The sequence below is a fragment of the Phaenicophaeus curvirostris genome, chromosome 9 (assembly GCF_032191515.1).
Source record: "Phaenicophaeus curvirostris isolate KB17595 chromosome 9, BPBGC_Pcur_1.0, whole genome shotgun sequence".
NCBI lineage: Eukaryota > Metazoa > Chordata > Aves > Cuculiformes > Cuculidae > Phaenicophaeus > Phaenicophaeus curvirostris.
In genome coordinates, this window is record NC_091400.1 from 16,123,931 (window position 1) to 16,241,602 (window position 117,672).

General features: G+C 39.6%; 1 protein-coding gene and 1 long non-coding RNA gene across 6 annotated transcripts; one reads left to right on the plus strand and one right to left on the minus strand.

Annotated features, from left to right (window-relative positions):
• Positions 1 to 11,324: 11,324 nt before the first annotated feature.
• On the minus strand, positions 11,325 to 82,347 carry PCGF5 (polycomb group ring finger 5). Of its 5 annotated transcripts, none has more exons than XM_069864220.1 (15): positions 82,302 to 82,347; positions 69,546 to 69,641; positions 69,192 to 69,309; positions 67,218 to 67,302; positions 60,828 to 60,933; positions 60,579 to 60,645; positions 50,472 to 50,757; positions 39,659 to 39,755; positions 34,759 to 34,814; positions 34,577 to 34,636; positions 28,749 to 28,897; positions 27,285 to 27,383; positions 25,335 to 25,424; positions 23,384 to 23,443; positions 11,325 to 21,008 (listed from the first exon to the last, which is right to left on the minus strand). In XM_069864220.1, the coding sequence occupies exons 5-15, from the start codon at positions 60,854 to 60,856 to the stop codon at positions 20,961 to 20,963; spliced, it is 1,041 nt and encodes a 346-aa protein (XP_069720321.1). In that variant the 5' UTR covers positions 60,857 to 60,933; positions 67,218 to 67,302; positions 69,192 to 69,309; positions 69,546 to 69,641; positions 82,302 to 82,347; the 3' UTR covers positions 11,325 to 20,960. The 5 variants fall into 5 exon arrangements, with proteins under 5 accessions (XP_069720321.1, XP_069720320.1, XP_069720322.1 ...); XM_069864219.1 differs by having other exon boundaries at positions 69,192 to 69,336; XM_069864221.1 differs by lacking the exon at positions 23,384 to 23,443 and having other exon boundaries at positions 69,192 to 69,336.
• Positions 82,348 to 82,566: 219 nt separating this feature from the next.
• Positions 82,567 to 90,399, plus strand: LOC138724355 (uncharacterized). Its single transcript, XR_011338009.1, has 4 exons — positions 82,567 to 83,031; positions 83,819 to 84,371; positions 85,759 to 85,934; positions 90,256 to 90,399. It is a non-coding gene; the product is annotated as an uncharacterized lncRNA (long non-coding RNA).
• Positions 90,400 to 117,672: the final 27,273 nt, after the last annotated feature.

A 117,672-nucleotide genomic window follows, 5' to 3' on the forward strand; every position in this document is an offset into this window, starting at 1 on the left:
ACCCACCAGCAAGATGGCAACTCCAAGGATGCAACACATGTTCAAAAATCGCAAGACTGCTGAAACCCATAGATATTGTCTAAGAGGTGAATATGTGATGGACATTTCTAAGCTGGATTTCTTCTAGCAGTGAGCCAGTATTTACCAGTATGCAGACATACACTAGTTCTCAGTACCGTGTGACCTCACTGGCAGTCCCCATTCCTCTGCCTACAAAGAATTTCAGTATTTAATGAAGTTTCTCGTTACTGAAATTACCTCTTTTAACTCTCTAACATCTCTTTTGGTAGGAGAAGGAGGCAGTTAGATCCTCCCAAGTCTTTCTGCTCCAGGATAAACAAAGATATACCCCTTAGCTCTGTCTGCTGTCATATGCTCAGCCTCCTCCTCACCCCCCCTCACGCCCCCCCCCCCCCCGCATTTTAATCTCTCTGTCAATGATTGCACTTGTTTAAAACAAGGAAACACACTATATGTTGCTGGTTTTCCTATTGGAAGTAAGCCCAAATACACCAGAGTGCAGGATGAAAGACATTAAAGTAGGGTTTTTTTAAGGGTGGGATTTTGCTTCCTGCCTATGAAACCCGTTGTGGTCAAATCAAAGAGTCATTTGTGCCCCTGCTGAAGTCCATACAGAGCTGGAATAAATCTGTTACAGGAAATACAGTGAGTCTAGAGTGATCTGATGTTCTTCATACAGGTATAACTGTCCAGGGCCAGAACACAACCCTTAGTGTAAACAGAGAATTTAAATATTATTCTTAGAAGGATTATCTTTTAAAGAGTTGCCCAGACCCTCACTGGCAAGAGCTAGTGCCCTCTGACATGCAGGGAGTCATATTTTTGAAGTGTTTTGTTCCTCGTGACAGCCCCATCCTCTAACGAAGGTCCATCCTGCACACGCCCCATTATAGTTTGCTGTGTTGCAGCTTACTTTGTGGATGTGCCACACCTTGTTGTCCTCCCTTTGTTGGTCATATTTGCAGCTTTATATTTCAATACCACCATTCAACTGACTTCCTGTAGTAACCTTTGGAATTTACATCTTTGAAAAACTATACAGCAAACCCACTCCAGAGAGGAGAGTTTTCAGGTGGACTGCAAAGCACTCCATGTCAGATGAGATTCACTAGTTTTTCACTTGCTTTAATGTAGTACGTGTTTTTTTCTGACATCAGCAGGTAAAGAAAATAATGTTGGTATCAGACGATGATAAATCAAAGTATTTTTAAAAGACTGTATTCCATTGTCATGACAGTTTCACAGAGAGGAGCACAGACATGAGGCAAAGCAGTGCGCACCAAGAGAGAAGAGGGAGTATGCTGACACCAGGGCACAGCCCCATCACCCAGTCCCTCCCAGCACTGTGCATTTGCTCTGCAAAGCCCCAGGTACATGGAGGGCTTGCTTTGCTTGCTGCATGCATTTTTGAAAGAGGAGCATTACTGATGTTAGAAATGTCTATACCACATGGTAAAGTGGGGAGGGATTTTAAGGGGAAAATGACTGACACTGTTGTAAGCCTTTTATATCTTCCAGCCCAAGACCTCACAGCATTTCTGACCTGTTAGTGTAGTTTGAGGGGCTCCCCAGAATGTGACAGCCCTAAGCACGGTGGTCGCCACAGAACTCCCAGTGTAGCTGCTCAACCTCACAGCATCTTACTGCCAACCCCTATCAGCTGCTGAGCAGTTTTTGGTTTAGCTCTGGCAGGGAATGTTTCTGTTGCATGAGTGCAGAGCTGGTCTGTTTCATGGGCAGCCTCCCAGTCCAATGCATGAGTTTTAAAAGCTTACTTAGTAAAAAATACCAAATTTCATATTGTTTAATCTACTGTTTTCCAACCTAGTCCCAGGGCTAAGTACAAAAAGCAATGATGTAACTTTGCATTTCTGATCAGATTGCTGCCAGTCTCCTCTCCCACCCCTCCAGAGGGCTTTCTAAATAAGAAGCATTACCACTTGCCTAGCAGTCACACCAAGCCCATATCAACACAAAGCCAGGTGAGGCTGTGGCACCCCTTCAGGAAAAGAGAAAATGAGAACCAAGACACTCATGAACTGGTAGGAGGTAGAAATTATTTCAGTTTGCTCCTGGGTTTAAAGAGCCAATTGCCAAAACAAAAGACTGTGGAATATGTCCTCTGAAAAGACTCACAGTAAATGAGAAAGGTCAGTGATGACCAGGCTGCTAAAGAGACAGTAACTGTAGCTAATTAGATGGGCTCCTGCCTAGCTGTATGGAACACAGGGATTTTTCTGTGAGATACTTGATTTTAATTTTTTGAGGCCTCACCAGTCTTGAGTATTATGCTGGCGTAGTTCACAAAGATTTTTTAAAAATTTATTTTATTATTTGTGTTCTCTATTATGTCTTTTTTCTAGAAAAAGTATGTAAAGATAGGTAAAGGATATAGGTGCAAAATCTTACATATCTGGCTTAAGTAGAGACTTTTGAACTTGCAAATGTTATGCAGGTGGATAATGATTTCAGTGTGATTTTTTTTTATTATGAAAAGGTTTTAGCATTTGAAATCACCAGTTCCAAAATTTTTCTAATTGATTTTTCAGTTCAAAATTAAGCAAAATTTCTGTTTGGGTCATTTTTGCTTGGCATCCCCAAGTCTGCATCTCTCCCTCTTTCTTAGCACATCTCTGTTCTTTCCCTGTTGGAGATAAGCTGGGGGATTTGCATGCTGTTTTCTCACTGACTCATTTTCCGAATACGACCATTTAAGAAATATTATTTCTGCAGGCAGCCATCCCCATCAGATCCTTCATAAAGGAAATTACTCAATCAACAAAGCTAATTTTCACTCCCCCCTGAAGCAGCCACCAACCCCAGCAGATGTTCAGAAACAGACTAAAACAAAGCCAGAAAGCTACTCAGATCCAAGCATTTCTTGCCAACGTCCTCCTGCAGCTAAGGTTGAAATTAATACTTCATCTCTACTAGAAAGCAATGTAGGGAACAAGACCGTGTTCCACTTCTTTAATTAGCTAACTGAAAGGTTGATAAACAGCAGTGATTAGCTCTGGTCCATTCTCACTATGTTTATAGTTAATGCACTCTAAAAATGTTGTTTTCGTTTAGAAAGCTGCCTGGAGGAGAGGGACCTGGGGGTGTTGGTTGACAGCGACTGAATATGGGCCAGCAGTGTGCCCAGGTGGCCAAGAAGGCCAATGGCATCTTGGCTTGTATCAGAAACGGTGTGACCAGCAGGTCCAGGGAGGTTATTCTCCCTCTGTACTCGGCACTGGTGAGACCGCTCCTTGAATCCTGTGTTCAGTTCTGGGCCCCTCGCCACAAGAAGGATGTTGAGGCTCTGGAGCGAGTCCAAAGAAGAGCAACAAAGCTGGTGAAGAGGATGGAGAACAGGCCTTATGAGGAATGGCTGAGAGAGCTGGGGTTGTTTAGCCTGGAGAAGAGGAGGCTGAGGGGAGACTTCATTGCTCTCTACAACTACCTGAAAAGAGGTTGTAGAGAGGAGGGTGATGGCCTCTTCTCCCAAGTGACAGGGGCAGGACAAGAGGGAATGGCCTCGAGCTCCACCAAGGGAGGTTTAGGCTGGAAATTTCTGTGAAATTTTTCACAGAAAGGGTCATTGGGCACTGGCAGAGGCTGCCCAGGGAGGTGGTCGAGTCGCCTTCCCTGGAGGTGTTTAAGGCACGGGTGGAGGAGGTGCTGAGGGGCATGGTTTAGTGTTTGATAGGAATGGTTGGACTTGATGATCCAGTGGGTCTCTTCCAACCTGGTTATTCTATGATTCTATGATTAACACTAACTGGGTGTGGCCCACGTACTGCACTTCTGCAGCTGGCACAGTGAGACAGAGGAATCAGTCTCAGTGCCTTGTTTCATCCCAGGAGGAGGTTCACACTGGAAAGGGAGCAAAGACTTACCTGGATATCCTGAAGGAATCCTGCCGCAACGTTACTTCAGCTTAGGCATGGATGCCACTGGGGAGACCTCCAAAACTTCTGGACTAGGGCCTCGTTTTGCAAACCTGCAGCCTGTGGCAAGTAATGTGCAATAGCATTAATTGCAAGAGGAAAAAACACAACAATACATGTCTTTTGTTTGCAATAAGAAAATTGAAGTTTGATATCACATGTATGAAGAAAAAGAATCTTGGGGTCTAACCTAATCTGTTCAGTGAACATAGTGCTCATGGAGCAAGTCCAGACTTTAAATTAGAAAGCTTAGAATCTTCTCCAGGATGGTCTTACCTTGCCACATGCGATCTTCCTGATCCTAACATGCTGACAAAGGCAACAGAGTAGTTGGCTCCAGTGTGAATTCCCTTTGAAATCACACTTGGATAGAAGGGGAACTGGCACGCTTTAGCAGGATTTAGTGGATGCATTAGCTCTCCTGGAAGTGGCTGAACATCTGCCTGCCCATAGGAAGCAGGGAATGAATTCCTTGTTTTGCTTTGCTTGCATGGGTGGCTTTTGTTTTCCCTCACTTTCACCCTTCTGATTCTCTCCCTATCCCACAGCAGGGAGTGAGCAAAGGGCTCTGTGGGGCTCAGCTGCTGGCTGGCGTTAAACCCTGACAAATCTTTACCCCATAAGAGAGGTAGAGCTGCAAAGTTGTGTTTGGTGGGTCATCCTGCCTCGGTAAGGCTCCTAAAGGTCAGGGCTGATGACAGACTACACAGAGATGGAGTTTCCAAACCTTAAGATAACTCTCAACACCTACTCCCCAGCTATCACAGCTGATCTACAGCAGCTGTCTCCTACTTTTAAGCTTAGTTTTTTCCTAACCACTGTAAAGGTATTATTTACAGTTCAAAATCCTGACTTGGACACATCTGAATCCAGGGAGTGGCTGCTTGACTGATCATGAACAGCAGTAAATTCTAGGCTAAAAGCTTAGCACTCAACTATTGTCTTTGTACATGAAAAAGGCCAGATATTAATGAACACAGTGAACGTTTATAAACCAGATTATTTTTTTTTTTAAAATTCTGCTTTCTTTGGCTTCTACTTTGACGCACAATCCAGTGAGTTATTTTTAAAAGATTTTACAGTTTTTTTCTATTTAATAAGACATTTTCCAATCACAGATTCTGTTCTTTTGCTACCATCACATTTGCAGACTCTTCATACTGCTGAAGGTCTCTCAGTGCTAAGGGAGGAGCTTTTGTTTTCTGGCCTCACAGGACTGGATTACATTTAGAAAAAAAAAGATGCCGGAGTCTTTTGGGAAATAGTAAAAAATTTATTTTTCTTTAAACGAAAAGCACGAACTCTCCACATGCATTCCAACTTTGACAAAAGCACTGGGTGTGGGTGAAAGATAAACATGCCTTGCTACATCTGATTCCAGAGAGCAATGGAGGAACTTTTTCTCCTGCCTCTGTTTTCCCTGTGTCCCACTCTGGAACTTGGGCCTTGCATACATCCACATTGCTCTTTTGATAGCATTCAGCTGTGCAGTGTTGCTGCTCCCCATTCTTACTCAGAATCAGGTTGGCATCTGGGCATTGCTGGCTTGTTTACATATTCATGGAAGTCAGAGAAAATTTTCTTAGCACCTCTCTTTCTGAATTTTGTAGAAGCACAACTGGAGCATCTGAAGTGCTGCTTGGAAGGGATCTATGACACTTTGAGCATTCTTTCGCAACCTTCATGGGTCATCACTTACCAAAGCTGTATTTCTCCTCCTTCTCTAGATATTACTGATGCATGAAGAGATACAGGTTCAGTTCAGCTTCATTTCAAATCAGAAATGTATACGTGCCTTGCAGTCTATTACACAAGAGGTGCTTGGACCTGTAGGCTTTTAGAAATGTGTATAATTGATGCTGTACTGAATTGGAAAAAACCACATTTGACTCACAGAGTAAAGGGAAACAATTGTCAGCCTCTGTGGGGACTACATTAAGATAGGTTCTCTTAGCAGCAGGCTACAATCCACTATGCTTTTGCTCTCGAGACACGGTATCTTTTCTTAGAAGCTATTAATAGTATGAAGCACTATCTAGTGCTTGCTTTCTCACAGGGATGTTTTATTTATATTCACAACTGCGCACTATTTACAACACTGTTTTCCACCACTACCACTCCCAAATAAATATACTTATTCCAGTCCTTACTTGTGGGCAATTAAAAGCAGACATGGCAACATAGCTGCTTCAAAACAGGTGACTTTCCTTTCCCATGACCTATGCTCCAAAAGCATTTAGCAACAAGAAACCTTTGACTCCACAGACTGTCTTGCACTGGGTTTCACAGTGTCAGGCTGGAGGCCACACCAAGGAGTTGCCTATCTTCTGCCATGGCTAGGGCACCTTTTTTAATGTCTGTAATTGTATGGTAATTGTTTGGGCTCTAGGACGCCCTTCTACTTTTTCCAATGTGAAATTCTATAGTAACTAAACACTAACAGTAGCTGGAACTAGGACTAAGCTTCCTAGTAGTAAAATGTGAGGGCATTTAAGAGACATAACCATGTCCTGTATCTGCTGGTCAGTTATTTTAACCCGAGGCACGGCTTCACAGCAGTTAAGATGGGCAATATTAAAAATGTATTTATTGGTGAAAGCTGATACACTTGGAAATATTTTTACACATATACCCCATCGGCACAAACATATTGTGCACAACACAGCACGGTGTAATGGTAGCCTAGTTAACAATGACCCCAGCAGCTTGTACCTCAGCTCAAAGCCCACTGTGTATCTGCTGCCTGTTTCCACGTTCATTACACAGAGCTGCTGGCACCTCCAGCAGTGCAGCTCCAATGCAGCTGTGGTCCTTGTACTCAACTGGTTGCCCTGTTGCTGCTCTGTGGGGTGGGTGGCTGGTGTTCCCCTGTGCTGGCACACTGAGCAACTTCCTCCACATGGGGCTGTCTTTGAGGCTACGTCTCTGGAAATTCTTGGCCCCAGCTGCTCTCTTGCATTTGAGAGACATGAGAACTGAATTTCTTACAGGCTATTCGGCTTTAGCTGGTCTCCTCCTGTGACTAGCAGTAGGTGATATTGGAATACAGAAAATGAGTACACAGACCTCTCCCTTGGAAAGACAAGTAGTCTCTCCTACCACATCTGTCCCCTTCTCAAAAACCCAGCAGATATTATGAGTAACTTAAAAGAATTTAGCTTCTCTTCAGCTTCTTTCAACAGTGATTATTGTAGCTTCCCCACGTTGGGAAATTAGCCTATTTTAAGTCTCCCAGTGAAAAAGCATTTTACTCATGTTTCCTGATGAAAACATTTTTTTACTCCTGATAATTTGTTTGCCATAAAACAGGCCTTAACCAGGAGCTGCAGACAGAAATAAGAGTGTTCTGAGGCTGAATGCAGATGGTAAGCAGTTCACCACATGCAGTCACTGGAAGGGTTTTCCTGGGCACTTTTCTCCAAAGCCAGGGGACAGACCTGGACAGATTTCAGTGTGAATTCTGATTTCACTTTACTGTTACCTTGAAAACTTACCTTGCAGTTGCAGCTGAATGTAGTATTACTTGCTTGGGCTAAGTTGCTCTATTCTGCTTTCACCTATGGCCATGTTGCCATGGCAAAGTCATTCCAGCATCTCTATGTTTTAAATACATAACTTACTAAGCACTTCAGATTCCTTTGACGTGGTCGTCATCTATTTTCCAGGTGATTTTTTTTTCTAGGTACAATCTGTAAAACAAATGGAGAACATGCTAGCAGGCCAATTCATATTTCTACAACAGCATCACTAAAATCCTACGTACACGTGTTGCATGTTACACATGCAACAACTCCTTAAACACATGCCTGTTTATAGGGTCAAGCATCTACATAAAATGTCTTTGGTTTCATGCTGTTATCATGATGTAACATAATTCCTTGTGGTTTTTACAGCTACTATAGAACATTAGTTATAGCAGTGTTTGGTTGAAATCAAGAATCCTTCATAGTATAACTTCTCTATATAAGCTATAGCATTATTTGTTTATTCATTCCTTTATTAACACTATTTTCCACTAGCCTGTCACAGTGACCAAGCATTTTGATTTTACATGTCTGCGGATAAATGAAAAAAAAAAAAAAAAAGCCAAATTAGGTGGGTAATGCTCTGAACATGCATATTCATTCCCTCAAATTATTAACTAGAGAGCTCATAAAAAAACCCAGTTATTCAAAATTAGAAAGACAAAGGTATGCATTGCTTACCTTAAGCAGATTAGTAATGTTCTTCCATTTTTTTCCTAAGGTACTCTGGAAGCACCTTTTCACCCTAAGAAGAAAGATTCTGGCAATTGGAAGAACATAAAAAGATTGCTGCAAATTACAGAACTATTTACCTGTACAGATCCATGCCTTTTTCTTTTTTTTCTTCTCTTGTTCCAGAGATTTTCATTATCAGAAAATAACAACCTGAGCTGAACATTTGCAGAAAGAAAACGGGTCTAGAAAAGGTCTGTAACATTGCTATTTAACATTATGATGCAATCAACACTGGAGATTAAGAAAAAATACATGTAAAAATATAGGTGTTATTCTGGATGCTGCCTGCTTCCAAGAGGTACCCATTGGTAGTACATCCCTTTCTCTTTCCTTTTTAATGGATTCAAATACATTCCAGAACTTAGATAAAATGAATGTTGTCCAGAGAATAAATTCTGGATGCCACACCATAGAAGAGCTATTTAATATATACAATATAAAACCTAAGACACAGTCTATACACTCACCTATACAGTAAGCTTTACAATAAATAGTAAGAAGCCCATTACATTCAGCTATGCTGGCAGTCCCAGTGTACATCTAAGAAGTGCTACTTTTTTCAATACTAATATTCTTACATCAAGGCTGGTCACAGTCAAATTGCTCACATGAACCAGCTTCAACAAACTGCGTTGCAGTTTCTGTGGACTTAGGCAAGTAGCCTCTTCTACCACAAGTAAATAATTTATTTCTTAACATGAGTCATGCATTATCTGTCTCAGAAGAGACCGTTAGATCTGCTGTTCAAAGCTGGTTTTCTGCTGGGAGTTTTTCATGAGTCATCAGCTGGTTCACAAATTCAACGCTGTAAACTAGCAAAGCACAGGAGGGACAGTGAACTTCCTGAGCCCAATTTTTATTACCATCAGAAATGTTGAAGTTGTGTGTAGCTTAGGGGCATGGTGAGCATACACAGTGCTCTATTCATGTCTGCATTACTTCTAGTAGTTGAGAGGGAGAAGCATGGGAATAGAACACCTTTTAGAAAGCAATCAAGACAAAACCATACCACTTTTGAGAAAGACATGGACAGAAAAATTAAAGGAAGAATACTGGCTATTAACAATTTCTGCCTGTCCTACAGATGTACTAGGACATTAAAATCTGTAGAAACTACTCGCAGCAGGATGTGTCTGTGAGGGCCCTGACATGTGGGGGCACACGTTGTGCATCTTCAGTCACCAAAGGACGAAATTAAATCCAAGGAATTTAAACAGTCTCTAAAACCGGTATTAAGCATGTTTTTTCTTAAGACTAGGTTCATTATTGTAATTGCTTTCCACATCTATAAATGCATTCACTGTAGTCAAAGGAAAGGACAGAACTTCATCTATAGTTTAGAAAAGATGAACAGAATGTTTTTGAATATAAGAATGTTCTCTTTTCCTGTGTTAGTTTAATGGGATAGATGCCAATGCTATTATGAATTATGAATGCAGCAGTCGTCTTTCCAAATGAAGATGTTGGAAGTCTGCCACTGGAACAAGGTGCTCATATTACACACTGCCAGCAAATTTCTGTTTCTATAATGAAAACTAGATTACTAAATCACTTTTCTTCTCAAAACCATTACTCTTGCCTATAAGGATGTTGCATAGAATATTCTCCTCTAGAATAAAAGAAAAAAATAATCAGGATAGAAAGCAATTTGAATCACAGTTCTAACAGGGGAATTCATATGCTGTGCCCCTGATGTAAACAGCTGTTTGCAAACCACCTACCTTCCTCCTTCAATAAAACACAATCCAGATTTATGACTGATCAGGCATTTGTTACTAGTCCTATGCATGTTTCCCCCCCCGTAATTATTCTCTTCAGCTACCTGAAATAAAGTAATTATTTAAAATAATTTAATCATCAACATTTTGTATGGAAATCTCCCTTGAGGAAACATTGCTCCCTAATTAGAAGCAGAATTTTGCACTTCAATACAAGTCAGTTTCTGTTCCATATAGAACATAGAAGCATTACATAAAGTTAGGGTTTTCCCCCATCAAGTGATCCTAAGGCTTAAGAACACTTATTGAAGAAGGGGAAGTATTAGTACATGAACTTTGACAAATCTGGAGGTCAAATATTCAACATGAAAAGAGTTCAAAGAAAGCCAGTAAGGCTGTACTGCTTCTGCTGCACAGGTTACATAGCAGCCAATGGTGACACCTGACTCTTTGCTTCTCCATCAGCAAACTGTGACGTTACTAACAAATCCCATGGAAAATGTATTTCATTTAATCCTAAGTACATATTGCAATATACTATATATACACCTTCATATTTTGTGTTCACAAGCAATCACTATCTTCTGCTAACATCTAGAAGAATTTTACAAGAGGATGTAAAATGTTATTTGTCTCAGGTCCTTTTAGTTTAATCAGCAATCCTTTCTATCATTTCCAAATCTGAAACCCATCTCAGATCTCATGCAGTGGTTTCAAAGTAGCATCTCAGATAAAAGGTATGAGTTTTCTTGAAAAATACCTGCCCTTCCCTTGTTTTTCTTTGCAGTAACTCAGCATATAGTATCAAGACTGTTAGTGCACACCAGGGGCTCATTTATAAAGACATTCTCTAGCTTCCACTTTGCGTGCACATTTATTTTGCACTACCTTAGGGTTAAAAAACTCCAACAACATAATAAAGGGCAATCAGAAGGTAGGTGTACAGAACAATAAATACTACTGAAACCATATTAACTCGGGAAAATATCAAAAAGGGAGAGAACAAAACGGAAAAAAAAGATCTGGCATGATAAAACCCAGTGAAAATAGGTTTAAAAAACTTGTGGCAGAAGCTCTATGGCATTGTTGAGCACTGAAATGTACTTTTTTAAAAAAAGCCTCAAACACAGTCACACTGTGTAACCCACCTGCTTATATTTTACAAACGCAGTGCTAAATCCAGTCAACTTTGCATGAAAATGAATGGTAATGCTCTCTAAGACACTAATGAGAACAAGTTAGGCCATGTGAGTACCTTCTGATTTTTCTATAAGACAGAAATATTACCGCATTCCATTTCCTACTCTGCATTTTTATGAGTTGACAGTATGCTTGCATGATTAAGATGTAAAGATAGTGGTTTAATTCAAATATTGTCACAAAACAGAAAGAGGTCAGATAAAACCAGAGATTTTTTTATTGCACAAAATAAATTATATAGAAACAATGCAACAAAACAACTCTTATTGTAGGCTGCACAACAGATGTTACAACATGAATATATTTATTGCTTTGAGAAAGGAGCAATTCAGTGCTAGTAAGCAGATTAGTTATACTTCTTGCTCATCTAGATTTTTCATAAAATTAATCCAACTGGGCTAGAGGCATCTTGCAGCATAAGGTCAGACCAAATTGTCTCTTACCATCAGTGGTTATAAAAGTGCTGTATACATTCTTGACATTAGCATGAAGCACTCAATTTAACATCACTGGTACTGAGCCATATAGGTAGTTACATAACTAGAAATCTCATTACATATCAGATATATTTATACACAAGATTCTAAAAGGTCCATTTACACGAGCTGTTGTTCTAAAACAAGTCTTGCTTACAAACATAGATGCAGCTTCAAACAGGCACACTTCAGTCTACACCAAGGGGCAGGACCATGGGATTTTGCGCAGCCTCCCCAACTCGTGGCAGAAATAGCCCTCCCAAAGTGGGAAATTGCTCACTCGTTATAACACAGTAAGAAGCGTGTCAGTTTTTCAAGGGCCACTCTCAACTCCAAAGGTTTTTTGCACAGATTAAAAAAAAACATTGCTTTGGTAAGACTGGGTAAAATTTACAGTGGTTTTTAAAATACTTCAAACCACAATATATTTGGTTCTTTAGAAGACACAAGTCTGCAATACTGGCATTGCACTCATAGCTCATATGGATCTAAGGTTTTAAAATGCGTTGTGGACCCTGAGATGTCAACCACAAATGAATTCATACAGAAATTAGCTCTTAACAAAAATTATAAGAATGGACCATATTCAAATAATAAAACTCATCAAAACCTGATTACTTACAGAACTTTGTTAAGCATGTGTACTACTGAGACTGCGGCATTACAAGTATTTATAGTCTGAGTGAAATTCTGCCCCACTTTGACAATTATGGAAGTATTTCCCTACTGGAGTTTATAACACTCAATTCCACTGCTAGCGTACATGCTCAGTGTTGCAAAACTTATTTACCTATGGGAAGGTTAACATAATAAGATTAAATTTAAACAATATTAGCCATCGTGAACAGAGATTCTGTAAGGAAGCGGGAACTCTGGGTCATTTCAAGTTGTAGCTAAAAGGATAATTAATGAAAGTAGCTCCACTGAGGTTAAGCTGAAGAGCTTAACTCAGCACCAGGCCCACAGAGCAGATCCCAGTAGAATCCCACTGAAATCAGCAAATAGATCTTTGATTGTACACTAATAACCACAAAAAAAATGTGGTTGCCACTTTTTACTGTACTTCAATAAAATTCTTTGCTTTACTGTTTGTTTTTGGTTGTTTTTTTTTTTCTGAAATTGTGTTAATCCACTATATGGAATCAAAATACAGTTGGGTGAGGTTTCAAATATCCACATAATATTACAAGACAGAAGTTATTCTGAATGAAATACTATTTCTATAAATGCTCAGAAACCTGCAATCGTGTTTCGTGCATGGACACAAAACTAGTTTCCTTTGGAGGAAAGTAAGGATTAAACTTGACTCATCTGGCATACATTTTTACCCAGGGAACTATTTTTTTAAATACTGTACATAAAATTCTGTCACTCTTTTATGAAGATGTTTTTCATTACAATAAGATACCACTGAATAAACAAATATGTTCTAAAACATCCATTAAAACACAAACATCACAAAAAATTATTAGTATGTTTTACAATTATTAAGAAGTAGAAATGTTATAAGGCAGGATGAAGCTAATATCAAAGATGAAAAACAGCACCACCAGTATGTTTTGCAATTGGCTTTCTGATTGGACAGAAAATATATTATAAGTCAGATACAATTGATTAAGTTAAGGTAAGAAATGCATTTAGCCCAGCTGTACTAACTATACAGCTTCACACAGAATAAACATTCCATAAATCAACAGAAAATGCATTTGAGCACAAAAAATAAAAATACGTAAGTGATTCTCTAAGCAGCATTTTGTCTTCTTTTTTTCCCAAAACATTAACATAGATATTGGACTGATTAAATATCTACAAGTGCTTTTCCTTTACAAAAATACATATATTCTTAATAGTAGGATAGACTGTCATTAACAATGACCTGTGTTTTTTTTCACTTCAATTTGAATGATTTATAAGCTAAATTTTACAACCACAAAAAGGTTTATTTGTAATATGATGTTATCACTTTTGACAAAAAGCTTAAAACATTTTATATTTTAAAACAAATTAGCAACATAACATCACAATATGTTCTATGAGCTCCTAAGTACTGTGAGGGCTGTTATCTTAAAAACTGTTAACTAATATCAAATGCAAGGAAGCATTAGAACATTACTACTGCTCACCATAGGCTCCTTTCATATCCTAACTTGGATCACAGCTTATAGAAGGACACTTAGGCCCCCATCCCCCCAAAAAAATCCATTGAGAGTTAACTCTTTATAGCCTATTCAGTAGCCTGGAACACCCAACAATTCAGGCTTTGCCTTAATATAAAAAAAACAGTAAAATATTTTCCTTTCAATAGTTAAGTCTGCAATAAAGGAAAAAAAAAATGATGCACTGCTTCATGTTTATACTGAGAAGCTTGTATTTGAGGAAAAATATACGATCAATAAGTTTTTAGAATGAAATATTTCAGTCAGCTAAATAATTAAATTGTCCTATTACTTTCCAGTTTAGTTAATCACTATGCTGGTAATGGAAATATCAAGACATTGGGTTTCTTTATTCTTTCTATTTTATACTACACAAGTAAAATAATTGACTTCTTGTTAATCAATGGTCTCATGTCAAGGACAGCAACGCCATTTGCTAAAAAAATATCTATAAAATCTGTAAAACATACTTCGTATCTTCTCATTATCCTCGAAGTCTGTCCTTTCCACCCTCCAAAATATCACTGAACTATGACCAGAAACTCCAACAGTAGCTTGGTGAATATTTTGTGCTTTGGAAGGTTTACAGGATTGACAGCACACTGAAGTTGTTAATTAGTTCACAGGCCAGGTATAGCAGACACATCAGTAATGCAAACCTTTGTGCTTTTCTTTGTGAACATAAGCTATGACTCAAAGAGCTACTCTAGGTCTGTTAACTTTATGCTACTCCTGCTGTTGTTTTTTCCTTTTCTATTTTGTTATGGAATCTGCCTAACCCTTTAGCTTGGTGACATAGATAGGTACCACCAGTTAAGTTCAGTGTGACTGATTTCAGGCGTAACTCTTGACCACTGCACTCCAGAAAAAGCATCAGTGCCTTACTCTAAGTCAGTTTTTAGGTGGCTTTACCTTTGGTATTAAATAGGTCCCTTAAAACTATTAGGCAATCAGATTATCCATAAAAATAGTTTATTTAAAAAAACCCTCCTTTTATGAACAAACTAAATATCTAACAACAAAGAGAAATTTAAAATCAATTAGTGAGTGATATTTTTTTCAGTAAAAAGGGAGCACGTTTCATTTTACCACACCAAAATCAATGAGACAACAGCAACAATGTCTACTATACTCTATATAATACAAAACAGAATTTTAGGAGTATAATACTATCATAAAATATGTGCCTCGCACTTTGTTAATAAACATCTTTATTACAACTTCATTTGTAATACAAACCTCAGTATGTTAACTAGCAGCACAAACATTTTACTGTTGCAGCAATTTTATGTATTCGGTAGCAACCTACTCTCAACTCTTACCTTGCTTTCCACTCACCACCATGAGTAAAAAGAAAAACGCACAGTAACTACTGTCCTCCTCATCCTGTCAATGGTCATGTTACTAAACCTTGCTAGAAGCATTTGCTAGATTCACGTAAAAGTAACTTCAAAGAAAAGTATGCCTAATGGTTTAGATAAACATGCAAAGTCAAACTAATGCCTCTCTTTGGTTAAAATTAACGTAATGACAAAAATCTTCCACTTGTACACATCTTTCATTCCAGAATGCCTCCTTCATCCTGAGCCTACAGAACTTGGTCTCTTTTGGCAAGCAAAAAAGGTTGCCTGGACATTTCCACCTGTCTATAGAGCTTTTTGTTTCACTGCCCAACTCCAGAACTGTATGGATTCTAAATTGCTTCTAGAGAATGAAACAACATCTTTACTCAACTGCAATAGCAAGCTACCTGAATTCAGACGAAGATTTATGGCACATACCTTGGATGGAATAATCTGCCTGGAATTCATTAATCAATTTCCTATTCTGGAATCCGTTCTACAGACAGTGTAGACACTAGCCTAAAAAAAAAATTCAACAGCTAGATCTGCTATGAAGAGAAATATCTTATTATTATAAGAACATCTTTTGTAGGACATTCCTACCGAAAGATGTTTCTGCTGAGGTCTGAAGGCCAGACTACCCATATGTGATAAAACTAGTGGTAAATGAGCAGTCGCAAGCTTTTCACATTTCATTTAGGGTGAATCAACCCCCTTGTGTCTTAGAATTAATCCTGAAACACGCTCCAGTAGGCTGCAATCCTTCCTCAAGCAAGTGTCTTTAGCTGAACAACTTGTGGAAGCATTACCTTGTTCAAACTGGCTCTTAAGGATTCAAAATGGAGGACTGTGAATGCTTTGCTGAAATCCATGAGAGCTGCCTGATGAACCAAACCTACGAGCTGATTCTTCTTGTGCAATTTCTCCTTTAGAAGTCCTTAACACTTCTGCTTGTTAGGCATAAATAGGGTGGGGTATGGGAATAGGCAAAGGATGCCTAAGAACCTAGAACTAATTACAGCACAAAGGGTGCTCAAACAGACATTTTAATTGAGAGAAATAATAAAATACCACAGCATGAAGTAAAAAGAGAGGGGAGTATCCTGCATGATATATGCATTTTCAATGGAATCAAATAATTGCCTTCAACCTGCCTAGACTAAGTGAAGAAATTGGACCTAGCTCTTGATTTAAGCATCTCTGTGTTTATACAGTTGCTGTAGATAGGCATATAAGTCTTGATTGCCTTTGTTTTTTTTCCAAGATAAAAATTAGTTTGGGCAGTCTATGTAACTGACCAGTATTCTATGCAGCCCCTTTATAAACAGTGTTTATTTTGAGATTTAAGACCGGCTTTGAACAACTATCTTTTCTATAGTATTTGTACCAGAAATTTCTACCAGTATTTCTACCTGGCTGAGCTGGATGCTATTCCTTTTGTTGCCAGTTCTCCCAGGAATACTTTTTCCTGGGGAGTGAATGCCTCTTGTTTTTTTCAATGACATGAAAATATGAAAAAAGACCAGAAATGGAACAATACAACTCAGTGACTGGTTCAATTAAAGGACTAAACCCTGGCCTATCTTATTTCAGAAAAAAAATCAGAGAAGGAAAAATTGTTTACTTCTTTCACAAAGTCAAGTCTAACAATTAAACAGGGGAGAGATGAGATGGAACTCCGAACCATCACTTTGTCTGCAGTGGAAAGCAAGAGCCTAGATTCTATCTAGAGGGAACACAATCAATCTCTTTTTCTCCTGGAACTGTTTTTGATAACTGCAGAAGAGAAAAGTTAAAATTGTTGAGGCCTAAGGAGAAAAAAGATCAAGATCCAGAGTTCAAGGGTTCCTCATGCAGAAAATGAAATAATTTCAATATGAAAGTAATTCTTTTCATACAGTTTCTACTGAGACAGGTTTTTAAATTTTTAAATTATCTAACAGAACACATTTCTTTCTCTGCTTGTTTCCCATGAAAAAAAGCTTCTCAATACAGCATGTTTATGAAATATTCTTGCTGAAAATAATATGGCCACAAATAAAATACAGAAGCAAATATTACCCTGCCAAATGCAAATAATGGGGTTAAAAGGTATTCTGTAATAATAATCAGGCACTTTGCTTTACATAACATTTTCAGTACAGTAAAAATAGTATTTTTAGAAGGTTTTTTTTGCGTAATGACTGCAAGCTAGCTGAGTATGCACAATATACTTACAGCGCTGCATACTCCTAGGACCCAAATCCTAGAAGCTTTCATATTAACAGTACCTGCTATAGTTACGAGTCACTTAGAGATTACTGTAGTAATCTTATTTGGTATTTAATCCCAATAAAAATACATTTACAGGACTAGGCCCTTAGCTACTAGCAGTGTAGTAATGCATGACAGAAGATACGTTTCTTGATTGATCATCTAATTCCTTACTGTTTGAGATATTATAGAATCTTGCTTATTAATTCCATCTTACAGTTTGTTACCTGACAAAGGCACCATACAGCTACGCTCAACAAAAAGTTGCTTATGACTTTCATTAATGAGTTACCCAGAGTTAAAAGAAGATACAAATTTTCCCCTTGGGGGTAAGAGGGGGAGAAAAAGAAAAAAGAGCACTAAATGTGCTAAATAAGAGACAGCAAGGTTAGGTATTAGTGTGGAATTTTTTAGGTCTTACTCCTCTGCAGCTAGGTATCGACAATATAGGAAAGCTGTAGAAACACAAAGGCAGCAACACGTATTTTATATTCCTATTCTTTACAAACATGCAGTGGTGACATTTTGTCATGTAAATGCTCAGAAGGTGTGACTGTACACAATAATCTGCTCTAGGATGGCATATGGTGCAGTTTTAATGGAATGCTTAGGTACTCACTTCACTTTACCCCATCTTTGGCACACAGGAATCTGTAGATGCATTCCCGTATTCCTATGCTGTTCAGATATTCTTAATTGGCACAAATGAATTAAATACGCATATCTGCAGACACATGGCACAAACATACGATACCGAAGAGAAATTTCCTGTAAAAGAGGCAATGCCTGTGTTATACAAGCTGCCCAGTTAAGATATATATTTCACCGGCACTTCACTGCTACAAAAACTATTAAAACTAAAACAGCACTCAGGTACTGTGCCATCAAATTAGAAATGCATAAAGTGTAGATGGCTAGACCATATGCGTTTAATGCCATGACTTTCAGCTGGGAACATTAAATCATGTCTGTCAGTAATTTCCATGCCTAAAATGAAGATTTGCCTTCTGTAATCTGCATTAAAAAATACCATAAATTAAACCAACGTCCAATTCTGATCAAGAGAAATTCACAGTTCTCTGAACTGTGAATACAGAGAGTCATTGAACAGTCAAATGTTCTATGAGTTTTCATTCAGAAGAGAATACAAAGTAGTCCTATTTCAGGGGTCCTGCTAGGTGGATGCTAACTTCTGTGCAAGAGAATTGAAAATGGATTAAAAATGTGTTCTTTTTAAAAACAAATCTGTCCAAATTTGGTAAAATGTTAAGTGTAGCTGTTGAGAAGAAAAAAAAAAAGTCTCCTGAATCAAGCAGAAATTTTGCTTAAGAGTACTGCTGTTAGTTTTGTGATAAACTGAGACATGCATTTTATCTCAAGTGAAACTACATTGAAAATTCTGGTATAAAAACACGTGAAATATATAAAAACTGTAAGGTGTCATTTGTATGTGCATGTAAATATTTACAAATAATAACCTATTTCTACCGTAGAAAACAACTGTATATACACTAAAGAGAAGAATGATTTGCAATAAGAACACATGCTCTGCTCTTCCAAACTGCTCCATGTGAGGACTTCTATATACACAAAAAATCTATTTTTCTCTAGAGACTCTGCAGAGAAGAGCCCTCCCTACATGGAGTATCTCCTTTTTTCACATCACAGACTGGGTGGGCAAAGAGACGACCACTTCCTGCAGCCAGCATGCGCTCCCTTTGCAAAACCTGTCCCCATGCCAGCCAGCACACTACAACTGCAGAAAGGAGCAGCAGCTTCCTAAACACTTTGCTTCCCCAGGTTCATTGGCATCTGCACAATATGTGCAACCTTGACCTGCAATGGCAGGTTTCCTAAACAGACTGCTACCGACAGCATCTTTACTTCTGTATGTCATATGGGCTTTGGAGTACAATGGTAGAATTCAACCCAACTATATATGGATTCCTCAAGTCATCAATGTTAGAATTCCTACTAACATTAAAGGGGCCAGATTTAATCCATGCTTATTTCTGCCTACAGAAACATACTACCGCACATGAACAAAAATCTACAAAGGAGTTAGAGCCTTGCAACTAGCTGTTATACTTGATCCCAAGACAGAATTTTCACTTCACCTTATGATTAGTTCACTCTTTAGTAGCTTCTGAAAAGTTATTTGGTTCCTTTTTGCCATATGCAAAAGGCGTAAGAAAGTAAATAGTTATCTACAATGCTCGCAGGTGTGTATTAAGTAGAAATTACATAAAAGTACAGAACCGTAAGTATCTCCACAAAATTTGAAGTGAAAAACTCAACTGACTTCTAAGCAGAGCAAAGACAACAGAAGACTACAGAAAACATATGCATTACTATGCTCCCTGCAAATAACCAGAAACCTCGATAAACATTTTATACTAGAACCATTATGCTCGCAATACCTAAGGCAACAATCACTTTTTATCCGGCACTACCAGATCTTAAGAAAAAGAAGACCTGAACATTTATTTTGGTCAGACTGCTTATCTTCAGTATTGCATTACCTCTAATTTTGTGGAAATAATTTTACGATGTGACTAATGAAAATTTCTACAGTGAATTCTAAATTCCAGATAGTCACAAGAGATATATAATGTAATTAAAGCTATATACTATTTTCATCTTAGCATATTATAAACCTCCAAACAATCTTTAAAGGAAATGCTTACTATGAAGGACAATAATTATGTAAAATTTTGCCTTGGTTGTAATCTTATAGAGAAATTTATTTGTTCCATAGACATTTACACTATTCTCAACTTCATTTTCATGAAGGCTCTATTAGAAGAAATAATCTGACCAGAAGAAGTAATCTGACCAGAAGCCATTTTCCAAAAACAGCTTGTATCCCAAATTCCAATTTTTAGGGAAATCATAGAAAAGTGCAATCACAAAGGCTGCGATGCTTTTAAGCAATATTAGCAGAATCTCTTTAGAAGATTTAAAATTGCTGTTTTGAATTACCACATCTCCTGTTAAGGGTAATTAATCTTCATTCTCTGCAAAAGGACTGTTACACACTCATGAGCGAGCTATACCTGGACCCATGAGAAGTTTATCAAGAAAAAGGTAGTGGCCCAATCACCACTGTTCTAAATATATTTTCTATACAAAATATTTTCAAGATATAATCCTTAGTTATTTGTACAGTACTCTATCATTTAAACAACGATATTCAGTAAAATAGTAAGTGTGTGAAACTGCAACACCACATGGAATGAGCACTCTGCCATTTTGCTGGAGTAATCAATATTAGGACCAGAAAAAATTTCTACCACGCAAGCAAAAATATTCCATAGTTTTTGAATCTCAACTGTACACTTCATGATTTCGGCTATGATTTGCAGCACACTCGTAAGATACACAAATATCTTATGCACATTTCAGGAGCAGAATGGCACTTGGCTTGCTCTAAGAGAAACAACAGAGATGCAACTGACAACTTTAAGAAAGAGAAAGTCCTTATTTGCATGCTGAAAATCTGGTTGTGTCCCCCTAATCCAGGCACATCCATTCATTGTGCAATCTGTCGATGGGTAAACAAATAGTGCAGGATTCATCTCAGTGGGATCTGGCCCTTTGGTCTAACCGAAGTCAATTCTAGGTCGATACTGAAGTACCATAGGGTAAGACTAAAAACAAAAGCAAGAGAAAAACAATAAAAACAGACAAGAGAACATGAAGACATCATTCATAAAAATCACAGAAAATGCAATTAAAGATTGCCTTAAGAACAGCCAGATCTTATCCCTTAAGATGTGTGTATATGGCAATCAGTTTTATTTATACAAAATAATTCTATATAGTAACAGTTAAAACCATGCCTTTACGTCAAATCTATATTTAATCTCTAAGCCAGTCAGTTGCAGCTCTTCATCATTAACATAAAAATCCCATATGTGCTTTTATGTATTTAATGATTTAGATGTTTTATGACATATATACTTGGAGTGCTCAAACAACTTCTCTTATCTCTGTGTTACTGTGCTTGAGGAAGAGCAATCTCCATTTACAGATGATGAGTTTTGTTTGATTTTTATATATATTGGGGTTCCATGGCTACACCAGTTAATGGGAACCTGGCTATTCTGCTATTAAAAAGGAAAGTAAAAGACAAACAATCAGGTAAGATTGCTGTCAGCTGATTTTCTAAGAGATGAGGGCTAACTTCTGCCCTAAATCCAAACTCCTCAACTTCAGACCTAGTGACAGACTTCTTAATTAGTTCTTCCTATAAAAATAAACCAAAAGCAAATCAACAGCTTGGATCCCTGGACTGGACAAACTATCATGGAGTGGGAGTCAAGGGTAGGTAGGTTTCCAGAAAATGCCATGGAATACCTGGGCCCTTGTTGCTGGAAGTTCTGTTTTACTACGTCTTAGTTTTTCAGTCTGCCAGCATTTCATTTAAGTCTAACGTCTTCTTCTTAATTTCAGTAGGGTACTGCATGTTTTCTATAGCATAAAACCTAGGAAAACCTTATTGTCTCAGCAATTGTATGGTCTTAACTATCTCTCCGCCACAGAGCAGAGAAACATACCTAATTTAAGTATTTTCTTAGTGCAAATTTAGAATTATAAAGAATTATTACAGAAGCTATCATTAAAACAAGAAATCTTTTACCGCATCCTTCAAATGCAATACAGATGAACTTCAGTGACTAAATGAATAAGGATATTACTGCAGAGCCCCATAGAGGTTAATAAACTTTCCATGCCACAGTAGTGAAATGATTACCGGAACTAAATATGATCATACTTCCTTAGGATTTGCAAACTGGAGGGCAGGGAAATCAAAACATAAACCTAGAAATATTCAACAGTTGCAGGAGCATTTAGGAGAGAAGACATGGAGCACCTTGTGTAGTTTGTATGTGCGCATATATATCCAGCTTATATTTGTAGTATCATAAATTATTTGGTGTCTGATTTTTTGCATAGGATATGACTGACATATTATTTAAATACTATTTCACATGTTTTTCACTTTGATTATACAATTGTCTCTAAAAGTACACAACTCTAGTTGGAAGTGCACACAGGCAGAGACAGAGCAGTCACCTCACTGATGTTGCCATATAAACCAGCAAGGGTCAGTGTTTTTGCAAACAGAATTACAAAACAACAGTATAAATATAATGCACTGTGCTGAAACATTAATTGAAGTAGGCATGACTGCAGAAGGTCACTCACATCTATAGTGGGGAGTGACCCTTTATTATTATAATTAACTTCAATTTTTTGCTCAAGCAAAAAAAGTTTTCCAACCTAATGATTCTATGTAGCAGCCAGGTACAGTTGGAGTTGATGATCTCTAAGGTCTTTTCCAACCTAAGGATTCTATGATTATTTAAGACTTTTAAAGTAACTTCTAGAAATTAGTTTAAGTCAAAAATTCCCAATGAGGAAACCGAAATATTGTTTCATTTAGGTACAATCCAGTTTGATCAATGAAATCTAGAAATCACTTTCGGTTTGCAGGCTCTGGAGATTTTGGTTTGTTTTATTCCAGAGATAAAGCATTATTCCATTTCTAATTTTAAAATAATTGAAAGGAATACTAGAAAAAGCTAACCTTTCTTTACTCCAACAAAGAATGTATGAAATACCATGAAGAGATGAAACCAATGTAGTCTCTTTTGATTCACAATCTTCAGTTTTAACCCTTTGTTCAGCGACTGCCCAATGCTACTAGTTAGAAGGATGAGATAGAAAAAAGTAGATAAATCCTTCCAGACTGATGCAGACACCAGCCTACAGGATGTTTGCTCTCTAACAAAAAGGCAAATGGCCTAATCTAAAGTAAAAGAAGCCCCTAAACCTTGCGAAAGGATTCTGTTCATTCATTCAATAAAACTTTCTCTGAAAGAATAAAAGTGCTGAGGCTTTGCTCATAGAGTTTGGGCACTTTGTAGTTAGGAGTTATAAAAATTCCACAACTTGAATTACAACTGAAGTGCTGACAGGACCTTAATGACTTGTATGTACAGTTGTGAGTGCCTCTTACCTGATAAAAAGTGCCATCCTGTGAGCAGACTTGCGAAGATGGGCAGTTCTGGCACCGAAACTGCGAAGGAGATGATTTTCTGATCAGATAAGAGGCATCCACAGCTGGACATACACAATCACCAATTAATGCTTTTTTTTTTTAATTTTCAATTGTAAAGCTTAATATTAATTTACTTATTTTAAACAGCAAAGGCTTCTCTAATGAATAAATGGATATCTTCCTGTTACTACTCTACCTCTTATAAGATCCACAGGTTTCCAGTAAAAGTTCATGGTGAATATCACCAGAGATGCAGATAATGGATTTACTTCATCTTCATCCAAAAGAGGAGATAGTTAATTAATTACCATCACAATTTCTGCTTTATAACAAGACCCAAAACAGTTAGGGAAAATAAAATCATGTAAGTCCAGATGTTATTGTGTTTATTACCAGCATAATGCAATTTTTACAGATTTTACTCTGACTTCAGGGGACTGATTTAGAACTACGTAAAGGAAAAGATGAACATATACCTGACCACACTACACGTACGTAAACACAACTTACGAATTTAAACAAGAGCTCTCAACTCTTATATTCACTTAATATTAAAAACCATATTTCTGAGATTTAAAAAAAAAATTAACCAGGACAAATAATGTCCTTGTTCGTCAATTTGTAAGCAAGAGTCCATTTGTAAGCAAGGGCTGAAGGATTAAATGTCATGAAAGAATTCCATTATCACTTAAAGCTGTTGGCCTCAACATTTCCTAATAGTATTCCCAATGCTAACAAAAATGCAAGACGGCAAGTCAAACACCACTGGTTTCAAGGCAGTATTAGAAAAAATACTGCTTAAAGTTCCCTTATTGGTGCAGTACTGGGATTTCAACTATCAAATTTCAGTGCAATATTACTTTCAAAGGAATACTGGCCTATACATTAAATCCCATAATTCCTATCAAAAATCTATCTTTCCCTTCCTCTTTCAGATTAAGGTAAAACTAAGAAACTTGTGAATTGTTGACTCCACACTGTGTTTTAATCCTCTGTCTTCTCTGCCCATGCCCCCTGCTTTTTATTCTGAGTACTAGGAAGCTTAAAAAAAATTAAAAAAAAAAGAGTACAGAACGTCTGGAATTTTCTACAGATCAGTACACAAACATATGTTAAGTGCTTAACCCTAGCTGCACTCCAATATAGCCTCCACTGGTAGTGATGAACAAAAAATCTGCATATACCACAAAGCAATAAACAGCAAAGAACAATCAACAGCCATGCATAAATTAAGGTATAGAAGGAAGAAAAAATGGATACAACCCCTAACAAAAAAAAAAAAAAATACACAGGCAATAAAAGGCCTACAAAATCAACCCAAATATCAGACTGGAAAGAAATGTCTTTCAATAAAGTTAAATATTGCAATTCTAAAACATACGCATGCAGCAAAGAAAACCCATTTAGCTGTGTTATTGGGATGTTAGTGTAACACAGCATATCTAAAAACTATGGTTGTAGTATTAAGAGAAACAACAACAAATCAATTACTTTTCTACAATAATTTTTTACTGTCACTTTCAGTTCATAGATTGAATAAAATTTATTCTTAATAAAGAACTTCTGGATACAGATTCCCAAATTATTGCAACTCAAAAGGTCACTAAAAGCAAATTTGCAGAAAAAGAACAAGTGTTTGGGTTTTCAGATATTTGACTTAAAACTCAGCAGAACTTGCATGTAAACTTTGTATACCTGCTATTTTTAAGCTTCAGGCTCTACACAATACATGTGTCGTAGAGTTTCACTCACCGTGTTTAATATAAGTCCAGAAAACATTCAAAATGCATTTTTAACTAAGAGTTTTTTGAAGGGTCAGAATGTATTTTGGACTAAGCTGTGAAAGTATGCACGCTTTCTTTAATAAATATACCAAAACATCATTTATTAATAATGTAACGGCATTTACGTTTTCGCCTCTTAGTCTCCATCTTGTCATGTAGATGAATTCCATAGTATGATCCTTCCCCATGATCTCTCCATTGCATAGTACATCCAGCTTAAAATACAACAGAACAAACAGTAAGACAAAGGGATGCAAAATTTTAATGTCTAAATAAACTCTTAAGAGAATCTCGAGTTAATCCCTCAACTCCTATCATTATGCAAGAATTCCACCAGACATGTATATCAAACCTGTATAAACCCAGTACACTGACAGCAAATTACACTGCTACTTTTAAGAGTAGTATTCCATGTAGTATTTTCACTTTTGGGTTTTCAATTATGGTATGCACAGAAGAAAGTCTGCTAAAGTAGGTAGCAAATCACTGGTAGACAAACAATCCTTGTATTTATCAAAACTTCATTGCATCTATTTGAAAATAAACCCTTGTGCTGCATCTTGAAGGCCTTCTTGCTATGAGTGCTCTTTCAAACCCAAAGACACAAAACTGAAGTACAGTAATTTTCATTAAAAGAAAATAAATTATAAACTAATTAAAAATGCTTTAAAAGTCACTATAAATGATAGGTAAAAAGCATGTCTTAGTATATAAACATGATTTTTTTGTTAACTGAAGGCAAAATTAAAAAAAAAAAAAATCTTGCTGTGAAAAATGAGTGGTTAAACTGTATTATAGCATCTTATTTCTACCACTCACTGAAAATGTTTGGAAAATCTTTCCTTATTAGATCTGGAAAAGACTATATCCCTGCGATTACTATAGCCCTATCCCTGCAAAGAGGGAAAGCAGAGCCAGGAATATCACACCTTCCAACCCCATCACAACTTCTATAATGTTAGGAAGTCCCCTCAGGGAACAGTCTCGGCCAAGATGAAATCACTCATGGAGCAAGGACCCCACTCTCCAACAAATTCTACCTAATTAGAGATAAGGTGCAAGAAAAGTATCTGCATTTTGAAAGATTCACATGGTATTGCTCCTTACTTCTTCGTAATTACTGTGTAGTTTCTTACATCTAAAGAAAATGTGGAGTAATTTGGCATATGCCTAGTTGATCTCTCCTTTTCCCCAGTGGCTAATAGCCCAAAATTGTATTAAGTGACTTATTAGCCACATGGAAATCACAGAATCACAGAATCACAGAATAACCAGGTTGGAAGAGACCCAACGGATCATCGAGTCCAACCGTTCCTATCAAACACTAAACCATATCCCTCAGCACCTCGTCCACCCGTGCCTTAAACACCTCCAGGGAAGGTGAATCAACCACCTCCCTGTTCCAGTGCCCAATGACCCTTTCTGTAAAGAATTTTTTCCTAATGTCCAGCCTGAACCTCCCCTGGCGGAGCCTGAAGCCATTCCCTCTTGTCCTGTCCCCTGTCACTTGGGAGAAGAGGCCAGCTCCCTCCTCTCTACAACCTCCTTTCAGGTAGTTGCAGAGAGCAATGAGGTCTCCCCTCAGCCTCCTCTTCTCCAGGCTAAACAATCCCAGCTCTCTCAGCCGCTCCTTGTAAGACCTGCTCTCCAGCCCCCTCACCAGCTTCGTTGCTCTTCTCTGGACTCGCTCCAGAGCCTCAACATCCTTCTTGTGGTGAGGGGCCCAGAACTGAACACAGGATTCGAGGAGCGGTCTCACCAGTGCCGAGTACAGAGAAATAGAAAGTATTTCTTTTTTTACATAAAAATATCAAAGCCTAACGTGTATCCGTTCCTTAACAAGAAAGCAACAAACTGAAGTTACAAGAAATGTATGAGTTCCTTGATTAGCAACTTTAGTCACTGTGATAAAAAGAACACTTCTCATTTAGAGGCAGAAAATTTATCTTGGAATACTGAGCAGTACTTGGTGATTGGTCCAAAACAATATTCCTCAAGTTCAATTATGATTACATTTCATAAGAGCCTAGTACATTGCAGGGAAATAAACCCAAGCATTTTTCTTTCAAACTTACCTCGTAAGAACTTGGAAGTTTTAATTTTAAGCTGAGAAACTTTTTGATAGTTCCCACAGTCACTCGAGTAGAACAGCGAATAAATTTCTTCATTAAACCCTAAAGCAACAGCAACAAAACAGAAAAAACAAATTTTGAAGCACATAAGCAATCTTCAGTGAAAGAACAGCTGTAACTCTTATTTTTTTCATCTAGTAATCAATATTACTGCACTCTCCTCTAATTCATAATGGCCCCACAGCTTCATTTTTGTTCATTGTTTTGCAAAATTCACAAGAAGACAAACAAGTTCGTTTGACCTATCTCTGGTTAGAGAAATTTCCAGAAGATACGAGGGGAGGAAAAAAAAAAACAAACCACAAATAACCCACCAAAGTCACTAGAACCCCCAGAAGAAATTAGATAATCTAAGCATCTGTGTTAGCAACACCGGTGGTCAAACAGATGTTACACTGCTTAGAATTTCTTACGTCCCTGAGAGAAAAAGGAAGTAAAAATATCCTCAGATAATCTAGGTAAAATACAGGGAAGCTCCAAACCTGAGATGTGATCTATTCTCACAGATCCTGTGATCCTGAACCTAATAGTTTTGATTCAATAGAAAAGCTGGAAACCCCAAGACTCCTAAATGGTTATGGAGATATAGATTTCTTACTGCATATAGCATAAATGGACAGTGGTTACACATATATATGTTTACTTGCTGAATCAAAACTTCCTTACTGCATAAGAACTTCCAAAATTAAAGATGTAATATAGCACACACAACACAGTGTTTCATTAGACAATGGTTTTTAATGTTTTTTTTTTAATTCTTGTCTTTGTAATTGAATAAAATTTTGTTAAAATCTAAGAGAATTTTTTCTAGACTTTCTTCTAGACTTGATACCATGACGTAATCTTCCCTTCAGGAATTGAAACCAAATACCCCTAATCCTGGTCGGAGCAGTTGGCAGGTATTACTCTACATATTTTACAGATGGAAGTGACGTGCCTAAGGCCACAGACAACATGTCACTTTCAGAATCAGGTTAACAGCTCAAAAGATCAGGATCCCAATCATTCATTGCACGATGTAACTAAAAAGCAGGTTCATGCTGGCATGGTAAAAACCAGCAATCCTGAGAGTGTGCGGCAGCTCACCTACTGCCAGCTTTTTGAGTACCTCTGTGGTATGCAATAATCTGTTCTCTAATTCAGTTATATACCATCAAGGCTGTAGACTACAAAACCATAATCCACCAAAAAAAAAAAAAAATCCACTACCACAGATGGATTTCTGCATGGAATCATATTTTTTACAAAATTCCAAGATGCACTGAGTGTCTAAGCAAAAGGACTATGTAAAAGGGGAGACAGGTCACCACATTAAAGTTTACTGTTAATGGTTATAAAAAGATATGGTTCCTGTAAAATGCTAATCTGCCAAAAGTAACAGCAGCACAGATTATCTTGACTACTCACTTTGACTACATTATCTCCTGACTGCCCATTGTTGCGTAAACAGTCAAGGCAGATAGCAATCTGTGGGTCACTCCTGTGATAGTCTTTATCTTCTTCATTTTCATCACACTCGTCATTTACTTTGGGTTTATCAGCTTTTGGGCTTTCATCTGTAATACATGAAGACAGAATTATAGAATCACAGAATCATAGAATAACCAGGTTGGAAGAGACCCACTGGATCATCGAGTCCAACCATTCCTATCAAACACTAAACCATGCCCCTTAGCACCTCGTCCACCCGTGCCTTAAACGCCTCCAGGGAAGGGGACCCGATCACCTCCCTGGGTGAATTTTTTCCTAATGTCCAGCCTAAACCTCCCCTGGCGGAGCTTGAGGCCATGCCCTCTTGTCCTGCCCCTGTCACTTGGGAGAAGAGGCCATCACCCTCCTCTCTACAACCTCCTTTCAGGTAGTTGTAGAGAGCAATGAGGTCTCCCCTCAGCCTCCTCTTCTCCAGGCTAAACAACCCCAGCACTCTCAGCTGTTCCTCATAAGGCCTGTTCTCCAGCCCTGGCACCAGCTTTGTTGCTCTTCTCTGGACTCGCTCCAGACCATCAACATCCTTCTTGTGGTGAGGGGCCCAGAACTGAACACAGGATTCGAGGAGTGGTCTCACCAGTGCCGAGTACAGAGGGAGAATAACCTCCCTGGACCTGCTGGTCACACCGTTTCTGATACAAGCCAAGATGCCATTGGCCTTCTTGGCCACCTGGGCACACTGCTGGCTCATCTTCAGTTGGCTCTCAACCAACACCCCCAGGTCCCTCTCCTCCAGGCAGCTTTCTAGACAGACTTCTCCCAGTCTGTAGCACTGCACAGGGTTGTTGTGCCCCAAGTGCAGGACCCGGCACTTGGCCTTGTTAAACCTCATGCCAGTGGACTCAGCCCAGCGGTCCAGCCTGTTCAGATCCCTTTGCAGAGCCTCCCGACCCTCCAGCAGATCGACACTTCCACCCAGCTTAGTGTCGTCCGCAAACTTGCTAAGGGGGCTCTCAATGCCTTCATCCAGGTCATTGATAAAGACATTGAACAGGGCTGGACCCAGCACTGAGCCCTGGGGAACCCCACTTGTCACTGGCCTCCAGCTGGATTTCACACCATTTACCACCACTCTCTGGGCCCGGCCATTCAACCAGTTTTCCACCCAGGAGAGTGTGCGCCTGTCCAGGCCAGAGGCTGACAGTTTCCGAAGCAGAATGCTGTGAGAAACTGTCAAAGGCTTTACTGAAGTCCAGGAAGACCACATCCACAGCCTTTCCCTCATCCAGCAGCCGAGTTGCTTTGTCATAGAAGGCGATCAGGTTAGTTTGGCAAGACCTGCCTTTTGTGAACCCATGTTGACTGGGCCTGATCACCCGGTTCTCTTGCATGTGCTTCATGATAGCACTCAAGATCACCTGCTCCATGACTTTCCCTGGCACTGAGGTCAGACTCACAGGCCTGTAGTTCCCTGGGTCCTCCCTGCGACCCTTCTTGTAGATGGGCACAACATCAGCCAGCCTCCAGTCCAGTGGAACTTCCCCAGTCTTCCAGGACTGTTGGAAGATGATGGAAAGGGGTTTGGCCAGCACATCCGCCAGCTCCTTCAATACCCTTGGGTGGATCCCATCCAGCCCCATAGACTTGTGGGTGTCTAGTTGGGCCAGCAAGGCTCTGACCACCTCCTCTTGGATCATGGGAGCCTCATTCTGCCTCTATCTCCTGGGTTTGTACACAGAGGGAACAACTTTCTTTACAATTAAAGACTGAGGCAAAGAAGGCATTAAATACCTCAGCCTTTTCCTCATCCCCTGTCACTGGTGTTCCTTCTGCGTCCAATAGGGACTGTATGGTCTCCCTAGTCCTCCTTTTATTATTTATATATTTGTAGAAAGATTTTTTGTTATCTTTCACTGACTTGGCCAATCTGATTTCTAGCTGAGCCTTAGCCCTTCTGATTTTTTCTCTACACAGTCTCACGTCCCTCCTGTAGTCCACCCAAGAGGCCTGTCCCCTCTTTCAGAGCCCATAAACATTTCTCTTCTTCTTGATATCACTCAAGATCTCTCTGTTCAACCAAGCTGGCTTTCTCCCCGGCCGGCTTTTTTTCCGGAACATGGGGATGGCTTTCTCCTGAGCTGCTAGGATTTCATTTTTGAGGAGCTCCCAGCCCTCATGGGCTCCCTTGCCCTTAAGTACTGTCTCCCATGAGACTTTGCCAACCAGCCTTCTGAAGAGTTCAAAGTCTGCCCTCTGGAAATTTAATGTTACCGTCTTGCTAACCACCCTCTTCACTTCACCTAGAACAGAAAACCCTATCATCTCATGATCACTTTGTCCTAGGTGTCCACCTACTGCCACATCCCCCACAAGGCCTTCTCTGTTCACAAACAGCAGGTCCAGGAGGGCACCCTCCCTTGTGGGTTCATTCACCAGCTGTGCAAGGAAGTTGTCTTCCACACACTCCAGGAACCTCCTAGACTGCTTCCTTTCTGCTGAATTGTACTTCCAGCAGATATCAGGAAGATTGAAGTCTCCCACAAGAACGAGAGGCATTGATCTAGAGATTAACCCCAGCTGTTTATAGAAGAGCTCATCAGCTGCTTCTCCTTGGCTGGGTGGTCTGTAAGAGACTCCCATCACAAAATCTACCTTCTGGTGGGCTCCTCTGATTTTAACCCACAGGCACTCAATCTCCTCATCACCACAATCCAGCTCAACGGTATCCAAGTCCTCCCTTACAAAGACGGCTATCCCGCCTCCTCTCCTACCCTTCCTATCTCGCCTGAACCTATCTCGCCTGAAATATTATTTCTAATTTATCCTTAAACTGATCCATTTACAAATATCTGAATATAAACTTTTACTACTGAAATTTTAATGTAATATGCAAACAACACATTTCTAGGTGACAGAAGATATTTAGGCTGAAGGACAACTAATGGTTATGGCTGTCTATTTCTGTTTGCGTCCAGTGATCAAAACTCTGCAACTATGCATGCAACAAGATCACAGAACCATGTAAATCTACTTAATGGCTCAGCAATTCACTGCCAAAACCACAATGCTTTGAAATAAACATTGGAATAACTAATACCAACACTTGTGTATCAAAGTAACATGGGCAATCAATTCATATTAACCGACTGCCACAGCAACCCTCTGGAGGCAAGTCTCTGAAATGTTATTATGAAGTAAACTAAGGAAAGATAAAAATTAACTTTCATCCACTTTCGATCCGATCCAAGTAATGTTATTTTAAGAGTCCAGATGACTCTCTCCAGAAAGATTTTATAACTCAACAATCATATACTTACCTTATTTCCCTTTAAAAAAGCAAAAAGCATAAGAAAAGAGGAATAGTCCCCATATTTTTTGGCAGAGCACATATATCCTATAGAATCACATATTCCATGTTATGCCTCTTCACTGATACTGCTATATATTCTATTGATTTTTTTAATCAAGCAGGGACAGTCCACCTGCCACAAACATTTGTTTGAGGAGTCTGCCTATGATTCACAGGCTCTTCAGCACTGCAAACATATCCACAACTTCAAACAGTTATTATTGCTGAGTAATGGAGGAAGATTTAACTACTCATCTTGAAAAGCCTTGAAAGGCAAACCACCTACAGAACTAGGGAAATCAGCAAATTTCCAGTTATAAAATCATTCCAGAAACAGGCACACACACACACAAAAAAGGTGTGTTCTGATAAAAATTCAAATCCGCCTCCATGTAAATGGCACTAGACTATTTACTAAATATCCTTGTAGACATTAGAATAAATTATATTTGTGCAGGCAGCTGCCAGAAACCAATGGCAATGGCCTTTCAGAGGCATGTTACTAAAGTTTGATATGATAGAAGTTAAAATAAAAAAGAAAAAAAAAAGCAAAAAAGAAATTTTAAAGTCACAAAAATGGATGCTCTTCTCCAAGACAAAAGCATCAAGCAAAGAACAGATGATAAAGAACAAACCAACACCCCATCCCACCCATCTTTCCTTCCTTAAGGCATAAATTGGAGGGGTTTTTTTTCCTCCTCATCTTTCTTGCAAACTTTCAAAATTGTCAACTGCCTGTGCTTTCCCCAGCTATTCAATTTAAAATAATTGGCAGAGAGTGAGTCAGTGTGAAGCTGTTTTCCCTCTTCCTTCTCAAATCCAGACTGGGGAGGACCAATGAAGATTTTCCCTCTCCATACCACAGTAGGTTTCCCATTATCATCCCTCAGCTCTCTCTATTAACCACTCTCCCAGTGGAGGCACCAATGTTCAAGATATGCTTTAATCAGGTTGTTTTTTTTTCTTCTGAGTCCTGGATTTTTTTTACAGATCTTATATGTTAAGGTTGGGAACTGCGTTGTGACCTGTGTTACAAGATACAACCAATGGAATCATTTAAGTTAGGCTGACTATTTGATTGCAGGGCAATCTGAACTGACAATTGAAACAGTCCCTTCTTACTGAAATTATTTTCACCAAATAATTTATTCTCAGGCAAGATTGTTTATACTTGTTCAGAGCAGAAAATAGTTTAAATGCTCATAGTTTGTATCAATGAGTTGTCATGGCTTTCAAATAGTGTGTAAAGCCAAATTTCCATAAGCCAAGCATTTAGTCACTAACAGAGCTAGTCACATCTGTAGTTACTTAAAAGCATATTTTGAGAGTTAGAGCCTTCCTCTGATTCACAAATCAATCCAATCACTCATTATACTTAGATTTACTGTTAAATGATAGGAGGAAGGTAGGAACCAGAAGAATAAATTGGTTAAAAGTCAGTCACATTCTAGAAATTTGCAAATTATGGGGGGTTTTTTCCTATGTATATAGCAGAAAATAGTTTTCTAAACAGTCACATGTCTGTATTTCATAAAAATATTTTCTAAGTGTTTTCAAAACTAAATAGGTATATGCTACATAACATATTGTAGTAAACAAATATAATCTGAACTGTTTTGCAGTTCTTCATTTAATTATGTAACAGAGAAGAACCTCATCACTTATAGCACATGCCAAATGTAAACCAACAAAGCTAGAGAGAAAGAAAACGAAATGTTATGAAGTTGAAAGGAAGATATTATTAGCAATTGAGTGCAGAAGAATATTGAAAGATGTTTACTTGACAGTGATCCTTTACTAAAAATAGGTATTCTTTAGCTTAGCTGAGACTTTCAAAAATTCTTAAAAATGCCCAAATCAAACAGACTATAGTATCAAAATTTTGATGTCAAATTAAAGAGGCATAAAATCAGTTTAATGTAGTCCTCACTTAGCGCCTCAATATTGAGCTCTCAAAGTTCATGGGTCAACTACAAAAACTACAAAAAGAAAAACAATAAGAAAGAAAAAAGCATTTTGGAATCTATATAAAACAATTATTTAGCATGTATGGAAAACAGTTTTACTACTTGTCATAACTAATCCTTGACAACCTCCTACTCGACAGCTGGTCAAATTCAGTAACAGGAAATAATCTGTAAAAACCTCAAGTAGTTCTGCATCTTGCTGTATTAAGAAAATTAAGATTTCAAGTATAAAATGCCATAAGTGGTGTAAGTGAGAGCTTTGGGAAATGCAAATAAAAGTAACGGTAAAACAGCAAGTGTTTGTAAAGCAACTGATTAAAACACAAGCAGCAGTACTTAAGGGCCCAGACTACAGCTGCATAGATTTGTTACAGGTACTATCTTTTAAAATTCAGTAAAAACAATGTACATGCATGAGTGTTTGAAGAAAGAGGGCTTAATGAGCAATGTTACTTAATGCTCAAATAAGAAAAGGAAAAAATAATCATCACCTTGTCCATTTTCTTGAAGTTTGTTTTTCTTCCAAAATTCAATCTCTCGCTGCAGTTCCTCTAATAAACATCAAAAAAACAGTAACGTGAATTTTTAAATCAACACTATTGGTATATAATAAAAAATACCATAACCCCTCCATCAACCCAATCAGGTACCTGAAACCAAATCAGAAACTTACGTTCTCGAAGTCCAGGCACCAGCTTAAATATAATTTCCTCTAAGGTATTATCCAGCCTTTCAAAGAGGAAAAAAAAAATTCATATTAAGTAGAAAATAGCACTTCAAATATTTTTAGCCTTTAAGCAACAAAGAGTTTTGAATGATAAAGTCAATGGCATATTTTCAGTAAATAGAACATCATGCAAAATCCAATTGATTTTAGCTTGAGAGAGAACATGCATTAAAGTTTATCTTAAGCAACTCTCAAATGGATTTATTTTAGAAATAACCAAGGAATGTAATTTTTAATGTATTAAGACAAAATTGAACAGAAGAAAAAAAGCATTTTTCTCCAAGATTGTCATCATTTTAATTTGTGTCACATGCAAACAATTATGTTGCTAAAAAGAACAAACTGGAAAAGTAGTATCCAGTTTTAAGGTCCAGGTCATAAGTAGTAAGCATGAACATTCTAAACAGCATTATTATATTAAATGTTCAGGTACTTTGGTAACAATGTTGTTATGAAAAACTTAACAGACTACTTCCTACTTACTACAACACAGACAAACCAATCTTGGCAGGATAAAGATGACCACAGAGCATCCAAACTGCTCTGGCTATACAGTTCTCAGTATGCAATCTAATTTATTTAAGCTATTTAAATCCACTATAAATTCATCTACCAGATGACAGCCCACAGCATAGGCATATACTTTGATAAGCTCATATTAGTGCCAGGAATAGCTATGGCAGGCCCTTCTAGAGAACATAATGCATTTACCTTTGCTGTTGAAGCTAAAATATTTTTCTTCCCTTTTCTCTGATTTGTACCTACTCTCCCATCCATTTAATTTATCATCCACTTTCTAGTCCCACTTCCTTGCCATATCTCACTTTTCCTTTAGTTTCTTCCATCTCTCATTCCTTTTCCTTCCTCTCCTCTGCCTTCTACATCTTCTCTTGTGAACTAAACTTAAACTACAGGAAAAAAAAAACAGGAAATTAAAGAATCTCATTTTCAGATGCATCTCACAGTGTTCCTATTATCCATGCCTATTAGAACTTGAGCAAAGATTTGTATTTCTGTGATATGCATCAAACTCATTCAAAATTAAACTACTTGACATAACTCCAAAGTGGATCTCAGCCATTTAATATGATACTTCTCGTAAAGCTGAAACTAGAACATTCACAGTTGAGACACACTTCCTTTCACCCTCACATCTTCCAACCTCCAAACTAGAACATACAGAAAGAACAACCAAGTATCTATGTCATTTTTGTATAGGTTCTTTTTTTCACCTCTTCTATTATACTGAATGAGCTATAAGATCAAAGCTACTCGGATAATTGCTCACTATCTGATGTGAAGCCAATGGTCTTTTCCAGCCTTAACGATTCCACAATTCTGTGGTTGGACTTGATGATCTTAGAGGTCTTTTCCAACCTTAATGATTCTATCACATCACAGAATCATAGAATCGCTAGGTTGGAAAAGACCTTTGAGATCATACAGTCCAACTGTATCTGTCCATTATTAAATCATCTCTCTAAGCACTTCATCTACTCATCTTCTAAATACCTCCAGGGATGGCAACTCAACCACCTCCATGGGCAGCCTGTTCTAGTGCACAATAGCCTTTTTGGTGAAGAAATTTTTCCTAATGTCTAACTTGAACCTCCTCTGGCACAACTTCAGGCCATTCCCTCTCATCCTATCACCTATCACTTGGGAGAAGAGACGGACACTCACCTCGCTACAACCTCCTTTCAGGTAGCTGTAGACAGCGATAGTCTCCCTTCCTCTTCTCTAGGTTCCTCTCCTCTATTCTAGGCTAAAGAACCCCAGTTCCCTCAACCGCTCCTCATAAGACTTATTCTCCAGCCCATTCAACAGCTTCGTTGTCCTTCTCTGGACACCCTCCAGGACCTCAATGTCCTTCTTGGGGTGGGGGGGCCAATGAAGACTATCACTCAGGAAAATTTGAATCCAAAGCAGCATGCTACCATGGAAGAAAAAAAGAAACAAACAAAAAAACCCCCCAACCCTGCCTTCATGGTATAACTGACTGAGACTCAACTGAATATCACTGGTGCAGAATTCTGCTAACTCAAGAAACAGAATCCTAGCTTTAACACTCTTCCTGGATTTTTCATTTTAGAGCTCCATGTCGAATTTCACACTTAGGCTTATGGTTTCAACAGACCCTAAATGCTGCCAACTAAAAGACACATCTAAAAAAGCTTCACATAATTATGAAGTCATTCGGAACTGAGTTTATAGAGTAGTTTATAAACTTTATCTCAAAGATCTCTGTTAACAATACTGTCCAGAGTGTTCAATATAATTTCTAAGAAAACAACTGCATTCTTGCTCAAAGATGGAGCTGGTCTCTACAGTCAGAGTATGAGATGTGTATTAAGTTACGCAGGCAATATCCAAAAAAGATAATTTCCTTAAACTGCTCATATGCTCTTCTGATTATTCGTTTAGCAAATGCTTAAAACCGTTTCATAAAACACAATCAGCAAATTACTAGTTATATGCAGCTTGTTGGCAAGTAAGCCCATTTACTCTAAAAGGAGTTTCAGGAAATAATCACAGAGAAACTAGCTTTTCCCACATTTCTGGCTTGTGCTCTCAACTTTTCTCACCCTTGTAATTTCCTGCTTGAAGCATATCATTATTTCACTAAACATCTACTAGATGTGTCAGAAAATGCCTTTTTCAGCTCCTATCATAGAATCATAGAATAGAATCATAGAATAACCAGGTTGGAAGAGACCCACTGGATCATCGAGTCCAACCATTCCTATCAAACACTAAACCATCTTCCTTAGCACCTCGTCCACCCGTCATTCTTTCTATCGAATATTTTGGGATTAGTTTTGGAAGGATTATGATGGATGGACAACCAATAAGGACATTAGAAGCTAAAAAGGCAGGAGGACAAGTGTTTTCAGTCCTCCTCTACTGATGAATATCCCCAAACAACTCACGCTGGGTCTTGCCCAGCTCTGTACAACCTCTGCAGCTCCCAGCAATGAGGCTGTGTTGCTGCTGGCCAGAACTCTGTTATGATAACAAAGTCCGGGCCCTCCGCTGGCAAACTATGAATCCCTGAACTCACCGCGTTCCCATTTTGTGTCACCAGCACTAACGCAGTCACTCCTCCCCTGCTTCTTGAGGCTCTCCAAGCAGCAGGTGCTTTTCACTTCTGCTGGCCTCTACAAAAGGGGTAGGCAGAGAGGTTGGCTGCCGTAGACCTCGTAATTGCCTCAAACTGCTCTGTGCCAACTTGAAATGAGGCCAGTGCTGGAGAGCAGCTGAAGCCTTGGATTATTTGCAGGGCTACCTCAACCCTGAATCTGAATGGCACGGGACAAAAAGGGGGTTCCTCTCATCTGCAATTTCCAGGCCAGAGCTACTGCAATTCAAAGAGTAATTGGATACTTGGCTTCACTCCGATTTGGAACAAAAGCTACATATTTCCTAGTTACCTCCAAAATTAAATCACAATCACATCAGCAGCTTGTACCAGAGCCAGAACCCCCATGAGCTAGAGCTCCAGCTTAGCAGAAGCCACAAACCTGGGGAACAAGCATGTCTGGAACTCAGACTGTGCTCAAGATCCAAGTGAGCTAGTGGGAGCACCTATGAAAGGGTTCTGTCAGAATAAAAGAAATATTTCTAAAATGCTTTTGTTTTCAGCTTGCTAGGAGCCTTTATGCACTCTGTACAGCATCTTCAGTTATAGCTGACACAGCACTTCAGATACTGACAGGAGGTCAGAATAATATTTATATTAAATATCTACATAAAGCCTTTTAGCCCTGCCCTTCCAGAAAACATTCAGATGATAAAGACTTAAGCTAATTACACTATTTGGAGTTGTTGAATTTAATCTCTCTCACCTATCCTCTTGGTATATAACTGAAGCATGAGAATTGCTCAGCACAAACATATCCATCATAAAAATCAATACAAAAATGGCAAGCTGTAGGAAACACAGGGACATTACGAAGTAACACTGGTCATAATAAATTCCAGATGTAAATATTTATTTTAATGCTGATACGTGAAAATTTCTTCCAACATTCGCAACAGTATTAAAAAATAAGAATATTGGGGTGGGGATCGGTGGATGGAGGGAGTGCGGGGATTGATGGCAGGGAGTGGCTTCATTGTTTTAAGAAAACATGAAGTTCTTCCACTTATGATGGTGTTATTTGGATTCTCTACACTATACTCGTAGGATGGCTATCACCTTTGTTTCAACATAATGTCACTAAAAGAGAATCCAAATTTTCAAGAAAAATAATTGTTTAAACATAGATATGTTACTGTAACATAAAAAAAGCAAACTCTCAAGAAAGGGCATTTTCAGAGTCAAATCTTTCATGAGTGTTTTCTATAGTTTGACACCAGATTTCAATTCAGATTGGTAGATCGACACCCTGAAAAACATCATTATTTCCATGATTCACTTTCTACATTGCTCTAAGAAGAAGAAAATTTTGGGTGCAGTTTGGAATGCCCTATATCATTTGAAAAACTGGAACTCTATAATTTAACTTCATATAAAGAATAAAAGTTCTTTTGTGTCTAAATGAGGTATTATAATACTTATTTTAATTTGTACTATATTCCCAGCCTTTCTGTGTCTTTCTCTTATCTTTCTTCCTTTTAATATATCTGGAAAAAAAACCAATTCACAATTTATTAGGAGATGAGAAATTGACAGAATCTATGGCCAAGAACAGTTGATATACGTCTTCTAAAAAAACCCAATAACATTAATTTGCTTTCAGGATACAGATATTAAGAATCAATAAGATAAGGTAATTAATAAGATATTAAGAATTAAAACCTTTTGTTGTTTCTTTTCAGGAAGCATTGTACAATATCATCTTACCTTAGCATTTCTAGTGGATTTGTCTCGTGCACTTGGTTGCCACACCTGGGACAGTCATTGCTGTCTTCAAAATGCTGAACAATACAAGTCTTGCAAACTGAGGGACAAGAAAAAAAGAAAAAAACCCAACCAACTCAGACTAAGATCAAAATACTATTGTATGAACATGACCTAATGATACCAGCTTACTACTTCAAGCATGAAAGAGAAAAGAGTACTATTTTAAAGCAAATAACTGCAATATATTTGGATCCACTTCTTGCTCCTCAAAGCCATAGCTCCTTCTGCTCTGCCAAGACATGGAGTTCTGCAGCACCAAGTTCAGCAGAACACGTTAGACAAGCATTGCTTTAAAGTATGCAGTATTTTCACTACTTATAATCTTCCCAGCATCACAAAATTCAAAACCCATACCATGTAGCACACGTAAAGAGTAGGTTCTGAGAAAGTGTGTGCTAGGAGCTCAAGCCCAGCAGAGCCAATCATCACTTCACATGATTTGGAAATCATTTAAGCACATTATTTTCTTTCCAGCAGTATTGCTGACAACTAAAAATACTGTTGTAAATACAGCTTCTGAAAGAAATGTTCATGAATATTGTATACTGGTTCAAAGCACCTATGTTTCCCTTTGGACACAGCCTTCAAAAAGTAATGGTAGAACCTACAGTAAACAATCAACACTTGAATTGTATAGTGAAAAATCAGGATCTTGACCACAGCAAGTATAAACAAACCCAAAATTCATCCGCAAGGTGAATTTAAAATCCAATAAACTGAAATTAAACTAAACAAGATGCTACGCTACTGTCGCTTCCAAATGATTAATTGCAGACTGTAGATTTTACTTCCAGTAATAAGAAAATAGAGGCCAAGTTGATGAGAACAAATATACCTGCTATTATTGGCACAATGTTCTGAATGAAGATAATGACAAACAGAAGATAAGAGTTTACTTCATCTAAACTGAAATAAGAACTTCAAATTCATCAGTAAATGGACTGAAAAAATAAATGGGCTGCTGCAAATGCAATATGCTTTCTGCTGAAACCACTGCAATTTCTTTCATCAATTACCTAAGGAACTAAGAGTACCTCTAAAACAAGCTGTGAAATCCTAATTATATGACGATCTTCAAGGAATCTTGACATTCCTTCAACAAATGTCACCTAACAAGCAAAGCCTGCTGATATTGCACACACATTCAACTTCAGTACAGGTGTTTTTTCTAACTGCTTTAGAACACTAACTTAAGGAATTGACTTCATCACTTTAGTTTGAATTAAAATGAACTTTCCCTTTTAAGTCTGTCAGACAGACTTTGTAGCTCAGTGGCTGGCTCCAGGCGCTCTAGCAGAGCTGCTTGCAGGGCAGATTTGCAATGATCTAGGAAAATGAGCTCAGGCAGCCCATGAGTCCTACCAAACAAGACCAGTAAGTGAGATGCAGTGCTGTCCTCTGCACACAGGAACTCCAAAACAGCTGAGAAGATTGATGCTATGAGAGCATCATGCATCTCTCTGGATATGAGTGATTTTTTTCTAATCCTCAAGTTGTGAGGTACTTAGCACTGGCATAGAGGCAAGAACCTGTAATCACAGAACTCTTCTTATATCACAGATCTTCTATAATTTGTGAAATTACTAGACTTAATTGTTTTTTGCACATGCATTACCTAACACTTCCACAGGGTAAGTCATCTAGTACAGAGCAGCAATGTGATGTTCCGCACCGACAACATTTCTTCACTTTTTAACACAGATTTTAAAACTAATACTCCTAAAAGTAAACATTTTGCTACCACATTTACAGAACATAAAGGACTTCATCACCTGTATAGAAGACTTCATGCCAACCCAACAGAGCATTTAAGAACATGCTTAAATTAAATCACAAGTCCAAATAACTTTTGAAATATATGTAGTTAAGATTTCTATATTCTCTCCGTGCTCCTATGACTGAGAATCTCCTTTAGAAATGAAAAAAACCAACAAAACAACCCAGAAGTTATCCTTGAACTTGAAAAGATAGGAGGATTCTCAGCTCAAAGTTTTTCTTAAGATGTAGAGACTGCACATGTTCAACCAAGGGGCAAACACCACAAGGTGGAACTCTTCAGCTGACCAGTAGCTAGTCAGCCATCCCAGCTCCCCTTAACTATCTGAACTTTCTTCTGTCACCCACCTGAAACACAAAGCAGCAGAGGGAAGCAATTGAAGGCATAGTTCAGGTCCTTTCCTAATAAAACCCAGCCACATATACACAATGACATAACAGGGAAGAGGCATAGACAGTAAAATATATACAAAAATCACCTCTCCAAGAATATCAATTACCATTCTCCTTTCAATTAACGCACTAGCAGGATAAGGGATAGGGCTTTCCGATTTCAACTAGCTATGCTAAGATTAAATAGAGGTTTCTTAAATTTCTTCACTTACCTTTACTATAGACATTTTTAACTGCATTGTTTGCTTTAGATATTACCATTAATTTTGGGTTCTACGCTTCACCTTAAAATGCTTTAAGATTTTAGAGTAAACAGATAAGAACATGACGTTGTTCACCAAAAGGTGTCACAAATCTGCTCTGCAGTGCTCCTTTTAAATGAACAACCTCATTCTAAGCACAACTTCCAGCACCTTCGGAGGTAACAGAGCATACCCTCATTTCAGACACACAACCCTGGAGGGGAAGTGGTGTTGAACAGTAACATGTGAAAAACAAAAAGCCCCCTCACCTGTAGCTAGATAACAGGGTGCATGCTTGACCCTCTGCACTCAGGAAGTGTCACAAGTGGGTCTCAGAGTCACAGATGAAGAAGCAGCAGCACTTTCTCAAAGTCAGACTCTTTGAACAGGCATTGCCATAAGACATAATGCTCTGTAAAAACACGTCCTAAAGAACAAAAGGAAACCCTACAGATGTCCAGACCTGAATCACTTGCAAGTAGCCACAAACACTATTTAAGGGTGTTGAATTTGATTAGTTGCCCAAACAACATAATGTAATTATAAAAAAAAAAGCTCCAGCTAAATCCTGAGCATGCCATGTCATTTGAATTAAAAAAAAAAGAAAACAACTGCCAATAACACTAATTAAAATGAAATTCTGATGCAGTTTTCATGAGAAAGCTAGGACGAAGTGAGCTTTAATTTCTGAAAGAGGGCATCCTGTAATCAAATAATCCATTTACCTTGCTTTTCTTAAGAAGTGAAAAATGAGAATCATAAAAAGGTCCCACTCTAAACATGTGACAGGAAAACCAAGAAAGAAGACAATATGGCACAAAACCATGACAGAGACGGCTTTTAACTGATAGTGATACGTATCACAATCACTGTAGAAATATAGGAAATATTTCAAACAGAAGACCATATGCAGACATAGTAATTAAACTGCATTTAAATTTATTTTATGCAACTCAGAGATTTTTTAAAAAGAAAGTAGTCCAGAAAAGGAAATATTGTCTTGAATGGAAGTAGGTAACACTGTTGAAAATCATACTTTCCCTGTTCATTAATACAGGAGGTGCCTTCATCTTATTTATCAAAAAAACTCAGGACACTTTTTGGGCACGATTCTTCCATGCTATTGAAGCAGAGAGCACCAGAGCAGTTAAATATAGATGTACCAGGTCTGCATGAAGTAAACCAAAGAATTAAAGAGCAGAGCAGTTAAATATAGATGTACCAGGTCTGCATGAAGTAAACCAAAGAACTAAAGAGGATTAACCTATTCAATCCGGTATCAGATACAGTAAAAGTCTGAAAAAACGTCCTAGAATAAGCACTTCCTGGATGACTTCAATGAGAATGAAAAAACCATGTTTTGCCAAGCTTCTCAAGGAATCTCAAGTGTGCTACTGTCAGCTGAGCTCTTCAACTGCAGCACCTGATATGTAACCATCCTGGTAACCATACTGTGCTGAAGATGGAGATGATACACTAACTCTGTCAGGAGAGATTGCAAAGATTAGTGGTGGACAATGACAATATTTAGGAGCCACAAGGTTGAGAATCCTCTGCTATCTCAAAAATTCCATTAGTTGGAAAAAGGCTGAGAAGCCAGTATAATGATGAAATTGTGAAGTCTAACACAGTGGCAAATAATGGCCGCACTGAAATTCAGCTGAAAGTCACTGAGGCAAGTAACTTAAGGGTTTGATTTGCTCTAGACCTTTTCTGACTTGACCTTTCTGACAGAAACTGTGCTTAGAGATAACATTTTCAATGGAGAAACACCAGTGAGACAGAATTCCTCTTCTGCTAACTCCTATAATAAAGGAAGAGGTTGGTCTTTAATTTTTTTTTTTTGTAAGCCTACTATCCTGTAGAAACAGCAGCATCTCTATGGAATCATTCTTTCTAAATTCACACCAATTTTAAACGATTGATAAAGAATAAAAAAAGTGGAAGAAATTGTGTAAACATAATTGGTATTGGTCAATATTAATTTTGGAACTAATAAACCTAACTCCTAACCTTCTCTTATTTGGAAAATTTTTAGCAATTGAGACTCTAAGAGGATTAGTACAATAATTCTTCAAAAGGATTACCAGAGGCTTCATATCAGCACCACAGCAGTTTCTTTTTTTCCTGTAAGCAATTAGTACTAACTTCCTTAAGAAAGTATTTCCCTGTGTTTTAAGAAAGCTACATCTGAAATTCTTTGAGAAGAATTTAATTCCTTTCACTTGCTCTTGGGATCTCTGCTCCATTCATGTCACAGAATTTCTTGATGAGATGACCCTGATCTGACTGCTTCAAACAGGGCCCATTGATTTGTCTTGTAAAGGTATTTGTAACTTGGCTTTGCTAGTCTTTTTTGTTTGTTTTCCAGATTGAAGACAAATAGGACATATCAGAGAAACAGTTTGCACTTACGCCTGGAATAAATTTGAAATTATTACTGTTTAGAAGAACTCTATGGCACAGGATAGCTAACACACTAAAGTCAGATGATTGACTCCCACAAACCTCCAAAACACTAAATGCTGCTAAACATAAGGCCTGCTAAAATCCACACTAATGTAACTTGAAGAAATATCTATAATGTTAACCAGTCTATGGAAATGAACTGAATTTGTCAGTCTGAATATGTGCTCTCTTCATGCCACTTTCTTGAGAGAAGGAGTCATGCCTGGTCAAAGAAAGAGACTAATGATTAATGACAAGTTTAATCGCCAGTGCAAGAGAGATCTTTGAGCAGAATATATACAAAGCATCATAAGGGACCAAAAATCCTAAGCCAGTCCTATATAGGCATATTTCCTACTCCAATAAACATACAGCTTTGGATCAAGGCTTTGCACAGCCAGCTGAAATCACAAGATCACCTCAATACCATGAAAAAGCTCCCTTGAAATTGTAAATCGATACTGTAGTCATTTAAAAAAACTTTTGCTTTTTCTCATGTAAAGCTACAGTGCTATGACGATTTGCCTGTCAAAACCAAATGTGATTTACCAATAGCAATATAAAAGTCAAAATTATACATAAATTCTAGCACTCAAGAATAATGAGCTGATATGTGATACTCCTAGTAGGAGTAGGATCATCAACCAGTATTTTCAGATATGACAGGTATAATCATCCTCTCTTATTCTTAATATAAAACAGTGAACATCTTTCAAAGCCTATCACTTTGAAGTTTTAGAGAAACGGATGATGTCTAAGTATTGCATGAAAAACGTAGGAAAAAAGGGAATTTTTACACACAATTAAATTTACTTCACCACAATGGTTGGACTCGATGATCCGGTGGGTCTCTTCCAACCTGGTTATTCTATGATTCTATGATTTAATGGACAGGGGGGAACCAAACTCAAAAACCTTTAACACTTCCAATATAGATTAACAAAATGAGGTGGTTTCACTTGCTTTGCTGCAGGTCACAGTATGACAGCAAACAGGCAAAAGAAAACAGCTTAACCAAAATGTACACAGTTTGCAGAATTCCATCGTATGTGCTCCATGCGAGAGTGAAATAAGGACCTGAATTTCACAGTTGTACTATGACACTTTGGATGAGCCACTATAAAAGTCAAACTCATACAAGACTATTCACTATAGCTGATAAAGTACTTGTGTGGCATATGCCAATTGGTTAGCAAGCATACCACATAATGCTGTGCTTTCCAATACAGAGAACATGAGTTCACACATTCTTTCAGAACTCAGTTGAAAAACACCAATACAAGTGTCAGGACTGTGCTGCATGTCATCTTATGCAAACAATAAAAGTGCGTATCTTCCACATACCTACATAAATTGTTCAATGATCAGACACTCCCTAGGTTATTTTTAAATACTGATTAACAAGGTACCTAAATAAAACTTCATACTGTGTTTTTTTAAACAAAATATTCTATGCAAGAAAGTATAAATAATTAATTGTGGGACTGATCCTTTGAATTCTTCCAAGGATCTCATCTCTCAAAGTTAATCACTCTAATCCAGTGAGCAAAGGAGGGGCACAGGATATGAACAGCTAGTGGAACATCAAACTTAACTCATTGATGAAACAGAGATGTAACGAGGCATTTGGTACATTTAACAAAATATTTAATTAGCTATCTTTAACCTGCTTAAAAAGCACTTACTTTTAGGAAAAGTATCTGGTATTTGCATAAAACCAAGACAGAATATTGCAACATACTTAACTACCCTGCATGTGAGACTACCCCACTGTTAATTACAATTACCAGAGACAGTCAGACTGGATCACTTTTTGTTAAAAGGGAGAAGTAATTGCAGTGTGTGGCGATCGAGAAAGACTTTTTGGGTTGAAATCTGCTATTTCAAAGTAAGACAGATCTGCTAACCTTTAAGATCTGCTACATGCCAGGAGAAGGAGCATGAAATCAGCTCAGCTTGCTTGTCTGCGAGTGGGAAGCTTTGCTGCAGAGAAGTTCTTTCAGGATTTCCTGGTGAAAGTATGTTTTTTAGCAAAATCTGAAATCTGAAAAACAATCTAGTTGCAAGGTTATTGGTTTGATATTGAAAATTAAGTCTCTCATAATTTTCCTGCATTTTCCTCCTGTTATTTGCCTTCTTGGCCACCTGAGCACACCCCTGGCTCATTTTCAGCCAGCTACCAACCAACACCCCCAGGTACTTTTCTGCCAGACTGCCTTCCAGCCATTCGTCCCCAAGCCCATAGCGTTGCATGGGGCTGTTGTGGCCCAAGTGCAGCACCCGGTGCTGAGCCTTGTTGAATCCCACAATGGGCCTCAGCTCATTGATCCAGCCTGTCCGGATACCTCTGTAGAGCCTTCAAGCAGATCAAGATCAAAACTCCCACACAGTTTGGCGTCACCTGCAGACTTACTAAGGGAACGCTCGATCCCCTCATCCAGATCATTGATATAAATAAACCGGCCCCAAGACTGAGCCCTGGGAAACACCATTTGTGATCTGTCACCAATAGCATTTAGCTCTACCACAACTCTTTGGGCCTGGCCATCCATCCATTGTTTTAATGCAGTAAAGAGTACACCCTTCCAAGCCCTGAGCAGCCAGTTTTTTTTTTCCCAGGAGAATGCTGTGGCAAACATGGTCAAAGGCTTTACTGAAGTCTAGGTAGACAACATACACAGCCTTTCACTCATCCACTAAGCGGGTCATGCTGTTATAGAAGGAGATCATGTCCATCAAGCAGGACCTGCCTTTCCTAAACCCACGCTGACTGGACCTGATCACCTTATGCCCACCTTTAAGAAAGATGGGAAGGATGACCCAGGTAACTATAGCTAAACAGTCTCCCCTAGCTCCATAGAAAGATGGCAGATTGCATCACGTCCCTTGGAATCAGTTTCCAATCACTTAAGGGACAAAAATGTAATCATGAAATAGGTGACACCAGTTTACCAGAAGTGAATCATGGTTGAGGTTAACAGGCGATCTAATAGTAGCCTATACTATTTGAATAGCAGTTACAGGAGTGAGGAAGCCCAGCTCTTCTTGATAGTGGCAAATAGTATAACAAGGAGCAATGGTCACAAGTTGTTGGCTGGTAGAACACTCAGAAAAACTTCTTCACTAGAATCACAGAATCACTAGGTTAGAAAAGACCCACAGGATAATCGAGTCCAACCATGCCCAATCAATCACTAAACCATGCCCCTCAGCACCTCATCCACCCGTCTTAAATATCTTCAGGGATGGTGACTCAACTACCTTCCTGGGCAGCCTGTTTCAGTGCCCAATGGCCCTTTCCATGAAAATTTTTTTTCTGATGTCAAGCCTGAACATCCCCTGGGTGAGCTTGAGGCCATCCCCCCTTGTCCTGTCCCCTGCCACTTGGGCGAAGAGGCCAGCTCCCTCCTCTATATTTACTAGGTAAATAGTGTAGCACTGGAAATGGTTACTAAGAGGTGCTGAGGGGTTATGGTTTAGTGATTGATGGGAATGGTTGGACTCGATGATCCAGTGGGTCCTTTCCAACCTAGTGATTCTATGATTCTAAGAAAAGAGAAAACAAATACCAAATTTGTGGAATAACTAATTATTTTGCAGTAATATAAGCACTTCCTTCCCTGCAGAGAGTTTGTACTGCTGACACCTAAGCTTATTCTTACCAGTAAATGGAGTTGTCTGTCCAACATTTCAAAAAAAAACCATCAGAAACAAATCTTACTAGAGGCACACACGTCTCAGAGCAGAATTTGACTCCTTAATATTTTTAAGCAACATAGAAGATGTGAATTAACCACTGATTTGCTTACTATTGATCCCATTATTTCCTCTATGATCACTGGAGAACATCCATGTCAATACACTCTTTTCATCTTGTCCAGAGTAATACATTGTACTCCCAGTAGCTAATAATTTTATGCTGCTTCTTAAACTGTTAATATCTGCAGATTTTGATTGTTTGTATACTACTGTTTTGAATTACAGCAATTAGTAGTACAAGACAAATAAAAAAGGACAGTTAAAATAGTTGTATTTTGTGGTAACTATTTGGATATGACTGAAAAACCATACCAGTACTTAAAAAAAAAAAAAGTTGAAGTATTTTCCAAAAGCTGAATTTACAACAATTTATCACAGTATCTTTCTGAACTCTGCCATATACAGATCACCTTTTCCTCTACAGGCGTAAAACTTCCATATCACCACTTAAATTTTTTCACTTTTCTTTCCAACATTGTAAACATCACATTCTGGCAACTAGCCTGCTTTAAAGAATCCCAACCTTCTTTCCTGCAGTTCTACTTAATGACCTAAAGATGTGGCAGCTTCCCTGTGAGGAGACCTGTGCAACTATGCAGCAGCTCAGTAAAATTCACATGCACTAATCTGGGGACCAGGCAGTAACAAAGCTGTCTCACTGAAGCGTTCAAAATCTACAAGTGAACAAAAGAAACAGATGCTGCTGAGAAAAAACCACTCCTTCTGCCTTTATTGTTTTGTAATGGGAGTGAAAGTAAATAAACAAATAAATTATCCAAACAGAAAGATACCATAATAAAAGCAAATTTTTTGTCTGAGTTAATTTCTGATGCAACTTTTTTCCCCTTGCCCCAACCTTTTAAAAGTTATTATGTTTTTTAAACTTCAATCAAAGCAAACAAATAAATAAATAAACTAATACTGATTTCTTTCCATTTTCTTTAAAGGGAAAGATGATTTAATAATAGCTAATAGACCTCTCTCTCTTTTATTTAAATTCTTATAAGGACCCTTTGCTTAACTTCTGTCCTCCTGAACCTACATTTCTTTACCAAGTAACCCAAACCAGAGGAAGAAAACTGCCACAAAATACATTGTAATCCTCAGCTGCTATTCAGCTGGGAAAGACCAGTTTGACATTACTTTTTCTCAGAAAACTAAAAATAATAATACTATAAAGGTAAACAATATTATCTTTGTACTATGAACAACATATAGGAATAATATTGTTTAATTATGTGTGTGCTTGACATACTAGGGATGTAACACCATAATGTAAAAATTAATAGTGAAAATAACAACTGCAAGAACAACTGTGCAAAAAAATGACAGGAAACGCTTTTATTAAAGGTTTAAAAATGGAAAATCTACTGTACAGTTCCCCTTGGTCTTCTTTTAGAAGAGTTCAAATTTTATTTGGAAAGTTGCCAAATTCTCAACAAAGTTTGAGCAAACTCTCTTCAATCCAGGAATAAACATAAAAAAAAAAATCAAGTTTTTAAGTAACTTAACTTGTGCAAGTGATATAACCGAGCTTGATAGGACCATTCATACATTTAATATAATTCATGCACACTAATGTTTTAGAAGTATTAGGAGCATAAGACAATCTGAATAATTTTTTCCTGAGTCAGTTCCATTCTAAGGGATCTACTCCCTAAATGAACATTTCAGCGGTTTCCAATTATCTCTATGTATTGTGCCAGGGAACACACCACAGAGAGATGTGAGCCAGGACTGCCCAGGGTGGCGTGTCTGCCAACAGGTACAAAGGCTAAGTTTCAAAAGCTTCGTTACGTTATCAAAATATCACATCCAAGCCAATGCTCTTCCTCGAGATCAGCCAGGCCACAGCGATACACGTCCCGTCCTAGAGCTGGCACCGTCACCACTAGCTTAGGGGAAAGACAAGGGGTGTCTTTGCTCTGTGTGGCATCGAGCAGAGCTGATGTGACCTCAAGATGACTCAAACCCCACTGGAAACTCCGCAGCATTTCGTGCAACGCTTCAGAAATAAACAGAAACCCGCACAGAGATCAAATCGCTCCCTTCCAACCCAAACTCTCCAATGATGCAACGCGCAGAGGAAGAATTATTATTAGCAAGGAGGGAGGTTTATGCAAAGTGCTACTTACAGGTGTGGAGGCACTCGGTTACGGTGGTCGGCTTGATGAGATAGCCTTTGCAGATATAACAGGTGATGTGCGGATTGAAATCTTTCACCAAGTGCTTCCTCTGAGCAGCCATTCGTGGGGCGGGACAGGCTGGCGGGGTGCACCACGAGAGGCGGCGATGCCCGGGGCTCACGGCAGTTGCAGCGCCGCTCGGTGCAGCGGGGCTGGCGCGGGCATCCGCTCCCAGTGCCGCGGGGCTCACGGGGAGGCGGCGGCGACCCGCGGCACCCGGCAAGGCATCTCCTACCTGCAACACACACGCGCGCGGAGAGACGCGGGTGAGAGGGGAGGAGCGGCGCCCCCGCGCTCGCCCCGGCGAGGCGAAAGGGAAAGGGAAAGGGAAAGGGAAAGGAAAGAGAGAGGGCAGGCGAGGCGCTCCCCGCCGCGGCCGGGGGGAGGCGGGGCAGGCGCGCAGGCGCCGCTCCGGGGCGGGACCGCGGGGCGCCTCGCCGCCTTCCCCACCGGGAACTCCGGATCGGCTCCCGCAGCCTCCCCGTTCCCTCCCGGCTTTTACAGGAAAGGCGAAAGGTCCCGCAGCAGCTCCACGGAGGGCGATGGAGGGAGAGCCGCGCTCGCCCTCGGCCTTAGAAACACCGAGGGTGCCTCGGGCCCTCCGGTGCGGCCTCCCTGCCCTCCCTGGGCAAGGGCAGCAACAAAACTTAGGGCTTTAATACCCTCAGCCTTCTCCTGCCCCCCATTCCCACTTCTGGAGTATCCACCCTTCAGTAGGTCGCTCTTTACATGAATTTGATTGCCAGGTTCATTACAGACCATTAAAGTTAGTTGTGAGTGCCCGATCAACCCCATGGACCAGTAATTCAACAGAATGTGCATAATTTCTCCTAATAAAATGTTTGTCTTGTATGAGATCATTTCTCCACAACATGAGCAAAAGTTCATAAAGCTAAAATTCTTTCAAAGCACCACATGGGACAGTTTAACAGAAAGCTGTGTTTGGATGATTTTGGCCTTTAATTGTTAATATTTTTTTGCATTATTATACCATAAAGCACATACTACTGAGTCACAAGTTAGAGAACGCTAAACTTGAACAGAGAAAGTAGACAACACCGACTATATACACATATATAAACACACATATCATGGGAATATTTTAATTAGTAGTCACATTCTGTTAGTTTAGTACAAGTTGACATTTTTCAGAATAAGCATTAGTGGCCCTGCTTAAATGTGGACTAGGCATGATACAGCATTATTTAACTTACATATATGCATTTAAACAAGCTGATGTTCTCCTGGCCGTTTCAAAATGACTGTGTATTTGGCTTAAAACTAAACCAATTCTAAGTGAGATTTCAAAGGATAGTTTATCAAGTGTCCCTATAGAAAAGAAAAACCCCAACATTTTCTAAACAAATGTAGCAGTTAGGCTCCTGTTTAAACAATAATGGATACACGATGTTCTCCTCAAGCACATCAGAAACACAGCGTTACATCATTTATTACACTGTGTAGCCCACACAGTAATAACTGCACAGCAGGTGTGATACTGGCAAACACATGCAGCTGGTCTAGATTCCCTCAAGCCCTACCAAAGCCCCTCTTTTAAGGGGCTACCAGGTAAGGGACAGTCTACACAACTTCTTGCCTCATCTCTCCACAGTGTAGAAGCTCGGTCCTGCTGGTACCAAGATGCTAAGTGCCCTTAACTCTCATTGAACACGACGAAAGTTGAGGCATTCAGCACCTTTCAAGACCAGAACATAAAGAACAAATGAGAAGCATCGCAGAAGAAGCTCCCATTTCATTATCACAGGAAAGTAGTATAAGAAAAATCCTTAAATGCTTACTCCTACTTTATACCATGATGAAGCAAATTATGTTAATAAAGGCTTATTAATTAATTATAATTTGAAAACTAGTTAACTCTTAGCATTGCATTCATCAGGTTTATTTTAATATATAGGGCCATATAAGCGATGTGAGTATTTTGATCTCCTTATAGCAGTTAACAGAACATTACAGAAGAACAGTGCTTGAATTGACAAGGTGGTCCTTTTCCTATTATGAGAGAAACAGGATTAACAAAATAAATAAAGCTCGTCACAATATATATATACTGCATATTAGCAACAGCAAATGTAGTACTACAGAGAAGGTGTTTATAGCCCTCAGCTTGGTGGTGAAAATACAGCTGCAGTCATTTTTCCATACTTCTTAAACTTCTGACTTGCCTATTGACTGACTTGTTCTCAGCAGTTCTTGGAATACCCTCTCACACAGTACTCACTTTTTTTAGATCCAAGCTATTGTTTACATATGTGAGTTCATGTATATACACGGAAAAATAAAGACTGCTTTCTAAGCATTATCAAATTACAGTAATAGTTTGCTGAAACCCCTGACCCCTAACCTGAAACTCAGCAATTCTTTACAATTTATAGCAATTAAATGTATCTTTTTAAATGAATGCCAATTACTTCATTAATTTTACTCATTAGTGCAGCTCCAACATTTTTTTTAAAAATACCAGTGTTTGCTGTTAGTTCTCAAGTAAATTCCAGAGACAAAATAAACATTGTTCAATACAACCAAGTTCTTAGTAGCATTTGAAATGAGTGAATAATTCTAATTCTGCAAGTAGATCCATGTGAGTGCAACCTTACATCCCTGTAGAGATGGACTGGACTATGTTTCTAGGCAAGTCTCCAATTACCCTCCAGTTATCCTAAGAGTTACTTGTAGATGGAAGAATTACTGGGACACATCTGGACTAGGAAAAACATTTTAAGGAATCTCTTCATTTCTTACTAAACATTGTTGTGCAATCTGAATGACACTGAGAGAAAGCCACAGCATTCACCTTCACTGAATACTGAGTCTCTAGACATCTAATGGAAATGTCATTTTATGACATTTCAAAATCTTGAAAACTTCGCAGAATTGCTTAGGTTGGAAAAGACCTCCTGAGATCACCTAGTCCAACCCCTCTGGCTCAAGCAGAGCCAGCTAGAGCAGGTTGTCCAGGACTGCGTCCAGCTGGGTTTTGAGTATCTCCACAGGTAGAGACTGCTAGGAATGAAGCTACTCTTAACTCCATCTCTTATTTGTGCGAATGATCAGCAATGAGGTTTTGCATTTCTGATGTAAGGGCTTTTTTCATGCCTGCTGAGTTCTATACAAGATGCTGTATCTTAGCACATGGTAGCATTTCTGTGATACATAGAGCATTTCTTTCTTTATGCTCACTCTTCAGGACATTCTATGATTCTATAATTCTTTGATATTCTAAAATAAAGTAGCAAAGCAGGTTGCAAAATGCTAACATCTGTATTGTTACGCCATTGACAAATAAGTAAAATGGACAAATGCATTCAAGATACATTTCAAGAGTAAGGCAAAATTGTGCCACAAAAGCGTCCTGACTTTTTTTGACTAACATCAAGAAAATTTTGAAAAGAGAAATGGTAAAGTAAGTTCCTACAGGTTTTATAATAACTGGCTGCTAGTAAAGGAGAGGGAATCAAATTAGCAACTCTACCAAGGGAAAGATGAGCAGATCTATACTGTTAAACATCTCCTTGTCACACTGAAATACTGATCAGACATAGTGCACACTGTCTCTTTCCAGTTTCAAAAACACAGAAAATTAAGTAAGGAACATGGCCGTATGGCCAGTGGGAGAAGAACACCACTGCAATCTGCAAGCAAAAAAAAAATCTCAAATGTGAAATAAAATTGACTAAAAATTGTCATTAGCATGAAGGAGGCAATTTAACTACAGCCACTCGTATGCCAAGGTTGAAGTGATAAAATACCTGGGTTTGAACACATTATTAGCTGACCATTAAACATACTGAGGGCAGGTCTTTTGACCAGCTTGACATAACTCTCTGCGAATAACAGGTTAAAGAACTGTGGTTATCATCTTCAGGGGTATTGTAAACCTAGGAATACCCATCTATCACAGCAGAATTCAAACTATGCATCTGAAATGAGCTGTAGATTTAAGTGTGATGGGCATATTTATGAAAAGTATTTTCCTTGTGTTGCTTTGATTATTTTGTCACTGTTTTCTATTTTTCTTTTGAAGAATAGTTTTAATTGGCGTGTTTGTACACATCAGACAAAAACATATCCAGAAACTTTCCAGAGAAAGTTGGACAAACTTTTAAGATACTAGTGACGAAATCCTCTATGCAGTTACTCCAGTGTCCCAGCTGCTCAAACTGTGATTAGCTGTTGCTTTCTGGTTTATTTTTCTTTAAATACAGTAAAGGTGCAGTATAAGCTGCCATGTAGCCATGCTGATTCTTTACACACTTGACAGTGACCTTGACATTATTTTGGCCTCAAAAGCAGTTCTTCATCATGGGTTAGAGCTTTGCATTGTGACACAATATTTTCTATTCTCTTCACGTGTAACTGATTTTTGGCGACAAGGTGGAGAGAGACGGGAGTTTGAACCTTCAGAGATTACTCACAGCGAGTGATGCAATAGAATGAAGGATACAAGGTGTGCAGTCAAGAGGCTTCCATGTATCCATGTGCCTCTGTGCCCAGTTTCAAAGCAATGATCTGCAGTTGGGTCAGGAACTGTACATGACTAAATTACCAGTGGTATGCTCTACCCCTCTTAGTTTTGTCTTATAGCACACTGTAGTTTCTATGCATTTTGGTCTCCTATGGCACATCGCCTTTAGTCTTTTACAGGGTACTGAAAAAACATTTTGTGGTTTGTGGTATGTTTTGTAGGCATAATTACATAGTTGCCTGAGATTCGGGGAAACAATGGAGAATGACCAAAGTAGTCTTTTATGGTCCTATGTTTTACATAAATTTATAGCAATTCTTTATACTTAATGGAAGTAACAGTCACACATTTTGGTAACAGCTTAAAGACGACACATAATTTGAAACAACCCACCTTGGTTCCAAATCAGCTGCTCTCCATGCACCACAAAGATCTTGCATTCCCAGAATTAGTTTTTTTTGCCTCTGGCCATTTATTTTACTTCCACTGCATAGTTTATTAGACTTTCTCCGAACTCACGGAAATCACACCTATGTTGCCATGTCTGTTACTGTATAATCTCTAACAATACTTAACTACTTTACCTGTATTGCTATCTGATTATACGCTTCCGCCAGTTCAGTTTCCTTTTACTCTTCTTTCTACAACAGTATCACTTGCTTATTCTGTGGCTTTTCCAGAGAAAATGTACTTGGTATTTAAAGCTATTTCAAGTCTCCCTGCTACTGCACAATTTGGGCACTGAGGGGGTGGGGGAGTAGGGGAGAAATCAATCAGTGACAATCAGAGTCACGTTATCAGAAAAACTCCAGTGGTGTAACATGCACAGGTCACCCTGAATACCGAACCATAGAATCATAGAATCACAGAATCATAGAATAACCAGGTTGGAAGAGACCCACCGGATCATAGAGTCCAACCATTCCTATCAAACACTAAACCATGCCCCTTAGCACCTCGTCCACCCGTGCCTTAAACACCTCCAGGGAAGGTGAATCAACCACCTCCCTGGGCAGCCTCTGCCAGTGCCCAATGACCTTTTCTGTGAAAAATTTTTTCCTAAGGTCCAGCCTAAACCTCCCCTGGCGGAGCTTGAGGCCATTTCCTCTTGTCTTGTCCCCTGTCACCTGGGAGAAGAGGCCATCACCCTCCTCTCTACAACCTCCTTTCAGGTAGTTGTAGAGAGCAATGAAGTCTCCCCTCAGCCTCCTCTTCTCTAGGCTAAACAACCCCAGCTCTCTCAGCCGCTCCTCATAAGGCCTGTTCTCCAGCCCCCTCACCAGCTTTGTTGCTCTTCTCTGGACTCGTTCCAGAGCCTCAACATCCTTCTTGTGGTGAGGGGCCCAGAACTGAACACAGGATTCGAGGAGCGGTCTCACCAGTGCCGAGTACAGAGGGAGAATAACCTCCCTGGACCTGCTGGTCACACCATTTCTGATACAAGCCAAGATGCCATTGGCCTTCTTGGCCACCTGGGCACACTGCTGGCTCATCTTCAGTTGGCTCTCAACCAACACCCCCAGGTCCCTCTCCTCCAGGCAGCTTTCTAGACAGACTTCTCCTAGTCTGCAGCACTGCACAGGGTTGTTGTGCCCCAAGTGCAGGACCCGGCACTTGGCCTTGTTAAACCTCATGCCAGTGGACTCAGCCCAGCGGTCCAGCCTGTTCAGATCCCTTTGCAGAGCCTCCCGACCCTCCAACAGATCAACACTTCCACCCAGCTTAGTGTTGTCCTCAAACTTGCTAAGGGGGCTCTCAATGCCTTCATCCAGGTCATTGATAAAGACATTGAACAGGGCTGGACCCAGCACTGAGCCCTGGGGAACCCCACTTGTCACTGGCCTCCAGCTGGATTTCACACCATTTACCACCACTCTCTGGGCCCGGCCATTCAACCAGTTTTCCAGCCAGGAGAGTGTGCGCCTGTCCAGGCCAGAGGCTGACAGTTTCTCAAGCAGAATGCTGTGAGAAACTGTGTCAAAGGCTTTACTGAAGTCCAGGAAGACCACATCCACAGCCTTTCCCTCATCCAGCAGTCGAGTCGCTTTGTCATAGAAGGCGATCAGGTTAGTTTGGCAAGACTAACCTGATCGCCTTCTATGACTATGTCTCCTCCATAGATTTCCAGGATCAGTTGGTCATGGGGCAAAACTTCGGCAAAGTCCCTGTATGAAGCCTTCTAGAGAAAAAGTACCTCCATACCAGCATAATCATAGGTTTCAAGTTTTCTAATCTGGTCTCAATGGTTTTCCACAAGACATCCTAACAGCTATTTGCTATTATTCAATCGCCCTTTAAAAAAAAATTAAAAAATCCTTGTTTCTGTCAGCATTATATTGCTTCTTCCATTCTATACTGCGTTTTATTTTTTTTTTTTTCCCCTGAAAACATCAAAGCCACTTATATCAATCAGATACAGCTATGCCAAACAATAATGTGAAGTGTTTGAATAGTTTTATAGGAGTGTCATCTTTCAGTCTCTGGGAAACAGAAAACAAACTATAATAACCCTCCAATGACTACCACTAAAATTGTTACTAACAGATTTTGTTTCTTACATTTGAAAACTGGCAGGAATGCAAATCAAATCATACCACACATGTCAAACAGCTTCACAATTATGCAATCAACTTGCACTGCAAATTAAAAACAAGACTTGCTACTCGATCTTAAATCAAAACAAATTTAAAACCCTAATAATCTCAGCAAAGGCACTCCTCAAGAAATCTTCTCATGACCATTATCATGGCAGAACCAACAAACAAAGAGGCTTGAAAGGAAATAGAAATGTAGCAACCGGATTGCCTCATCTTTTACATGACAAATTAATGACATTCACAATGTCTTAGGGAGTTAACTACCCTATTTCAATCGATTTTCAACAGGAGGTCTGTTTCCAGCTCTCACAAGAATAAAACCTTTAACTTAGTAACACAATGCTAGATGGAGTCCATTTCATCTGGACTGCATGGGAAGACTCTCATTCATGGGAACTGTCACTTTGTCTGCCAATTACAACAGTAGCTTCATTGGAGGAAACCTAGCATAGACACTCCTGAATTTCATTTTTAACTTGTAAAATAAGCTTTTTCTGGATGAACTTGGAGAAAACAGAGGCCAGACCAAGATATATCAGCCTTAGCTTCACATCCTCATATGATCTTTTTTTGACAGCAACATAGCATATACATAAAGTCAAACTCTGTGCAGCAGCATGTTCCATATGATCCTGCCCATCCAATCATATGACAATAGTCACAGCTGAATTTGGCCTACTGGGTTAGGTGGATGACATTATCACCAACCTTCCCTAAGATTAAGCAAAAATAGAAGCTCTTTACCTATTTCGGACATTTGTAACAGTTCACATTAAGAAATGAGAGTCACTCCAGATAACTTTACTGAAAATATTATCTTGAAATATTAATAATTTTTACCCTATATACTAATGGAAAAAGATTAAGCAAACCCCGTATGTTTCATTGATTCTTCACTTGAGTAATACACCAGTTTTGGGGAAAGATAAGCTCAGGATTCTAGCCAGAAACTATTCTCAAGTGAACAATTGCTCCTCAGTCCATAAATTGGCATCATGTGCTATTTCTGCAGTCACATTAGCTTAGGAAGGTGACAGTGCTGGTTTCCCAACTTTAGTCCCATGACTGCAGTAGATCATAAAAGTTTGTGTAAGTGGTGCCTGTGTCTGACATTATCATCACTGAGTTTTCTAAAGAAAAAAGTGTATAAACTAATTCTCAAGCTTGTTGAGTCTCACCAACCAGACAGGATCATGAACTACTTTTCTGAAAATCCTGTAGGAAGAAAATTATGGTAAGAAATGCAGGCAATACTTCAAGAGATTACATGCTTTTGAGTCTAAGAAATCACAGGCAAAGCCCTTCTATAGATGCAGTTGTTTGAATAAAACAAAATAATGTCTGTTTTGGTCCTTAAATAACTAACAGCATTTACTGAAAAGGTCTGACAAATGCTCAAATTGGATCATTCTATGAAGATTCTTGCTTTATATTTAGAAAATAAAAAATCTTTATTTCCTCTTCAAAAAAAGCTGTTATGTAGCAAGAACCACATTCTTACTAAATTCATTACATTCTCCTGCACGAATATCCATACTTAATTGTCAAGTGAAGTGTGTTTATACTTAATATCTAGGCCCTGATTCTATAAATACTATCATTCATCCTCACTATGCATGTCTTTAATATATGCCAGTCTAGAGCCCAACTCATTGAAATGGGTGACTATTCACTTGCATCAAGCTTAGTACCAAAGTCCATGTTGCAGTGTACATATGTATGGAAGTTACCTCCTTATATTTTAGAAAGGTGTATAAAAGCAGAGAGCATGCATCATTCTTAACTGTTGTTTCATGCTTCACTGCTATTTCTATTCTGTATCACAGAAGTTCCAACTCCTATAGCTGCCATCAAACACTAAAAGATTCTAAGAGATGAGCTCTATCTCAGACGTAATACCTCAGCTTGCAGTTGCCAGCTGCAAGCGGTATTTTCTACAGTATCAGCAAGTTTTTGAAAAAAAAACCAAACCAAAACAACAAAAATCCAAACCCCAAACCTTTTCACTTCCAAAATTTTTCACAACTAGTAATGAACAGAGCTGCCTGTTAAATACATTTCAAGAAAGTTTTTCTAAAGTAGATGATAAACTATGCAAGACATTGCATAAAATATTTGACATTTCTACATTACTACAGCCTGTACACACTTTGCAGAGGTTTCTTAGATGTGACTATTTTCTTCTGTGCTGTGAGAAGTTTATTTTCTAGAGGTTTAAAGCTAGAAGGTTTCATTTAGCAATTTACATGGCAAATTTCACTCCATTCCCTAATCTAAAATCCTTGGTAGGCTTTTAAGAATAAAGGGCATAATATTCTTAAAATTATTTCCCTTTATCACAAATCCATAGATGAGAATGTAAATTTTTGACAAGGTATTTGGCTTATGGGAACTTGTTGATACACATAACACATAGCCTGCTCCTATCATCATCATCATGCTGTCTATTTAATAATTCACATTTAAATACAAGACCTTAGTTGCCACAGCTCAGTAGGAATAAAATTAAGGAGATTTACATTTTCCTGCTGAGAAATCTGCAATGCTGTCTAATGTTTTATCCTTGTGTCTTTTAAGCTTGTCAGAAATACTGGTGCCACCTTAACCCTCCATCACTCAGGAACTAAAATATGTATTTTGGGGCTGTGCTTTCCCCTAAGCATGGACTTACCAAAATCATGACAAAAAACATTGTTACAAAATACATCAAAAAGTTACTTTCAAACACAGACTGCCCATTTACACTTTTATCCAATATATATTTTTTAAATCTATTGTACCCATTTCTTAATTGTATCTGTTTGTTTCTGCATTTGTGTAAGTGAAGCAACTCCCACCTCCTGCCCCCTTTGTTTTTAATAAAGATCAGCGAATGGCATAAAAACGCAAGAACAGCTGAAACACCCCAAGGTGAGGTATTGAAATTGCTTTTTGATAATCCTATTTTATGTTACTATTTCTCATTCAATAACTCACTTTTTTTAAGGGAAGAAAAGGCAGCGGCTTCACAGTTTGTCTGGAGTCTAGGTGCATCTGTCCAAATCTTTAGAAACACAAATTTTCCTTAGTAAAAAGGTCAACATTATTAACTTTAGAACAAACATTCTCATGCTGAACATAACACCTCAATGATGCTATTGTCCAAACCACTGGCACTCATAGAAACAGAAGCCAATTTAAATGGTACTTTGGTGCCCAAAGAATAATAAACTTGTAACTACTTACAAGAACACTGTAAGTGATTTATTTAGCATAGACAACAGATGATGAACATCCCCACTTCTTTGATAAGTGTCTCTTCTTCAAAGCCACCGAATACAGTTATGCTAACCTGAAAAGATGCAAATATTGACAAGAAAGAGTGAAAGGTAACTGCTATTCTATCACATAATTTTCTCCTTCTGTTCATAATTTTATATAGATACAAAGTGCTTTAAGAGTCATTAAGATGATTAAGGGATCGGAGCATCAGTTATATGAGAAGAGGCTGAAAGAACTGAGGTTGTTTAGCCTTGCTCAGGAAGGTTCTTATCAATGTGTATAAACAACTGACAGGGGAACTAAGACAGCAATAGAATTCTTAATATTGCCCTATGACAGAACAAGAGGAAGTGGGCACAAATTGAAACACGGGAAAACCCATTTAAATGTATCGAGGGAAAAAAAGTCCACTGACAGGGTGCACAAATGCTGGAATTGTTTACTTGGTGAGGCTGTGGAGTATCCATCCATGGCAATTTGTCTAGTTGATCCTGCTCTGAATAGAGGGAATGGACTACACAAACAGACAATGAGATGGACTGCCAGTCTCAAAAGGTTATGATCAGCAACATGAAGTGCAGCTGGAGGTCAGGCATTATTAGACTACTCCAAGGGTTGATAGTGGTACTGCTTAACTTTAATGGCCTGGTGATGGGACAGAGCGCACAATCAGCAACTTTTCAGATGATACAAAACTGAGAGGAATAGTAAATACACCCAACAGTTATGCACCACTCACAGGGCCCACAAAAATCTTGAGAAACGGGCCTACAGGAGTCTTAGGAGTTTCAACAAAGGGAAATGCAAAGTCTTGTACTTGCAGGGAATAGCCTCTGCACCAGTACATGGTAGGGACTGATGGGCTTGAAAGCAGGTTCGTAGGAGAGGACCCTGGTGTCCTGGTGGACATGAAATTAAACATGAGCCATCACTGCATCGTTGCAGTAAAGGATGGTAACAACCACCAGGGCTGCATTATAAAGGGTGCTACCACAGGTCAAGAGAGGTACTGAGGTACATCTGGAATGTCATGTCCAACTGTGGATTACCCAGTAAAAGAGACATGAATGCATTGAAGCAAGGCTAGTGAAGGGCCACAGAGATGACTTGGGGACTGGCACATCTATCCTAGGAGGACAGACTGAGAGAGCTGGGAGTGTTTGGCCTGCAGGAAAGAAGGCTTAAGGGAGATCTTATAATTATCTATAAATTCTTGATGGAGGGTGGAAGGAGGAGTAAAGAACACTGAATAAGAGTCTTCTCAGTGGTGCCCAGTAAAAGGACAAGAGGTGCTGAATATACATTGAAACAAAGAAAATTCCATTTAAATATCAGAAAATAAAAAAAGGTTGTGAAGTGGGTTGAACTCAGCAACTGGCTGCCCAGAGAGTTGTTCAATATCCATCCTTGGAGATTTTCAAAACCCAAACAGATAAGGTCCTGAGCAACCTGTTCTAGTCGACCCTGCTTTAAGCAGTAGTGGTGGGCAAGATGATCTCCAGAGATCCTTTTCAACCTCAATGATTCTGGGATTCTGTGAAATATTAATATTAACCAGAATTACTCAACAGGTTTGGAATATGCTCACTACTTGCAGTTCTAGGCTACCTATGAACATTAAGTGCTAGTAATTCCAGTTGAACTGTACCTGGGATGTATGTCATGGTGAATGCTAAAGTCTTGTCTCACAGCCGTGACATTGGTCCCTGGCGAGTGTGCAGCGTGGATGCTAGGGATATACTCAAGCATGGACCGGCTCTGTCACCTCCTTGCCCTGTGCAATCCACTGTGGCGAGCACCATAATGTAAACTAAACAAAAGCCACTGTTTTCCCCTAAATATCATTCATCATATGAATGGTTGGACTCGATGATCCAGTGGGTCTCTTCCAACCTGGTTATTCTATGATTCTATGATCATTACAGATCAGTATCATTACATCAAGCAGCAGCTTTGAGTCCATTCCCACTTTGCTTGATCAGGTGCACTACTTGGCTTTTGAAAATCTATAGCCCAGTTGTCAGAGAAAATATATTTTCAGAAGTAGGTAATTCATGCAGGAAATGGGCTCTCTGTCAGAGGTGGTTCAGGATGAGAATGGGGGTAACTACATTTGGGTTCCGGGCTATGTATTACCACTACCCAGCCCTAGGGAAATCTGTGCAAGACTGTATTCACTCAAGATTTAATTATGATTATTTCTTGCTTTTCTTAAAAAAACAAGGAAATCTTACTTCTTGGGAATTCTGGGGCAAGTATCAACTAATGTTCCCTAATGGTCACTAGCAAAACAGCTCTGTTGAGCAAAACAGCCACAGAGGCATGCCTTCTGGTTTTCTGTGGGGAAAGGAAGAATCTGTGTCTTACAGGGCAGGAAGGGCCAAGGAAGACACAAGGACAGAAAACGCTTGCTTCTACAGAAGAATACATCAGAAAACATTCTACAGGTGGACTGAAGAATTTAGAAAAAGAGTAAACCAAAATCAGTTCAAAATAAAACATCTTTTTTCAAAAGCAAAAAAAGCAGATCTACTTTTTAATCTAGCTACCTCCAGTTAATTATGGAAGTGAATATACAGGGCGTACATTAACATTACCTAGCCACACAAGGGTCTGGGGCAAGCTGGGTCCAATTTACTAAAAATCCGACACTATTTTAATTGCTATTTAACAAAGCTGGCTAGATTACACTTAGTGTGACTACATCCACGCAGCTAGTACACCTTCAGCTACAGTGGAAACACACGCTTTGAGAGTCTGCCTGGTCTAAAGCCTCTCCAATTTAAATTGTGTGAAAAAAAAAAAAAAAGCATTACTGCACCTGTTCTATACAAAGAGCAAAATATTTGTAACTGGTTTCCTTATAAATTTCTGATGTCAGCCACACAGAGAGGCATGACTGCTTGGGAATCAGACTTCTAACTCTCAAATTCCAATACAACATGTCAATTGCAACATTGTTCTTCATCTGACCGTTCATCTGACATGCATTTAAACCAGACACCTAATCTCTGAGGTGAGAGATTTTATTTTGAAAAAAATAGTCATATTGAACACTTACTGCTCTTCATACTAGCTCCTGAAAATAATTCAGATATCTGCAGTTAGCTTTAGAACAGGATGGATAAAGGAATTAAAAGGTATGTCTTGAATTTTCAGCATATGGAGGCAAGCATAACATCTTGCAAGCTAACATATTTGAAGATTAAAAGCTGGATTCTTCAGAATTCCATACCTTACATAGTATGTGCCTGAGTGTAACTTTATAATTTTATGGACTTACAAAATATGAGTGAAATTGACATTATGTTTTAATTTTACCTTTGCATGCAGTTTTAAGCAAGTGTTAATGACTCCTTAAGATGACAAAGAATCAAACCCATCAACTCATCCTTCTTTTCATATTAACAAACATCTTACGAATGTGAATATCACTGTTTACACGGCCTAATCCCACACAATACCTATATGACTTCCTGAAACATTTATTTTTATGTCTCTATAGGGTAATTAAGTGTACTTTCACTTCCACTGTGATGAAGAGGTTGTTGGTTAATACACATCTAGTACTGATAGAGTGCTTTACAGTTACACATTCATTATTAAAAAGGAAATAAAAATGCACAGTTATGCTCATTTCCAAAGCAGCAGTTAATATTAACAATCGCTGAAACAGAAATACTGCCTCACTTTATATTTGTAATTAACTGAAAGTATTTTTAGTTGCAAATAAAAGACTGCTATTACAGTTTCAAGCACATACACATATTATACTCTGTAGTGAGGTTTAAAGAGAACATATCCATCATTGCACCCTTTGCAGCATGGCTAGAACTGTACTTGCAAACTACTCCTATTCCACCCATGTGTAAGTATCACAACCTCTTAATAATTAAGAGGGAAGATGTCAAATAAAGAATACCACCAGTGTCCACAGTGCCTTAATAAATCTGAGAGAACAAAGTGTCACTCCTCCTAACCCCTCACGTACCATTTCTACACGAGAAAATTCCAGCACTTAATTACCTAATAAAAAATGTTCTGGAAGCATGTGGACGCTACCAAGAACTGAAGTGGTTCTCTGGTTTACTACCGTACTGCACCTCTTAGTCTTGAAGGCACAAAGATTGCACTATAATCCCATGCGTGCCTCATTATCTTTGGTTAGGTTGTGATGACCACCACACAGGCAGAAACTGCTCATATAAAGCTGACAGATCCCCATTATTTTTTCTAGTTCCTTCCTCATACCTCCCAAATCCAGGATGGTTAGATACTATAAGTATCTCCTATTCTGCCTAAAGTACTTCCATGCTTTATAAGCATTCAAGCAATGTCTTCACAGTGGAGTCAATGACTCATTGCACTAATAGCATGCGAGCAGAGATGAGGAAAGAATAAAGTTTTCAGGCAAGATTCAAACATTGTTATGTAAAGAAAACTGCTCACATGAAGAACATTAGACTGCTTACATCCCTACAGACTCCACGTCAACAAAAATAACAGGAACCTTTTTGCTCTATTCCCAAAACAGCACTGCTAGTAAACCAGCAAAATCTCTGTAGATTCCAGCAAAAATTTCAGTTGCACTAGAGACTAATGCCAAATATGATCCTTCAGATCTCTTTTTCCCTACAAAAGGAATGCATTATGGCAGACAGGAGTAGGAGGACACATAAGACATTTAGGCAAAACATTCAAAAGACTCCTGCACAAGGAAATAACACTCTAGTTTGAGGAAGTTGAGCACCATGCAATGCACAAAACTGTATAAGTAGTCTATTTTCTGCAGTAAAAAAGGAATGGAAGACTTATTGACTTTAGTGGGACTTGAACCTGTGGCTTTTGACTCTTTTTAAATAAACTCTGCACCACTGTCACACAGGTCAAAAATGCCATGAATACTGGAGTGTACAGCAGAACTGGTGTAATCTACTTGTTATGGCAAAATGAGTATATCTTGCAGAAGCTTAAAGATTACTGTATACCTGAGGCGAGCTCTTTCTTCCATACCACTGGAATATGGCACAAAGTTGACATTTAACAAGCATGTTTATCAATTAGAAAAAAATATTTACTTGCAAGTAGTGGTATTAAAAATTCTGCCAGAATCAAGAAAAGAAATCTGAAATACAGGAATTCTGACTTCTTAGGATTCCTAAGAATCTGCTAGTTCTACTTACACAACATAAACCCTTCTGTTACTGTAGGGAAGCTAGGGCATACACAGTTCCACTAAATACTTATTTTCTCTAACCTTATTTGCAAAATAACTATGAGACCTTCACTCAAGTCTGGCTTTCTTCTTTCAGAAAGAACTCTTCTGGAACATTTGTCTTGGACCTTTCTGCACCTTAGCCGGTTTGCTTTTATCATTTCTTAAAACAACACATCTTTTCTACATTTATTTTTAAAGAATGTAAAAATATAAATGTAGAAGGGTTTAATACAGAACAACTAGGAAACCATATTTTTAAAGGAAACCAAATGGCCAAGCACAACTTACTTTGAGACCAACATGTTATACAAATACAGTACACGCTCTCCCTTGTACTCCAGGGCCAACTTTTGCAGAGCTATAGGACTAGCTACTGCTTTACTTTCCCTACACTTTTTGAATACTATCCACCAAAAAAGGAAGATAAAAGGTCATTTAAAATTTAAATAACTGGGTATTTTACAAGGGACCCTGTCATGCCTTTATAAAGTACTGACAAACCATACTAGATATGCTGGTCTTGAAAGCTTCTCATCTGTCTAATAGCATCCTACCACCTTCTCGATATACATGTGCTTTTACTGAATTAGCGATCTGAATTCTGGAGAATAATAGCATGCAGAACATTCTCTGGCAGGGCTGTGTATAATTAAACATCTAAATGTTACAGTAAAGATTGACCACACAACCTTTAAGGTAATACACATTAAGTTGAAAAGATCACTGTGATCACCTAGTATGAGCTGCATTAAAAAAAAACCACAAACCACAGGACTTCCCTGTATTAATTCCCATTTGACGCTCAACAGATTACTTTGACTAAGTCATCCGTCTTAATTTTCAAGATTACCAGTGCCAATAAATCTACTACAATCATTAGTAGTCCCACTTAGTAAATAATAATAATAATAACAACAATAACAATAACAACAACAACCTTAATAGTAGTCTGAATTTTTATCACCTCATTTGCTAAGCTACAGTAATTTGATTTGATTTTCAGCTGCAAGACTGAACAATCTGGTTTTGAGTATCAGTTACTCTATCACAAATTTCAATTTGGTTAACCAAAGATAATACTAAGGGATGGCTTGATTACTGGCTGTAAGTGCCACTTTAGCTTTACTTTCACTGACCTGTGTGAGACATAGCATGCGTCCCAAGTCCTGTATCATTTTTTCAAGTCTTCTGTATACCTGTTTAATTTTTTCTGCATCCTCCCTGAAGTGCAATTACCAGAACCAAGTTCAGTATTTGAGTAGTGATTACAGCATTAAAAACCACAGAAGCAATGTAATTCAACAACTATTGGATATTCCCCTTGCCCACTCATCCAAGACTACCTTCATTCTTTAGTCTCCCTTTGACACTGGCAGCTGATTATATCATGACCCTTCAAAATTTTTTTACAAGTCTGTACTTTGTGAAGGAACAATAAGGCATTCTATAAATAAAGCCTGCAAATAGTTTCTACATAGTGATTTCTCTTTTGCTTTTTATCCTGTTCTTCTATTTTATTATCTCAGATGTTCAAGAGATCCGGAATATGCCCATGGAAGTATATGAGGCTTCGATTTCAACTCACCTAATAGCAGGGAGCTTAGTTGTATTTATGTAGAATATATTGATTTTAGAATTACCCACATAGTTTTTTTTTTTCTACTGTTTCTCTCATGAACACCTAGACAATGCATACTTATTTATGCGGTTTCAAGCGAGGAAGGAGTTGTTAGGATATGAATGCCTAGCCCCCTATATTCATTCTGTGGCTTCCACCACCTTTGCAATGCTCTTCTGATTCATGGTTAAGCTGCACTCTAGTCTAACATTTGAATCAAAAGTCTACTGTAGGGAAATCATGATTATATTACCTTAAGAATATTGCTAGATTCTATCACCATTTCATTTCTGTTGATGTACTGGTTCTTATTCAAGGGTTTGTGTCATCTAGTTAAACTACTCTTGCAATAAGTTTCACCTGTCTCTGCTCCCTGTCCTTTCTTCTGGTGGCCCTGAACATAGAACTAACAAACTTGTAACTGCGGCATTTTATATCAGCTGAAGTCAGTACTTGGCAACAGTAAGATCGTAATTTGAATTTCAGTTCAGTGGGCACTAAATGGGTGTTCTTATAGAACAGCACTTAGGATATGGGCCTAGAAAACATAAATGGTGATCTTCCAGTCTTCTGTCTTGCAATTACAAAGAGAAATCCTTTGAAATTGTACCAGAAAGTCCTTCTGCATAAGAATAAAATAATTAAGCCATTTCTCTAGGATTAGGTAACCGATTCCAGCCAGTCAACTTGAAATGCAAGTATACCTGGTTTTAGCCTAATAAGCTTTTACATAACCAAATTCTGGAAATAATTACTAGTAAAAAAAATGCAAATGTAATGCTACAGAAGTGCAAAAAGAGTAATCAAGGTTTTTAAAATTTAAATAAGGTTTTTGAGGTTTTAAATACGACTTGATTTCAAGGGAAAGACCTTTTTTCTTGCTTTATGCAAATTCAGAGTTTCCACAATAAGCACAAAAGATTCAAATTGTGGCCCTTTAAAACAGCAGGAACGCTTGCCAGCATCTTCAGTGGGAATATGGAGTCAGAAATAGACCAAGGTTTTCTCTAGGTGAATGCACAGGAGATTTCAACATCTCCAGTATTAAGAAAATGGATTGCCTTTTGATTTCATATTGTAGAGATGGAAGAAAGCATCTCAAGAGTATTTACATATTGTTTTCCTTCTGATATCTTAAAGAGGAATCAAAACATACCCAAAACATTTTCAACAGTGGCAAAAAAATTTAATACTAGGAAGTTGTCCTGACTTCGTGGCTAGTTTTCATACAAATAAGTTTTCTAACATATAAGACACGTTGCTATCTGGATCAAGTATGAAAAATATCCTAGCAGACACCATGTACAACAGAGAGGAAACTATGATAGTCTGAACCCATATGAACATAGCTTTTCTGGTAAGAAGTAATCCTTGCCTGGCTACCACAGACTCAGTGGAACTATTTTACATGCTATACTCTATATCAAGTAAGGTTTGTACTCCAGAGCAGACAGTGACCTGAATTCCAAGAAAAATATTTAGAATTTCATACCAGAACTTGTACTCTAGATTCTTCTCCACAATCCTTCAGTAATTTCTTTTCAGTGTATGGAAGTTTCTTCTTACTCTGAACTTTATCTTCTACCTGGAGTTTTGATCAGTTCTTTGTGCTTGTGAGATAAGCAGAAACATGCAAACTAAAAAAGAGACAATAAAAAAACCCCTACCCTGAATACGAAATCTTACTATCTCAGAAACAGAAGTGTTGAAGAGAAAAGCAAAATCACAAGACCTAAAAATCAAAAGACTGCAAATGAATGTTTACACCAATAGCAACTTCAGCCCCCCCTCAACTGAAAATATTTAGCACCCACTTGTTCACAGGAAAACAACTTTGAACTCTTACTCATTAAGCCCAGTAGTTCCTTGTGCAGGTATTTGCAAAGCAGTTCACTCCTCCAGGGACCATCTCTTGACTACGCAGGTACTTCAAACTGGTATCCTGCAAAGATATGATATGTTCTACTGCCTTTCCGCTAAAGGAATACACCCTAAACATCTCCTTCTGCATCTGTGCATAGTCTAACAGAAAGTACAAGCTACTAAAGCAACTATTCTATCATAGAGTTTTTTTCCTATGTTAGCAGCACTCAAAAAAGTTCTGGAGCTCCTACTCTATGCTCTCCTTCTGGGTATCCTACTCTTAATTTTGGAGCATGGTAAGACAAGAGCACCAACTGCAAAGTCAACAGTTGGATTTCCCTGCCCTGTTCAGCTACATAGCTTATATGGAACTAGAGCTTTCCTGTATTTGGCATAGGTCCAGGGGTTGATGCGTGCAGAGCTGGTGACTTCCAAGTGAGTGTTGCTCATGATAAGCAATGATGAAGTGAGCCATGATGGAGCATCAGGTTTTTTAGCTACTACTTAAAACCTGTGCAGCCCACAATAAACATAGAAACAAGGGATGAAAAAGCAAAGTTACTAAAATTTAGCAGCTAAATTAACATATGGGACACAATGTAAAACTATGCAACTCTCCTGTCAGATAACAGTCACCATCATTTAATGCCAGCATTTTACTACTCGCTTTTAAAGCCCTATCACACCAAGTTGTCTGATCCACTCTGATCTACAAAGCACTCTTGCAGCACAAGCTCCTGAGACATCCATCAATACAGAATGCTCTGCAATATTTATGCATTTCTTATTGGTAGGAAAGCACAGGAATCAACATTTAGCTGTCAAACACCATCCCAATAAGCAGGATCAGTAACATCCCACTCATTGGGGAATAAAAGAAGGGAAGGTTCTGCATTGTCTGGCTTTAAGTATTGTGGGCTTCTCTCTATTATTCTACAGCTACACTTGTTCTTTCCTGAACTCTGCATGCCGCTTCCAATGTTCAGAACACATCCATAAGATCACTACCACAGCTTCCTAAATAAGTCTGTTTGTTTAAATAAAGTATTTCTAATGAATCTTGTTTGTTTTAATGACAAGAAAAGTTTCAGGCTGAGTCTCCCAGCAGTGAGATAGGTCTGTGCTGTAAGCTGCCTAGAAACCATATTCTGGTGTTACCATGGCACTGAGCCACAGTTAACATACTCTGTCTTGATACTTATGCTAACCATAGGCAGATATCTTGGCTACGTGTCTCACAAACGTTAAGAATTGAATAGCTGTCTATGAATCCATGACCTATATTACCTGCCCAGGATAAAAGAATTATTTAGCACCCAAGATGGGCAGAAACTGGTCCTCCAAGGCAGCATTCAACCTCCCTAAGCTGAGACCATTCTTTGCCCTCCTACATTCCTCTCGGCCCATTCTACACCTTGCTGTAGACAACTCCTACTGATAAATTCCTAAACACTTTACAACTGTGCAGTGAACAACAGAGTGTTGGGGAGAAAGTTTTTTAAGAACAGAATTCAAGAGCACCACAATGGATAAATGATGGTCACACTAAGAGCCTAAAATAAGAAATGTCCTAACATTTTAGACCTTAGCTAAAATTTAGCTATTTAGATAAATTTAACTTAAAGCTAATATATCTTTAAACTAGCTATATTAGAACAGACTAATTTTTAGAATTAACAATCCCTGAAATCCCTTAGCAAGTTTGCAGATGACACTAAACTGGGTGGAAGTGTTGATCTGCTGGAGGGTAGGGAGGCTCTGCAAAGGGATCTGAACAGGCTGGACCGCTGGGCTGAGTCCACTGGCATGAGGTTTAACACGGCCAAATGCTGGGTCATGCACTTGGGGCACAACAACCCTATGCAGTGCTACAGACTAGGAGAAGTCTGTCTAGAAACCTGCCTGGAGCAGAGGGACCTGGGGGTATTGGTTGACAGCCGACTGAATATGAGCCAGCAGTGTGCCCAGGTGGCCAAGAAGGCCAATGGCATCTTGGCTTGTATCAGAAATGGTGTGACCAGCAGGTCCAGGAAGGTTATTCTCCCTCTGTACTCGGCACCGGTGAGACCGCTCCTTGAATCCTGTGTTCAGTTCTGGGCCCCTCACCACAAGAAGGATGTTGAGGCTCTGGAGCGAGTCCAGAGAAGAGCAACAAAGCTGGTGAGGGGGCTGGAGAACAGGCCTTATGAGGAGCGGCTGAGAGAGCTGGGGTTGTTTAGCCTAGAGAAGAGGAGGCTGAGGGGAGACCTCATTGCTCTCTGCAACTACCTGAAAGGAGGTTGTAGAGAGGACGAAGCTGACCTCTTCTCCCAAGTGACGGGGGACAGGACAAGAGGGAATGGCCTCAAGCTCCACCAGGGGAGGTTTAGGCTGGACATTAGGAAAAAATTTTTCACAGAAAGGGTCATTGGGCACTGGAACAGGCTGCCCAGGGAGGCGGTTGATTCACCTTCCCTGGAGGTGTTTAAGGCACGGGTGGATGAGGTGTTAAGGGGCATGGTTTAGTGTTTGATAGGAATGGTTGGACTCGATGATCCAGTGGGTCTCTTCCAACCTGGTTATTCTATGATTCTATGATTCTATGAAATACTGGAAATCTACTTCAGACTCAGTGTGACTCCATGCAGTGTGGGTTGTCAGCAAGTGGGCTTCTGCACCCATCAAATAGACCTCATGTATGAATAAACAGAATCAATACTGAACCAGCAAGGTTCAGAAGGGAAGAAACGTTCTTCGTCTGCTGCTCTCTCTGCTATTTGTTGATAGCAGAGGTAAAGTATGCTCTCTACTGGTTTGGGATTCCTGCCCTCCCTGGAGCAGAGGACCTTTATAGTTTTGGACCCTTACCTTCCCCTGAGCAGGGTACCTTTCCAGATAACTCAGCATCTATCTCCACATTTCCTTGCACCTAGACCTTCCTAATGGTTTTCTAACTTCCTTTACCCTCTGATACTTGCAAACAGAAGCTACTTGCAATTCACTGCAAAGCAGCCATCTTTCTCCTTCACGATGTCTGTGACTCCAAGAACCAAAGCAAAGCTAATCTTCTCCTTTACAATACTTGTATCAGAGTGCACACTGGTATCCAAGGAGGAACAAAGACAGGGAAAGTTCTACTAAACTATTCGGCTGCAGATGCTGTCTTTGGACAATGGCACTGTCAAACCCTCACCAGTCTCTTCTAAAAACATATACAGACTTAGATTTTATTTATTTTCAAAGGCTTGTACTTAAATCAAACACTGTTTTATTTTCACAGGAACAGAAAAAACTACATTCATAATGCAAGGGCAATAATTAAGCCAAATTTGAAATCCTGGCTTAATGAAAAGGATACAAAAAATTGTTTAACTGGGCAAAATGACAACTTTTCCCTAATTTTGTTCTTAGAAATATTTAATAACTGTCAATTTTCTAAGCAATTCAAGGAAAGGCCAATGGTAACTTAACTGTGGTAAGTACAAGCAATACTTGTGGTTAGGCCTTCCTCTATCTACTACCATATTCAATATTGGCATAAAGTCAAATGAATCAACTGAAGTTTATGTTACAGTATTTTTTATCAGCTAAGGCTAAAGTCCTAAATTATTTCTATTTTTATGGATTCTGCCTTGGATTCATAAGATCCAAGACACTTCCTTTGAAAACATACAGTAAAACATACAGCAGCTCTCATCACTGGTAGAGAAGACAGGAAATTTCTGTTCTGTCATCACATCATCTATCAATGTTATCACATATTATCCTGCCAAAACAAAGACGGAAACTGTAAATACAAAGGTCAAATGTTTGGCAGATTTTTGGCAAATATTCTTCATGTATCAGAGGTACTTGAGAAATCCAGGTACAGGACAGCTAGATGGAGGAAGCAGGAACGGTTCTCCACTTTCAAGAAAGAAGTTAGATATGGAGTTTGCCCCTAGTAGTCCAGAACCAGAAAATACTGAACTTGCTCCAGCAATTCATGCTCATATGACCCAAACCCACTTCCTAGTTCAGCAGCCTAGTAAAGTATCCACAAAAGGAAGACCAGAAATTACCTTAAATAAATACTGAAGAACTACTTTCTTAATGCTCACTGTGGTATTTGTGCAGTAGTTCTGTAAATGTAATTGCCCGTATATTAGCAAGACCTGTAGGTGCCAGAATGAATTCCATGAGAATTTTGTCCATCAAAAAATTCCACTTCTCAGTTCTGATGTCCAAGTCAAACCTGGAAACAAGTGTTCATAGACTTTCTAGATATGAAAAATAATAGACTTAGTGGAGATACTGCCTCTACTTCACGATGGCACTCCAACTAAAGCCTTCAGCATTCTGGTGGCAATGACTGATTTTCTTCCTGCCCACGATGGAGCACTAATTCACTATTTCCCCCTATGCTAATATCCCCTACTTTTTACAGGTGATAACCACACTTTTGCCTAAAATTAGGTATTTAACTGCCATAATTACAATAAACTTCTCCTAAATCTACTGTTAACTGAACAGCAGAGCTGATCTAATGGGTCAGTTGATCCACAAAAGGGCAGCACCATTCTGAAGCTTGTTGATCCACCTGTAACTCAATTTAACACAATGGCCCATCAGAAATCTTGCTTTTATTAGTTTCTTGCTGGGTAAGTTAAAACTTATCGAGGTTCAATGATTGCCAGGTCTCAGAAAGCACAGGAGATAGCAGCACTTCCATTGTTCAAGCGCAGTGTCTATAGATATCTTCTAAAGCTGCAACCTTAGTTCAGGGTTTGCCGCTATTGTTTGAGGCCTGAAGAAGGGCCTGTATGCACAACAGTTTGTGTGGTTTTCCTTATTCTATTAGTAGATGCAATAAGAGCTTTTACACCTTGAGAAAACAGATGCTATGGAAAGCTCCTCTGTTACAAGTTTGTTACCGGCTTCATCCAGCTTCACACTGAATTCATTGGAAAAGGTCCTCTGCAATTAATGGAAATTTTGAATGGTAGACTAATCCCATGCAAATTCACATTCTAAATTTTCAGCGATGCATACGCAAAAGCTAAACATCAACAGCAGATTTTAAACACTTGCGTCTGTGAGGCACCAACTGTCACTGAGTAAACTACTTCAAATAAATCCATTTGCATTCTGTGATCACTGTCCACACAAAACACTTGCAAATTTTGGTAAACATGTATTTGGCATAAAAGCATGAAAATTTACTTTATCTGTGACATATCAAAAGAGTTAAGATGGAAAGCTGAAAAATATTGGTTTGATTAAGCAGCTCTTCAAAAATCACTTTGTACACTGGGAAATTCTAAAGCAAGAATCAACAAAGAGTACTTAGTCAAAATTTCATTTATGTCATACAAAGGATCTTTTGTCTCTGCCGCTTGTACCGATGATTCTTCAAAAAAGTAAACAACAATTTTATAAAACCATGGAAGAAAGAAACACCTTTAACTTAATTCAACCCACACATTGGCTATTTAAAAGCTGATCCTCCATATGAATAAAGAACTGTGTCTTCATCATGAAATTAATCAAGAGCCTGGTTTCCTACATATTCCATTCTTCTTTTTGTGGGAGGAAATAAATATAATTGCACTTGCTTTAATTAGCAGTGATGCTTCTCTAAGAATCACTCAAGACTTTTATCTCAAGATCAACTACTTTTCTGTGGCAGAAAGATTTTATCTGTCTGTCAGAGCTGATCAGTAGTAACTAGCACTGAAACCTATCTTGAGAATATTTAATTTTTAGATTCTATTACTTTCCTGTGATTTGTTAGGACACAAATATTTTAATAGATACAACACAATGCAAAAAAAAACCCCTGAAAACTTCTATTCAAGAGACTTACATAAACAGATAATCCCAACACATTTTACATCCCTAAGAAAAGTAATAATATCTCTTTTGGGGACTTCAAACACATACTGGGTAATCCAATAAGCAGACTTTCCGATCCAGATTAAATTAATAAGGCAATAGCGTTTTACCAGTATCATTAAAAATAAGAACCAGAAGCAGGAAGCACAATGTGCTTCTATTGAAAGGAACTCCAGTGCCTTTTCTTTCTTTCTTCAGAGGTTCAGATTTAGGAAATTAATATCTTGTTATAGTTCATGTCATCAGTATTACATTGTATTATTACATCAGCAACTGTTAAGGAGACTCAGTGTTAAGAGTTGGACAGCTGCTTTTATGAACCAAGCCCTACTATTGACCAAGGCCAGCAAGCTCTATCACTGCAGTGACAAAGTTAAAATAGGAATTATGATCATACTAGTAATTTCAATCTGTACTTCTTCCCTGCATGACAAATTCCCAGACTATGAAAATACAGTGATTAAGAGAATGCCAAGAGTGGAAATTAAGAACTGCTCCATAACAAGATCTTTTTCATGGGTTAGGATGCTCAGTGAAAGCTACAAAACAGCTGGGGCAGAATACATGTTACAGCTTATGTTTTTGTCCTATTTAAGGGGGTTTTTTTTAAGAAAAAGCTCTTTACAAGCATTATGGCCATGTTAAAATGAATACATACTAAAACGCTTTGGTTTCTTATATGATGGTAGAAAATCTTTTTTAAAAAGTAAGTGTTAATGCATATTAAAATGTTCCATTTTATAGTTCTAAGGAGAAATCCCAGATATTCTACTTCTGGAAATTAGTTTGTCAGCTGCAGGCTCTGGGAAATATATGTTAATGTCTCATAAAAGGTCATAAAATCATCTATATGATCATACAACTACTAGTTCACAGTTGTTGCAAACTAAGTTGGGTATCTTCTTGTTTTGTTTTGTAAAACAGAATTGATTATTACTTATTGAAACTGCTGCAGAGCAATAATGTTAGTCCTGAAAATGTAATCCATGAACACTAATGCTTTTATAGACCACTACAGAGAGAAATTAATATAAATGTACCAGGTAACACTATATTGAAAATCCATCTATTTCCTATGCTGTGATACAGTGCCAATGTGAAATCACCCTTGTAATTACAAAGTGAAGATAAATCACCTCACTGTCATCAAGTTATAACTATGGCTTTGGTTCCTCCTGGAAGAAGTCAATTGCAGCAATTTCATCTCTCTATAATCAGTGTAAGCAGCTGTGAAAGGAACCAGGATATATCAGGTACAAAAAGAACTGTGTGATTCCCAGTCCACAGCTGAACAAACTGCTACTCAGAGTACCACAAGAAAATCACAAATTATTTATGTATTTATTTAAAAGCAGGACCAGAAAATACTGTGAAGATTACAATCAATTCGTCTCTTACAGAAATTCATCACATTTGAAAATTTCTGTGAGATTTTTCCTGCTGAAGTATGTTAAACCAAAACTGAAGCCTTACATTTCTTAGGGCTTAATTTTGTTGGTGGTGGCATTCATGGTCTCCCTCACTGAAGCATCACACAAGTCACAAAGATGCAAATTTACATTTGTTGTTCTCTTTCATTTGCACTGTCGTCTATTTGGAGACATATTTTACTTTTAGTATTGGTCTTTGGACAAATGTTCTATTAAAATGGCAGAAGTTGGTTGGGTTTTTCTTTGCACTGGGATGGCAACACAATAAAGATTCAGGCATAAAACATCTAAAATGAAGACTATTATTTCTTACTTATTTCTGTAAAGACAAGAAGCCAGATCAGCCAGGATACTGAAGTGCTGCAAATCTTACAAACACAGAATGAATGACAGTGTTCCCTGAAAGCCCATAATACAAAAACTAAGTTGTAACAGGTGAACTGAACAAGTGTACAGGGCGGAGTATGGAAACTGGGAATAATAAACTGGACGTGAACAATTCTATGACAACTACAAACCTCAACCATCCCTGCGGGTATCAGATCCTACTCACGGATTCAGCTGTCTGCTATCCATAAGCATGGAGCCATAGATTTTTCTGAGGAAGTGGATAACTGCCAGAAAGTTACCAAACCCAAAGTATCTTAGTCAGAAAATAATTTTGTAATGTTGCCACCAATAACATGCATAGAATGAATCATACCAATGAATGAGAAGAAAACAGTTTCAACATTTAGATCCCAACACTATTTCTTAGTACATCTCCATGAGTGGTTTTGTGACTATGAAGGGTTCTTTTTGATAAGAATATGCCTTGAGCAGAAGGGGTACGACTACAAAGTGGTTTTCCTCCTTGTGGAAGAAGCAATACTGAAGCTGTGCACAAGAGGTCACCAAAGGCACCCTGCTTGCAGCCTGGACAGCTGGTATCTCAGCGCCCAATGCTCAATGCCCATGTGGTGCACTCTCCAAAACAACTAGTGCAAACTCAACTGCCAGTGAAGACACAAGGTGCAAATGCAGTTCTTGAACCAAAGCAGATTGCAACAACTCGAGAGCCTGTTGCCTCCCTCTCTGAGATGCATCGGTCAGCAGGGTAACAGTGTCTTAAGGAAGCAAGGATCCTCCCGTTAACTTTTACTCTCACCTTTAACCTCTTCTGAGAAAGCATGCCTTCTCTTCTTTTTCTAGTTAGGTCTTTTGTGAAAATAGGATTAATTATGGCATATTAGCAGGCTATTGTTCTGATTTCAGCCAAACCCCAAAACACATACAAACCAACAAAAAGCAAAGGAAAAAAATTATTCCATAAAAGGAATGAAATGATGTCACAACCCATCCAGGGCGTGACAAATGCACAGAAGCAAATGAACAGTTTGGCCAGATGTTAGGAAAACTGCTGAGACATGTATAAATTCAATTATTAGTAATGGAATAAGTGGCTTCAGCTTTAGGTAGCCAGTCAAAATTATTTGTTTCACATGTAAGAACTAATAGTGACAGTGACTAAGACCACAGTGCTCAAGCAACACCATACATCTTTCACTTCAGAAGCATCATACACTTGGCAGTGGATAATCTTTATTTCATAAGGAATAATTAGGATAGTGACAGCAACGTTCACGTTTCCCACATGTACACATGCAGTTGGATAAACCCAGTCTTGTCATAGCATGGTCGAGTTTCCTGACAATGCTACACCTGCTCTGCTCGTTAAGGGCTTCAGTCAAGCTGGTACTTTTCATGGCACTACATTTACTGGAAAAAAATGCAAAAAGAAAACCACAATAATCAGGGGAATAAGCTTCACTGCAGGAAATGTTTTAGGCACTGTCTGCCAACATTCAAGAACAGATTAGCTGTAACTAACATAAAAAGCAACGCAATGCGATGCGCCTAGGTAAAGTACAAACTTTTAATAACTGTTTTCTTAACATTTTAAATATTGAGACTAGTAATAAAAACTAAATTTCTTCCCAGATGACTGCATCAAATGTTTTTAACTGAGGATTTGGGGAGCAAAAGACTCCACAGCCAATGTGTACTTGGTGCAAGTTTTCAACAGTTGATGAAAAAATAATTTTTTCCAACAGCAATATGTCTGTCTACAGAAATAGTTCAAAACTTGGCTTGGGACTGCTGCATCTGTCTAGAAAGGATCCTTAAAGTAAAAACTGTGAAAAAGGAAGAATCTATAATTTTTTTCCATTGCAATATTAACCATTCACTGATAGCTGGAAGGACATCTGAAGGTACTGTTGGCACCAGTCTTTCAGAGCACAGAACCTGCAAAACTGGTGATAACTCAAACAAGTTTTTGACCAAAGCACTAACAATTTCAAACACACATTAACTGTATCTCTTTTTTTCCTTTTTGATAAAAGGCAGTGTAAAATTTGATATATATTCATAAATTTATCATGCTAAGCACAAAGTCTACGTACCCCAACATAGCAAAAACCAAGATATGAAGTTCAGACACTTCCCTTTTATCTGCACTGCCTTCCGCTGTTCTCAAAGTTCTGCTGTGCATCCTACAGTAATCTGCTTACAATCCTAAAAATGGAGCTGCAGAGAGCAACCTTAAACCAATCCACTTTATCTCACTTTATTTTGCACATTCTGCAGGCTTAAAAGTGAAACCTAGAATTTTCAACTTCTACTTTGAAGACTAGAGCGCATATAGAGCAGGGGGAAACGGCTGGAGCAGAGTGATGAATCAACTTCCAGTATTATCTACTTTAGCACTCTCAGCTGAGGTCTGGGCACACAGAATGCCATACACAGTGTATGTTTCTATCTTCTTTGTAAGAAAATTAAATAAATAAAAGGATGACTGCTATTTAACTGCTGATTCAAATGCACAAATAAAATAGTACTTTTTTCTGTTTGTTAACTTGACCACCCAATATACCTAATTTAAGAGTATCTCTATTACAGCACATTCGCAGTCACATGCAGTCTTAACTTGGTTACCTTCAGAATACTGACAGAGAGGTGTTAAAAGCCGCACAAGGAATGCTGAAGTAATACAGGATTTCCCACCTACGTGCTCCAATCCTGTAATTAATGCCACAAAATTACTACTGAAGCGCTCCCAGTTCTAGACGAACATAAATGGTAACACGCCCTCTCTCCCCTACAGTAATGAACACCCAAACCAACCCTTCCCATGACTGATTTACTCCTCCATCCCAGTTTGTAGAGCAGCTAGAGGTACAAAACCTGGGCAGCAAGATACAGGATACCTCATGCCAGAGGAGACAGAATGGTTTACCAGTTAGATGTGCAAAGATACTAATGTACTTCCAGATTGTAAACCCAAGTGCTTGTATGGATAAGGCACTACCTCCCTGTTGTAAAAAATAGCTTAATTTCTCAACAATAGTAGGTATGCTGAGAAAAAAAAAGGAATTAATCTTGTAAAAGTCATTTGTTTGGCCTCTGTACAAGGAGAGACAGATGTGTCAAAAAACGTGGAGCATGGAAATTCCACTTTGGAATCAAGTTAGAGTTGAAAGAAAATTCATATGTAGCACCCTGCCCAAATGCCATTTAACTGTGCAACAGGCAAGAGGATCAGAAACAGAAGTCTATTTAGGTGCAACCTGAATATGTTTACTAAATAAAGTGGCTTAATTTGTTTTCCAAATACACATTTATATATTTTTACTGTAACAGAAACTAACCATTTTTGCTTAACAAAACCAAGCAAAACAAATCCCACAGTAAAGGAATTTAGGATCTGTCTCTGACTCCAGGATATAGACAGCATAATATTATTTGCAAATTTTATTGTTTAAATTTTATTTTAAATTAATACACATTGAGTAATGCAGTTACTTAAATCATACCATTAACTCCACCCTTTGAAATTCGGATAAAATAGAAGGCAGCACAATGATACAGACAGATAGAATGGGTTTGGGTTGGAAGGGACCTTAAAGATCATCCCATTCAAACCCCACTGCCATGGGCAGGGACACATTCCACTAGATCAGGCTGCCCAAGGCCCCATCCAACCTGATCCCAGACACCTCCAGGGATGGGGCAGCCACAGTTTCCCCCGGCAACCTGTACCAGTGTTTCACCACCGGCATTGTGAAGAATTTCTTCCTAATGCCTAATCTAAATCCTTCCAATTTAAAGCCATTCGCCCTTGTCCCATCGTTACATGCCTTTGCAAAAACTCCCTCTCCAGCTTTCTTGTAGCCCCTGCAGCTCCAAGGTGTCCCCGGAGCCTTCTCGTCTCCAGGCTGGACAACCCCCACTCTCTCAGCCTGTCATAGAATCACCAGGTCGGCAAATATCCACAGGACCGAGTCCAATCATTCCCATCAATCACTAAACCATGTCCCTCAGCACCTCATCCACCTGTGCCTTAAACACCTCCAGGGAAGGTGAATCAACCACCTCCCTGGGCAGCCTCTGCCAGTGCCCAATGACCCTTTCTGTGAAATATTTTTTCCTAATGTCCAGCCTAAACCTCCCCTGGTGGAGCTTGAGGCCATTCCTTCTTGTCCTGTCCCCCGTCACTTGGGAGAAGAGGCCAGCACCCTCCTCTCTACAACCTCCTTTCAGGTAGTTGTAGAGAGCAATGAGGTCACCCCTCAGCCTCCTCTTCTCCAGGCTGAATAACCCCAGCTCTCTTAGCCGCTCCTCATAAGGCCTGTTCTCCAGCCCCTTCACCAGCTTTGTTGCTCTTCTCTGGACTCGCTCCAGAGCCTCAACATCCTTCTTGGGGTGACGGGCTCAGAACTGAACACTGTCCTAACAGCAGACACGCTACCGTAATGGTACCATTCAACCACTAAGCCAGGAAAAAAGCAACTGAATGTTGCAAAACTTTCACAGCTCACAAACCAGCCGCAGGAAAGCTGGTGGGTTTCCAAGCACCGTCTATACTTTTTACATCCCCTGCCATGTCAGAAACTGACACTAGCCTTGCCCTGGGTTCGGCAACAACCGCGCTCCCTCACGGTTGCGCGTGTGTGTGAGAGATGATTCACTTGCTTCTCTTCCGTGGAACTGATGATTCATTCAATCGTCTCCAGATCACGTTGACATACTAAACACGCACGTAAAGAAGGCAAAAATTAAGTTCTTGAACTTTGCCACGCTCGGACATCTTTTTTTTTTTCTTTCTTTTAGAGAGAAAAACGAGAAAATCGAGCGGACGGCTCGGAAGCAGCGCGGTCGGGTCCGGGCAGGGCTGGGAACGCGCATTCCACGTGCGAGTCCCGCGCCCCGCCCGGTGCGGGACCCGCGCCCGCGACACCTTACATAACCGGCTAGAGCTAAGCGCCGACCCGCCCGCCGCCTCCCGCCGCAGCCAGCGCCACCGGCCTCCCCCGCGGCGGCGCCCAGGAGGAGAAAGTTCCCCGCCGCGCCGCCGCGTTCAACAACTTGTTCGGACGCGCATCCCAGCCCCCTCCTCCCACCGCCGCGCCGCTTACCTTCCCCCTGGAGAGGCCGCGGGCAGCTGGGCGGCAGCGCGGGCGGCGGGGGCGGGGCAAGAGCGCGCGCCTCGGCGGAGCGGGGCGGGGACGGGACGGGCGCGGGGGAGTTTCCCGGGGCCCGGTTCCGCCTCGCCGCCCTGCTCGGCGCGCGCGCGCGCTCTGATTGGACGCAAACTGGGGCACTGCGGGAGGGAAGCGGGGCCCCGCCGCCCCCCGGCTCCTCCCGGCCGGAGCTCAGCCTCCCCCCAACCCCACCCCGGGGGCCGCACCGCCCGCGCGCCGCCAAGGCGCATGCGCCGCGGCTTCCGAGGGGAGCGCGAGCTGCGACAGCCCCCGCTCCGTTCCCCCCCGCGCTAGCGAAGGGCGCAGGGGCCGCGCCTCCCTCCCAGGGAGCCCGAAGCCGCTCCCGCCCGAGCGGCCTCTTGGGCTCGGCCGCCGCTCGTCTCTGCTGCGTTTGTTGTGACTCCTACCTCATCCCTGGTAATTCCCAGTGGAAGAAAGAATTTTATCCGAGGAATTAACCAGGACGTGGCGCGACCGTATGACGTTACTTGGGTGCTCGTTAATTCTGATTAAGCAACTTCTCACGGTACCTTTGTTAGTCCTATTCCACGGTCCTCAATGGCAACAAACGAAGCATCAGCTTTTACGCCGTAATTGCGCTTTGCAACGCGAATCCCTAGTTTGCGCTCTCGGTATGCACCGCAGGAATCTCCCTCGTTTTCAGGTTAGCAAGCTACTCCCATCAAGTTTTCCTGAGACTTAATGGTAAACAGAACCAATAGTCCCTGTAACCTGCTTCGCGCTGCCTCCTCCGTGAAGTTTGGGATGGGGCCCCTTTCTCCAATGATTTTCCTGTAAGGCAGCAGAGTAGTTGGCCAGCACCAGGGCTGAGCGTTCACCAGCAAGTCAGTTCAACTTTCACGAGTTCAACTTTCATTCTTCCAAGGAAAGCAGGAGAGTGGTTTTGAAGGGTTCACTTTAACCTATCTGCGATGCTTTCCATGTAGCATTGCATTAGAAACATGTACCTACTTACATGTTTTTCCCTTTTAGACACTTAAAGCCTCCCTGGGAGCACCCACCGGGATATCTGAGTTTAAAATGCTTTAGTGTCAGCTGACCAGGCTGCAGCATCACATTTGTTTAGGCATCAGCGTGCACTGTCAGTAAGTGGATATTCTGATGATTTGCCGGGCAGACTAGTGTTCATCTTGACTGTCAGGTCAGCTGTTTGTTATAATTGGGTTTGTGATAATCAGCCGGGTTTATGATATCAGAGCAGTGCACTTGACTCCTCTGAGTTTGAACTCAATGGGGGTCACACAATGCACAGAATATCTTTAGACATTAAAAGAAACTTCACCAAAACCAAACTGGACTGTCTATACTTTAAGCCATTGCATCAGGCTCACTGATAACACAGACACCTGAATTGTTTTGCCTGGTCTTATCCTTAAAATGTTTGGGGGTGGTGGCAAGTAAAAATTCTGACTGTAAGCTTTCATTTGCAGAAAATAAATAGAGAAAATTTGGATCTTGAAAGAACAGTTCCAGCGACAGACGGTGGTTCTCACTGAGGTCTCTGTTTATCTGAAAGTAGAGCAGACAGAGGACAAATTCCTTCCTGTACATGAAGGTACTCGAGCGTTCAGTGATTTTACTGAGAAACGAATCCTGCATTAACACTTCTGAGAACTCCCATGTTTCTGGAAGTCATGATAGTACCGAATTGCAACACCTAGAGAGAGGATTGCTGGTAAGGAACGACTGCTGTCTACACTTGTCTCGTGGAAGAAACCATACCAGAAGATAAAGATATTCAAGACATGGTTACAGTCAGAAGATGGAGCTGCTAGCGATGGTCTAGACGTGGCAGGCCAGAGCTCAGAACAAATTGGCTTCCTTTACTAAGACAGCAAGAAAAACATACAATAAAGCCAATACAAAATATGATTTAGTGTTAAGGTTGTTATCTTACCAAATGTTCTCTGTCTACCAAAATGATGGATGTGGGCTTCCCATTTCAATGTTTTCTTTGCAGCCAAGAGGGCCACCAATTTAAACGTAAGTACATACATATAATTGTAAATTTAGGCGAAATCTTGTCTTCTTATATGTTTGTTTGGCTCCTAGGAGACACTGAATAGCAAGAGACTAGTAAAGCACAAGAGCTGGCACCACTCGCTCTGCTTCTTGCAATATAAGACATAAAGGTCTAAATACGTTAAGTGGCTGTGAAAATCTCTATGACAACTTCCAGTTTTATTCTGTATCTTAGATGATTGTGAATTTTTAGTGTAAATACCTTTACAGGCTCACAGTAGGCTTTGCATACAGCAGAGAAGGGTTTGTCTGGTTCAAGACTCAGTTTTCCAATTATATTTATTTCACTTTCTCTGCTGACTTATTTCTAGTAGAGTGAGGAGTCTTAAACTACTCTGTGGGGCTCTCTTATTGATCCCAAGTTTTTTTAATATGTAGGTGTTTCCTCAAGATGATGGCTTTTATAAGCTGTCAGTTAGCTATTTAGATTAGAGCAACAGTCACATCTGGATTTCCTCTTCTGATGATGCAGATTTGGAGAAGTGGTATGACTGTGGCATTCAGGTGTAAAATCTGTGGTTGGGAAATATTTTTTTTAACTAAAAATCAGTAAAGTCAAAGCATTTTACTTGGTTCTCAAAGTTACTACATTTAGGGTTTTAAGTTAACTCCTAAGTCATTAGCAGATTCTGCCTGTCAAATAAGCCCACATAATTTCCACTGAATGACACGTCGTAACCTTCTGGTATACGTTTATCTTTCAGATTCCTGGCTCTCAATTTCTAACTTAATATACATAAGTCTCAGTGGGTGCCCTCCCTATCTCCTCAGGAATATTGCCGGTGTGCATTTTTCCATTTCCAAAGGTTAGATAGGAATTGCAATTCATGGCCTTAAAACATCTATCATTAATTATGCAGCTTTCTTATGAGCTAGGACTTCTTGCCAGAGTGAGTGATTAATTCTTTTCTCCCCTTTATCCAGAATTTGACTACTAAGCTATCTTGTCTAGCAGAGTAGTATGGCACTCGATGACTACTTCCATTCGAAAAGAGAGCATCACCACTCCTTATTTAGAATCACTGTGCTATTTTAAATACTGTTCCACAGTATGATTTTGCCTTTCAGGCATTTCAGTTTCATTTGTTGTACACGTTACTGTGTCATGTGCTCTCCATGCAAGGTTATCAATTGTTTACTGGTCAGCTATAAGCACTGTGGGTTTTAGTTTTACTGAGCACAGCTTAGTGGTAACTCTGATTCCAGAGGATCAGTGAGACTAAATTGTGAGTTCTGCTTTTAGGTGGATATTTTCAATTCAAGCATTGTTTCATTTCTGTTGTATAAATACCGAAACACACTGACATATGCATTACATGGCAGCAAACAAGCACTCTTTTGCCTTTAGAGTGGACAGAGAGAGTTTTCACTCAGTTGCAGAGGGGAAGGAAGATGTGTAAAACACCTGCTCAGCCTGGCTTCAGCTCCAGCAGGAGGAGGGGTTGCCAAATGATCTCTCTATCTTCCGTCATCTGGAATAGCTGCCTAATTACAAAGTTAGTACAGAGCCTACCACAAGAAAAGGTAAGAGTTTACTTCCCCTCAGGACAAAGCTGTTGAGATCAGTGGGTAAATGGCATGTTTAATATCACTTATTGGTGCACCGTAAACATGTAAATACATGACAAACATCATCTAGCTACCAGCTAGTATCTAGTACTAAAGGTAAACATCCACAGTGTTGGAGCAGAGCATAAGCACAGCCACAGCAACACCAGAGCTAGACTCTCAACAGGGCATTCAGCATTCCCACACAGGCTGCAGTCTCGCTCTATAGCTTAGTATTATTGTGAAGCATTATTAGTTTTAACGTCAGAGCAAGGTGTTTCCCAGCACTAGTTTGAATTTTGTCATTTTTATGCAATAAGAACTAGGGTGATATCACATCATATAGGAGACTGTTACAGTTTTGTAGGCAGGGTAAAATACCTGTGAGTGACTATGGGCAATCTCACTCCAAAAATGAGAAGGATATGGTCAGATTGTCCCCTTGTAATGAGCTGTATTGTTTCCTCACAGAAAATATACTTTTAAGTTTCATTTGTATGTCAGCTAGAAAGTAGGAATATAGATTTTTTTTTTTTTTTACTGTAGAGAAGAAAAAATAGTTCTGCCTATGCAGTGCTTATTTTCAGTCTAGTCTGTGAACCTTGTTGCAAACAAGCAAGTTGTAGGGGTTTATATATTTAGTGTGGAGCAGTTGAGGTCTCCATGTAAATGACTAGAGCCATGGATATTGGAGTTTTCCTTTGCAATGGGATGCAACAGTATAAGGAGAAAAGGAAAAAAACAGATTTGTATGGCAAATCCATTCCTCAGATCAGAGATCTTTCTTGAGTTTCTTTAAAAAGAAGCAGCTGCTAAGAACTCTTCCCACAGGATAGAGCACAGATGGATTGAAAATTTCCCATATGAGAAGGAGCTCTTCTAATTATTAAGGCTCAACCTGTTCCCTAGTGAATATTTAGGATGACACAGCACACAATATAGTATAAAAAAGTATATATTTCTTAGCACATACTAAAATGAATGGTATAAAACTGGATTTTTGTGCCCCATAGCAGAATGTATTTTATACAAATTTATCCCCTCTACATGTAACTGATGGCACATCAGTTGGAATGCAGAAACATTCCCTATAAACTTCCTCCTAGACATCAGGGATCTAGCAGTTTTTAATCACAAATGGTTCTTAATCACAAATTATTTTTAAAACTTATAAAAGCATATCTGAGCAGTCCAAACAGTTACTATTGAGAGTTTAAATTATTATTAGGCGAAAATTCTCCCACTATGTGAGAATTTTCACCCGTTAAATCATGAAGAGTCTATAGCTGCAAATCCATGCAGAAAAAATACAAGGCTTTCATAATTTGATTTTTCATGTTCAAAACCAGGTACTGCACAGTTCTGTAATGGCATATTGAGCATTATTTATTTTTATCTCATTTTATTTAATGAGGTGCATAATCTCTTCGTTTTTCAATTCTGCAGTTTACATGTGAATTTATAGAAAACAAAGTGTTTTAGTCACATGTTCAATTGTTATTTCTTTTTACTTCACTCTGCTTAGGCAGAGCTGCCACTGTCTTGGCAGCTGGGCAACAGCTTCATGGTAGGCAATGAGAATAATCACAGGTGGCTTATATTTGTTCAAGGCAGACATGTCAACACGTTGGACTGTTGTATTGAATGAATGCTTCAGAAAGCCTTAAATATCCTCTCATTTCAATTAATTTTCAACTTGGCATATGGAAAGCTGGCATCAGTACGGCTGCTGGGAAACACAGGGACATCCTGACTTTCCTCATTAAACTGCATACAGACAATTGTCAGTAAAGTAGTCTGAGAGAACAGAAACGGAATTGCGGAAACACTCTTCCCATCAGAATAATGAAATGAAGTTTCTTGCCAGAGGAGCGTGCCTGGAAGAACTATGTCTCACCTCTGTAAAGACTAGGGGAGGGAAGTCATACAAAAGTACTTTTCTCTTCATGCTGTTCTCTCATCATGTTCTCTTCATCCCTTCCTGCTGTTTTAAAATATGAATTAGTTTCTCTGTAAGCCAAGAAATTGGTTTCTGAGCAACAGGACTGTGGCCACCTGTTCTCTACCCATTTTTGTCCTATAGATTAATGCTGTCCCTTTTCCCAGTGCTCCCAGGTCCCTGTTTCCCCTCCCAGCCACAGCACACAAAGCATCACCCATTACCCTTCTGCATCCCTTGCAACTCTCCCTCTTGGAGCTAAACATGGCAGGGACTAGGTACCTTTAATAGGGGTAGCATTAATCTGGGTTGTTCTCCTCTGACTAGTTGCTTGTTTTCACTAAGTTTCCAGGAGCTTTGTCTTCTCTGAATCTCTCTCTGTGTCAAATACAGCTGGAACTCATCAGTAAACTCAGACACTAGGGAAGGGACGACAGCAGGTGGACAAACTGTGGGACTGTAGGTCTTAGTACCTTAAAACACCTCAACTCAAACCAGCACAAAACAGCTTAACTCCAGTTAGATCCAGCCTTCAGTAGTTCTCAATAATAACCACATAATTTCCTATAATGCTGGTTAAAACACATATCTATGTTTTCAGTAACCTTATGATAAAAATACTGGTATTTTAATTAAAATTCCAAGTTTTTGAGGAAGAGCTTTAAGCAATAAAATTTACAGACATCCTTAGTGAGAAATCAATGGAAGCAGGTGGGCATCTAAATTTAACATTGAATCTATTTTCACACAGCCAAAACTGCCAATAGGAAGATGAATCGGTGAATCTGAAAATCTTTACACCTACGAATTTTATGTAGTGGAAATTTCCAGATCTCATCTAAATTTCTGCCAAATTCAGGATCCATATGCACTGCTGTGTAGTTAATTTGAAACTGGAATTTAAGGTGTTACTTCTTCATTGGCGTACAGCATGTTCAATAAAGACGAATTCTTAGTTGGAGAGATGAAAGGAGAAAGAGCAGCAGAGCATGAGGAAGCAAAGACTGGAAAGAGAAGAGCAGTAGAGAAAAAGAGGATGCATGTAAAGTGCCTGTATAATTTAAGTTCTCAGCTGCACTGGCAGCTTCTCTGTCCATCACAGAGCTAGCTGCAGGTACAGTAGCAGCAAGCTTTTTCATGTTGTTAGGAGACTTCATTCACAAAGTCTGGGGGGAGAAGTCAAGAAAAATCAATGGCACTTTTTCCATCTGGTTGCCCACAAGATCATGTGAATGAAGTCTGCCAGTGATACTAAACAGCTCACCAGGCTAGATGACTGTAATTAGTGCAATTTCCTTTTTCCCCACCTCTGTATTTAGTTTATATTTTTTTGGGCTACATTCTGTCTGGCCCCTCATATCCTTAGTTACTGATAGAAGTCACTAATTTTAAACACACTAATTAAGTACATTATAGGGAATCATGTCAGGAAAGAGAAGCCTTCATAATTGCTCAGATATAGATATTGGTGGAAGAGTAAATAAAAATATGAATGCACAGACCATCTGGTGAACTGCACAGTGAGAAGGGTGTGGGTTCTGTCTACTTAGAATGATATCCTGATTTACAGTCTTATACTCCTATTGTGATGCTTTATTTCAAAGAGCCATCTTAGAAAAGCAAGTGGAAAGGGAACTATTTAAGTATAAATCCATGTTTTGCAGAAGGCTTTCTGCATTAAAACACTGTGCTATGTCTATGTAATTTCCTAAAATAGAAGGGAAACTATCGAATACCCTTGAAATCTATATAAAAAGCCATCATGCATTAACACTGAGATACGAAATATCTGGTTCCTGAACAATTTTATTTTTTCCTACTTGGAATTAAATTGTTTTCATAAATCCACCACACAAAATAAGCTGGTCAGACCTGGTTAAGTGACTGGTATACACATAAAGCTTCATCAACTGTATCTATGTATATGCAGAATCAATAAAGTCAGGTCAGAAAAAAAATCCAAAGATGTGGATATTTTCAGTTTCAAATAATTTTACTAATATTTTAAGATTTGCTTTTACAGATGAAGCCAAGTAATTAATTTGCGGTATCTGCAGCACTTCAGGTTTCAAAAGCTCAGACATCCCTAGCTGGGCTCTTATTCAAAATTAAAATCTTGTATGTAAAACCACATTTTAGTTGCTATTCAAGATGAATTCTTTTAGTTGTTAGGTACCAGGCTCAAAAATGAGTCACAGAATTTGGTGAAATAAATAATGGAATAGAATGGCCATCTAAATGAGAGCACACTCTGGCCAGTGGTAGTGTTTATTGAAATCTGACTGCTTATCATTTGATGTTTCAATACCTCCAAAGGCTGGCCTGTGGCCCCTCTTTCATTTTTTTCCCTTGGAACAGCAGTTCTTAAGCCATTAGATGGAGCCCCTCCTCTTCTCTCTGTCTGGATGAGCCCCTCAGTTGTATGCAATCACCTCCAGTGTGGCCCCTACTGTACTGCAATAAGGGACTGGGAGAAATTTCAAGACTGCACGCAAAATACACCACCTCTCTTATTAAAAAAAAAAATAAAATCAAGTACTGGTCTTCTGTTTATTGTCACTTTGACTCAGGAGAGTCTCTGATTCGCAAAGCCACTTAGAGTAACAACTGGCACTAGGTGTGTCCTTGCTGTGGTGTCATAGCTGCCTCACTGAGCGAGGTGAAGAAAGAGTCATACTAATGTGACAGGATACACTTATGCTGGCATTAGCTATGCTAAGCCTGTCCGGTTGATAGAAGCACATTTCGTCAGCCCAAGTTTAATCCCTCCTGACAGCATGCCTACTCTAATGCCATCTTTCATTTTGGAAAATTTTCTCCATCTTTTCTCAACAGCTTTTACCACAGACCTCCTAGGTAAGTACACCTAGGGCTGTGAAGGGTGCTGGACTGTTAGCAAGAGAGATCAGATTCGTTTATCCAATAGATCTGATGTGAGTCCCACACAATATTCAGCTAGAGAAGTGACTTCATGACTAGTAGTGATTAGGTGATGTAGTTTTTAGATGCTTTAAGCTTAGCCAGTTTGAGTGAACTCCAGAATCTTGCTTCCTTCTCCCTCAGTCCCCAAATAAGCGTTACTGCAGCACACACTGCTGGTACCCACACCTCTCCTTTTCAATCCCTGCAGTAGCTTCTGATTTGTTCAACTTTACTCTATGCCTTGCATTCATTCTTCATTCAGCAAAACATGGAACAAACGTTCAGTGAGAGCCTGTTGCACACCAGTTTAACAATGCATAAAATAAAAGGGCTACCGATTGCTTTTGGAAATTCAGCATTTTGTATTTAAAGCAATTCAGCTTTACAGTAATGTGATTGTTTGTTCTGCAGCTAGATTTTCAGAGATGTGGAACCTTTGATATAAAGTAGTATTACTGTATTTTTAAGATGCTTCTGGATTTCCCATAGTCCTTTGTAAAATCCTAAGTAGTTTGTTCCCGATATAGCAACAGGAGGAGTTAAAAATGCAAATATCCCACTAACCACAGAGTATTTTGTGCTCCACATTCTCCAAAAAGTCACTAAAAAGATTTTTGAAGATGCAAAAAATCACAGCAATTCAAATCAGTAATAATGATACATTTCTCTGGTGGATATGTATTTCTACCTCATGGAAAACTTTAATTGCTGTTTAAGCACTTCATTACCAGACCACATATCTTCTGATCACTGGTTAAACTGTGTTACTGCATTAGGGAAAGAGGTGTTTGTTCTGGAAAACCAGAACCTATTTTTAAAAATACAAATGCAGACTTGGAGATTATGTTACTTTGTTGTAGAAGGTGATCACATTTGTTAAGCACAATCTGCCCCTGGTGAATCCATGTTGGCTATTCCCAATCACATGCTTGAGTTGACTTATGACAGTCACTAAGTCAGGTTCTCTTGACCTGAAGCTTGCTTAAGTGACTCAAGCATTGCTTCATTTGCCTTGTCATCTTGTTTTGGGGGTTGGTAGCAGATGCCTACTGTAAGGTCTCCCTTGGAGATAACTCCTTTGATTCTGACCCAGAGGTATTCAACAGGGCTTCCACAATTACGGTAGCAGACTTCCACATATTCAAGTTTCTCCTTAACAGAGTGTGCATCTCTTCCACCTCTTCTTCTTTGCCTGTCTTTATGAAACAGCCTATTGCCATCCCTCACGGTCCTCCAGTCATGCAAGTTGTCCCCCCATGTTTCAGTTATTGCTATTATGTCTTAGCTTTCTGACTGGGCACAGACCACCAGTTCCTCCTGTTTGTTTTCCAGACTGCGTGCATTTCTGTACATACACTCCAGGCAGCTGATCTTTTGATTCTCATTTAGGGAGACTGGTAAGACACATTCTACACTGACATGGTTGGCCTGGTTTATTCACCAAGTGGTTGTGGCATGGGCATTGCCTTACTGGGTTCCTCCTCCCAAGCCCTTCAGTTTAAAGCCTGCCTTAAACCAAAGAGCTATTTGAAGAAATACCTTTGTATATGGTCAGTCTCTAATTTTCCAAGAATATGCCAGTCAGATGCAAATCTATTTCCCAGCAGCATATATGTCATCTTAACATAGACATCTTTCCAGGCAGTATGATTTGCCTTACTGCAAAAAATAGAAAGCTGTCCTCATAGTGTGGGCGTGGAAATAATACAACACTGCTGAAGTAATCCTATTGCAACACAGTCAAAAAGCCTTCAGGCTGTAATTGCTATTGAATCCCGATCATCACCTGCAGCTGGTAGCGGCTTGAGAAGTGACCCGCTTCAGCAGTTTGCCCCTCTTTACCTCTGGTGCACTGGTAGTACTGTTGGAGGGACACAAGTTTTGACATCTCCAGTCCTTTGTGAACATAAAAGAACTACACAGAGTAAGCCAAAACAATCTCAGCTCAACTTTCATCCATGCCCAGAGATCTAAGTCAAGCAAGAGATAAGTGACAGATCTTTAAAGAATGACTACGTGCTAAAGATAACCAGAAGAACACGAGTGACTGCTAGCTGAATGTTCTTACCTTCCATCAGTACTGTAACTAGGAGGTGAGCAACATGAAAGGGAAATGTTTTCTGCAGGCAAGCTTTCTTACAGTGGTATGTGAGAGCAGCAGGTTTCAGGTACAAAATATTGTAATTATAAAACTGAATAAGTGCTCAGTTTTCCCTCTTAAGAGTTTTCCTCTACAATGAAGTAGTAATAGAAACTCTAATTTTGCGTATAGAAAATGGGAAAACTTCACAATTATAATCTCCATAACACTAAGACATTAAACGATATTTCATAAGAAATACCTTTGATTTGTCATGAAAATACATTTCACATCTCAGGAAAATAAAAACAGTAGCTCAACATAAAATAACTGGTGAATGACTGGTTAGTTTTATTCAAAACTATTGGTGTGCTGAACAACAGAATGAGAATTCAAATAGCAATAACATGCCAGAAGGATGATTTCATTCACAGTTCCATTTATGCAAAACCAAAGCAACGATTATCTCCAGCAAGACAAAAACAATGCAGAGTACAGCAAAGAGTCCGTATTTCTATCTTTCTTAATCCAAGAAGAATAAGGGAAGTTTGCAAAGCACATTCTGATCCGTCAGAAGCATTTACTTAAAAATGTTTGAGTTACCACAATGCCTGTGACCTAGAACACCTACCACTTTGTTGTTGATTAAACTTCATTAGAGGTGAAAAGGCTCCATGCTGTTGCAAGGAAGGAGAGGAGGCAGCGCTAACAGGCCGCTTTCCAAACAGATTTCCCAGAAACAGAGCAATAACTAAAGGGCCCTAGAAATGCTTTTTGTGCACTTCTATTTCTTATGTCACAAAGTGTCAACTGGAAACTTAATGAATCATAAAATGTGGTGTCTTTATGATTGTTTCTTCGCGCCTAATCCAGATATTTCTGAATATATTAAGTAATGCACAGGCAGCATTTGGATCTGGCTTCCCCTTGACCAAGGTCACACACAAAACAAATAGACTTATGAACATAGGAGCTAACAGAGCCTGGTTTACTGTGGGTTTTATCTGTGAGCTGAGTTCACTGGAAGCAACCTGAGTGTGAATTTTAAATGAAGTTTTTCCTGGATTTGAGATACTCCTAGCATAGCTCCTCTGGTGTCTTGTAAATGGCGAGTCCTGAGTAGGGCTCTCTCTTAAAGCCTGCCTCTCTTCCTTCTGCAATGCCTCTTGATTTTCTTGAATTTATAAGCATATAAATTGCTTGGGAGACTGCTGCTGTTCTCTAAATTGTTAGAATTCACTTGCAAGTTAAAAAGCTGCCACAGCAGGACAGACAGATGCATGACAACATCCAAATCACATGATTTCATAAGCCTTATTTCCTTAGAAAACCAGACAAAGAATTCCCAGACCCACAGAAAGGAAGTTACAGAAAAAGAAAAATGCACTTGAAACAATATATTGACAACAGCTAAAAAAGCACTACCTCCTACTCCTATCACATCAAATCTACACACATAAAAAAGTTCAAGGCAAAAATTCACAGATAAAAGCTATCTCAATGCTCTCATTTACCACAATAGCTTCACTTTTTCATACAGTAAACACAACTGAGCCACCAAAGGGCATGTTTAATGGTTATAATATCAATAAGGCAATACATCACATTAAAAGTGGTGTTATCTAGTGAATGACATTTCTTTATTGAAGTAAAAAGACATCAGTAGATATCCATCTTAATTTCTAATTTCTTTTCAGAGAAAACCTAGTCAGATAAAGAGAACAAAAAGGATCCAAATTCTTTAAAGATAATTTTTTTTTTTGTATCTTGTAAGCCATACAGTTTTCTTTTACACAGTATTTTTCCCTAGAAACATGATCAAAGCAAACTTTCAGAAAACACCTCCTTGGTTCTGCAGAAGTTCTACTTTGGAAAAGTGTCTCCTTTGATTCCCTTCTTTTTCCCACCCCACAAGCTATTTTCAGTATTTCCAGCAAGCTGTTAGTCATAATGAGTTACCAAATGTGGAGGGTATTGGCTCAACAGTGAAACAGAAACAAGTTATAGGTGAGGTTGTCTCTGGATAGCTTCATTACATGAACGACATAGGAATCATAGCACCCTGGATATATTGATCCAACTTACTTTGAACAAACAATTTGATCATATTTTAAAAGAAATACACATTTCTGATGAAAACTCTAAATAGGCATCTCTTCCACAAGAGACATTTATGTTGTTCTTGGAACATTTACACACGTGATAGAGGATGGAGTTGTATGGTACCAGGAAGGCATCTTTGCCCAAAATCAAGATCTCTAATGCTATTTATGTCACGACAGCCACATTTGTAGTCCTCTCTCAGCTTTACACACACCTCCCAGCCCTTTTGTTGTCTTTCTTCCTAGCTTTAGCTCTTGCTTAGTTTTCCCCCCTCCCTTTTCTTTACTTTCTCTCGGCCACCACCATGGAGTTGGAATGGCAACAGAGGAGAGCATTCTAAGTGCCAGGCAGCTGGTGCAGCCTCTGTCATCCCTGCACTGGAACAGCGGCGCTCTGCAGAGGGATCTGAGCTACTCTGTATCTCCAGAAAGAGTGACACTTCACATTTGCATACCTGCCAGGAATTTGCATAGACTGAAAAAAGCTCATTGTTGTTTCCACTGAAGTGAGCTTAGGTGGGTGACCCTCAAAGTGAACAAGTCTTCAGTTGTGGAGCCCATCCCTGCCAAACTTATCTTTTATTTCTTTTTCCACTGCAGCTCCTGATGTGACTACCTGGGCTGCACCAGCATCATTCACCTTGACACAGCACCGCTCGAGGGGCTCAGTTTAGGGAGGCTGTGGTAAGCACTAGTGTAGCTTAAACAGGAGATAGTGCATTTGTGAATACTTAATTTGGTAGATAGATTGGATTTGATACTGGGAGAAGAGACTATAAAAGCAAAGGTTAAGCCACCTATATTGTCACTCAAAGGAGCAAATTACATTATTTTTCACTTGCTGCAGCCTCAGTACTAATCTTAAATTCTCTTAAGGTTTTCTCCTTGCAATGTATGCTGGTTAAATTCAAGTTGACTGTAGCATTTTTTTCAGTTTATTGAAAGACTCTACGTTACAAGCAATACAGACAGATTACTAACAGACAGATTTGTTTTTTCCTGGGGTGGGGTGTGTAGTCTACAGGACTATTCTTCTCACCAACTGTCCAGGTATACGTAAGTAGCTGGTTGTGAGGTTTGAATTTAGAGAAGAGCCAGTAAAGTGCCAAGTTCCAGGAATAACGTAAGTGCTTGTTATAAAGGTAGCATTTCTCACAATCATGCTTTGTCTTTTTAGCAGGCAAGCTGTACTAGTTGCCATGGGTTTGTTTTTCTGGTAGCCTCCTCTCCCAGGGAAACAAAATCCCCAGCAAGCAGCAGGGACTGCTCTAATAGCTGAGAGCAGACATAAATGCACATTCAGGACTGCCCTGCTAATAACTCTTGCCTCCTTGCCCCAGCCCAGCCCATTATCTGTGTTTTGCGTTAGTTCCATGAAAGCCTAAAAGTAACCAGACAATTTTGAAACCCAAGCAACTGAAATTGTTTCAGTCCCTACCCACCACCAAGGAGCCTGATCAGTCTCTGGCAATTACACCATGGTTAAAACCAAAACTTCTTCATTCACCTGAACATGTAGATTTTTCAAAATACACACACTGGACTTGCAGTAACCTAGAAATAGCAAGGTGTTAATGCAGACAAGAATTTGACTGCTCTCATATACAGGGTATTTATAACTTTCTTATCACATTTGAATTATTTTCTCATCTCGAAATGGCAGACTGCCAGTTGCATTTTTCTTGAACTGCTCCTTCGTATGCCAGATCCAATACAAGCATCAGTGTGCATTAATATTTCTATTTTTGCACTGAGCATCAGCTTGTAAAATGACAAATATGATAGCACAAAACCAGAATTTAATAGAGGCTGATGATGATCAGAATCACATTTTTCTGGAGATAAGTGAAAAGATATTGATGAGATCTAAATGGAGTAAAGCTCTTTGTCATGTGCAGCTTTGGGGATTCAGATGAGGACTGATTGGAATTTGCCCCTTTTTCTCTTAATATGAGATATTTAATATCTCTGCTCAGGACTCATCTTATTTTCTTGCTAGAAGAGAACATGGTCTCAAAAGACTTGCTACATTCTCCACCTCCCCATCCCTCTCCTTGTGGCTTTATCTCAAGTTCACATATAAAGGGTTGTCTACTATTATTCTACAATGAAACATCCAGATTTGGCACTTGTGTCTGCTTCGAGATGGGAGGATGCAAATCCACACACATTTAAAACATAAAAAAGGCTCCCTCAATTATATGTTGTAGTTTGAACACTTTTTAATGCAAAGGTCTTATTTCTAGTTCAAGATCCCACTATGGAAAGTTTTTTCCCCACAACTGTTTCCATTGAACCATAAGTAGGCAGCATTCAAATCCTTCCTTTACCCATTTCTCTTCCTTCATTACACATCAGCAGAGCTCACAGTATAATCCGGATAAAGTAGCATTCCTGATTCTGCCTTCATAACAAGAGACATTTTAAGAGACATGTGGAAGAAAGTATACTTTATACTGCTCACTGTAATGGAGCTAAGAGGATGATAGGAAAGAGAGACAGCAAGCATGCAAAGCAAGATTTCTGCAGGAATAGATCTCTATTCTATTTAAGCCCTGGATCCTCTATGTCATTCTAAGTGATCCCCAGGAGGTGTACATCATCAAAACTGGTCAGGTATGCAACAGTATTTTGGGACTGTAGACCCGAATTTATAATTGTAAAAAAATTAATGTTTCAAACAGTTATTTTATTTTATACCAGAGTCAGAGAAGGAAAGATGACAGTATTAATTCCTGCTGCACTTACGAAAAGCTGAGATTGTCAGGCAGGACTGATGAGCTCTTCAATTAACAGCAGGGTTGGCTCTCTTTGGAAAGATCCACCCAGTGAACAAGCTCAAATCTAAAAAAGCGTGTTCAATTTAAAACCTTAATGTAGCCTCAAAAGTTATACATATGCAATTATACACATCAAAATTAGAATGAAAAATACATATGTATCTATATAAACATATTCATGTAAAAGGTTAACTAAAACAGCCTTACACTTCCCCTGGCCTTATTTAGCTGTCCTTATCAAAAGCACTACAAGAAAGCAGCTAGTATTTAGCATTATGAGCAACACAACTTTGGATAGCCTGCATTTGTCTTTGGTTTGTTAATTGTTAAAGAAATTGGACATGAAGAGACACTTGTTTCTGTGGCTTCCCCCATTATTCAGGGGTAGATAACCCTAAAAAATAACACAGCAACAAGTTGGCTGGATTTTACTAGGCCAAATATCTCACTGAGATATGGTTCTCCGTCCTCCTCACCTTTCAGGCAGACATTGCCAATACCAAAGTTTCTACTTTTCCTGTTGGAGGGAACTTCAGGAAGGGACTGCTTTGGCTGGTGTTAGGAAGTCATACAATCTGCCTCAAGTCCTAAAGCAGCACTCGAAGAAAATATTTCATACTGCAGCAAGAGCTGTAACTCCACCATTTTCCAGAAGGCAAACAGCATAACTTCTGGGGATGTCTGATGTCCAGAACATGTATCACCTCATTTTGCAGCAATATCAAGGTGTGATTCAGTTAAAGTGCCAGAACTTCTCTGTAAATACAGACACACAGAGTCACACCTTTGCTCTTTACTAAGATTTCAAGTCTGGCACTCATAGCCCTGTTTTCAAGGTAAAGCCAGAAAATGTAGTTACCGCTCCAGAGAACTGTGGTCACAGTTACATGACAAAGGGTAACGTCAGCATTCATAAAGCCATTTATTTGTCAGATATCTCAGATCATTTCCTGCTGGATAAGGAAATATCTTCTCTCTGGAGCAAGGGTAAGTGAAGCACTGGAGAAGTGAGGCAGTGATACCACACTAGTCTGTTACCAGAGCAGCTTTTCTGAGTCCCAGGGAGTCACCTTATTCTCTAGTCGGATTCTTGTCCTTTCTTTTTCATCACAAGTGGTCACACTGGTGAGTTTAGTTCATGGTCACTTCATGGCTTTTCAAAACTGTCTGAAACATCCCTCAAAATTTAAAAAAAAAAAAAAAAAAAGCTTCAAAATAAGACAAATGAGAAGAAAGTATATCAGTGTCTAATCTCCACACTTAGAAGGCTTACACAGAAAGCCTCAAAGTTTATTTCAATTATGATCTGGCTTGGTTTTGTAGCCTTTAGCTTACTGGATGGCCCCTCTTCGGTTAATAAGGCTCAATAGGAGTTATGTATAGAATTTTCTGTCCGCTTCAAGATTTCAGTTGTCTTCCTAGAATCTGAAAACTGGGGAGAAGCAACCAAAGTTCTCACCTTTAAATTTTTTGGTGGTGAGAAAGTGTTAAACTGACTGATGTCGTTCAAGAAACTTTTCAGTATCACCATGATGAGTAGGAAACAAACTTTTACTCAGACTTCAAGCAGTGGAAGTAAAGCTCTAATTAATTTCAGGAGAGCATAGACAGCCAAGTCAGACAATTCTTTGAGTTCAAAAGAAAGACTAAAAAAAGCCTTTGACTCATCTGTCATTTATGCTGCCCCAATATACACGAACTACAGAACTACTTATGAGAGTAAACTTAGACTAAAGAGGAATTCTCCGAGCTCATTATATGGTACTTGCAAATGAGTTGAATTGCTAGGTCTTTTATTTCTAGAGTTACCAAACACTGGCTCAATTCCCGACCCCCTAGCACACAGCCTGCATAACTAGGACATACACTGAGGAAATCAACAGGAGAGAGGATAATTTTTTTTTTCCCCTTCTCAAGAGTTCAGAGCAATACAGCCATTCAGTAACTGCATCTCTAATAACTCTGACACATCTTTTCTCCACTGCAGTGACAAGCCTGTTTGTCTATCTGCAGTGTCCTACCCTTTTCTTTCCCTGGTCCTAAGAAGGCTCTATTAGTTACCCCCTAGGATGTGCGGTGTGGGTTTTCCTGTGAAACAAACTAAGCACCTGCGTGGCTCTGCCTGGATTTTCAAAGAGACAGTCAGATTTAGGAAACTGCAGAGTATGTTGCATCTGTAAAAAAGATTAATATTTCATTGTCTTGGTTTTGTCTCCAACTCAAGACCCCTAAACCCTCAGCTTCCTGCTGCAACACTACGTATCATACCAATCCCAGTGAGCATTTGTTACAACATTAGTCAGGAGGATAAAAGCATATTCTTTAGCCAGGGTATGGCATCGGCAAGTGCCAGAGCTATGTATCACAGGGTCAGTTAAAGGCAGTTCTTATGCACCTTGAATTTTGGTGGTAAAAAGCTAGTTAACATTGCCATTCCCTTCTTATTACTGCTTAAAGGTGAGTGGTGAGGAGAGAGAAGAGACACTCATCTAGAAGCCCTTTTCCAAAATTACATCATCTGAACATGGAGGATTAAACCCTTTACTAACATAGATTGGCATAAATCAATTGCCTTAAAACATTGTAGCTGCATTAGATCTGGCCCAGAGCTGCTTCAGTCTTCTGTTGGCCATCAAATGATGTATCACTATCATTAGGGCTCCTTCATTTCATTCCCAGGAGGCGAAAACTGATACAGTTACATGATTGAATAAGCCTCCTCCATTTGATTTCCTTCTTTGTGATCACTAAGTGCATAGGCTCTGTCTTTTTGTTAGTTACAGCAGTTCGGTCTGATAAAAGGCTTAACAGCAGAGTTAAGTTTTATAATTATACAATTAAAATCAGGAGCAAAACCTAGACAGAAAGGGGTTTATGCATCTCAAAATGCCTCAGAGGAGCTGGCAACTTACAGCCCAATGGGGCAGTAACCATCCTTTTAGTAAAGCCCTTCAGTAGGTTCTGTGGACACCACATGGGATATTCCACCACCAGTGGTTCAAGATGAAAGGAAGAGAGAGGGAGAGAATGAGCATCAGCAAGCATTTCATTAGTACAATTTAAGAATGTAGTCTCTTCTGCTATGCAGAGGAAGAATGCTCTAGATCCCCTGTGATCCTTTCTACCTCACTTTTTTGTTGTTGTTTTGGTTTATTTGGTTTGGGTTTTTTTTGGTTTTGTGTTTTGGTTGTTTTTTTTTTTAACAGATAAGCCCCAATTCATTCCTTTAATCCACAGCTGAAGAGTTACAGGCTTCTCAAAGGTAAATCACAATTCATTTTGTGCCTGTTTTCTGGATTAGTAATTACCTGTGGAAGACAAACAAACCTCTCATGAATTATACATAGTTATAGGTTTGATTTCAAAAGCTCTTGACATCGAGGGTATAAGTAATCTAATTAGTCTTTTGTACAAAAAACCTTTCCTTCTAACAAGGATAGCGCATTTTAATTATTGTGTTACCAAAGCAGGCCACAAATTAAGTGAAGTCTGATGCAGTTGGTTGGTAACATTAACATATTTTGATTTAAGATAAGCACACTAATGGTTAAGTTTAAGGAACACATTCTGCGTATTCTTTTAGGATTTTTGCCTCCTCTTCCACAGCCAGAGACATGAAACAAAGTGTCTTTCTGTTGAGCAGGGCAGCAAGCATCCAGGACACCTTGTAAACTTACAGGATGTTGTTGTAAACTTGTCTCCTAAGGACCTTTGTTTGTAGCTCCCTAGAGGGAAAATAGTGCTAATATAACAAGCTGATTTTCATAATACTGGAGTCATCTGACTCTTCTACCTGTGGTCACAAAGAGGAGCTGATAACATCTCACTGACCTTTGACTATAGCTCACATCCTTTCCTGAAGTAAGTAGTTTACTATACAAGTTGGTTGCTGTGTTTTTCTTCTGCGGTTGCTGCGGAATTAAAAAAAACACTCTCTCCTTGTCCTTACAGTTAATACTTCGAGGGAAACTTACTTTCTTTGAGATCATAACTTATTAACAATGTAAAAATACACGTTTTGTTTCTACTGCCTAGCAGAGAATGCATCTTGTATCATCCTCAGCCTTGGAACTCCTGCGTCCCACCAGATGCAAAGCAAGTTCAATTTTATTTCCTGCTGCTAAGTAGAGAGGGAAATCGTTCAGTTGGCAATCATTTACAATGCAGCTCTCTAATAAGAGGAGCCCAGAGACTATTATTTAATAAAACTGGGGAGCTGTGAAGTTCAGGGCCAGTCTAGCAAGAGATAAGATTCATACTATGGGTTTACAACTCTAAACTGCAGTCTCAGAGACTTGCCTTTCAAAGACACTCTGCAGTTTGACACAGTCCAGAATGCTTGGACAAACTTGCATTTCAGGTGCTTCTAAGTGACCAAAGGAGAGAAGGGTCAAAGCTGAAGGAAGAAGGTGTGTTTTGGTTGTTCAGGAGTGCTGTGGGGGCAGAAGAGATTGCCAGTCAGAAGAGATCACAGCTTGGCATGCAACTGGATATGCCGTAAGCAGGTAGCAGGTAACCTAAGGACAGAGGTGATGACAGAGTTTAAGGTATCAGAACAGTGAAGTTCAGAGCTATTGCCTTCGACTTCACACATGCTGCTTTTTCAACACTTCCATGTGCCAGCTTAGCATTCCACGTCCCTTTAACATCAATGTTAAGTCTCTGCTGAGGTGTCTTTCATATAGTACTGAGTGCATTTTAGAAGTTTAAATGATAAACCTAAACAAAAAGGAAACCTTCATGCAAAGATTCTTTTGGGGGGAGGGGGCTTTACAGAAGAGAAAACCTATTAAAAAGTTTCCTTTCTGCTTTACCTACTTTTTTTTTTAAAAAGTGCTAAAATATTCTTATGTGATAATATAATTCATAGGATTCCTGACTGTAAAATTCTGTGTCAGCCCAAGCTGTGATTTTAGCCTTCCTCCTGAATGGGCAATGCTAAAAATTAAGTATTTTGATGAATCTATTAAGTCAAATATTTCACAACTCAATATTGAAAGAAGTCTGTAGTTTTCTCACATTATCTTGTTTCACAGCAATTATCAAAATACAAGAAGAATTACCGAATCACTCCATTTGTAAATGGAGTGGACAGCCACACCAATGAATGCATTAAAGGAAGCAACTCTTTTTCTCCACTGAATGCTACATATACATGAACTCACACATGTATATGAGTCTTCCCTGTTGTCCTCAAAGCATTGTGAGAATGGTGCTTTGGGAAGCAAATAGCAAGTGAGCTGGGAGTGTTTTATGGGTCACACAGATGTGCACAGGACTGTCCCAGCTTGTACTTCCATAAGACACCAAACTTTCCTGTGCTATTGTAGAAGAAATGGAAGAATTACCTGGATTCCTATGCATGGGAACTTCAGAGAACTAACATTTGATCTGAACCCTGCACCTGAGCCACTCCTCCTGCCAGAACTAGAGAAAAAAAAAATCCAGAATAAGGCCCAATATGCTTGATCCTGCTGTCCTCCAGATCTAGAATGGGTGCCTGTTAAAACGACAAGGAATTTGATGTATTTGCCTAGCATCTCTTTGGCTAGTCATCCTAGCACACTTACAAAAAGGAGCTGGTTTGAATTTCTGACCTTTCCCATCTTCCAGGGCCCCACAAACACTGGAAAGCTGTTTCTGGACCACAGTTAGCACCCGTGCTGCACATAGCTACTGTTGTATTTACTTTTCCTCATATAACCTGCAGTTCTTGTTCAGCTTTCCTACAGAACAGGATGGCTTTTTCTGCTACAGTGAGGTGTAGACAGGGCAGGGAGATGTCCTGTCCCTAGCAGGAGAGTACTGTCAGGCTTTATTGGCCAGTGGAAGTTTTGAACAGGCATTTCTACCCCTGCCATTCTGCCCTGAGGAAAGATGGCTTTACCAGTGCTTAGACAGTGCTCCTCATCCCCTTTTGAATCTTTCCTTCAAGCCTCTTTTGCTTTATCAACAAAGCTGGCAGCTGTTTGGCACCTGGATATCACTGCTATTGCCCTCATGCAGTGGTGGCTGCTCGTGATCCTGGGGCCCTAGCTGCTTATCACCATCAGCTGTCTGCATGCCTGGAGAAGCAATTCCACCTCCCTGCAGCAAGGTTCAGCTTTGTCCTCTGCACCCAGGCAGCACCTGGTACAACAGGACCCCAGGCAGCAACACCAGCTCTGGGAACAGTAATCCCAGCCCTAGTCATGGGAAAGCAGAACTTCTAACAGACCACGCTCTTAACAGAAAGGAGCTATCTAAATCTTGATTAAAGATTTTCTTATTCCAACTTGTAGGACTAGCAAGGACTTGACAATAACTCAATGAACCTACATAGATGAGATACTTGTTGAAGTGGTAATTTTATTGCAGGCTGTATGTCCTCTGACAGATACTCTGATTACAACCAATAAAGAAAAGTTTACCTTTGACTCTTGGTCCAACAGCAACTGAGGTCAGTGACTACATGACAATTTTCAGACAAATAAACAAACCACTGTTGGAATGGATAAATCAACTCTTTTGTTTCTATTCATGCCTCTTACAAAATACTTTTACTTGTGCATCTAGTGCTGGATTGTATAGAAGAATGAAGGAAATTTGGCTTAAAAAAGGAGGCAGAAAATCTGCGAAACTCAGATCTAAAAGAAAACTAGAGCGATCATTACTGAAGTTTCTTGTTTAAATCTTCCCTCTCCTACACTTGTGCCCTGTAGCTCTTTTCTTGTATTCTCAGCTGTATAAGCTGGTGCTTGGGAGTGCGACCCTGTTATTTTGAGGCAGCAGCCTTCCTGATCCCCACCAAAGTTGGCATGGTTTGAATGCATACCCTTTCTCTCTTCATCCTTTGGCATTGGTTTTAGGGGGTGAGAAGAGTATGTCAGTTGGGCTGCTGCAAAATTATTTAAGTCACCTGAAGTATTGTTCCTTTCTCCCCCCTTCACTTTTTTTGCCTTAGGTTCAAACGTGATGTAAAAAATAGAAGACACATGACAGTACCAGGTATGTTTTGTATTAGATGTCACCAACAGATGAGCTCCCAGCTGTCATGAACAACTAACACTCAGCATCATCTTTCCCAATAAAGCTACTCATGATTACAGTTTTAGTATTTGTTTTCTAAGCAGATTCTGAAATACTTAACAGTCACCATTTTGGTGATCATTCCTGGCATTAAGTGTAGATGCAAGGATAGCTGAAGAAAAACAAGAACAATGTAGACCAAAATTTACATAGTAGTGAATTTTAGAAACAAAATGACTGGTCACAGAAGCCTGCTTTGCATCTTCCCTCCCACTCCAGTTTCAGGGGATGTCAAAACAAGCCTGCAATGCTGTGATGTACTTCAGAGTGAGTTTACAGCAGAGATATTTTTAGGGAATCGCTGTTTGGTATTAAGTGAAGTTCCTCACTCTAACCAGTACTGGTTGCTTTACTTAAGAGAAGGGGCTGCTGTGAGCTCCAGTTCCAGTTCTCTGCTTGTGCTGTCCCACTTGCACTCCCAAATGCAGTTTTCTTTTTTGGCCCTGAAACTCATTTACAAATTTGAGATCTAATTATTTTGAACTACTCAATAGAAAGTTTGCATACCTGTCACACTGTGTGCAGGAGGAAGAGTCTTGGAATGAAAATACAGAATGAAACATGGAAATGCCATTGGAGGACACTAAGGTTTATTTTGTAAGGAAGCATGGGAATATCGCAAACTTTTTTTTTTTTTTTTTTTGCTGGCATAATGACTGTCTCCTTAAAAAAACTACTGATCATAGAATCATAGAATCACCAGGTTGGAAGAGACCCACCGGATCATCGAGTCCAACCGTTCCTATCAAAATGATGCCATGCATGAAGTTTTGTCTTACATGAAACTAGAAGAGAAACTCTGCATCTTTGCTGTCAGCATGGGCCATGACCCTGCAAACATGTAAGTACTCATTCTTCCATAGCAGCCCATGCAGATGAAGCTAGGCAAAGCTACAATCTTACCATGACAAACTAGCACTCCTACAACTCCACTTCCCTGCTTTATCATGCCATGATGGAGTGACTGACACAAATCAGCATAGTTTTATCTTGTAGCCTTTATATTACAACATCACAAGTAGAAAGCAAACTCCATCTCCAGCAGTCCAGTAACTAGGATTCAGGAGTCATAATAACAATCCTGTTGCCTGAAGGTAGCTGCATTATTACTATTATTTTGAGACTATTGCAATGACTGTCCTTTGTGCATGGGAAGACAATTCCTTCCCTTGCTGAAGGGTAAGCCCTTTCCTCTCATCCTTTTCCACATAGCCTCTGTTGCTTACTTTCCTTTAATTGTTTAGCAATCAGCACAAAACCATCAGATCAAGTTTACATCTGTACATATATGCTTGTTGTTGACTTACTGGAAGGACTGACTGCTAAGTCAATGCACAGACCACCATGATAAGATAGTTATTATTTATTTGTCTGTCTTTAGTACTCAAAAGCCTCAGCCAAAAATTCATGTCACAGTGCCCAAGGCCTTATTTGAGGAACTTATCAAGCTGTGACCTGGGCGTTATTCCTTATAGAAAGCAGGCATTATTATTATGTGCAGCAGGTTCAAGTGAAAGTAAATGCATTTATGTAAATGTATTTATGTGGCTGTAGATGTGTTAACAGATCTGTGCAGCAGAGGACTGCGAGATTGCACAGCAAGAAAGCATTTACAAGAAAGCAAAGGGCAGAGTCCATGGAGTCATCATAGCAGTCAAATGGTATCCAATTACAGCAGCAAAGCATGTCTTTCTGTTTTTTTTCTTTAGTTTATGCTCCCTCTTCTGCACTAACACATAGAATGAGGTAGATGTATGGTGTAGTCATGGCAGGAGGAGATGTGGAAAAATATTCAATTTTCAGGACTATGTTAAACTCTTCATCTTTTGTTGTTTCCATTTTCATTTTTCCCCATGAGCATTTTCATTCTTGCTTGCTCATTCCTGCAAGTGCATACAGTATCTTAAGTGGAACATCTGCTTATCACTCATCTTTCTGCTCATTTATTCAGGGTTCTGAGGGAAGCAGGGCTCAAAACAACAACAGAAAAAAAACCCCAACAAAACCAAATGCCAAACAACCCAATTGTTTTGGTTTAAGGAAAGAGTACCCCCTGCTGGGAACATCTCACTTTACTAAGAAGAGATCACTTTGGAGCGCACCACCTCTGCAGATAGCCAAGCATGCACTGGTGGAATAAGCTACCTTTTTCAGTTATCTGTTCTTGCTGGGATCTCATATCAACATTTAAGCAAAGAATGAATGCCAAACACCACATGCAAATGACATTAAATGCTTTTTTCTTGTCTTACTTCTTTAGAAGTATTTTTAATTGATAGGAGTAACTCCAATTGTTCATATTTTTGTATTTTATGTTTATTTATTTTATTTCCTTTGCAAGAAAGCAACTGTTGTTTGCCCAGAAGGACAAAGCTATTAGAAGTAATTTATCCACGCGAGCATTTATCTAGGTATTTGCATGGCCCCTGGCTACATGAATGTGCTCTCATACAATAGGATTTAGTAATCCGCAAACACATTTGAGAAGGGCCAACCAACAGCTCACTAAGCAAACCTCCACACATGAGAAATCAAGTATAAAATTCAAAAATAGAAATTCAGTATAAGGTTAATTTTATGGACAAAAAAAAAAAAAAGATTCCTCTGTTTTGCTACATAAATCTCAAAGAATAAAGGAACAGAGGAACCTGTTCGATAGAATTTTTTTTCTTATTTATCTAAGAATAATTCAATGACTCAAGAACACACCCGAGGCACCACATACCCAGTTTTGCAACCTTAGCATGTCCTATTCTAACAAGAGTTTTGAACAGGTTTCTTCTTAGCCAGGAGAAACATCCTAATCAGTAGCTATTTGCTGTTCTGCTTTTGTATTCCGGTAGCGGCAAGAATTTAAGGAAGTGCAAGTTCCTATGATGAGATGAATCTGGTTTAGTGAATCAATACTTTTGTATGGAAAGCCAGTATATTAAAAAAAAAACCGTATCAGTTGATCTTCCAATGACACTAAGGGACTTCAGAGCCAGGATGTGCAGAGGGAAGCTTTGCTTTCCAGGCATCCCGCAGCAGTCGAGGCTGCCAGTGCAGCCCTTTCCTGCAGGAGGAGATTTCTGCTCTGGAGAAAGCCCCTGTGAGAGGGTGGCTGAGTGCCTTTAGGATCCAGCTTATAGACAGGGGCAAAGCCAAGGAAAGCTTCTCTGGATGATCGAAACAGAAAACCAGCATGAATATAAGATAGGTAAATGTCCACTAGGATGGATTCTTACCAGGATCTGAGGGATCACAGGAGAGGAAAAAGTACCTAGTTCTTGTGTGTAGGTAATAGACCCAGATTACTTGTGATTCTGTGATATGGATGGGGTGGAGAGAAGATAACATTAAGATTCTGAATTGTAGCAGAGTAAGGATCAAAAAATGAATGAATAGCTGGCTGGATGCTACCCAAAATTTACTGTAGTCAGAGAGGAAAATGGAAAGCAATCAGAGTGAAATTGTCAAATTTGCAGCAGCACCTAAAGCATGAGCAGTAGAGGCACAGGAGAGGAATAAGCTTATGTTGGGTGAACTTGGAGTTATTGGAAATTGGAAAACTAGAGTCTCCAGGGAAAGCTAAGCCTCAGGATTTTAAAATAAGAGCAGAAAAACACAAAACATCATTTGGAACAGAAAGAAAGAGAGAGACTGCAGCAGTTTCTCTTTTCTGTGAAAAAAAAATAAACAAGAAAAGCAAAGAGTAGTAGAAGCCAAGGAGTAGTTCAACGATGAAGTTCTTGTAAAGAAAAAAGATCATCGAAACAGAAGAAGAGCAGTCTGTAGATAATTTTCTGTGAAAATCTTAAGACCTGACATGATTCTCACTCTTTGCTTGCATCTACAGGGTAGTTCCCAGCATCCTGCCTCTCTTGGGCTTTTCATAGAATCATAGAATAACCAGGTTGGAAGAGACCCACTGGATCATCGAGTCCAACCATTCCCTATCAAACACTAAACCATGCCCCTCAGCACCTCATCCACCTGTGCCTTAAACACCTCCAGGGAAAGTGACTCAACCACCTCCCTGGGCAGCCTCTGCCAGTGCCCAATGACCCTTTCTGTGAAGAATTTTTTCCTAATGTCCAGCCTGAACCTCCCCTGGCGGAGCTTGAGGCCATTCCCTCTTGTCCTGTCCCCTGTCACCTGGGAGAAGAGGCCAGCACCCTCCTCTCTACAACCTCCTTTCAGGTAGTTGTAGAGAGCAATGAGGTCTCCCCTCAGCCTCCTCTTCTCCAGGCTAAACAACCCCAGCTCTCTCAGCTGTTCCTCATAAGGCCTGTTCTCCAGCCCCCTCACCAGCTTTGTTGCTCTTCTCTGGACTCGCTCCAGAGCCTCAACATCCTTCTTGTGGTGAGGGGCCCAGAACTGAACACAGGATTCGAGGAGCGGTCTCACCAGTGCCGAGTACAGAGGGAGAATAACCTCCCTGGACCTGCTGGTCACACCGTTTCTGATACAAGCCAAGATGCCATTGGCCTTCTTGGCCACCTCGGCACACTGCTGGCTCCTGTTCAGTCGGCTGTCAACCAACACCCCCACCAGGTCCCTCTGCTCCAGGCAGGTTTCTAGACAGACTTCTCCTAGTCTGTAGCACTGCATAGGGTTGTTGTGCCCTAGGTGCAGGACCCTGCACTTGGCCTTGTTAAACCTTTTCAATAGCTTCACATCATCACCATTAAAATTACTTCTCACCTGACCTGAAAACAAAAAGGACTGGCCTTTACTGCAATAGGAATAGTGTCTCATAAAGGTTGCAACAAGATTTATCCCACATAACTAAGGGGCCAGCAACTTGGGACAAGGATCTGAAGGCTTGTTATCACTCTGAAGAGCATCACAATTCCAGTGTCACAGCTCATTCACTTGCAAATAGCAAGAGAGCTTTATTACAAGATCACCTAACCATTACCCTTGGAATCAAAGAAATGGGTGCATAATCCAAACAGTAGTGCATACAAATCCTGAAAAAGCATGGGCTAAAGTAGCGAGATTTGTCCAGGTGGACATCAACTAGTAAGCTGATAAAATATAATCTGGAATCACGGGACATAAACATAAGTTAACCATTACTATGTTCATTTTGTGGCAAGTTTGAATGCACAAATTTGGTTTGCTGTGAAATGTTTCTGATCTAAGACTATTTCAAAACATTTTCTCCTAGAATAAGTTACCAGAATGTTTACCACTTTGTAAACCCCTGTATCCTCCAAGGTCTGAAGTCTGTCTTTTGATAGTGAGAAAAAATCCCAAGAAGGTTTATCCCAAGACCGATATCAGCATGGAAAGTTTCGGGCCATACAGTTGCTTGCCATTTTCTTAAAGTTAATTTTAAGAGGTACCTTGTAATTGTCATTTCCCAGTAATCCTTGCACAAGTTCAATCCTTTATTACTGTATCTCTGCCATCCACAGAGTGCCTCTGTGCTGCTCCTATTTCTCCTACCCAAAACATCTGTTCTATGCTAGGTTATTAAAACTCCTGTAATATCATGAGATTCAAGAATGGAAGGAACAAGATGTTGAGGTTTTCTCATTAAAGGAATAGACATGAGCCAAATCTTTGATGAAGACTAAGGTAAATATTTTCTGAGCTTTTAATCTTTTAATAGCCATTTTTTCACAGTTTCGAATCACTCAACTTTAATAAGATGAATCATTATGTCTTACAAAGAGCAATATTGTTTTTCAATTGTATTTCTTAAAAGACTGAAGCAAACTGGTAAAGAAAGCACATTGATCCATGGAAATCTCCTCAGGTCTGTTCTGTTTAGGCTCCTACATCTAGCTTATCAGCTCAGCATCTTCCAGCCTAGCACTAGAAAACATAACTAAGGTCTATTACATGCTGTTCATTCCCACCCACCCCCAGGCACGTGCAGTAGAGCATCTTGTTTTGGTAGGGTTTTTTCCTCCTGAGAACACACATTCTGCTGTACATTTGTCTTGTAGGATGGGGAATGTGTGCCTTGCTCTTGGAATTTGTTTTCATAGAATTGTTTAGGTCAGAAAAGAGCTTTAAAATCACCGATTCAACTATAAACCTAACACACTGCCAAGTCCCTCATTAAACTATGTCCGCAAGCACCACATCCACACGTCTTTTGAAATACCTCCAGGGAAGGCGACTCAACTGCTTCCCAGGGCAGCCTGCTTCAGTGCTTGACTGCTCTTCAGTAAAGTAACTTATCCTAATATCTAGCCTATCCCCACTCCACACAAATTGAGGCTATTTCCTCTCATCCTATCACTTCTTACTTGTGAGAAGAGACCAAACATCACCTCACTAAAACCTTCTTTCAGGGAGCTCTAGAGAGTGGTAACTTCACAACAGAAGCAACATCCATGCAGTGCAATGTCTAAATCAGCCAGTGTACTGCTCACAGCCTTCCTAGCTTCTCCACTGCTTTTGGAGTCCAGGAGAACAATTATGCTGCACAGAGCTGTACCACATGAAGTATGTATGCGTGCACTCTCTTGCAAGCAGCAGGTGTACCCTTTGAGAATAAAATAAGGGTATTTGCACCTGCTCCCATCACAAAACATGGCCTCTGTTCAAATTTTGAAACACTCGGAGGACCGACTATTAGGAGTTTTTCATGTTAAAAATGAGTGTTTGCTTATAGAAGCACCACCCTGTGAAGTGTGGGTACAGCAAGAGGATCACTCCCACCCCTGGAGCGCTGGTGCTGGAGAGATCTCACTTGCTATGAGATATTGAGATATTCTGTTCATAATGAGGGGCTCATTTAACAGGGTTGCTGCTATACCAGATAGCAGAGTTGAATAGGGTCTCATCCCCTGGAGTTGCTAACCAAGCTCTGTTACGGTTTAATGCTGGTCTTTGAAAATCTGAGTTGTTTTCTGCAGCTGGCTATGAACAGAAGTTCCTCTCCCTCTTTTATTGCTGGTTGGGATGCAGGGCCCTCCTGCTTGTGCTCTTCTCTCCTAAGCAGCTCTGCAGAGCGCAGCAGGGCCAGAACTTACTTTTTGTGCCCTGGGAAGCTAACACCAACAGACCTCAACTGCTCCCCAATGGTGAAAGAAACGAGCATTTTCAGCTCCCCTTTCCTCCTCAGCTTTCAGCACCTCATCCTCACATTGAGCTAATAACAAAGTTTTCACTTGCCAAAGTGTTTAAGCTAAACTAAACTGGTTTCCCCCTCCCAAAGCCATCTGTTCTGCCTTTCTACTTCACACAGCAGTACCATAGGGCACCAGCTCAACTCTGCTCTTCCAAGACACCCTTTAAAGTACCTTCCTGCAAATGATTGAATTTGAACTCCAGATATCTGCAGACATATGGTGGCAGATAGTTAAACTACCAAGCAATACTGTATGGGTTTAGGTATGGACCTGCAGGATTTCCTGGCCTAAAGCTAAAGCTGTGTAGGCCCTGTTATAGATGAAAGCAGATGTTTATGCACTCAGCAGTCAAAGCTGAGGATGGATTCAGAGTCTGTTTAAAAAGTAAAATTTCAGTTTCTGGTGAGGAAACAAAAAGAGGAATGCTACCACCATGTAGCTGTGAAATAGATATGCCCAGCAGGAATATTCAATAGGCACATACGTATACAAGATGCAAACCACCAAGAATCAGTCCCATAACTGCTGAGTTTCCCCTTTTCAGAAGCAAGATCATCAATGCACTCTCTACAAGTCTCCAAGATGCACAACCAGTTGCACCAACAGATTCTCCCTCCCCAAAAGGATCTAGGCATGATCTTTTGCCAGCCTACACAGTAAATGAACCTCTAGAGCAGCCTTTGTTGTCCTTCGCTGTAGGGAAGCGCAACACTGCAGACATCTCTTATTTCTCATTATTCACAAGGATCCTGTCCTAGACCAGTTACATCATTATTTCTACAGTTTACCATATTTTTTCTTCCCTGCCATCCCCTGCTTTTTGCATTCTCACATGGGAGGTGTGCCCTTACCATCATGGAAGCACTGGATTTGCTTGCATACCTCAAATTCAATCCCCAGCTCATTTTGCTACATCTACTCCAGTGCCTTGTAAATGGTTTTTACCTGCTTGTTTTACGGAAGCGCATCACCAGATCATTCTTACGGAGCTACTACAGATATGCAGTATTTTGAGAAAATGAATATATAGAGAAGTAGCTGAATGAAAACAGGATGAGGTTTCCCGATTTCATTTGTTGTAACAGAGTTCAACATCCTACTCTGCTACAGAGCTTTCCATTGCAAGACTTCAAAACAGTGATTTTGATTTAGAAACAACTGCGAGAGGTAAGCATTTAGATAGCCTCACCTTCCCCTTTATGCCATAGCCTCGCTCTGCAGCCTGTGGCAAGACTCTAAACTTTTTCTTGTTAAGCTCTGCTTTACATGTGCCTCTCTAGGAAGGTGACAGAGTACTATCAGCAGAGTACGTTTTCTTCTCCTGGTACATGTTTAGCATGAGCCTTCAAAGTAAAGGCTGATCTTCCTCCTCACACTTATTTCAGGAGACAATATCTGATCAATCCAAGGCTGTACTTAATGTGCATTTTTCCTTTAACAAAAACAACTCCAAAGCCATCTACTACTTGTTACCAGTGCTGCCAAGTTGAGTCACTTCCAATACTCTCTTAAAGGTGGATGATCACGTGGCTTTTTACTGCTTCAATAAAATGAATTTTATTACAAGCTGCTGTTGCCTTTTTGTTCTCTGTTCAGCATATGCTACAATGCCATTTGATATATTCATGACTAATTTATTCATTTTTGGAAAAGAGGTATTTTATTTTATAGCCTTGACATAGACACATAGCATTTCCACAAAGAAAATTGATGTGTGGGATAAAACAAAACAGCTTCCAGCACTAATCTTATAAAGTCATTGATTTTAGTTGGAGCTCACTTCCACAGAGCTGCCTTCAGAGACACCAACAAGAGGATATCTCCATCCTGAAACCACACAGACTCTTCCTTCCTCCGCAGTGTTCACTGGGCAGACAGTGAAACATCAGTCCAAAACCTCTGAATCTCAGACCTGCCAGGCATACAAGCAGAGCAGATGTAGCTGGTGGAATGCCAGAGTTTTACTGAAAACTTGTACTTTCTCTGCAGAGAAGGAAGAATAGGGCAGCACTCATTGTGATTTATGAGACCCCTTACTCCAAGTTTGGAACTTGTTGCTTGCACCAGTTTAGCTCTGCTGTCATCCCACCATGGTTCAGACTCTGAACCTCCCTTGCTTTGCAGCAGATCAGGCTGGAATAGGCAAGTCTACAAACAAAGACATCCCAAGATGGTCATTTTGTGTCAGACGTTACGTGAGTCAGTTTGACCAAATCATATACAGAAGATGACAAAAGAGGGAGGAGGGAAAGATACCAGCAGAGAGAGGTGGCATTAAAGTCCTATAAGGCTCCTGCCTAGTTCTCTTATGCATCCAGCAGTACAATGCTTGCATCAGTACATACAGTATTCCAGCTCATCTTTTGCCTTTTGAATATTCAATTTAGCAGGTAAATACAGGACAATAACCTGATCCCAGACTGAGGCAGCCTGTGTTAGGGCTGAATTCATCCACAAACATCTGCCAAGGTGCCCTTGGAACCATGCTCCTCACATACCAGTATCAAGGGGGTCAGGATGCCTGAGGCAGGCAGAGTCTAGACTCTCCTGCCCTGGGGTACGTGCAACCCTGCCAAGGCCGTGCTGAGACTGTTTAATCCTATTAAAGCATAAGCTGGGAGTACATGATACTCACTTAAGGAAAATAGCTGACTTTGTTCCCAAGATCTGAACCCCACAGCAGCAGATGCTGTGGGATAACCCACCGTTATTGATTTCTGCAGGCATGGCTGGCCAGCTCCTCTTTCACTGTCTGAAGAAATCCTGCAGCACTGTTCTTTGCTCCCATATGAACAGATAGGACTAGGATCCCCACTCAGCACAAGTGCCAGAGCTAAAGTACATGCATTTCCAAAGGAAATTTGCAAATATGAGGACCCAGGTAGTCCTCCACCTGTTGCTTTACTGGCAGACTCTGCAAACAGAGCCCATGCAGAGCCAGACACTAGTTGTCACTGTCCCCACACAAGCCTTCTCTGTGTTAAAGTACCAAATGGATGAAAATGGCATGTCACCATCTACCTGTGGGATGTTCCTTCAACTCATTATTGCTGCTAGATTTGCATGCGCACATGGAAATGACAGGGTGCAATCTTCAGTCTTGGTGGGGCAGGGGGAAAGGGATAGTTCTACAAGTCAGAAAATACATCTGGTCAGGAACAGTAATCGTTCATCAAAAGTAGAAAAAGCTCTAATAAAGTGGACTGCGCAAACTCATCCAAGTATTTTTCATATATGGCAGGTGCAGGAATTCTATAACATATGTAGAGACCTCTTTGCAGCATCCAGCTCAAGCACAGGATTCAAGATTTCCAGTGGTCCTGAGCATTAATAAGTTGAACAGGGTAAATAAAATAACCGGGGAAAAAAAATGAAGACATTTTCCCCTTCCAGAACTGCTTATTTTTTAAAATACTTGTGCTGCAGTGCAGCACAGAGCATTGATTAGAGAACACCTTACCAAGGAAGTGACAAAATCAGCATTGTTACTTTTATTCATTCCACCAATAATGAGTTGAAGCAATTCCTGCCACTCTCATGCCATTCAGACAGACAGTTGTGTGTATCCAGGTAACCACTGCTGGCACTGCAGAGCTCACTGCAGATATGTGCCCAAGGACACATCTCCCAGGAGCTCACAAAAGGACCAAGAAGGTAGGGGCCAACCTACAGAGGCCAGCACGCTTGTTTGCCCATCCTCCCCAGAGAATGCTAGCGAGGTTGGGCAGATACTAGACTTTTGTCTAGTAGAGGTATGTAAAGCAGAACATCACAAAACCCGAAACCAAACAAACAAAAGAAACAGAAAGAGAAGCAGGACAACAGGAACAAGAGGGAGGCAGACACATGCATGTAACCAAGAATTAAATGTTTTTCATTTCTTCATGTGCATTTCCTGTCATGTTTCTCTGCATCCCCAAGTACTAGAGCATTGCCTCCCTGTCTTCTGATAGCAAAAGCCTGTCCTCCGGTAATAACCATAAAACCTGTTATTTAAAGAAACTGCCAGCCGATCCTGCTTCCCTCTCCCCTGTTTAACTGAGCTGTCATGTTCCCCTCCCCCTTGATGCTTGCTTCAAGTAATTTCCCTGTAGATCTTCATCAAGAGTATTAATTCACTGTGCTGCTGAATAAGTAATCACCACAGACATTTCCGTACTATTTGCACCCATTGACAGTTTACATAAACAAAATGGAAGTCCCCCAATCTCTGTATCCAGGAACTTGGTGTGTTTTTTTAAAAGTGGCACTGTCTGAGGCAAAACATGAATACAATCTCCTTTTTTTTTTTTGCTACAAAAAATAACATTATACAACACTTGCTCCACACAGCCAATTGTAAGTGTCTTCTTCATAGCCCGTGTAGCCAGTTATTTCTTAAGAAGGTGCTTAACATGCTCTCCAAGGCAGTATTCATACTATCCCACGTATCCTTGCAGTTGCTATGGAAATCGTTCCTCCATAAGCCAATGTGCAAATGCAGGTCTCATTGCTGAGTACAGAGGCTAAAGGTGTGCATGAGTCAAACTATTTGCTGCGCATTATTCCTCTGCAGCTTCACTGCTGCTGAGAGGCAGAGGGGAACAAACAATTAGTGTCCACAATGAGAGAACCTGTAACAAGAAGCTCTGGAGAGAATTAGCAGGATAGTAAAAGTACTAGATAGTCACACGAAAGCTCTGGCTGAAAACTGTAGCCAAGCACTATTAAGTCATCCAGCTCACCTGCTCTAGTTGCCACAGAACGGACAGGATTCAGGCACACAAAACATCACAGAAAGCATCATCACAATATTTTTAAACATTTGAGGAGGAAAAGTAAAGTTGCAATGCACCATCATAAATGCAAGGCAGACAGCATCCTTCCCTGACTGTAGATCTGTAGCGACACAAAAAGGCTGACAATAACGTCAAGCTTTTGATGAGGAATTGCTCTTGGCTACAGAGAGCAGAGACTGCAGAGCTGCCAGGAGAGCCACATGACTTTGGTGAAGCAGTAAAACCAAAAGGGAAACCCACACACAAGTCAAACTCCTCTGCATCTGCTGTGTTTGGCAACTCTTTTAAACGTGGTTTTCTTGCTCCTTGAGACCCATGGATAAGAACTAAGGTGTATATTGGACTGTCATTAGTCAAAATACAGCTTGATGTCTGCAGATGCTTTTCAGTAACAACCTCTGCTGTCTCACAATGTAACAGAGAACCCTGCTGCCTCCTGGACTCATTGACCATTTACCGTCAGTGGAGAAGACATCAGAGCAGAGACCACGTGCAGCCAGCTGCAGAGCTCTTCCACACCTCATTCTAGACAGACACGAGCATCTCTAAGTACATGGGAGTTTGAGTGAAAGTTTCATCTTCCAGAAGAGACAAGAATATCCTTCATACATCTCTTTCTCTCTTCCCTAGAGTGCTTGGTATTACTTTCCATAGATGTATTGCAGTATGTCCCAAAGCAGCTCCCATGCCTTGGGGGTTTCCCAGTTCAAGGTCCTACTGATAGAGTCATTAAAAAAACCAAAACACCAAACACAAGGTCTTTTTCCTCCACCCCACTGCAGAAAATAACTGCTCCTGCAGAAGTTCAGCAAGGGGTCCATCACACAAACTTAAGGTTTCTATTCACATCTTATCCCCTTTCTCACTGCTCTCACAGAAACACAGGTATCATATCCACCCTCTCCTCTTATTTATCTTCTGTCCTAGGAATCAGGAAACTCTTAAAAGCATAGCATGTAGCTTGGAGTT

What these genes read in the sequence shown, in the direction of transcription:
- PCGF5 (XM_069864220.1), bottom strand. Translation starts at nt 60,856, where the DNA reads ATGCTAAATAAATCACTTACAGTGTTCTT. An exon ending in AAATCACTTACAGTGTTCTT is followed by an intron (nt 60,646 to 60,827) that starts GTAAGTAGTTAC and finishes GTGTTTCTAAAG; the next exon opens with ATTTGGACAGATGCACCTAG. An exon ending in AATCCACTAGAAATGCTAAG is followed by an intron (nt 34,815 to 39,658) that starts GTAAGATGATAT and finishes CCTCTTTGAAAG; the next exon opens with GCTGGATAATACCTTAGAGG.